At 30.1% G+C, this 144,179-nt stretch overlaps 3 protein-coding genes across 9 annotated transcripts in view; 1 reads left to right on the forward strand and 2 right to left on the reverse strand.

Annotated features, from left to right (window-relative positions):
- Window positions 1-11,442: 11,442 nt before the first annotated feature.
- Alg13 (Alg13 UDP-N-acetylglucosaminyltransferase subunit) lies at window positions 11,443-16,021 on the reverse strand. Its single transcript, XM_075366173.1, has 2 exons — window positions 15,922-16,021; window positions 11,443-11,869 (listed from the first exon to the last, which is right to left on the reverse strand). The coding sequence occupies exons 1-2, from the start codon at window positions 16,006-16,008 to the stop codon at window positions 11,453-11,455; spliced, it is 504 nt and encodes a 167-aa protein (XP_075222288.1). The 5' UTR covers window positions 16,009-16,021; the 3' UTR covers window positions 11,443-11,452.
- On the forward strand, window positions 16,001-98,504 carry LOC142324975 (uncharacterized). 2 transcript variants are annotated; one of them, XM_075366172.1, is made up of 13 exons: window positions 16,020-16,154; window positions 32,427-32,557; window positions 43,077-43,280; window positions 49,957-50,460; window positions 53,322-53,713; window positions 54,941-55,238; window positions 62,939-63,101; window positions 71,897-72,149; window positions 73,669-73,751; window positions 78,269-78,371; window positions 81,106-81,309; window positions 84,021-84,106; window positions 90,027-98,504. In XM_075366172.1, the coding sequence occupies exons 3-13, from the start codon at window positions 43,088-43,090 to the stop codon at window positions 90,160-90,162; spliced, it is 2,415 nt and encodes an 804-aa protein (XP_075222287.1). In that variant the 5' UTR covers window positions 16,020-16,154; window positions 32,427-32,557; window positions 43,077-43,087; the 3' UTR covers window positions 90,163-98,504. The 2 variants fall into 2 exon arrangements, 1 of the variants encoding a protein (XP_075222287.1); XR_012756461.1 differs by lacking the exons at window positions 32,427-32,557; window positions 43,077-43,280; window positions 49,957-50,460; ... (7 more) ...; window positions 84,021-84,106; window positions 90,027-98,504 and adding an exon at window positions 19,996-20,383 and having other exon boundaries at window positions 16,001-16,154.
- A 12,727-nt stretch (window positions 98,505-111,231) lies between these two features.
- Window positions 111,232-144,179, reverse strand: part of LOC142324977 (serine/threonine-protein kinase SIK3-like) — a 312,103-nt gene continuing 279,155 nt past the window's right edge. Inside the window, exons 13-22 of one of the 6 annotated variants that reach the window (XM_075366181.1) lie at window positions 143,358-143,458; window positions 142,692-142,828; window positions 139,599-139,756; window positions 133,323-133,481; window positions 124,542-124,726; window positions 122,907-123,063; window positions 121,450-121,593; window positions 118,585-118,719; window positions 113,786-114,023; window positions 111,232-111,620 (exon numbers count right to left, since the gene is read on the reverse strand). In XM_075366181.1, the coding sequence (XP_075222296.1) occupies window positions 111,617-111,620; window positions 113,786-114,023; window positions 118,585-118,719; window positions 121,450-121,593; window positions 122,907-123,063; window positions 124,542-124,726; window positions 133,323-133,481; window positions 139,599-139,756; window positions 142,692-142,828; window positions 143,358-143,458 (1,418 nt within the window). In that variant the 3' untranslated portion in view covers window positions 111,232-111,616. Of the gene's footprint in view, window positions 111,621-113,684; window positions 114,024-118,584; window positions 118,720-121,449; window positions 121,594-122,906; window positions 123,064-124,541; window positions 124,727-133,322; window positions 133,482-139,598; window positions 139,757-142,691; window positions 142,829-143,357; window positions 143,459-144,179 lie in introns of all 6 variants that reach the window. The other 5 variants (XM_075366176.1, XM_075366175.1, XM_075366177.1 and 2 more) reach the window with 5 other exon arrangements.

The raw sequence follows: 144,179 nt of genomic DNA on the forward strand, positions 1-144,179 counted from the left end.
TTTTTAAGTGTAGTGAAAACTAATCAAGAATATTTTAATTTAATCTAATTTCAAGACATGACAAGAGTTAAATACAAGTTGACTTATCATGTAAGTCAATTATTATAATTTTTTTGACAATATTGTAGTATTTAATCTCATATTTGTATTACTTTCTGACACAATTTCTTGTCTTTTTATTTATTTTACCATATCAGACTATATTGCTACACTGTGTTTCACTCTGGATTTTTCTCTACTGTATTTCCTTACCTTTTTCTTTTAAAATACAATTTTTTTCAGTTTAACTATATCATTTTTCAAATAAAACACTGTTTCATTACTTTTAAATTCAGTGAATTTGTTTATGTATTATTATTATTTGCATATCTATATATATATATATATATAACTAGCTCTACCTGCCACCCTTCGCTGTGGCACATTGTGGTTGCATGGATGAGAAATTTGAAACAAAACAAAGCATACGTTTCATAGAAGTTTAATTTTGCAATACTTGTGAATATACAATATTTTTTGTTTTTCCACTGACTGCATAGATATAAAGCCATCACAATTTAAATCTAAACCACACAATTCTAAAGATTGACGTTGAGCTTTATTGATTGTGATTGCAAATGCCAGTCGAATTGGGAATTGCAATCTTTTAAATTAAAATGGTGTATCAGTCGAGATTATGGGTATTCAAGGAATGAGGACATCTTCACCTTTGAAAGGCCCCGTTAAAATCGTTGCTTCCACTACATTATTCATCAATTTCTTAACTGCAAGTCGCGTGCCGTTGCAGAGTTTTGGCTGATTAATATTCCACAACAGGATAATTGTCATTTTTTGATCGAACCGTTGCTAGAATCAATCTAATGAGGAATGTTTTCCCAGTTCCTCCTGGCGCATCCAAGAAGAAGGTCCCCTCAACTCCGTCATTTATCATTTGCATTATGCAATCATAAATGCCTTTCTGTTCACGCGTTAATTTGGGAATGTTTGATTGGACATATGACTATAATGTTGACTTGAATGTTGTAACTCTGTTCACAGCGTAAATACACATCAAATGAAGCAACCGCAGCTCGGGTGGGTGCTGGTATTCCCAATTGACTAAGAACTGTATTTGCAATAGCTAAGCACTTGTCTTCAATATTTATCAATGCTTCATTGTAAATGCCTTCTGTAAATTCCATCGTCATATTGGTATTTTGTAGGCGTACTCTATGCAAAATATCCTCAGCCATATGCGATCGATATCTTTCCCATAACTCTGTGGGTGGTGAAGGGAAGCAAGCGGTCGGTCAATATAATTGCGAATAATGCGCGAATTTGGTTTGGATGTGCAGTGTTGCACGAGTCATTTATACATATATCCCACTGTTGGTCCTTTTCTAATAAATTCAGAGCTTGGTGAAAGGCGCAGCTCAATCACGACACGATCACACAAAACTACCTCGATTAAAGTGAATATTTAATTCAGATTGTATAATAATCTGAATCAAATGCAAGTGGATACGTTTTTTTTTTTTTGTTAATAAACAATGTAATTGGGACAGGTATTGTTTCACATGTGACTGCGGTTGTCGTTAGCTAGTATGGCGAGTGTTCCCCTCACTTCCGGCAGATGGCGTGGTCACTCGTACACAGCTGACCGTTAAAAAAACTGTTTTCTCGCGGTCGCGGGTATGTGACTGATGCGAAAAATAGATAAAAACCATCTTTGATGCGGGTTATATATCGAGCTAAAATTTGAGCTCAATCGGTGCAGAGCATTTTGAGTTTTTGAAGCGTACACAAACGAACTTAACATTTTTATATATAAAGAAGATTTGTGGGCTGCGAAAAAAACCCCTTAAGTCGTGCGAAAAAACACATTTTAAATGCTTACAAAAGCAGAGTAATGCTTACAAATTACAGAATAATCAAACGGCGTTGATTTCAGAAGTTAATAAACTGCTAACGTAAGTAGAAGTTGTGCTGCTTCAGTGTACAACGTGATTCTCGAGTATGAATCTACTAATGAATTACGGTCTCCAAAGAAAACAAAACCCCGCAGGTCAGTTGAGAAAAAGGTGAGATTTTGATAAAAACGCGATTCGTAAAAAAATTACACAAATTTAAATTATTTAGAAATAGCGGTGTATTATGTCCTTTGGAAGAGAATTCGGTTATTGTCTTCGACAACGCTTCTTATCATTAAACGAAAAGAATTCCAGCCGTGTTATAGAAAAACAATGTTATCAAAATGTGGCTTAGTTCAAAATGAATAATTTTTGAAGAGGTTTAAGTTATGTTCAATCATTGCAAAGGGTTTCGCATATTAAAAGTAATTATAGTCCGTATAAAATTGGTTTGACACACAATGCCATATTGGTAAGTCGTGTTTTTATTCGGCTCCTAACGAATATGTTTGCCGGCCTCCGTGGCGCGAGTGGTAACGTCTCGGACTTTAATCCGGTGGTTACGAGTTGGAATCCCGGTCAGGCATGGCATTTTCATACGCTATAAATCATTCATATCATCATCTGAAGCAATGCATAACGGTGGTTTCGGAGGTTAGAAAAAACGAATACTTAGTTGTGTGGTTTCAGTGTTACTATTTGTGAATTTTGTTCTTTGGTTTTACATAGCAAATGTTTTAGCTGTTAAATATAATTCAAAGAAATTTGGTCGTGTTTGACAGCGGACATCTTGCATTGATCTGATTGGTTTTCCTTTGTTTACATTTCCAAATTAAAAATAGATAGATAGATTTATTAAAAATAGATGAAAACAATCTTTGATGCGGGTTATATATAGTACTAAAATTTGAGCTCCATCGGTGCAGAACATTTTGAGTTTTTGAAGCCGTACACAAACGAATTTAACATTTATATATATATAGATTTAGAAAACTGAAACGCAATAAACCTTTTAAATCTAAAAAAAAATCCACATCAGTCAAATTTTTTATAGCTTATTTCTAATTACACAATATTTTCAAATTGTTATACTTGATTCAAACTATTTTACTGTGATACTGTTTATTACATATGCTATAAAATGACATTTGTTTACTATATTCAAAAATGTACATAAATACAAAACAATTTATGTCAAGTCTGTTTCATGCCTGCTGAGAGTATACAAATTTATGTTATTGTATAACATAAAAAATAATGTTTATTAAATAATTATTTATAAAACTAATGTTTATTAGTTTTATAAATAATTGTTTTTATTTGTTAGGATGCTCTGTATCAGAGGAGGGTTAAAGTGATTGCATTCCAAAATTTACTGTCTTCTGAGCTACTACTATTGACATCAGGAGGTACAACTTCAATCTCAACAATTGAAAAAGGAAATTGGATAGAGAGAAATATAATTCAAAGTGCCAAAGAACTATGAGCTCTAATTGAAGAAAGTAACTATGATATTTATCTCTCATTAGATTAATGGTCAGGAGAATCAGACTTTTTAGAAATTGGTGATGATGATGATGAGGAAGCCGTCGACAACCCACAATAACTTCTTTGAGGTAAAACCACCAGAAGGACAGAAGAGGGTGCCCAAAAGAAATGTAGGTTATGTGCATGTAAAAAGATCTGCAAAGACACGCTGTATCACTGCCCAGTTTGTCCTGGGTTACCAGCCTTGTATCTCAATAAATGTTTTGAAGAACATCCCAAAACTATTCTATAAACATTATACCTGTTTTATACCTTTTTCTTTCTTTTCAAAATGTGACCATAAATTTTTTTTGTATTTACACTTTTTTATAATGTTACTTTTTATATAATATAAGTATGTTATAATGATATATAATGTTTGTAATATATACATATGTAATAATACATATATTATTTTATTTTTTATTATAATATACGAGGGTTATTTTTTTTTTCAAGGTCAGATCGGTCACGATATTAAAACTGCACTGAAAATAAAAAAAAATGTATTTATAACAAGTATTTACATAGTTACGCTATTTCTCTACATAGTATTTCTCCACTCCGATTTAGACATTTGTCGTAACGTGGTACCAACTTTCCAATACCCTCGTCATAGAATGGAGCCGCCTGTGTTTTCAGCCATGTTTCTACGCTGGTCTGCAGGTGAATGTTGTCCTCCTAGCCAGCATTTCATGTGAGCAAAGAGGTGAAAATCGGATGGAGCCAAGTCCGGGCTGTATGGTGGGTGATCAAACACTTCCCAACGAAAACGCTGCAGTGTGTGGCCAAGCATTGTCATTAAGAACGACAATGCCTAATGACAACATTCCTCTCCGTTTATTCTGAATTGTCCTTCGTAGACGTTGAAGAGTCATACAGTATGAGGCTGCAGTGATGGTCGTGCCACGTTCCATGAATTCCACCAAGAGAACTACATTCCGGTCCCAGAACACAGTAGCCATACACTTTCTGTTGGAGAAGGTTCGCTTGAACTTCTTTGGTTTACTGGGAGAATGATGCATCCACTGTTTAGATTGTTCTTTTGTTATTTCAGTTTCGAAATGGACCCTTGTCTCGTCCTCTGTTGACAATTTTGGTCAAAAAATCTTCTCCTTCATTGTAGTAGCGCTGGAGAAACGTTAGGGAGACATCCATTCTCATTGTTTTGTGATGGTTGGACAGCATCTTGGGGACCCATCTCGCACACAGTTTGCGGTACTGAAGAATCTCACTCACAATGGTGTACAGAGTTGACCTTGAAATTTCAGGAAACGAATTAATACAGAAATTGTGAACCGAAGATTTTCTCGAATTGCCTCATCCACTCGTTCGACGAGATCATTGATTGACACTCACTTCCTTCCCTGACCGCCTGCATCATGAACATCTGTACGTCCTGCTTTAAAGTTCCTGCACCATTGTCGCACTTTGCTGTCACTCATTGAAGTTTCACAGTACACATTACTTATTCGTCGATGAATTTCAGCTGCATTACAGCCCTCAGCCTGAAGAAATCGAATTACTGTACGCACTTCACACTTGGCGGGAGATGCTATTGTTGTAGACATGTTTACGTGCTATCTGCGTGTTCAGAACTGAACGAAATGACGCGGCGTGATTGAAGGCCATACTAGAGACGCTGTGCAACACATATGCGCAAAGGTTCATCGGTTTTTTCGCGGGTTTTTATTTTGCGACCGATCGGACCTTGAAAAAAAATAACCCTTGTACATATAAATTTTGTTATTGTTAAACTTTTTTAGTTTAAATATAATGTATATATTTGTGTGTTTTTGTATTATAATTCTAATAAAACTATTTCTGTCATTTACTTTTAAAAAATATTATTATTTACTGTATTTCATAAATAATTAAGTTCATTTATTTAAACATTTTTTCACTCAAAATTTCCAGTTTTTGTTTTTTTATGTTACAAATAGACAAATATGCAGAGTAGAATTTTTTAACAGTATAGCCTAAATATGAGGGCTGCCCAAAAAGTAACTTATGTTTTGAAATAAAAGGGACAATCTTAAACTATTTTTGTACATAGTCGCCATTTAAATTGAGGCACTTATCATAACGATTCACAAACTTTTCAATTCCTTCTCTGTAGAAATCTGCTGCCTTAGATTTTTGGCACCCATCTTACACAAAACTTGTGATAACCAAGCTTCCCTGATACAATTTCATGCAGTAAACTTTCTGAAATTTGGGGTTTATGAACTGAGAGTTCTGTAATCATAATGCGGCGATTTTCATGAATTTTATCAGTTCATCAGTCACAGCTGACCTAGTTCATCAGCTAGGCTGACCACTGCAGCCTCATCTTGAACATTGGTGTGGCCATTTTTAAACTGAATACACCCCTGCCTCACTCCACTTTCACTCATTATTCCATCTCCATTCTATTGAAGCGCACATTTCAATAATTCATAATGAACAAAGTGGAAAAATCACAGTCCATATGCTATGACAGCTTGATGTATACCAAGTGTAGAAATATTTTGACACCAAGGTGGCAGCTTTACACCCACCAATCTCCATGCTAGGCACAAATGTAAGTTACTTTCTAGACCACCCTTGTTTTGATAAAAAAAACTATGTAAATCAAAGTACGTACCAAACTGTTCATTATTAATTATTGCTGACCCTTGATTCAAATACAAACATTATCACATTTATTTACATAGCATATATAATAAAAAAATCTAAAAAGAATCTGTCAAAAACACAAAATGAAATACTTTCAGGCTGATGGCATTTGTATACTGATAACTCTTGGGTGAAATCAATATATAATCTACATTTTTATATAATCAATATAATCTCCAGTTAGATATAACGACATTGAAAAATAGTTTTAAAATTACAGAGAAAAAAAAATTGTTTATTAGCTGTTGTGTTCATGAAACATTGTGAAGAAATGGGTTAACATGGAATACGATAGCTGTTCATCAGTCATCGGCCAATTTATGAATACTAGTGGCTACAGATGACCATTGTAGTCCATTATAATAAAATTAAAAACAACAAAAAGGGTTTTTATTTAAATTTAAGTATCCCGTTATTGAAAAAAAATAGAACAAAAAAATTAGTCAATCAGTAAAATTTTTATTTTTTTGGCAGTGTTGAAAGTGTTAAATGAAATAAAACAAATGTTTACAAGTACAAAAATTGCACATGGAAGTGACATTAAAATATGAATAAGAAAAAAACATGAGATAATAAAATTAATTAAAATAAATCCTAGATTTACTTTTCAATGTTTGTTATTTAAAAATAACTAATTAATCACTAACATTACCTGATAATGATTAGATGCTGTTCTCTGAGCAGAAATATTATTGTTATTAGGGTGATATTCATTACATTAGTTATGTCATACTCCATGACATCTATAATGGTTGTAATACAATACCTTTTTAAAGGAACACTGAACTATTTTTTCATTGATTTTTTTCCATGTGGTAGAGACCCATCCTGCAAATTTTTTAAGATTGTCCTTTTTTAACGTTACTGGATGAAGTTGAGGGCTAATTTTTGGAAAAATAAAACCCAGTCCTTGTACTTTTACTTAAATGGTTTGTCCAATGACATATCCAGATACTGCAATTTACTTGCAAAGTAAACTAAACATTTCTTGTTTTCATCCATTCTAATTACTCGGTTGCTAAATTTACTGCATGAATTAATTTTCTAAATGACTACTGTGACTGAAAATATTTATTTACATTAACACATTCACTGCTAATCGTACATGGTGGCGTTTAAGGGGGGGGGGGAAACTACACCATGCATGCATCAAGGGTAAGACATTTTTTTTTACAGCAATTGGTAAGGGTTTTGTTATTGTGTATTAGCATGGGGAAAGGATTATTCAGTTTGGTTGTGTAGTTCGTTGTTACTTTTTGTTATGTTATACTTGTCTTTGTTCAACATAGATAGATTTATGCAACTTCTTGGAGATTGTTTTAGTAAAAATCAGGTTAGTACAATTTAAAAAAAAATTCTATTCATTATATTTTTATTAATTTATTTTAAAAATGCATAATATTAACTTATTAGTAATAAAAATTTTTTTTTTCTTATTTAAAAATTCTTTAAAAATAAACAAAACTAAAAAATACTTTTTAGTATTAGAATTGTATCATAGAAAAGTATAAAAAAGCCTATTTTACTTATAAAATAACGCAATCGTACTTTTGTTATTTTATGAAATTTGTTTTTGACGTGATTTTTTTTTAGGCCCAATTCATAACTCTCTAACTTTTTATTTTATCTTGTAGAAAACTGTGCAAAGTATATGTCTTCAGTTTTTATTTATGTTTATTTTATTTAAATCTTTCATTTCATATTGAATTATGTGTAATTACATTCTAATTGGTTTAGTTTTTTCTTTACATCCGAGAACTTTTAAAATTAAAAAATTTAATTAAATTGGATTTGATTAAAACATTTACCACGATAATATTAGCATGCTAAATCTTAAATATTAAATGCTTATAATCTTGTAATATCAACATTGCAACTCGTTACTTTAATTTTTTGATTTTTGTTTCAGTATGCAATTGCATCTTCCACTTCTGGAACTAACAGCTTGCGCAAAAAAAAATTAGATAAAATTGAAACTGATGAAGTACTGGTGTGTATATTAGATTAATAACTACTTCTTTTAACTGTACTTTTTACAGCTATTTCTTACTTTAGGTTTTACTACACTATTTCTAACTATTAGGCATTATTTAAATACCTAATGTGTGATCATTTCTTAGAATTAGAGTACTTTAAAGTAATAAAGTTTTTTAAAAATTCTTTTGTAAAGGCTATATTTTTTGAGAACCTGAAAATGACTGTTAGAATATAGTAAATTAATTGATCATTTTTATAATAAAATACAGGCTACTTTTGACAAACTTCATTAGTATAATTTTATTGTCAAGTGTTCTAATTCTCAAGAGCTGTAATCTCTATAATTGTAGTTATGTGTTCTAATAAAAGCTACCTTCTCATAACTAATGGTAGATTTACACGTATCGTAAAAGATCAAAATTAATTATTAATTATCTTCTAATGTTTTTGTAATTTTTAAACCATAAATTTTAAAAATCATTGAATAATATCCAAAAACAAATAAAAAAATATTTGGCAAGAAACAATGTAACAGGTGGGTTGCAACTGTAGTAGTCATTTATATGCCACTTGCTGATGCACATATGGTGTCATCGCATATTTTCAAGGTTATGAAAATTTTAGACTTAAAAAAAACTAGCTGTATATGCTACTGTTATATAGTAATACAATTTATTACGAAAAAAATCAGCACAGCAGGTAAGTAGAAAACAAAATTCAGCATTGAATATGTTACAGTCTGCTATCACATGGGAAAAATATGAACTCAGTCAAAAAGGACATGGAACGCAGAATTAAAAAATTTTCACTATTTTTTTTTTAACACAGCTTGTGTATATTTCTTTTACTTTAAAAGAGAATGGAAATTAATTTGTGTTTACTGATCACATAAAATAGCACATACTAAACTGCATTTGCTGTATTAATTTATTATACAAAGCTATTAATCAGAGTTTAAAAGGGAAAAGTCTCCTATTTCACAGAAACAAATCAATACGTACAATTACAGTCTGCTTTACTAAATAACTGCATTAAATGTAAACATTTTTAAATAAGTGAATAAAATAACTCCTATGGGTTTTCGTAAAATAATTTATATTCGTCCTTTCCTTTTGACAAACCTTAGCGACTTGTCATAAATTACATGTTACTTTATCCATCAGTTCAAATATATGTTCTTTTTTTGTGTTTATAAATGAGATTACTACAGAACAAAATTTTTAAAACAAAAAAATTTAGGATAAAACTTAAAAATATTTAGGGAGAATTTAAGGTTTCAAATGTGTTTGCATTCAATAAATCAACTAGGTATGATTTATATTTTTAAAATATAGCAATAACAAATTTATCAGTGATCAGAACTCTGTTAATGATATTAAACCAAAGTAAACAACTGATGCCAAAACATCTGACATCAGTGAAGCTGTTGCAAGGTGGTACATAAGCAACATGCTTTTTTTTAATTAAGAACTCAATTGCTTTGGTCATTAGCCCAGATGGTAATTTGTAGCGTATGAAAAATGCCTTGACTAACCAGGATCTCCAGTTGAGCAAACATGCTGGTCTCTGATTCATGAAGTAGAGCTGCTACAGAATGTTGTGCTAATTATTTAATTCAAAGATTTTTAATCAACATGATTTAAATTCAGAAATTTTCATGAAGAAGTTAAATATAAATACATATATATATATATATATATATATATATATATATATATATATATATATATATATGAAAAAAATTATAAAATTAACACCATGAAAGTGTAAGTTCAAGAAAACCTAAAAAAAATTACTACTCCACAAACTGGAATTATGACAGATAAGACTGATTTGTTTTGGGAGGCAATGCCAAAAACTCCCCAGGCAAAAATGCACATATTACAGTGCGAAAATCAAAAATCTAAGAGCTATAAAAAATTTCATCGTCTATAAAAAAATGCATGCTTTAATTGAGAATCTTTAGTGAATCGTTTCATACTATGTAATACTAATTTTAGAGAGAAGAAAGTAATGTTAAAGCCTTGCTACTCTTGGATAATGCTCAGTGTATCATCAGAAGATATTTTGAGTAGTAGAAAAATGAAATATATATCTAGATTCAAGTTATAGAGTTGATGAACAGATGTTAATTAATCTGAAAAAAAATTTAAAACTAAAATATGCCTTATTCAACTGGTAACAATTGGGATAAAATTAAAAACAATGACATTTGTTAATGAATGGAAAAATTTGAAATAAAGTGAAGTTGACTAGAAATACTTTAAAAAGTGCAGATCATGAATTTGATAAGATGCACTACTGTAGGCAAGTATTTAACCACTGAAGTGCACGGAAATAATTTTTCTGGTAAATATAAAAGTAATAAAATTATACAATACAAAAAACATTAAATTGCTATAAAATTTAAATATTTATTTATGTTAAATGAAATGAAGCTGTAAATAGTGATAAAACAAACTCAAAAACATTTCATGTTTTTCAATAAAATTAACAATATCAATATATGTTAATTAAATGCAAATTAAACAACTTCATATAAGTAGGTTTTTGTGATTTTTTTACAATAAAAAAGAGAAGAGATACATACAATATTATAAAAATTATGAGATTATTTTGTTTATTCCTTAAAGCTGATGAAATAAAATCTGTTTTATTTTAATATTGTAACAAGTCTTCTGCAAACACATAATATGTAAATCCAAAATATGTTTGAATGGCAGTCAGTCCTTAATGAAGGAACAAAAGAGATTAATTTTTTTAATCATTCTCTCACTTAGAATTCAATACTTCATACTGTGCTGGGTCTGTGTTATTCCAAATTAGTAATGTTGCAGTGTATATTGCACTTGTATATTGTACTTTGAATTTTAAAAAAATTACTTTTATATACATGAAAAATTAATTTTTATGTGTATTAAGTATTTTTATGTGTAAGGAGCTTCTAAACGTTTAACTTGGAAATTTTGAATTTGAAATACTTGATAGTATTTTAACTGTTTCATAGATATGTTGTAATTTTAATTTTAATATTATTGTGAATTAATCTTATATAATCTTATTGTGAATAATCTTATAAAAATCATTTAAATGTTATACAAGAACAATAAAGAACATTATGTTATCAGTAGTATCAAAATTATAAATTAATCTTCCCATATAATTTTGAAGTAGTTAAAAAATTAATCAAACACCAAAGAAACTGGTTAATCTTGATTTCTCCCACTTGATAACTGTATTGTCTGAACATACAGTAAATGTACATTCTTTTTCAGATTGGCTGTCAACAGACATTTTGATTTAGTTTAGTGGCAGAGTTTTAGGGATAAATTAATTGGAAGTATACGACTAGGATTAATAAATAATGGTTGAAGAAAAAACAAAACAGAAATAATGGATTCTTAAAATTCAAAACCCATCATTTTATTAATAAATTTAATATAGTTATAAGTATTTCCAGCAGGAAAAGGTTTCAGTTGTAAATAATTAAAATCTGAATTTAATATTGCAATTATATCAGAGTAATAAGCGACATGGATATAACCTTCATCAAACAATCTATCAGCAAGTTCCAGCTGATGATTATTCATAAGATCTTCATTGATAACAACCAAAAGTTTTTTTCCAGCTTGTAATGATTGTAAACATGTACCAGCACCTGCATGACCAATTATTAAACTGGCATTTAAAATTTCATTTTCAATACTTTCTTTTATACGAAATACTTCGATATTCAAACCATAATCATTTTCAATTTTTGGTGTTTTACCTTGTCCAATTTGAAGTGTTAATTTTTTACAATTCTTCTTTTTCAAAATCTAAAAAATAATATCACAAACATACATTTCAATAAGTTAAATAATGTTTAATATACTCTGAATCACAGATACATATTATTAATTTTAAGATAAAATAAATTTATAAATATTACTTGTATAATAAATCATGCTTGCACAAACATGTAAATATGTGTAAAAACTTTTTTAAAAACATCAAAATATGTATTTTAAAATAATTACTAATTAAAATTAGAAATAAATAAACACACAGCAAATATATTTAATTTTATAGTACAAGTATAAATTATATATATGATATGAACATTTCTTGAAACAAGAAAATTCCAATTTGTTTCTTCTTTTATTAGCATTTTAATACCCCCTCCTCCAACCCCACACTCCAAAACAAATGCTGAAGACATGCAAAATCAACATCCCAAACTGGTGGTCTGCAAACCACAAGTAATGATTTTTTCCATATGCCATACAATAAAGTAAAAAATCCAGGCATCTGAACAAGGCATGAAAGAACATTTCATTTAAAGAATTATCATCAAAGTTTACACTAAAATTAATTAAATTCTACAGATTTGTATTAAAAAATAATTTAAATAATGAAAAAGTAAATAATTTAAATTATTGTGTAATAAAATAAAGGGATTTTTAAAAAGGGGATGATCAGTAGATATAGTGGATACCGAGGAAATAAAATACCAGGGTGGACAAAAACTAACACTGCTGCCTTGTAGTTGGTTCTCCAAAGGCAAAGAAGTTGGTTCTTCACAGGAAGAAGAACCCAACAGAAAATGCCTGGTCCCCTGCGTTGGGGGTTGAGGTGTCGCACTAGCTTTGGACCACTCAAAAGGCTTTATTTATCACTAAAGTCCTAACAGAAAAAAGCCGAAAAGGATTACTTTGAAAAAATATTGGATATGTCAAAGAAAAATGAAATTTGGAACATGAAATACTCAGAGGATTAGAACAAAACAGAGGGAGGTTTTCCAACAATAGGATAAGTTTGGAATTGATATCAATACATTACTTAAGTAAAGAAGAAGGATAAAGGAAACAAACAATGTGGTAATTATTTGATGTTCTGTAGAAGAGTTACTAAGAATCAAGCGGCTAAGGCAGGGGTGGCCATTGTAGTAAGGAAAACTCTTAAAAGATTTATAAAGAATTTGGAAGAGGTAAGTGAAAGGATTTTAAAAATTGAATTTAAGATTTGGGGTCACTCGATAGTGGTGATGCAATCACAGATAGCAATACAAATTTACAGATGATGCAGATAGCAATACAAAGGATGATTTCATAAACAGCTTTGATGATACTCTTACTGGAATAAGCCAGCACAAAAGAGATATTGATTTTTGGGGATTTGAATGTCAAAACAGGATGGAAATTATTGGAAGGTTTGGAGATAAAGTTGTAAATAATAATGGAAGATGTTGATTAATGTGTGCGAGACATTTGGATTGCAGGTAATGAATGGATACTTTCAATGTAAGGAGATACACTTGTACACTTGGATACAGCCTATTTGGAACCTGAATTCAGTCTTATTATTTCATTCAGAGACAAAAATCTCAGTTAAATACTGAAGATATAAGGGTGTTCAGAGGTGCTGAGTGTGGAATGGATCATTTCTTGTTAAGAGCGAAGGTGTGTATACAGTTTAAATGTAGTATTAAAACACAGGAGAAAATGAAATAAGAGACACACAAGGTAATAGCTGGAGCTGTTGAATCAGGAGTTGCGATTGGCAAAAAGATTACTGATCAGAGATGGTCGGAGAGTGAGGAGGAGAATTATAGCCAACTAAAAGGGTGTATTAATGGAGCAGCAAGTGAGGCTTTAGGGGAGATAGAGAACTCAATGAAGTTGCAAGGCTGGTGCAATGAAGGATTGGATGGCTTGATTAAGGAGAATAAGCGAGAGGTGGTTGGCTAGCAAAGATATGGAGGGCAGAAAGTTGTATGCAAGATTAATAGGGAAATAAAGAGGGCAATAGTGAAGATAAAAAGTGATGTGTGGGAAAGTAGATGTGAAAGAATCGAGATATATATATGGGTAGCAGTTGGACTAGGGAGGCATAGAGGTTGTAAAGAGCTTAAGGATAAATGTGTCAATGGTTAAAATGGAGGAATGGGAAAGATATGGATAAATGCTGAAAGAGAACCGTGAGGATTTCCTGGGGATGTAAGGTTGTCTGGTATTGGGGATAGAAGGCAGGAGGTAGTTAATGGACAAAAAGAAGAATTCAACAAAAGAAATTTATAGGGGAATGAGACAGACAGAAAATGGGAAATCACCAGGTTCTGGAAACATTCTAACAGAACTAATTAAGAATAAAATGCAGTGTGTTATTGAAGTATTGCAGAGTATTTTTGATGGATCTCTACTTAGGGGCAAGAAACACCAAAGGAATGGAAACTTGGCATATATTATTTCAGTATATAAGGAGATAGAACAGACTGTAGGACTACAGAGGGATAAGTGTCATGTCATCCATCAGGAGGTTGTATGGATGTATTGTTAAAGTGAAAATAGAGAAAAAGAGATAGTGACTGGAGAGGAGCAGGCTGGTTTTACAGCAGTAAAGTATTATGTGTGGATAATATTTTCATTCTGAAACAACTTTTGAGTAAAACAGTAGTTAGAAATTTGGAGACCCAGATGATTTTCGTAGACCTAGAAAAAGATTACGACAAGGTTATAATAAATTTTTGTAAGTTGTTTAGTAATTGTGGTCTTCATTCGATGTATTTAAAAGCAATTTATGACTTTTGTATGAATCAATAAAGTGTTGTTAAGGTGGTAAAACATCTGTCAAAGTATTTTTAAAGTTAATAAGGGTTTATGTCAAAGTTGCTGCTCTTCTCCCACTCTTTAAGCTTTACTTAGCTAAGGTATTGGAAAAAATGTAGAAATGTAGTAGAGGTGGATGGTGTGCGTATATATATATATATATATATATACATTGTTTGCAGATGATCAGGTAATCGTATAGCTTCAGATCAGTTTGATATTAGATATAAGTTAAGAAAATTGATGGAAACATTTATTATGTGGAGTTTGAAGTTAAATTTTAGTAAGACGAAGTATGTAGTGGCTGGTTCAACAGATGACTATAGATGGGAATATTATCAAGGCACGTGAGGGCTTAAGTACCTTGGCTCTATATCACCACAGGAAGGAAACTGAAAAAAAATATAAATCATTGTATAAAATTCAAAATAAATCACTCCATTCCAATAAAATCTGAACATCAAAATTTTGGCAATCACAATACTTTCCCTTGAGTAAGTACATGGTATATACAAAAAAATTGGTAGATGAAGTTTCATGAAAAACCATCATAACAAAAGAAAATGTTATTTAATTTTCACAAAATTATTTAAAATAACCCACAGCTGTTTCAATACACAGTTCCTTCCTTAGGTAATACAAACACAATACCAATGTATTGTGATTATTTAAATAATATTGTGAAAACATAATTTCTTTTGTATAAATAAACATTTTTTGTTTAATTTCCTGTGTAGGCTGTGCATGTTTTCTTTTTGGCGTATAATACTTTTTATAATAATCAGTCTTATAAAAATTGTTCTATTAAATATAAATACGCAAATCTGTTCGTTAATTTAATAGTGGGCTTGAAACGCCCAAGTGACAAATTTGTTTAAAAAAATGTTAAGCTCTACATTCTATTAGTAAATTTTACAGAAATTTCGACGAAAAATATTTTCAAAAAATATAGTAGTATATGATACTGCTAGCGCAAAATTTGAACAGATCAATAATTATTATAGATGTCAAATAAAATTATGTTCGATAGCATACTGAATAAACTGTAACAATGGGTTCCTGACAAGCGTTTGAAACGTGAGCCACCGGAATAAATCAATTAAACGAAAAATACGCATCAAATTACAAAAATAAATATTTTATTATTTAAATGGCAAAGCATATACAATGGGCTGTGATGTTTCGTTAAGATATTGTAAACACTGTAATGCAATAAACGAATTATGATATTAAGATTAAATTATCTATTTTCAGAAAGTTAAATGTATGAAACCTCCTTTTACCTTTAAAGCTTCCTGACTTGTAATAATATCGATAAGTTTGTCAAATTTTGTAGTACCAACTGTCACGAATACATTACTGAACGCCATTTTCTTACTAGGGCCGCACTGAATTGTGGTAAGCAAAATGGCGTAATGTCTGAGTAAGTGAAAAGGTGTGAAGTGAATTTTATGTGCATTTTTGTGTGTTACGGTTGTCGTCCGTCGAAATCCCGAAAAATTTGACCATCCACAATGTACGTATATTGATATTTTTTATTGTAATTTGTAGCCTGTTGAATTTTGACGGTTATTGTAAAATTTTGTCTTAGCCTATGTTAAGGGTCTTTATTGGGTTTTAAGTCCACTTATGTCATCGGAAATAATTTGCTCTTGACGAGGTCTTTTTGTTCCTATCTTCTAATTGACATTTCATTATTTATTTACGTTTGTTTTCTTCTGTTTTATGGTATTTAGCTGCAGTTTTGTAAACAATTTGTGTAATGACTGATGATAAAATAATTTCCTGTAGGGGTGGGGGGTATAATTCATTTTTCATTAATGGCAACTAGTGAATTAATATTTAACTTGCACTAACGACGTATTTTACATTACCACAGTGACCTCAAACATCTTTTCCAAATGCGTGTTTTGTTGTGTTATCTGTATTATTAGATATCTAGGGAACATATTTTACATCATGTTTTGTAGACAGTTATTTTGTTTACTTTTTATTAATTACTGTTATTAAAAATAAAAAAAATTAATTTAAATTCGAAAATTCCAGTTATCTTTGTTTTGTGTATTTTCATAACAAACTGATGGGTGAAAAATGATTGGTGTTAAAAAAAAAATTGCTGGATTTCCCATTTTATATCTACTGCATTGGGAACTACAAAGGTCAAACATTATCCCCTAGTTAATTATAAATTGTTAATATCCTTTAAGGTGAATTTGTAATATAGTTTTTTCCAAATTTTGTTAAATCCACTTAATTTTCTATTTGATTTCTGTTATATTGTTTAGGTGTTGAGTTCAACGTATACAAAAGTTTGAAAGTGATTTTTTTTTTTTTTAATATGTTTTGATTGTACAGGATATACTTGATAACTAATTATAGCAAAATAAACATGTTTTATTGATAGGACTAATGTAATGACCTTGATGTTTGAATCAGTTTCAGTGTTAATTTGCTGATATACTCATACATATTTATCTGTCATGCATTTTAAATTATTGATCATTGGCTGTTACAGTTTATGTTTTCTTGAATTAAAGGTTAGGAGTGGCTGACTTCCAAATTTTAATACTCTATTAAGATGAAGTGTTACCGCTTCACTTGATTTTATGATTTGCTAAATTTCAATTATTGTGTTCATAATATCTGATTAATAAAAATTTTTGTTTTGTTTGTGCAAAGTAGATTAATATTATGTTATGTTGCTTCCTAAATACATTATATCCTAAATAAGGTATATTCCAAATTTATTAAAATTGCAGGTGAATCCCTAATTGTATTTAATTACACTCATTTTCAAGACGCAATAACTTTAAAATAAATAAATTAATATCTGAGGTAGTTTTTTGTTTACAGTTTGCCACTCTTCATAAAATCAAAATTTAAAGAATTGAAAAATAGTATTTTTTTAGTTTTAGAATGTTTTGCTAATTTTTTTTTTAATTTGAAAAATAAAATAAAATTCAAATATGAGTATTTCTAGAAAAAAAAGTTGTTATAAAAAAATAATCAGTTTACAAGAAATACAATGGTAAGAAAATAGCAATTAAAAAAATGAAACTTGTAAGAAAAATAAGGAACAAGTAACTAGTACAAAGGTACAAAGTAACTAGTATAACAACAATATCTGGAATATTATCTACAATATCTTGAGGTAATTGTATATACCAATGGGTGAAAATAAAGAAGAAATTCAATAAATCTTGATATTTTATTTCAAAAGAGAGAAGAATGCAACTCATGCTGCCAAAAAAAATTGTTATGTTTTTGGATATGATGCAGTAATCAGTACATATGGCACAAAGCTATTCAGGAGTTTTCAATTTGTAAATTTTATGTCAATGGTGCATCTTGCTCTGGTCGGCCAATGACTGAAAAGTTGATGAAGTTGTGGAAAAAGTTAAACAAAACCAGTATATTATTAATCATAAATTCAGTAACAAATTAAACAGTTACCACAAAAATGGTTTAAATTTGAAGAAGGTTGATACAAAAAACTATGTTTTTTGGTGACCACGAATTTAACAGTGAAAAATTTAATAGATTGAAATTCCATTTGTGAATCATTGCTAAAACTGATTTGCAAATTTAACAGCTCATTATGGGTGATGAAAAATGGTTTACATATGACAAAAAACTGATATGAACATCACGTTACTTCCTTGTACTCCTATTAAATTACATATATACAATTTTTTTTAATGAAAAGTGCATAAGATTTTATTTCATTAATAAATTAAATTTTTTATATTTTTTTTTATCGTTATTATTGAATTATTATTTATTGTAACATTTTTTTTACAATCATATTGATATCTAAATTTAAAAAAAAAGGAGTTATGTCGGATGATTTGAATCGATGTGCCTTCCTCTTGTAAGATCCAAATATTTCATTAATTAACATTTTATTTGGCTACAACTCTGGAACCAGTGAACATAATACCACTTATAATATATCATTGAAAAGCTCTCTCTGAGGTCTTATTACTGCAGTTAAGAAAAAGTCCAAAATCAAAATTGTTTGGATCTTGGGGCTTTTGTGAACACTTTTGGTTCAGTTGATTGCAATGAAAAGGAATGTTCACAACTAAATGTTACAACAGGCTTAAATCCAAAATTTCAACATCCTAGGGCTAATCATTTTTGAGTTATGTGAGATACTTATGCATTTACAGATATCACTCTGAATCTTGTCAAAATGGATATTTCTGTTGAAATCTGAAAACCAAAATTTTTCACAATCACAATTGTAATAATGTATAGAAGAGATTGTGGTCAAAGCAAGGTGAAGTTTTGTAATGATGGAAAAGCCTGTAATGACACCAAGGAAAGTGATGCTATGTGTGTGTTGAAATTAGAAAAGTATTGTTGTTCTCTATGTGCTGTTGGTGTGCATTCAAACATCAATTCTTTCCTCTACTTTTAACAACTGAAAATTACACCAAGCAATCAAAGTAAAGAATCAGAATTGATCAGTGGGAAAAATTTTGTCTTCCATCATGGCAATGCCAGACCTATATTGGTGACCTGTTGAAAACTGAAAGAGCTTGGCTGGAAAGTTTTAATGTCTCCACTGTTTAGAGCTCACTTTGCACTCTCAGATTATGATGTGTTTTGGCCTACTCTGTTAACGATTTGAAGTTGACTTCAGAAGAAGCCATGAAAATTACTTACAATAGTTTTTTTAACCAGAAAATAAGCGTTCTACAGTGACAGGATCATGATTTTATCTCGAAAATGGCAATGGGTGGATGATCAAAACAGTACGTATTTGGTTTATTTATTTATTTTTTTTTTTGATATTACCACATAAGCTTGAAGCTTGTTCATGGGATATGGAAATGGAATTTTGTGGTGTAGAAAAATATAATGCCTGACCGGTACCTTCGAATGACTAGCTGAGGCACTACCTCTCTGCCACAGAGAGCGGCATTAAAATATAAAAATCCCCAACCCAATATGTATTTATTAAACAATTATTTAAATTATTCAACAATGTATGTGATTCATAGCTAAGTGGTTTTCCCTATGAAGCTTCCATAGCAAGATTTATATTATTTAACCACCCAGCATTCTTCATAATTCTCACCTAGGTTTCTAGCTTAACATTTTCCCTTCTCTTACTGAACAATAGGCTCTAACAAAGGGATACCTGTATCTCATTGATGAAATAATATATGGTTTTACTTGGAATTTCACATTTTCAAAGAACAATTTTTTTCCCTTCATCCAGTCATTAATAGTTAATGCACCAGTATTTGAATTTTTGCAATATTACACAATAATTCATTATATTTATTCTTCTATTGGCTTCCAGCTTTATTTTGATTGTAATTATGATTTTTCATTTGTGATTACAGTATGCTGAAAGTAGTGAAGACGTAATTCATAAAACTAAAAAGTACTCAAAATTCATTACAAAATGTTTATACCAAACAAATCTTTACCATTCATAAAGTATAGTTTGTTACAAATAGAGATAAATGGTAAAAAATATGTTCAGATTTCTGGTTATTGCTGTGTAATCATATATCAACACAAAGGAAAATGGTTGGTTTGATGACTAATAATCTCTTGCATAACGTGCCTACATCATAAAGAAGTTACTTTCATTTACACAGGACAATGTATTATGCTGTGTATGTTATTAAATAGGATATTTTTAGATGTTATGTAATTGTAAAAATATATGTTATGCAGTTTTTTATTCTTACTAGATCACAAAAAGAAATAAAGTTACAAAAAACATGTGTTCATTATTTTTTCCAATTCATGATATTTCTGGTTGTGAGAGAGTTCCTATATAAGAAGTTCAAATGTGGGAGATTATACTGTTTAAATATAATGCAGTTCAGCCCATTTATTCCATTTTAATGTGTCAATGTTACCATTACTGTTTATTTTTCTTCCTTCACAATAGCCAATGTTATAATGATAAAGTTGTGTTCATTTTAAACCAATCAATTTTGTTAAGTAATTATTAGTTTGTATTTGCTTACTATAACCAACTATGGTACATAATTTTTAATAAAAATATTTTTTTCTTAGCAATTTTAATGTGTTGTTACATTTTTTAGATGCCCTGATGCTCCAGAGAGGGTACTAATTAAATGTAATAGAAATTAAACATTTAAAATACAATATTTAGGGTTGAATTTAATAAACTATGTTACCTCATTTATTTTTAATAATTTATTAATTAATTTTTTGTAAAAGAAGATTGATCTTTTTTTGTAACCCTTAGATAGGAAAAAGTATCTATGTAAGTTAGCAGGCAAATTGTCAGCTATTTAGCCCCACTAAGGAAGCAACTGCCCAACCAAGTTACTAGACAGTTGTAGCATGATTTTGCTGATAGAATCTATACTTTGGAATCACAGTAGTTCTGCTGCCATTAGACAGTGTAGTTGTAGTTAACAAATTAAGATTTTTAACAGTTGATATATATTTAGATGAAGTTAGACTTAAAGGAGCGTTGTTAAGTGTTGTATATGGATATGAAAAATGGATTCTGTATGGATATGAAAAATGGCACTAAAGAAAAGGGAAAAGAAAGATAGGAGGGATTTGAAATGTGGGCATACAAGGGATCTGAAAAGATTAAATGGAGAGACAAATGGAATAATGAAGAAAAGGAACAAATATATAAGCTTTATCAGAATAATTCAAAATAGGAAGGCTGCTGGCACATATCACGAGAGGAAAAGTATTAAAAACAATTTTTAGAGGGATGAGTAGGAGATATAAAAAAAAGAGGCTGAAAATCAATTATATATGAGCTTTAAGGAAATGGGAGCTGTTGGGAACTAAAACGTTTAGCTGGGTACAGAGAAAAATGGTGATGGGAGGTGATCGTGATACAAAGAACTTGCCTCAGGGCAAATTACCATTTGTTAGTGATATTATAATTATTTTTTTATTCCATGAAAAAGATTTCTTAGCCGTTGATAAAGTTTCAAAGAACATTATAGTGAAAGAAATGATATGATTTTCTGACGTCATTGATTATTTTATTTTTATTCATAAAGTGTTATGAATCATACCCTACTGTATTAATTACATCATATTATAAAGTTTATTATAATATAAACAGTTATTATGTTTTATCAGTAATGTTTGTTTAATTCATCAGAATTATTGTTTTTATTGTTACATTATTTATAGATACTTTGTGAGTTCGTTATTTACATAGATAGATAGATAGTTATCGTGAGTGATTTTAATTATCTACATATAAAATTCTGTGTAGGTATTAACACTGAAATCAAAATTACAGGGTTTTTACATGTTGTACTATAGTGGGGAACAACTCGCTTTACATACTACAGGCTTATAAGAAAAGTTTTAGTTAAATTAGATTTCCAAATACTCCTTTAGGCTTCTTCATCTCAGAAAAATCTCATGTTTTAAGATGGTGACCTAATGGTTACAACTTTCTAAGTAAAAACCTTGTATGCTTAGGCTAAAACCCAAACCTTTCAAAGCACAATTTATTTTATTATGTTCTTTTACGATCAGAATGAATGATTTGTTTTCTCAGTTTGGCATGTACATACAAAAATCAGAGGTGTTCAGTTTAGAGGTTTTTCTGCTAATTAATGGTGAAGAGAGAATTAACTGCATTATGATCAGAGTTCTTTTAGAAGTTTTTTATTCTACGAGAAGTTTCATAATTAAAACATTCAAAATGAATCAGAAGCAAGTATAGTTGCTCTCGTGTAGATGTAATTGTAGCATACTGCCATTTGAAATTATGTATTCCAGTAAGTTGGTACATGTAGCGAACATTGACCAGGTTATGCCGCCCCTCACTTTGTGCTTTTAGACAAGTTGTATGATATGGGAAACAGTTGAGATTTTATATGTTAAATATCTTTATAATAAAAAACTAGCTTCCCATTACAATATGTCCAATTAAATAAAACATTCTCTGTAAGTTAGTCGGTCAAGAATAGGAAATGCTGTGGGAATTAAGACCATACACATGAATATCTAAATGATAAGGCATTCTCCAATTAAAATTGTACCTTCTCAAGAAAGTGCTTCTCTAGACTACCCCCATTCTCTTAATTAAAGTTTTCTGCAATAGGATCAGTATTTCAACAGTCTAGCTTTTGAAAGCGATTACTAAGCCATTTTAACAGTACGTTTCTTTAGCTGTAAGTCTTTCTGCCTGGTGCACTTCTACAGACTTAATTATATTTACTTGGTTTGTCTCTTGAAAAAATTTAAGTATCTTTTTGACTCATTTGTACAAACTAAACTATGAACTGGTTCTAAAGAAAAGAAGTTCCTTTTTAATGGTTTTGTGCAAAACTATCTAATGACATTTTCCTATCTTTAATGAATCATTTTCTTACATATTTGAATCTCAGTTAATTTAATTTCCATTTAGCCTTTATTAAATGTTTCTTTAGGGACATTTTGTTCTAAAGTATTCACGTTTTTCATTTGGGTAAATATGGGCTTTCATATTTAATGTGGTGGTTCCAGTATTATTTTTTACAAAAATCCTTTTCTACTTCTCAAGAGAGGTGCTTCTTACCTCTGCAAGAAATATGTATTTACCACTGAAGTTATATGTATGCTTTTGCATGCCGTTTTTATGCTGTGTACAAGGAATTGCAACATGATGGAGTAAAGCCTCAGTTTGTAACATCTAATAGTCAGATATTTATTTCATCATAATTTGTTGTAAGCATTCGGTGGTTTCTTTTGATTTGAAAGGTTAATTGAATTTGCTACATTTAGAAGTTACACAAAAAGACTGTTTAGAAGGCTAATTTTCATAACAGAAGTATATTGCATTAAGTCTATTTCTTTAACACTACATTTTTTATGATATAATTTATTCATTGGTTTATATGTAATTATAAGATTGGTATTACTGTTCTTTTCATACTTGTTCTTGATGAAAGCACAGCTTAGGTTTTTCCAGTGAATTATGTAATTAATTGCTTATGTTTGAATAGAATAGAGGTATTACTCTTGCATATTTATTTACTTTCCATATGTTATCTACTTGAATAATTTTTTGTTGAATATTTGTTAACTTTTACAATTGTTTGTCAGGCTTAATTTATCTAATAATTGTTTTTTATAGTAGTTTGTATACAAACTTTATTTAGTATTTCTTTTATTTATTAAAAGAAAAAATAATATTAAATGAAATCTTTGTAATAATAATTGTAAATTAGGTTAAACTGCACAGTTTTTGGAGAATGTAGTTGTGTGATAATCTTTATGTGGAATCTTGGAATCTTGTTTAGTGGCCAACAAGGTTGTTTCCTTTTAATTGATGTGCAAGGAGGTAGTCATGAAGTTAACATTTCCAATAACAAGGATATGCCCTTAACCTGTATTTTTCTTGAATTGTTAAATAAAATTTACATTGTTTTTCTATTGTTCTATTTTTGTGAAAGTTATTATAAGCCATCAAAACTTTGGTTGAATATTATTTAAAAAATTTTTAAACTTATAATGTTGTACTCTTTTGTATCGTATTTTTCAGATCACCGTCATTTAAATTTTTAATCAATAGTTAAGTAATGGCAGTTTAAAGCAAAATTTAGGGGAAAAAACTTTCTTAATTTTTTTCTGTTAATAACTTCATTCATATTTAACATTAATATGATATAACTTATTTTATCTGTATTATTTTTTATACTGTTAAACCTCAGATTGAATCTTTTAGATCTGACTGAATTAGATTTGAATCCCCCTGTAACAGATGCTCTTTAATTATTGGGGTTCAATTAGTGGCATACCTTATTAATTCCAGTCTGGGCTGGATGTCATCTCTTGAACTTTACAGCCTGTTTGATACAGAATCAACTAAAATATATGATGTATATCACAAATATAATTTATTTAAAATAAGATTTTACCCATTGAAAAATTAGTAGATTGTTTTTGCTGACCTTCTCCACTTCCCCTTGCACTTCATAATATTCCATATATTTTTTTCTAACTGTTTAGGTACCATAACCCATTGGTTACAGTTTACAAAAGGCATTGAACAAACTAGTGCTGCCTTTCTCTAGAATATTGGATCCTATGCCTTGCTTGCTACGGAAAGCAAGTAGTGAAGTTGAATAAAATTGAGGCCTGTATCCACTCCCATAAATGGTACCTTTCACTCTTATTTTTTTACAACAGGAACATATATATAGTGTATATAGTGAACATTATTACTTGCAGAGAAAGCAGCCCATCCCTTTCTATTCAGAAACAGTCCATTATAACATTTTGTAACCCAGTAGGAGAAAATTATATTCTTAGGTATTTTATTTTTATTTAATCCAAGATATTTTTCTTATGTGAGGTCCATTAGCCTAGTTACAGATTCATCATTCTTTGACTAAATTTCACCATTAGGATTGGCATTCAAATTAAGTTAGTTACTATACTTCTTTTCTCTTAATTGTGGATTGTCAACACTGTTGGCTAAAGGTATACTTACAAATGTTCTTGACTGCATATGTTCACTTGGAAGATTTGTGTCACTTAATCACACCATATTATTGACTTTTATTTTTTGTTCTAAACTTACAAACAGATAATTTGTTATACCTATTAGACAGAACAAGCCTTTCAGACATGTTAGGTTGAATGTAAAATAAAAAATTTTTACTTATTAGAGAATAAGAAAAGTAGCTTTATTGGTAGATTGATCGTTCAACGCATTTGGCACAAATTTAATTAGGCTTATAGCCCTTAATGTCCCTTATTTTTCATTCTCCAGTTATGATTGACTTATATTTTACATAATTCCTTGATATATAAATCAATTTCATGAAACAATTATCAATTGATTACTAATATAAAAAGTACTTGGATTTACGTGCATTAATGTGAATATTACATAAAGTTACACATATATGTAAATACATAATGCAATTATAAATTTCTATTACATGAAACTACAAGCATGCAGACTTTTCCATTGGTTAATGTATATACTGTGGAGCATCAGTAATTAGAACCATAAAAGACTCAAATTGTTTATTACTTTCGTAAACATAAAAATTGTGATCTTCTGATTGTCTTAAAATGAATCAAGGTATTTATTTACTATACTTATTTACAAAAATAAATGGAAAGAGATTGTATGTATCCTTTCTTATAGGACATGCACAGATAATCACATTTTAACAAAATTTATAAGGTAGAAGTAGTAATGTATCTTTTGATATAGGACATTCCGATGATCGCATTTGAACCAACATTTTGTAATGTAGAAAAGTAAATGTGATAAGCTCTTTTTTCATTTACTTAATGGGTATTGTGGAAGTTGTAAAAAAATTATTCTTTTGCAGCAGGATGCCACATCTGATATTTAGATGAGGATGAAGTTGTGAAATAGATAAAAGAAACTTGTGATAGCAAAGAACATCAGCAATGTTAAAAGTAGTTAGTTTCAGACCATGTATACTCTGAAGCTTTCATTGTGTTAAGAGACTTGGCTAAATTGACAGAAGTATCACTCTGAATTGTATCTTTATTATTCCATATGCTAAAAACAAAAAACAATATATAAAAATCCCTACAAATCTTGCTGCAGTAAAATGTTAAAAATATTGCAGCAAAAAATAAATGAATTTTAATAATTCTTAATGTATTAATTTTACAGTTGCTTTAATAAAAATAACTTTCTAGCCTTTTTGAAATGTTACATTAGCTTACATTTATACAGCATGAGGTATGTTAAAAAAAAAAAAAATCTTGTGTAATAAAAACCTTATTATTGTATTTTATTTACAATTTAATATAAGCTTGCCTTCTTTAAAGTATCCACCACTGCCGGCAATACACTGCTCCCAGTGTTTCTTCCATTTTTGAAACATTTCCTTTAATGTGATTTTGGGGATGACATGCAATTGTTATATAATAATTTACTCTCTTGTTTGTGATTTGAAAACAACATCCTTTCAAAGTTACCTTCAGTACAGGAAACAAGAAAAAGTGTGCTGGGGCCAAGTCTGGACACTACAGTTGGTGAGGCACAACGATTATCTTGTGTTTTGCCAGATAATTGATAGATAAGAAGTGTTGAGTTAGCTGGTACATTGTCATGGTACAACGTCCAATTCTGGTTTTCGTACAGTCTGTCTCCATCTTTCTTCGTACACTATCCCTCTAATGTTGTAAAAAGTTCCATGTAGAACTACTTTTTTAATGTCAGATCATAGGGAATGAATTCATAATGAACCTATGCCTTTTCAGTCAGAAAAAACCCACCACCATCTTCTACTTTGAATTAGTCCTGCAAACTCTATTTTGGTCTGGGCAGTCCTTTCCCCAGTCATGATGATTGCATCTTGATAATAACATTGTAGCCAATAAACCAAAACTTCATCTCTTTGTTATAATAATGTTTTTCAACAAGTATTCATCAGTATTAGCATGGTCAGAAGGTCTTGATTGATGTTAGCATGAATCTCTTCCTGATTGTTTGTCAACATATGCAGCACAAATTTAGCAAAGATGCAATGTATGTTAATTCTTTCTGTTAAATTTGTGTGATGATTATTACTACTTCCCCAGCAATCTCTTGAACTGTTAGGCTGTAAGCTTCACAATCCATAGCATGAACTGTACCACTGTTATTATGCAAAGCTGTTTATTGACATGGATGGATGTCCAAGTCATAATGGATGGATGGAATCTTCGTTTATGTTCTGCCTCCTTTAAAATGTTTGAATCACTCAGCATTTCATATTTCCTTAGATCTTGCTAAAGAATTTTAAAAGTCTGAAAGTTTAACTAGGTTTGAAGCAAAATTTAACACAAACATGTGTTCTTCAAGAGCTTCACCTTGGTAAAAATATGGCAAGAAAAATTCACATGTTTACTCAAACTATTTTAGCACAAAACTAATAATGGTAGTGTAAATGGCATTGTTTTTAAAAGTTGGCATTTGGTGGGCTACCACAAAATTTCACATATATTTTTTTAACACATCTCATATTTCTAATTTTTATTTTACCAGATATCAAGTTATTGTGAAAAGTTCTATGTTTCATATTATAATAAATAGTATATAAGTACAATGACTGATATAATTGTTGCTTAGAAAAATCCTTAATTCTATTATTCTGATATTTTAAGAGTTGGTACCAAAAAATCTGGACATAGGAAAATTCAAATGTGACGTAAATCACTATTAATTCAAGCTACTGATAATAAATCATTTTCAGATCCCTTTGTTCCCACCTTCAATTCTTCTCTGTTAAATTTATATATTGTCGCCGTATGGCTTCGAGGGCACGTGGCGCCTTATAACCTTATAGTATCCGCGAAAAGGACTGTTGTGGCTGAATGGCTTCGACAGGTCGTGGTAATTTAAAACCTTATAATAGCCCTGAGAAGGACTGTTATAAGGTTGTAACAGCCGAATGACTTTGATGGCATGTTCTAATTTAAAACCTTGTAGTGGCCCTGAAAGGGGCGGTTTTTTGCGTTAGCGCTGAGAATAGCTGTTGGGTCTGGAAGCTGGTCTCCAGGGAAGTCGACTTGGCTGTAGTCGGAAAGTTGCGGCTCGTCCATTGAAATCAAACCGGGCTTCCCCGCAGCGGCAGTTGGGTCCTCAGTACAGCGTGGCAGTGGTGGCCCCCAGACTCCGAAGTGTCGGTCGTTTCAATGGCGCGGCCGAGGTGGTTCTTCCCGAGCGATTCCGCACTGGGCCGGCTCTTGCTGTTGAGTCCCCGGCCTAGGCGATTGAAGCCGGAAGGTAGCGCGGCCGAGGTGGTTCTTCCCGAGCGATTCCGTACTGGGCCGGCTCTTGCTGTTGAGTCCCCGGCCTAGGCGATTGAAGCGGGAAGGTAGCGTCCGCTTCCAGCGGCTCCTTCGGCGGGATGTTGGCATCCCCAGGTTGAGACGGCCAGCGAACGTCTTCCATCTTCTTCTTGGTCTTCTCCAGGTGGTGGTCGACGATGAATTGAAAATTCTCATTGATGTTCTTTTATTGGAGCCTACGAGTGGTGGGGCCGCAGCGCCGCTATGGTGGGAGATCTGCGTGGCGGGAGTGACGCTGTGCAAGCGCGTACGTATACTGTACTCCCGCTGACATCTGAGTTGTTACAGTTGCCATCCGCCGATATTAAGTTAGGCATATATGTGGTAACAGTATACACACACACACATATATATATATGTATATATATATATATATGAACGTTTTTATACTGTATTATATTTTTTATTGTATATTATATTTTATATTCATATATATATAAATGTTTATAATTATGATGCTTATTTAATGATATTCACATCATTAAAATATGCTACATTCACAGAGAAAATGTTTTTTTCCTTTTGGGGTGTACCAGTATATTCCTTGGCCTTTTACAAGGTTCTCTGATGCACAACCCGTGAATAAGTTTTTATCTTTGAATATTATCTGATGGAATATGAAACATTCACTTGATCAGTTTTGTGAAAATTATGGCCTAGGAGATAATGTGTGCAATGGCAGTTTAACACCTTATAATAAAATTTGTTGACATTGTAAACTGACTGCTACAGTCTCTTGGAAAATCTATGTCAGCTTCTCCCATGCCAGTGTTTTAGAGTAACACAATGCTTAAAATGATGATTCTACAAAATCAGTGCTATTTCTAAATTATAAAAGGAGATAAATCTTAGTGGAATAATTATTACAAGTGGTTTCAGTAGTGATTAAAAATATTTGTAGTGTGGTAGATAATGCTTATTCCAGTGATGAAGCATAGTACCATTTAAGAAATCACATTTACGTGCACATAATCAAATTTGGAGCTCTCTATACATCAACATTAATTTTAAGAATAAAAAATTAACCGTCCAGTTGGGATAATTTGTGGATTTTTCATCAACCCTTCACTGGGTAATGAATAGGAGTGTAAATTTGTTTGCTCCATCAGGACCAATATTTCCTTTATATCATGTAATAATTACAATTATAGACTTTTCCTTTACAATTTAATGGTTCTGTCTCATTAAAATATCTTTCAGAACTGCATCTTGAAAAATAAAAAGTTTTTAAGTAGGTCTCTTCTGATCTTGTACACTTATTCTGGTGATGTTTTCATTTTTAGAATATAAGTGCAACTGCATTATTGATTTAATAGTTTTTATTTTAAAATAACAATCAGTAGCCTCCAACTAGTTTTATTTTATCAAATTATAGCTTTTCAATAGAAAATTCTTATTGTCACTTCCATTTATTTGTTGTATCATAGTTTTGATATTGCATTCCATAAATATTTAAGTTACAAAAGCTGGATCGCTACGTGGTACTAACACCACTTTAGTACAGCATTCAAAGAATGAACACCGCATTCATAAAATAATATACTATCATAGATTTCATTACCCAATTGATCATAACTGCTGTCTAAGTACCTTGTGTTCAGCCAGCATTCTTGTGGCTGGTAAGAATTTGAATTCATGACATCCAGTGCATCACCAATCACCTTTACTTTCATTTAGGCTTAATTTGAAGTCACTGATTGGACACCAAGTAGATGGTGTACATGTTTTTCCCGACACAGAGTGCAGATAGTTGTTATCTAAGCAATTGCTTGGTTCTCTGTGGTGTTATGCATGATTAGGAGAGTAATTTAAAAACTAACTTTGAAATTTCCTATTATTTTTGCTGAGTGTTAAGGTTTTTATATTTTGCTTATTATCAAGTTTCACTTCAGAATGTCAATGTGCATGCATGTATGTGCGCGTGTGTGTGTTTGTGTGTGGCAGTTTTTACAGAGATGCTGTATATGTTCATTCAAGGCTAGTTCAATTCAGTACAGATCATATATTTCAGTTTTAGTTGCTAGCATAGTTGTGTATATATATCACCTTAATAATTGCATTTCAATTAGAATGGAATCAATTTACACAAATATTCTTTATTTTGTTGTAAACAATTTAAAATCATTTACAAAAGTTTATTAATGTACTTATATAAAATCTTAACTTCAGCATTTTAATTGTTTAATGATTGTTATAATGAATTTATTGGGTTTTTCAAGGTTATTATCATCTATCATTCATGTCTTTTTATAAAAGTTGTTCAATTATAGTCAAATAAAATAAATAGAAAAATTTTTTTTTGCTTTATTTTTTTAATATATATATATAATTTATCCACCTAAGTACAGATACATTAAATAAGATGATGCTTACCTTTTTTTCATATTTTACAAAAACATTTCAGTTACATTTTTAATTGTGCTCTTAACTATCAACAACTGCTGCAATTGTCAGTAAAAAATTCTGTCTATAAAAGAAACTGAAGAACGCTTGTTTTAGTGTAAAAAAATGTACATATTTAAAAATTTAAATATTTGTTGTTCCATTCCATAATGTTCTGTACAAGGTTGCACTTTTACAGTTCAAAAGCCTTAAATTTTTACAAAAGCAAACATATCTTTCTATTATTTCAAGAAAATATGACACTAGTCTTTAAAAAAAATATTTCTTTTTCTAAGGAATAAGAATGCTGTGGTTTATGTAATAAATATTTAGGCTATAATATTTTTAATTTTAAGAAAACCCCCTGATATTTTTATATGTTAATTGTAATTCTAACAGTGAGAGTTTCTTAAGGAAAAAAATAATTATCTATAAAATGTGTATACCGTTATAACTACTCTCTTAGCACTGATTTTAACAAGCAATAACTCTGTAAATTGAACAATAAATTGTATATTTATTCATTAATTAGAACAGTTTTAAATATAAAAAGAAATAGGGAATTTTGAAGTCGTCAAACACCATCCTTTTCTGATTTTTAATAGTTTTCATGTTTTATAAGTTTTTTTTTTTTTGTAATTACTTATTATGTTTTGTAGTATTTTTACAGTCATACAAAACGTTCTTTATCCTTGGAAAGTTTGTCTTATCCTTGTTTGTCTTCGTTAAAAATTGTATTTGAACTACTGAGCCTAGAAATCTGAAATTTGGCTGCAAAAATTGTTTTGCATATATGTATAATAAAAATACTCATATTTCAAATTTATCTTTAAATATATGTTTGCATGTATTGTAAAATTAAATAAATTAATGTTTTTTATTTATTGAAATACATCTATAATAGTATAAGTGAATTATTGACTTTCTTTTGAATCTATTTTGATATTACATGAACTTTGTAATAAAATAAATATTAAAAAATGCTTGTTATATTGTGGCTTTCTTTAATGTTAATTTCATACTAGCCTTACCTATGAGTCCTACTAGTTTCATAGAAAAGCAAAATTATAGCCGTGATAAATCCATTTATTTCTAATTAGATCTTATGCATGTTGTAGAATTATGTGATCTGTATTGGTATATAGTATTTATTATTATTTGTTACAAATAATAAAGATAATAAATTACTGTGCCATAGAATTATCAACCTTGATTCATCAACTTTAGGTTCGTTTTAATATTTGCATTATCTTAGAGTATGTATTTGTCACTCTGTACTCAATACTCAGATCTTGTCTTTGATATGTATGTACAATTGTAATATGTTAACAGTGTTTTGTTCTTTGTTAGTAAGTTTTTGTTATTACTATATGACCTTGAAATTAAATTTAATGGTTAAAGAATAAGCAAATAAATTTATATGCATAATTTGTTATGTTCTGTTTAAATATGTTTGTAGGTTTATGATACTTATATTTCCTACACAAAGAACTGTTCTTTCTCATTTTTAAGATAAGAAAATTTTATTTTAATATTTTTTGTACATCATAATATTTTGTATATATATATTTAAAGATTTATAATTAAATATTGTTTTTTTTCTTTGTTCCAGATTTTATGGAGGATACAGTTGTGAATTGTACAGCTTTGATTAACAAATACATTTTTCCTCATATGGATATAAAAAAATATTATATTTGAATGCTCCCTGATAATTGAATGTGTTAGCAAAATATCTTGAAGGTAAGACTTATTTTTAATTTTTTTTTAAATTAATGTTGTAGAGTTCAAAACATCTTAAATATGTGTTAAGTTCTTCACGTATTTATTTATTATTATTATTTTTTAAATGCCTTCAAACACTATGATCCCCAGCCATTAAAAAATTGGCTTGCAGTGAACTTTACTCAACACTGTTAACTTCAACGATGTTGTTTAAGAACCAGTTAATTGCATTTGACTGTTTACATTTTAAATGACTTCAGACAGTTTGATTTCCAGCATGCTCCCAGATATTGCAGAACTGTTAGGTCAACCCACCAGGTAGGTCTAGTGGTGAACGCGACTTCCAAATCAGCTGATTTGGAAGTCGAGAGTTCCAGCGTTCAAGTCCTAGTAAAGCCAGTTATTTTTACGCGGACTTATAATACTAGATCGTGGATATCGGTGTTCTTTGGTGGTTGGGTTTCAATTAACCACACATCTCAGAAATGGTCAAACTGAGAATGTACAAAACTACACTTTATTTACACTCATACATATCATCCTCATTCATCCTCTGAAGTATTATCTGAACAGTAGTTACCAGAGGCTAAACAGGAAAAAGAAAAAAAACTGTTAGGTCGTAAGGATGGAGTTACTGTCATACATAAGAGCCAGTTGTCTTGCATTAATTGAGTAGGGGTAACAGTGCTATTATGTCTAATCAGAGTCATAATCTTTTCTGGTCCAATTTCATGTCAGCTACTTATGAGATATTGCTATTAATTTGATTCACATCAGTTTTATTTTTGTCAAATGTAAAGAGTATATATAAAAAAGTCACATAAAACATTAAATACAATGCTTCCATTTCCCTACAAAAAAAAACTTTACTTATAAGCTGAAGTTCCAAAAAATAAATTTCCAACCTCAGTCAACTTTAAAGTAGAAAGACAAGACATGGTTCAAATTGTAAAAAACTGAATGTGCTACTACTTTATATAAAAAATTATGTATATGTAATTATCTTTTAAGAAACAATAGTGCCAAGCATAATTATTTAAAAACGGTTGAGTGCCATTTAATTTTCATGTTCCTAATCACATGATCAGTTTTGGCTGTAAAGCGTGGAACATAAAATAAAATTGTCAAGAATTGAAAATTCTACAATGTCAAATTGAAACATTTTTGATCGAAAGTTTTGTTAAAGAGTAATTTGGAATAAATGAACATGAAAATGTGATTTTTTCAAAGGTGTAATATTTCAAAGTGTGAATTTTTATTGTAAAAAGTTGCTCCAAAAAGCTTTTTGGGAATTTGATCTAGTTTTCAGAAAAAAAATATGGATTACCCAGGATTTTTAGATTTTTAAGTTATTCACAAAAAAAATTTGTAACCGTTAATTTAAAAAAAACCACCCCTATTTTGCACTTGGGACTCTTCAGTTTCCTAAATTAAATGCCAAAACAGTTTCCCAAAGTATCATTGCCTCTTCTAATTAGTTCTTTGTTAAAAGTCTACTTTACTGTACTATAATCAAACTCATTAGAAAACTAAAATTTTGATTTTTAGATGTTACTATTTACTTTTTGATCAACAGTTGCTTTTATTTTTATATATGAGTATATAATGTTTAACAATTGAAATGGTCATCTAATTTTAAATTTAAGTAAACAGTTTTGGAATGCTTTCTTGTTTTCACTAAATAATCAGTGAAAGAAGCTTTGTAAGAAATTCTAATTAATCCATTATCATGATTTTAAAATGTAAACAAACTTGAAATAACTATATTATCATTACAACTTTCATATTAATTCACTAAATTACCATGATTCTAAACTTATAATATTTTTTAGTTTTCAATTTTAAAGATGAGACTAATCAAGATAGATAAACAAGTAAATTTTGAACTTCTATTTGTAGATATCTTCAGTGTTTTAATCATTTTTTATTAACAGTAATCAAATATAATTAATCAGTATGATCTTCATTGTATTTTAATTTTATTCCTACAAATTTGAATTTGTAAAATGTAATAATTACTACAAATTTCAGTATATCAAATTATTAACTGCACTTCACCCCGAAAACTTTCTTATGTTATTTACTTTGTTAGTATTATTATGAGAATTTTTGTTATAATCAGACTTATTTCCAGTGAAATTTTTAAACAGAATCTAATTGTTCCAAAAAAATGCAGGATCATCTAAAATCACCTTGAAATTGTTCTGGTCAGGACTATCAACCTTAGTGAAATATAATTGATCCCAGGTGATCAAAGTACACCAGTAATATTGGCATTGCTTTTCAGTTCAAATTTCAGAGAACCTTTTTTAAACTGGATCCTTAATTCCCTTACTCTTATATAAAATATTAAACTGGAAAAATTGTTTTGTTTTGAAATAAAATGCTGTTTGGTATTGGTGTTTATTGCTAGTTATGTACTAACGTGGTATGTACAAACAGCATGAGTGGCAAATGTGTATTATGCTTGTACATAGCCATCTATTGTTATAGTTATTTGTTCATTGTTGTATTTGTTATTTGCTCATTGTTCCTTAAGCTTACATTCAGAAATGAAAAATGTACAAAGTTGTCAAACTAGCTCAAACCAGACTAAAGACATTAATGAGTGTACCTTCTGGTCTTTAACACCAGAGTTTCGGCGTTAGTTCTTTACTTTCATTTATGTTACCATTAACAAGCCTTCTCCATTCACTGAAAAATATGTTGATATATTCTTTTAAAACATTGAAATATTTTTTAATCTAATCATACATTTTAAAATCTAAACTGTAGTTCTAAAGTAAGGAATTCGTAAAACCTTGATTATTCATAAACACAAAACAGTATTATTTATTAACTTTATTAACACTATGCAATAGAGTAAATGTAATTTCTTATGATAAGGTATGTTATTGACTATGACGAGTCATTTCATTTGCCAAAAGGCCAGGTTGAATAGAAATCAGTTAACAGAAACTCATAGTGGTTATTTTGGTTAGTGACTCATTTTCATACCATCTTTATGTACATTCACTATAGCTGCTTATCACATGGGCGGTTGCCATTGTATAAATTGTACTGTATTTATTTGTTAGATAGTAAATAAGTTTTTTTTTACATGTGTTATTTAAAACCTTGTTATTAATTAATGTAGTAATTCTAGTGCAGCATACATTAAACTAGTACTATAGACTTAAAATATTTGCTTGAAGATTGTAAATTGATATTGTAAAATGTTTTTTATATTATATATTCCTATTGCCTGAAAATTTTTATTAAAAATAAACATTGTGGGAGAAAAGGAGTAAAAATTATAAAACTTTTTGAATTTTGGGGAGGTTTTAAGTATAATTAAAAATTTAAATTAAAAATTATTTATAAAATATTTTTATAAAAATTTAGTTAATGTTTAACTGTTATCAATTTTTTTTTTCGTCTGGACCACTAAGGATCACGTTTGTGTAATAGTTTGAAACTTCATTTTTCCCCCAATATTTTTGCAGTTTTTCACTCTTTTTAGTAAGAATAAAATTGAAATTGTTTTTCTTTCTCTGTCCATTTTTTTCAATATTCCTCTTATTCTTCTCTGGAAACTTAGATTTTTTATTAATTTTCTAAATTGATCTCTATTTAATCAGGTTTCTTTAGAGATTTTTAAAGTTTTAAGATCGTTTTCTAATTCTTTAAACCAGCTAGTTTTAACAGTTTTGCTTTTATAAAAGTTAAATATTTGTTTTGTTAGTCTGTATATTTTCGCTTGTTCTGTATAAACGCCCAAAAAAATGTTATTTTCTTTTCCAGATGGTATCTTTTTTCTGTATTTTTATAAATTTATTTCACTTTTTAGTTTATAAATCTTTCCTGGTAATTGAGTCCGTATATGTTTCTTGAAATGTTTTTTCTATTTTAAAAAGGTCTATCTGAAAAATTTTGCAAACACTCGGATCATATAATGCCTGTGGATGAATAACTGTTTTGTAATGTCAGAGTTTAGCATTATGCAAAAATAATTTTTTATTTTATTAATTTTATGTTAAGTTGAATGCCAACGCCATTTTCTGCATTTGCTCTTTTAGTGTTTCTTTTCTAGAGCGTCTGGCATTATTACTTCTCCAAGGTATATAAAATTTGATACTCTAATTCCTGATTTTTGAAAATTTTTAGCGTTTGTAATTTATTTTTTTATCGTTAAGAACAATTTTGTTTTTTCGAAAGAAATCTGTAAGCCTATTTTATTAGCACATTCATTTAATTTCTGAATTTTAATTCAAGCCTCATCCATGTCTTTTGCAAATATTGTGATATTGTCTGCAAAGGCTTATAAGGTTGTATTTATAATTTTTGTTTTTATATTCCATTTCAACATTTTCTGCAATATGTAGTTTTTCGAGTTCTTTCTTCCATTCTTTAATTACTTTTTCTAGAGTGCTGTTAATAGAGAATCAGAGAAAGTCCATCTCCTTGTCTGATGCCTGTTTTTATTTCAAATGGTTTAAAAAGATTTCCAAGAAATTTAACTTTGGATTTCATATTTGTAAGTGTTTCTTTAATAATGTTAATTGTTTTTGTATTTATTTTAAATTCTAGTATTTTATATAAAGACTCACGATGTATGGAATCATAACCTTTTTGGCTATGATTTCATTTTCCTTTTCTTTTTTTGTGGAGTGGATGTATTAACTCATTTTCCATTCTGTCTGGATTTTCTCTCTTTGCCAGATTTCTTTTGGAATGGTTTCCAATTTGGAGCCTAATTCATGGCTTGCATATTTTAAAGCATTTCTGCTACTATACAATTCTCTCCATAAATTTTGTTATTCTTTGAAGATTTAACGGTCTCTTTAATTTCTTTTTAATGTGAAGGTGCTAATTTTTAGTTTTTTCATTATTTTTAATAAAATTAAAGGTTTCTTTGGGATCCAGGCAATTTAATAATTTTTCGAAATAATCAGCTAATCTTAAATTTTCATTCTTGTTCATTATTAATTCTCCTTCTTCGTTTTTAAAGTTTGTGCAGATTAGGTTAAAAGTGGAAAGTTTAAACTTAAGACTTGGTAAATTCTGTAGTGTCATTTTTAGTAAAATTCTCTTCTATTTCTTGCCATCTTTGTTTTTTAAAATCTGTTTTTGTTTTTCAACAAATTTTAGAGGTTTCCTTTTTAATTTCTATCCAGATTTTAGTGTTTTCCTTTTTAATTTCTATCCAGATTTTAGTGTTTTCTTCTGTTCGGTTGGAATTTTTTCATTTTTCCAAATTTTTTCTCTTGTAACAAGAGCTTCTTTGCAAGTATTATTCCACCAAGCTTGCTTCTTTCTTTTGACTTGGGAAAAGTTTTCTTCTGTAGATTTAATTAATTTACTTTTAATTTCATTCCAACTGTTGTCTTTGATTTTAGAAATTTTGTTTTTAATATTATTGGTTTCTTAATATTTTTAAGTTTTGATAGGAATTTAGTTTAATTTACGACAAATAATGGTCACAATTGAAATCTGATTTTCTAACTTTACATTTAAAATTTATTTTTAAAATCTTCTTTGGAGATTGCAACGTGATCTTAGTTCCTTGTTCTGACTCTTCAAAGTTCTGCATTTTTTTTGGAAGTTTTATTAATTCTGTCAACATTAACTATAATCCAAATCTTTTACAAATTGTGACAAATCTTTGGCGATTTGAATTCGCTTTTTTAGATGTAGAGTACTTCCCTTTTGTTTCTTGGTCTATTTCTTCACTCCCAACTTGTGCATTAAAATCTCCATGCAGAATTTTAATGTGCTTTTAATTTAATTTTTCCATTTCTTTTTCTGAAGTTTTCCAGTATAATTCCACTTTTTCAGGATTAGTAATGTTATCGTTGTTTATAGACGTGTGGCAGTAAATTAAGTCGTAATATTTATTTTTACATTTATTATAAGAATAGAAAGCTCCTATTATTTGAAGAATGGAAATTTATAATGTTATTTTCATACTGTTTATTGACAAACAAAGGTGTTCCAAAGTGTTTAAGATTCTTTGTGCACTTAATCTTTTCCTGCTGGCTTTCCTTTTAGGATTTAAAAATTTTCACTATTAAAGTTATTTCCTTCCTGGATCATGCGAATTTTAATTCTGAATTTATTTAATAATTTTGTTAATTCCATTAGATTACTGGTTTTTAAAACTGAATTTATATTTATTGTTCCTATGATATATTTATTTTTAAATTTTAGTTTCTATTTTAATTCTAAGTTTCCAGAGTCCTTCGATTAGTTAATACCTTTTTTGTATCCAGCCCTGCAGAATCCGAGATGGCCAGTTGCATGTTCTTGTGATCTGGCAGATTAGAACTGCCTGTTGTAGTATTGTTCAAAAAAGAACTTTCCATTTTTATGATGTTTGTTAGCCACACAGAAGTTTAGGCTCCTGGAAAAAGACTCAGTTGCAAGTTGTAGAATGCTGACATTAGCTACACAACCAGTACTTTCAGTTAATGGAGGAATTCTGTTAGTTTGCTCTCTTTGCCTTTTTCTAATACAAAAAAGTATAAAAAGAGCTATCCAGCCAAACTACGTGGAAGGCATGCACCAAATTTGAAACCAGAGTATTAAAGATGCTTGCATTTGGACCTTGCTAGGCCAGTGTTTTAAAAGAAAAAGTAGTTGCATTTCAAAAAAGGTGACAGTATTAAATTGGCCTTTTATCAGTTATTTATGTATTAAATTAATTAAAATTGTTAGAATTTTTATAGGGTCCACATTGGGTGGGAAATAAAGTAAAATTACAACAGTCAGAGCCACATTTAGTAAACTGGTTTCCGTAATGCATCATAATTGCACAGTACAAGTGCAGTTTCACCGCTTGCTGTTTGCATTTATTTTTAATTTTCATATTTGCTCTTGGAAACTAAGTGAAAGTGTAAATAAGAGGTATATTTTTCTTGAACTGATTAACTACTAATATTTTTAAATTATAAATTATTTTTAAATTTGTTTTATATGAGAAGTTGCAAATCCTATGGGAACTTTATATAGGAACAAATTCTTGGTGAGCAGTGCTTTTAATGTTAAAAAAACACAAGCGCATGTTTTGTTACACTTGTGACCTCCTATGGCTTTTTTAGTCTCTGTAAGTGGACACTCTTCTACTGTGATGACTCTTGTTTTGTTTACGGATTTTTGCATTTTAGATTGTAGATGAGTTTGGAAACAGTTACATGTATTTCAGTGATTAGCAAAATTGTTCAAATTACCAAACATCAGTAATTAGAGAAGAATCTAGTAATTATAGTGAAGTGATCAGTCTAGTCCAAATGGTTCCTGTATGATAATAAGTTGATAAGTATTATGTATGACAAGTATTATCAATAAGTGTGTGAGTGTTATGACGAGGCATGTATTTTTTAAGTAAGACCTGTATCAACTTTGTTATCGATTTATGCTTTGGAAAGAGAGTGCTTTAATATCACATTTATTTATATCTGTAATCATTTGTTGGCAACACTAGTCCAGTCATATTCATGGTAATTGCGATGTATAATGCAATTGAAATTAGTGCTTAATTAAATAGATAGTTTTGCAAAGTATGAGGTTCAAGCAGTAATTTGTATCTTAATGTTGGAAGACAGTTCTGTTGGTGAAATCTACAAAGAAATTTGAGATGTTAATGGACCAAATGTTATGTCTGGCTTTAAAGTTTGAAAATGTGTAGTTTGGTCTGAGAAGGCAGGATGAACGTTCATGACATTGAATGTAGCGGTTATTTAACTATGATTACAAACAATTTGTTAAAAAAGTGAGCAAAAACTGACAATTTGTAGTTTCACAATTGTCAAATGAATTTCCAAACATCTTCCTTTCAGCTATGTACAAAATTTTATTAAAAACTGTGATACAGGAAGTGTGCACCAGCAAATACCAAAAATATTGATGATGGAATCGGGGAAAAATGTGTTGCAGTAGCTTAGTCACTTTTACAGTGCTTTAAAATGAAGGGGATAAACTACTTTACAATATTGTAATGGAAATGTGGGTATCCTTCTCACTGATTTTTTGAGGGGAGGGGATAATAAAGGTATATTTCTTATCGAATTCTTTATTCGTGGAATTTATTCGTTAGGTTATCAAAATGTATTGTGGAACTATTAAAAACACTGGATTTGCTATTCAGTATAAAAGGTGTGGAAAGCTAACCAATTAGATCTTGTTTCTACATAATAATGCTTGACTACACACTGCAATAAAAACAGTTCAAAAATTAAAGGGACTTCACTGAAAAATTTTAACATCCATCACATAGTCAAAACCTTGTATCTAGCAATTCTTACCTTTTCTCCATTTAAAACAATGCCTTGTTTGCATTGCAGACTGTGTAGAAGAATAATAGACATATGGTGTATGTTTACTTTAATGCAATAAATAAATGATATATAAATAATAAATTTTTTCTGTATCACTCAATTTTGTTTTTTTATCAAAATGGTCTTTACTTAAGTAAAACATGTCTCTTATGTTAGTTATAGTGTATTAATTTTTTTCGAACATTTCATATTTGAGCAATCAATATATCTTCAATACATTGTGTTTAAGTATCTTTCTTTGAAGTAGTAAAAAAGATAATATGATTAAATATCTTATGTTAATCTCTTTAGTTAAATAATATAACTAAAATCAAGTGATAAATTTAATAGCATTAAAGAAATTAATTATTAACATGTTTGATAAATGTACAAGTACACTAGGATTGTGCATCAACCTGCTGAAAGATTCTGTAATCTCTCCCTTCTTTTAAAAAGTAAATATAGTCTGTATCTCTTAGTCAGTATTATAACTATGATAATACTTATCTCTTGAGAACTTCTTGTATTGTAAAACCTACCTTATAGCCAGAGATAAGTGTAATATATCCATATCCTAATAGTAATATTCCATACATGATTTTGGAAAAACAGGTTTCACCTTTGACTGCACACAAAAGTAACCTCTGATTAAATATTCTTGTAGACATTTTTATGTTGATGTTGCCCACTCATTATGTTGATTAAATAATGATTTTTCATGTATGAGGGTCACTCAAATATAAACCGCAGTTTGTGTAGATAGCTTTATTTATTACATAAATTATAACTAAATTACCTTATTTTTGTAGATAATTTCAATCAGCGGGAATACATTAAAAAAATTGGTGGCTGCCCCATAGCCAATTGAGCGACATAATGCTCAACTGAGGCATTGTCTTCGAATCTTTTCTCTCCTAACGCTTCTTTCAGTAAACCAAATGTGAAAATCACATGGTGACAAGTCTGGACTGTACAATAGGTGTTCAAGAGGTATTCAACATGCGGTGTGCGTTGTCATAGAGAAGGAAGACATTGTGAATCAGTTAATGGCATCGTTTGTTTTGATAAGAAGCCCAGACATCCAATAACTGGCAGTATTATGCCGCACTTATTGTTCTTCATTCATGCAGAAAATCAATTAGCAGCATACCTTAATAGTCCCAAAACACAGTTGCCAGAACTTTTCCAGCCTTGATCAGTGCCCCATCCCCACTATTCCACCACTCCATACTTGTTCTCTTGTTTTCTGGGGTGTAATGGTGGACCCATCTTTTGTTGCAGGTTGCAATATGGTCCAGAATTATCATTCCTTTCTCAAAGAAACTCAGAAGCCATTGACAGATGTCTTTCTGGACATTTGTCAGTGTCTTAGTGAGAAGATGTGGAACCCACTGCACTGACACTGCTATATCCAAGACTGTCTAACAATATTTTACGCACACTCTCAATACTTAGGCCCACCTCTGAGGCAATTTCAGTGATGGTTATGCGGTGATCACCTCCCACAAGGTCACGAACAGCCTGAATGTTTTCATCATTGATGCTGGTCCACAAATGACGTTTGTGAATTTCATTCTCCATTGCCTCAGGCCACTTCAAATTGTTTTGGCCCAATCTAGCCCTTGAGTTTTTGACAGTGCAGCAACTCCAAACTATGTCTGGAGTAGAGTCAAAATTTCAGAGGATTTAAAGTTTGACTTCATTGGCAAGAAATTGGATTATAATTTGTTATGCAACGGATGATGATACCTCCTGCTCTAACATTCTGCTTTTGACATGAGAACATGACCTACGGGTGTGGTTGGTTGGTTGGTTGTCTGTCCCCCTTCACATGCATCCAACTAAGTATCTGCAGCGTCCCATCACATTCATTACACTTCTTCAATCTGTACGCCAAAATTCTAGTTCATATTTGAATGACCCTCATAAAAAATACTTATAATCTTGTATATGTTTATCTGTGTATGTATTTATTAATAATATGCATTAACACACGTTATACATTAATATATAAATATATATATATATATATATATAATTAATACATATATAATAATAATTAATTTATATAATATTCAGTTGACTCCTGAGGAATTACTTTTGACATGAAACTAGCCTGTAAAAAGGATACAGTTAATGTTTTGATTGTAACATAGTTAGTCTATGATAATTTTTGAGAATGTTGCAAAAAAAAACTATTACTTTTTATGTTTAAATTACTTTAATTGTATTTTATTTTTTAGAAACTGGAGCAATGGGGGAACCAGTGAGCGGTGCCACTGCAACTGCTGCCAGTTCTCGGCAGCACCGCCCTTGGGAATCAGCTAAATTTAGTGCTGGGGCTGGAGGTGAAGGTGTTGTTGGCAGTCCAACTTCTCTTGCTGAAATTTTTGATACTGCATTTAGTTCAGAGGTTGATCCTCCGCAAAATGAAGTCTGCAGTCTTGGTAGTTAATATTTTGTTATTTAAAGATAGTTTGATCAGTTAATTAAATAAAACTTTATTGAAATTTTCTTTTACCCAGCAGTTAGTTTGTTGGTGGATTAATTTTGAAAAGAATAGCATTATTAAATTAATCTCTTATCACACAATAAAAAAATCTTTTTTTCTACATTTGTATTCTCCCTTTCTTAAATTCCTTATTAAGAATCACAATTTTTTCCAGCTTTCTTCTACATTTCAAGGTTCATTTTATTGATACATGTAATTCAGAAAAATCTAAATTTGATAATTGTCTCAGCAAATATAAATATTGATTATTATTATATCGGAAGCATTATTTTAAACTAAATCTAATTAAATCAAAAAACTTCATTTAAGGTTCAAATCAAAACAAAATTAAGTTGAAAAAAAAATTACATTAAGGATTAAAATTGTAAGATGAATATGAAAACAAGTATAATTCATACATATATATGTATGTCTGAATTAATGAGATGATTATGAGATAATCATTTATAATAATCATTATGAGATGGATATATATATATATATATATATATATATATATACATCTCAGTTCACAGGCCACTTTAAACAGTAGTGTGCCAAAAATTAGCGATGTCAAGTGTGTCCTTTGTCAACTGCAAGTAGTTTTTTCGGTGTGCATTTGGCTGGACGTAGATGACACTGAAGTAAATGGGCTGTAGTCTGCATATCGTCACAGTCACTTGCAACAGAGTCCATGGTGAAACCCACCTTTGTAAGTTTGTCCTGCATCTTGTGATGCCTGAGTGCAGCATCTTCAGAGATTTTCAAGTTGCCTGGTCCCTTTTGTCCAGGGAGAAGTTCTTCACTGGGTGTTTTCCACCCTTTGGGATGTACACCTTTGCATGCCACAAAGTAAGTCTCGCTTGTTAGAATGTCCCTACAAGTGGTCATAAAGAAGTTGAGATCTTGCTGGTTCATAACCATAAAAAAGATTTGCTTGGGATGTTAAAGCTTTGAACTTCTCCTTATGAGCCGCATCTTTGCGTTGGATATCAGTTGGTGGAATTCCAGACAAACAATAAGATATAGGTTGTAGGCAGCCTTGGATGATGAGACTTCTTTCGTTCAATGCCACATCTACTTTCTTGGTGGGGCAGGATCTGCATCATACTGGACAGGCATACTCTGCTGCTGAGCAGCATAGTGCGAGGGCTACAAATATTGATTGAATGGATTCATTGTAATATTAGTTTTACCCTCATTATCTGTATTATCTATTTTATCCTTCATATTTTATTTCTACATTACTAATTCTTCAGAATTTTTCTCTCAGCTCTATACTATTGATTTTTATCAAGGTGGAAAGTATTTTTCAGTTTCCACTTATTTAAAAAAAATAAATACAGTCAGTCAGACTTTTTAATTCAGGGCTTATAGATGACTACATTTCTTGTTTGTGTAATGAACATGCATATAGCCTGTTAGATCTGTGGATCACCAGGCCAGGATGTGTTTATTATAATCCAACAACAGTTAACATATTCAACTTTTAAGATTTAAAACAGTTAAATGACAAATCTGATTTGATTAGATTTTCTTGTAAGTAAATAACTTCATGATTTAAATTTTACATAATTACCGTATTTATTCGAGTATTTGTGAAAATTTAATATTTTTTGTTCATAAGCATTTGGAAGTCATTGAGAAATGGTCGTCTTTCGTCTTATTGACAAATCATTTTCTGCAAAAAATCATGTTATCCATCCACAGCTTTCTTTAAAATCAACTTTATTAAATGATTTAGCGATTTCACGAGCATATGATTGACACATTTCTGTCGTGACAAGAAAAGGAACCGCATTTTCTTTTTTCCATAACAGTCATACATTTTTTTTTTTATGTCTGTGTATTTTGGTTTTAAGCCACAAAAAGCCCTTTTATTACCAGTGCCTTTCACCAGAAGTTGTTTCTTCTTACACCAGTCTCAAATGCAACTTTCATCTACGTAAAATTTCCAATTTTACGTATCTCCGTCTGATTTCCAATTTTTTAGCCTTCTATAACCTGCAGTTTTTCATTTACTGTAAAAGATTGTAGACGCTGCCCTTTTGTGTACTCATTTTAATGCTGTAATTAAAATAAATCACCGTATTAAACTTTACAAGATAAACTAAACAGATAAAATGCACATAACCGTACACATATACAAACGGTACAATGACTATGATGAATAGACAAGACGACGATTGGTAACTGATACTGTAACTGTAGTGTCATTAGAACCGGATGCAGCCTTTACAGAAAGAATCAGTTTTATAAAAATACTGTAACTTTGTTCCTATCGATATGAACAGGATGTTAATAATTAAGGATGTATTCTGTATAAGCGGCATCTGGTATTGATAAACAAAAGCCTAATTAATGTAACTATATTTATGTGATTGAATTTAGGTACTTCTAAGAAAACATTTACTTAACATAAATTATCCTGGCAAAAGGCTATGTTTCAAGTAAGCCCTGCATCCTTATTTTTTCTCTCCAGTTTCAAGAAAAAAAGTGCGGGGTACTCAAATAAATATGGTAGTTAATCAAATAAAACCATATACATTATATGATTGTTTTTATGAAATAGGATTTTAGGCTATTTTTATATCAATATTTGTAAAATGGAATTTATTGTGCTTTATAGAGTAATTGTGTGATTGTAGAATAATGCTAGAATTTTTCTTTTTTTTATCAATTTTCTCAGAACTAAATTCTGCGAATTTTTTTTAAGTTTTGCTTGCTTATTGGCAACTTAACAAAGTAAATGTAGAGCATATTTTTTTACTCCTAATTTTTTGGATTTTACAACTTGCCCTGAAAGTACTAGAGATATAGTTATGAGGACTGCCTTTTTTCTTCAATTTTTTTAATGTAAGATTACATTTAAAACCATTGCTATTGCTGAACAATTTGTGTCTGTAGAGTGTAGTCATAAAAATTGTATTTTCATATTTATCTTTCTTTAGTTTAACTATTATGAATGAATACATTTACATTAAAAGAAAAAAATGATCACTACTATTGCAGTATTTATGCTATTTAGAAATCCACTTTTAGTAAATTGGAAAAAGAGTTCTATAATTTTGTGTTGTTTTTCTTCTAAAATGTGTCGTGTTTTAACAAATTTTTCCAGTTTAATTAGTTAAAAAAAATTTGTATGTGGGAATGTTTTAATACATTGAGATGATTGTTTTAATACGTTATATTGCTGAATAATTTTACAAGAGGTTGTCTGGAAAGTTAGTTCTGAAGAGTTATTAAAAAAGATCACTAACATACTTGTGTAAATTTGTATTACTCTTTGAATTATAAATCTTACTGTATTTTTCTGTATACTTTCTGCCATTGTTGAGGCACTTATCAGGATACCAGAAATTGTATTCTTTAGTCATAACATATTACCACCTGTGACACAAGCCATGAATTATCAGCTTGTTTGACCTTGTCTTCGTTATGGAACTGTTGGTCAGTAAGGAAGATTTTAAGACACAGGAACATGATGATAGTACTTGTACAAGGTCTGGGCTCTACGGGGGATGATCAAACTGTTTCCAGAGGATCGTGAGAAGACCTTGCATCAACAAAAAAGCCTGGTTAAGCAGGCCATGTCCTGGATCACACAATCCGTTCTTTTTTTGTGTTTTGCAATAAACTTAATATAAAGTTAATGTTAATGTTTAAATTGTATACGTTCACTAGCTGTTCACTAATTGATGTATGGTTAATATCTTACCTGGTTTATTGCGATAGTGAGGAAAAAACTTCAAGAAAGCACCAACTATAACAAACACTTGTTTATTCAACACTTCTACTTTTAATAATACAACTTCCTGCCCAATTTTGCGCAGTTTTATTCTACCGGGTGGGAAGTTTTATACTTTCCCACGGCCACATTTGTAACCGATGACGTATTATTTTTGCAATCTCAGTTATGTTAAATAAAATCTTCCAATCCTTGTATAGAGATTTAATAACAGAATTTGGGAACATTATAATCAAGTTTTGGTTCGAGAAATTATTTTTTATGGTTACATATTAGTTAGCGAACCACAGGACAGCTTTACCGAACTGACGAAGACAGTTACCAAACTGACGATTTTAGGCCATTTCAATAAAAAATAAAAACTACATTTAAGAAATGTTAATTTTTTAACTCATAACCTGCAAACTTAAATCCAGTGTTTTTCAAATATAAAATAAATACAAATTTTCAGTTGAAAAAATTAATTTTATAACCAAAAGACTTATTTTCCCACAATTTGAAAATGACCATTAGAATAATTTAATTTCTCTGATACAATTACGTTTAGAAATCAGCAAGAGATTTCTGGAAAATGCATGGAAATAAGATCATCTCTTCTCTTTAATGTTGTCATCAGTTACATTTGCCAAATCATTGGTAATCAAAGATGGTCACCCAAATCGTTAATCATTATGCAAATTATCTTATTTTTCATTAAACTTTCACACCCATCTCTATACCACGGAATCATTCATTGTATTTTCTCCATTTATGTTGCAAATCTGACAGTGAATTTCATCCGGTTTAATGTTCTTTGCATTCAAGTAATAGATATTAGAAGAAATTTTACACACAGCAGGATGTATCAATCTTCTTAGATTGATATGCCTCCAAAAAAACAACACACTAAGAAGCATATATTTAGTGAGGATGTAATGCTTCATACATACAGTAAGAAGCATTTAGGTTCGACAACTGAATAAGAATGAGGTCAGTTCCTTCTTAATCTATCGGGTGCCTCGGTTACGTAGAATTGTGATTGTAGTTTAGTCTACAATCATGAATATTTAGAAATGGAAATTACTTTCTGGATATACCTCATAATAATGTGTCATTTGTAACTTAGTTAATGTCATCATTTGTTAATTTTGAAATGTACTGGAATGTCTTTTTCTCTATGTTCCATTTCATGATTATTTATAATTTTCATCTAATTTTTATAATTCAAATAGAAAAATTAAAATATTTATTAAAAAGTTTAGCAACAACAGATCATACTAATAGAGATTGTACCAGTAACAATACAAAAACTGAAAAAAGAGATCATTTCACTTCAGTAACAATACGAAAACTGAAAACAGAGATACATAAACTAAATGGCTAGATTATGATTTTATACAAACATAATTTTAATAGGAATAGTACATTATTAAGGTACAGTACAGAAATGTGTTTGTAAAAAGTGGTGTTCAGAATGTTATCAATATGGCAGCAGGGTTTGCCATGACTATTTGGAGTAAATGTATAGGTTGATTGATCTAAGCTGTTAATAACAAAGAATTATTTGTATTACTGCATCTTATATTTCCATTTATGGATAATAAGTTCAGTATTCATTTGACAATTAAATTTCTAAATATTTAACAATTAATCTTGTCTAAAAAAAGATTTATTAATTAGGAATAAGATTCACTAAATATAAGTACATTATTGTCAAATAGTATTGATTTGGTACCCTAGTCAAAGGAGTTTCTGACAACTTCAGTACATAAAAAAATGTATAAAATAGAATTTAGTTCATCAATTAGCTGAGTATTGGCTTTGTATGGTAAAAAAACTATTGACAATTGATAGCGGCATGCTGATGCTAATTAGTAATTATCATGTGCAATGTATACTAGAATATATAAGAAATTAAGTGTTTTCTTGACTACATAGTTCAGAGAAGCAGTGCATTAAGTCTTTTGTACATCAAGTATTTTATGTGAATCATGACTATTATGAAATAGAAAATTATTTTTCTTTATGAGACTGCCTAAATCTTATTTTTTATAAAGTTGGGAAAAAAGTTTATATAAAATACAGTTGGAGTTTATTATTTGTAAATATATATACGTGTAATAATGATTCTTCTCGAAAGTGCATAGATAATATTTAATTTCTTTATTTTATTATAAAAAAAACAAAATTACTGCACTGGTTTGGGAATAAAATGTAAATAAGAATTGTAGTTCTGGGTAGATTAGTATAATCTGTTATAATATCAGTCTGTTCATCAGAATGACTTGCCATTTGTTCCAGATTTCATTTGTTTTAATCCTTACCACTTTTTAATTTGACAGTGTTTTCTTTTTTAAGAGATTTTTTTTAATAAAAAAATTAAAATAAATCATAAATTAGTAGAGGTTTTATGATAAGTCATCTTCAGCAATTATAAACTTGGCTTATTGGAGTATACTTGGTTCCCTAAGAATTTACTCTGTAGTTTTAAGTATTATATTTCTTTTTTTGCTCTGGTCCATTAGATATATTGGTTTTATTACTTTTGTTTCTAATGATTATAAATAAATTATTTACTTGTCATTCTTATGGAAAAAAGAAACGATAATGTTATTTAAAAGTTTTGAACAGTTCTTGTAAGTGAAAACAGTTTACAAACAAAGACAAAAACAATAAAATTTTTATTTTGTTTATAACTAATCTTTTATTCTATAGAAACTAATATTGTATTTCTCAATATCATTTTTAATTTTCAGCTTAACAGTATTGTAATGTTTAGATTTAATTGGTTTATTAAGAAAACCACCCTCACTATTGTGTACTTATAATAAACTCATTCTCTGTAGCACCGTAAAAGATACTTTATAGAATATTTAATATAGTCAAACATGTCGGTTTTGTGTAGTCGGAGAAATGGAGTTGGATCCACTTTTTGCTGAGAGCGATGGAGGAGATGACGTTGACGTCGTAGAACCTCCTCCTGCTCACGGAGGTACATGGAGATATCCTCTTGAGGAACCAGATAGATTTCCTCAACAGTCAGACCATTATACTGGAGGATGGCCACCACCCGGTTTCTTTCATCATCCTCCTAGTTTCTGTACGGTACCTGGTCCTGATCCTTATGATGCAAGACGGAAACGATCTCTTGATCCAGAAGCATGCTTAAGAGTGAAGAAAGGATCGGATCAAAGCAGTGGAGAAGCAGGACCTTCCGGAATGCCACACCCACCAGAAACTCCCAGGCAAGTTGCCGTCATACCACCTACTATACAAGGAGGAAGTGGTACTAGAAGAAAATCTCCACCTCGACCTCGATTACGTCGCCTTTATCAACGTGGTGATCCCCTCCAGTCAGATCTACCTCCTACCTCATCTGCTCTGCCATATCAGAACAATCATAGACCAGGTAAAATCATCATATGTTTATAATGTATTGATTTATTCTAATCAGCTGAAATAATTTAAATTTTACTGCCTTTAAAGCATAATAGTTACTACTATTATGATGTAGTTGTCTGTTATATTAAGCTTTTTCTGTAGATTAACAGAACTCAACATTACTTTACCTCTTACCAGGTAAAATAAAGTGTAAGTGTAATGAGGTGTAAAATAATCATAACATTGAAATGTATGTGTTCTCTGTGATATAATAATATTACAGTAGCTAATAATTTTTTTTATTATTTGTGTAAAATGTACCAGCACTAGCCTATTTTAAATGAGTAAAATCTTTTTCTGTTCCAGTCCACAGGCTTGTGAGAATTTTATCATTTGCTATGTTTTGATAGAGTTTTTTACTTTGAGGACAATGCCCATACATGATATTGGTATGATGTTTAATCCGCTAGACGGCGCCCTATACTATATATGACCATCAGTTAATCACTTTAGATTTGTTCCATCTGTATTCTATAAGGTTGCCATCTATCATTAAAAAGCTTAGTTCATCCTGAAATCCACTGGTATATTGATTTTCAGATTCATTCAGTTTGAAGGATTTTATTGACATTTCTATGCACTGATATTTTTCTTTATGATTTATTGCCACTAACTTTTAGCCGTACTCTTTGTTCAGTCTGTTTATGGTGTGCTTTCACATACTGTTTTAGTATTTACTTTTGCAATATATGTTTCTTGCAATGTACCAGATAATTTTATGGAAGATTCAGAGTCAGAAATTGATTACTTACATACTCGGATGTTATTTATATACTGAAAGAAAATGAATCCAGTGACGATTCTGGTTCTAGTGTATAAATATGTTTCAAAATCTAAAAATGGATGCATTTTTGAAAATATTTTTGTTTACTGTAGTAAGTTTTATAGTATAAAAGGGGCAAATAAGGACAACCTTGACATATAATCCCCCCTGTGACATATAATCCACCATATGCTGTTCACATGACCAACAAAAAAAACTACTTGTTGGAACTAACTAGGTATAATGTAACTAGTTAGCTATCTTGATGCTAATATCAAGTATGTAGATGATGTATATAAGTCATCAGTTTCAGAAAAAAATTTACAAAAAAACGTATTCTTGTCAGTGCAGTCGACTAATGTTGTGAAAAGAACAAATGAAGGTGAATTATAAGGTTGTTGCAGCTACATAACCACATTAATAAAACTTATAAAAATACATCAAAATGAAAATTTTGATGTATTATTTAAAATAAGATTCTAAATAAATTATCTAAGATTAATTTCAATGCAGACCATTGAAATTAAATTTAGATAATTATCAGTTTAAACATTTTCTTACCCTTTTAAAAGTGATTTTTCCGGGTGCCTAATTTTTTTAATATCTTCATTATTAATCACGTTAAACTCAGTGGCAATAATGTGCTAATTACTACCATTCACTGTGTAAAAATGATTATTATACATGGTCACCTGCTGTTTGTTGCGTTATATTCGTGGCAAAATGTTCATGTAGAATATTGCTCAGTTAACGTAGAATAATGCACATTAATACTGTCCTCATATCTTTTTTGTGGTCTTCCTGTCAATTATCACTTCTGAATCTGTCTAATTCTAAATCCAACTTAACGATATATTAGCTTTTGTATGCTTCTCTTTTTCTCTCTTCTCCCATCTCCCCATCTCTCTCAAATTCCTATTTTAATTACTTCCAGAGTTTCATATTACTTATTCTGCCTTCTCTTGTTTTATTTAACTATATTAAATAGAAATTTCATTTCTGTTGGCAAAATTTTTCTGTAATTTTCCATTTTGGTTCTTGTCTGTTGTATACATTTAAAAGGTATGTAAGGTTGGTATAAAGGTATGTAGTACGACTTTTTCGTTAACAGTTTTGCCTCTTTTATGTGCACTTAGTTTGCTACAAAAAATATCTAATGACAAGGCAGAAGTTTAATCCGTTTTGTAGCCTTCAGGTTATATTTTTAATTATTTTTACATTTTTTTCTAACATCTTCCCAGGTTCATGTAATTTTCCATTGTTAATATTATATTCAGTGTAATACTTCTTCCTTCCAGACATCTATACTTTCTGTAATTATCTATTCCATTTCTCTTGTCATTCTTACACCAACTCAGTTTTCTTTCCAAGAATGTTTTAAATATCTTGGTGTTAATTTCTTCATTTATATTTTTATTCAGTTGTCTCCTAATGTTTTTCACTTGTATTTAATAATAGTATTCCTTGTTCAAATCTTTTTTTTGTAATCTCAAACCAATATTATTATATCAGTTGGTACTTCAAAATTTATGAATGTTTATTTCTGAATCCATTATCATTTCTAGTTTTACTCAAATTTTTAAATTATATTCTCTTTTTTCCCTCATATGGTTTTTCAATGTACAGAAATACGGAATCTGTATAATCTTCCCATTTATTTTGAGGATTTAGATAATTGAATAATAAACATAAATTTTGTATACTTTTGTTAGCATGTTTATTTAATGGATTAAATATAAATTACTTGTGATTTTTTGGGCAATATGTAAGGATAGGCCTATTAGTTTTTTCAATTTGTAAAACAACTTGAAATAAGAATCTAGTTGAATTATGTTAATAAATTACTTTTCAATTGCTTATTTTAAACTTTCCCATCCTCATCGATAAAGTAACATGAGGCTGAAAACAGGCATATGGAGTAGTCAGGTTTTTTGTTGTATATTGACTGTTGTAGAACAAAGTACCTCATTTACATTATGTTTATCAGTAGGGTGAATTCATTTGCCTATGTTCTGTGTTATAGTATTAATTTATTAAACCAATATTTTTCTTCTTAAAAACAATAGGAGGGAGCCAGGTTTCAAGAGATGAAGATACTCCTCTAGCACCTGATCTCCAGTTAGATTGGTTATCATCAGATGATGATCATAGTGATGACGATTCTGGTATCGAAGTGCTCAGTGTTCAGTACACAAATAACATTACCAGTGGTTCCAACAGCAACAACAATAATACCAACAGCAGTAATAATAGTAATATCAATAGTAACAGCGTTGGTAGTAATACCAGTGGTGTTAACAGTGGTACCAGTAGTAGCAGTAGTAACAGCATTAATAACATCAGCACTAGCATTAATAATAACAACAATAATGTTTTGAACACCAGTAATGTTTTGAACATCAATAATAATGGAAATGCAATCCACAGTAACAGCAACAACAATAATGCAAACAATACTGTAAGTATTCATGATCTTATGAATTTTATCTTTAGATTATTTTTTTACAATTTTAATAAATCAAAGATCAGTTTTTGATGATGATTATATTTCATGTATTTTATAATAGGAAATCTATTTTTAGATAATAGTTTATATTTTCTTAGAAATTATGTATGAGAAAAATGGGAATAAACAGAACTGCCGTTTAATGATTTACAAAAACAATTTCAGAACTGTGCAACTAAAACTATATTTAATGTTATACATATGGTAATAAGGTTATGTAAATTAATACGGATAGCATTATATAATCATGATAACAATTTACATAACGTAGCGTAAAATGAAACAATATACAAGTATAATTTTGGATCTGTGTTTCTTATTTAATTCAGTATTGTTGTCCTATAGTACATGCTTAAGAAGCCTCACTCAATTAGGAAATCTGAATTTGTTTTAAAGTTGAGTCCACTTACATTTGCAGACATAAATGAAAAACACTCTTGTCAGTTGTAACAGTGATCTTTGTTTATGGCATTATAAACTTTTTCTTGATATTTGTTGTTTCAGATGATTAAAGGTCAGACAGATCTTATTTGATGTTCAGTTGACATTTTACCTACTTTGAAATGAAAATACCCTCATCCCTAATTCGAAATGAAATGCTATTGTGCTTTATTTAAAGCTGCTTCCATACAAATTTGTTGATGGATTAAAAAGGTTTCAACTGCTATATCAGTGTCTAGCAACAGCAACATATTTAGCACATTCTAACCGACATTAAAAACAAATAAATTAGCATGTTGTTTCTTTTAAATTAAACCTAAGGTGATCAAAATTTTAAAGCATTCAGGTTTATTTAATTGAAAAATAATATTTAAAAATTATTGTAATATCAACAAATCATTTTCTACAATATAATTTTCTTGAAGATACATTCTTGGCATTACAGTGTTAAAACATTTCCATAATGTTACAGGAGTTATTTTATAAGAAAACCTTTTTACTCTATATTTGGTAATGTAGAATGTTAACCATTAATTTTGTTAATCTTTAAAACAAAGAATTTCTTCCAAATAAGATTTCTATAATTCTAAGCTTACTATATAATTTGTTTACAAGCTTTAGACATAAATTTATGGAGTTGGTTAACCAGCACAGTGTACATGTCTTTCTTTTTTAAATTTAATTTTTTATTATTATTGTTGTTAGAGTATAATGTTAAGCCATTTTTTATTATTTCAGAGGCCAGTACAAGTAGTTGATTTAACTCAGGAGTCAGATGAGGAGATGCTGTTTGGAGGACGGTATCTAACTCCATCACCACCTCGTCATCACCTTAACCAAAATAATCGTGGTCATCCACCTCCATTAATACGCTTTCGTCTCCCTTCATGTCGTTACCAAGTCCCTACCCACCCACAAGACCCATCTACCACGGTACCTCATCCTGAACCACCGACCTTTACTCCTTGTATACATGCTCCCCCTCCTCCTGCTTGGCTACCTCCACCACCACCTCATTACACATCACCTTCCTTAGGTATGAGTTCTTTGATTTTTTGTTTTTTAAATTGATAGCATTATTGTAGATTTGTTTCTCATTTTTTACCTGCTTTAATTAAACCACTAGCCATTATTAGAAATTACTGTTCAGTTACATAATTATTACAGAACTATATTATTTTTACTTATATGATTTTATATAAATTCAACTGGAATAATGAAATATAATTATTTACCTGCAGAAGGGTTCAACATGTGAAATACATTTTTTGGACGATTGATTTAAGTTTATTTGTATTTTTTTTAGATTTTGTAATAGGATTTTATAATAAAATTAAATTAATTTATCATATTTATTTAACATATATTTTTATTTTTTATTATATTATTTAAGATATTTGATAACAATGAATCAGCTGTTTCTAATTTTATCAGAAATTTTGTTATCTAATATCATAATGATAAATTTTAATTGAATAATTAAATAACGAGAAGAGATTTCGGAAAATGGTTTGCAGTATTGTTTCCAGCATGAAATTGCAATATTACATGATGTGTTATTACCTCTTTCTACAGAAAATATTTATGTGGAATGGTGGTTGGGGTTGGTCATTTTACCCTGATCTGAACACTTATTAATGGTCAATATCTTTTTAGATAGATATCCATGTTTTCATGGATGAAGAAGCTATCGACACAGGATTTTCATTAAAGTTATTTCCATTCAAATCTACATTGAAATCATGTGTAATATGACCATCATGCCATTTAAAAAAATACAGTATTAATTCAATATGGCAGATCCAAGATGACCGACAATAACTTCAAACACAACTCAGAGTAGTTTCTTTTATACAGTAATCGACTACAATTATTCTGGTAGCGAAATCGTACTCAGTTTTCTCTAATTAAGCCATTTCCAGTATTTCCGGACACCTGTATAATGAGCTGTGACAAATTAAATTGATAAATAATATTTATAAATTACACATTACATTTATGTAGTACTTTCTTTCAAGACAGTACCCCTGTATTTAAATAAAGTTAAAATAAAATAAATAAAAATATCCTTTTTTTATTGAGCTATGATTAATTTTAGAATTCTGTATTATTAAAAGAAATACAATATGCTGTTGTCAAATTCTGCTCAGCTAGGTGAATAAAAAATTATTACCCATTGACATACATTTCTTTATTTTAAACTATTGTAATTCATTATTAAAATATTTTTGTGTATTTTCTTTTAACAAAAGTAAACATTCTTTTAAAAAATTATCTTTTTAAATTGGATATCAAAGTAGCATTTATTCGTGCTTTCCTATCATACATCCTAAAGGTAGGATGCTTGTTTCCATTCTCTTCTCTTTCCAGCTAAATGTTTGGGTTCTTGATACAGCCCAATTCCCTTTTAGATTAGCTGTAATTTTTTACTCTTTAAATCAACTTTTCTTGTACCTTTAGTACAGTTTAAATCAACCCTTCGCATACAGTATGCTGTAGGCATTTGACTGAATTATTTTAGATTATTTCAAGTAGGTTTTTTATCATTCACTCTCCTTTTCACTCAGCCTGTCCACTTAATTTTTTTCAATCCTTCTCCATTTCTACATTTAAAATTTATCTAAGTAGCCCTTTTTAAATTTCATAGTAGTTTTATGAACAGTATCAAACATTACATGTTTAAAAATGTTCTCCAAAACCCATTTTTTACTGTAGATTTATTTTATGAAATAAATAAAAAATATTTTATGATATATAGTGTATTCTTTGCTGATTTTAGTCTGATTCTCTTTTCAACTAATTTCATATTACATTGTCATTAATCTATAAATTTTAGTTTCAAAACTAGGCTTCTGTTAAAATGATTTTTTCTTGTATTGTATACATATACGTGGATTAGCCATGTTTGAAGACAGGTGGCGTTGCTGAGGAAAGTTGGCATTACTACAGTATACTAGCATCCATCAAACGATGAATGCCATACAAAATTTCAGACTGATTCATATGTTAGTTTTTATTTGACAGCCATTTATATTAAATGTATTTGGTGTTTTTTGATACAATGGAAAAAATACAATATCTATCCATAATTTGCTTTTTATTTTTTGGTGGAAAAAAGTGCGAAGAAATAAAAGCGAAGTTAGATTCTGTCTATAGGGACTCTTGAGCATCTATGACAACTGTGAGATATTGGTTTAAGAATTTAAATGTGGCCGTACATCTGTATTTGATGAGGAGCGCTCAGGTCGCCCAGCAGACATGGTTACTGAGGAAATTGTTGAAAAGGTCCATGACATGATTCTTGCTGATCGTCGAACAAAAGTGTGAAGTAGCAGAGGCTGTAGGTGTATCGTATGAAATGGTAATAAACATTTTACATGGTAAGTTAAGAATGAGAAAGCGGTCTGTGGGTCCGAAGGGTGCTGCAATTGCTCACTTTGGGCAACAAGCGGATGTGGCTGTCAACTTCAAAGCAGTGTTTGGACCTCTTTAAGTGAAATCCACAGGAGTTTTTACATCCAGTCATCACCGTTGATGAAACCTGGCTCCATTACTATATGCCAGAGACCAAACGACAATCAGGACAATGAGTTTTTCTCGGCAAATCTGCTCCAAAGAAGGCCAAGACAGTTCCTTAGGCTGAATTGCAGTACAAATTGCTGCCGTGTCCAACCATTCTCGCCCAACCTAGCTCCCTGCAACTTCTTTCTGTTCCGCAACATGAAAATGTGACTCTCTGGGGAAAAAATTTGACTCAAATGAATAGGTCTTTGTCCAGACAGAAGCCTATTTTGAAGAGTTTGACAAATCATATTTTTTAGAGGGTTTAAAAAGATAGCAGGGATGTTGGGAAAAGTTTATTCTCCTAAAAGGAGATTTTGTTAAAGAATAAAAAAAAAAATTCTGAAAACTTGCATTTTCATTCTTAACAAGGGTACACATTGATCCACCCTGATATATATATATATATATATATATATATGTATTTTTTTTTTAACGTGCTTTGTTACTAGATTTTATGATACTTTATACAAAGTTTTATTGATTACAAGAACAGTTTTCTGTGAAACTTTCTGTTGGATCTACACATAATGTCTTCAGTAAATACATATACATAGTCTTCAGTAAATACATAATGTCTTTTATTGTACATAGATGCAGTTAAGTGTATTTGAAAATAGAAACATTTTTCTTAAGGGACCATGTATTTCATGATGCAGTAATAGATTAATTTATTACATTTCATTGTGAACTATTTTTGTTAAAAATATTTATTTTATATTTTTTTAAGTACATTCCCTGACAAGTTCTAACAGTAGTGGTAAAATTGACTATTTAACATTTCTACAGTTTTCCCATCTTGAACATTTTTCTGTACACAATTGCTTATAAAGAATACACATTTTCATACCTAAGACCTGTGTTTCAGATTGTAAAATATAATGTAATATGTTGATATACAATTTTATCATAAGTAGTGTCTATGTATCAGATTGGTACACATGATCCTGGAAAATATGAATCTGGTAAACAGTTTTTAAAAGTATTGTTCAAAAATTAACTTACTTACTAAATTTACTTAGGAGGCCTTAATGTTAAAAATCTTAAGAACATCTATATTATCTTGAAAAATATTTGCTACTTGTGGGATAACCAGTTCATGTCAGACTAGGTCAGTAGAACTAATTTAGTGATTCTTGGATGATGATTATTTTTTTTATATATGTTCTGAAAGAAAAAAAAATTGTACAGTTCTACATATTGCTTTTTTTTAATAAAAGAAGCTCTTGATTATAAAAAAAATAGTCTTACTTAGTTCAGAAAAATTCCAAAACAACTGTTTCCTGCTTGTTGCATTTCTTCATTCCTGTTTAAATTCCAGTGGTATCTTGAGAGAGAGAATATTTATGTTTTTGCATTCTGAACAGATACAAGGGTCGTTCAATAATTAAACGGATAAACATTTTTAGTGAAGGAAAGCTTAATGCAGGCAGTTAAAGTTTTTGTAAGTGTTGGCAACCTTTCAAAGACTGTTGTGATCAGATTTTTACTTTTGGAAAGTGTACAACTGTCAGAAATATCCTCTCGGATAAGTAAACCATTTTTCAAACAGTTTTTACAAGTGTGTGGAAAAGTTTAAAAGTGGCCACAAAAGCGCGATCCACTAGCACCGTTCCAGGCATCTGGTAATATTGTCAACCTCGATGTTAAGATTCTCGTATTGATTCACTTATCCAAGAAGACATACAACTTACAAATGAACAAATTGCTGAAAAATGTTGAGTAAGTGTTGACACAACTCATTCCATAATTCAAAACGAACTGAAGTATCGTAAGACTTGTGCAAGATGGGTTCCTAGAGAGCTTACTATTTATCACAAAGCCAAGAGATTTCACATTTAATTGAACTCAAACATCATTTCAATAATGAAGGTAACACATTTTTGGACAGGATCTTAACCTGTGAAGAAACTTGTGTACATTACTTTGAGCTGGAGTCCGTGCGTCAAAGCATGCAGTGGAAACACCCTGAATTGCCTGTTCGTAAAAAATTCAAAACACAATCATTGGCTGGTAAGGTCATGTTAACCAACTTTTGGAGTGTCCATGGTCTAATTTTTTCTGATTATCTGGCGGAGCAGTGCACTATCAACAGCCTGTACTAATCGGCTGTGATTGAGAACAAAGTCAAGCCCGCTTTGAAGAGGAAATGTCCAGGATGGCAGAGGAAAGACGTGCTTTTTCTTCAAGGCAGCGCTCAACCTCGTAGGACACAACTGACACTGAAAACTATTGGCAAAGCGGGTTGGGAGCTCCTACCTCATCCTCAATACAGCTCTGACCTTGCCTCTTTGGATTGTTAAATGTTTGGTCCCATGAAAGAAGCTTTGCGTGGCGTCAAATTCAACGACAGCGAAGAGGTAAAGAAAAAAGTACAAACTGGCTTCAGATCAAAGTAGAATTCTTCACTGAGGGAACAAGAAGACTCATAAAAAGATGGGGCAAGTACAGGGAAGTATGTGGAAAAGAAGACAAAAAAAATTGTTTTTATTTAATAAACCATTTTTGCTGTACAGTTATTTGTTTAATTATTGAATGACCCTCCTAGTTAGTACATTGACTAGAGAAATAGTATTAAAAAAAAACTGATAACACATTTATAGGACTTTTCTGTTACACAGCTAAAACTGTGTTCTGGGAAAGTCCTACAACTGTGGGTTGTTTGTGATGCACAGCTTACACACGCACAACTTAATTTATAATTTTATTTAAATATAATATTTTTTCATTTATTTAATTCAATGATTCTAACTAGCATGTGAGCATACCATATTTAATTTGTGTGGGTGTGGTGGTACTAGCAGCAACACTCAGCACTAACTAAACCAATGTAATTTCACAACTTACATAGAACAAATTCTGTTTGTATGGTCGGCAGACTAGGGTAGTCACAAGGTCTAACGCACTTGGTACCAAGTCAACCGGACAATTTAGTTTGAGAATCAGCCAGGCCGAGTTACTTATTTATACTTTAAATATAATTCACATATTTAATTCTAGTGATCATCTGTGACTTCATAATGTAGCACAACAACATTTTTTGGGATGGGGATGCGATTATGCAAAAACTTTTATTGCAAATATTATTTTTTAATTGTTAACAAATGTGCCTAAGAAAAATATGACCTTAATTAGGTAAAATCTCGAGATACTGAGGATGACCTTGCTCTACCGCCTCACCCCCTTGACTTTTTAATTTGAAAATTTAATGACATCAATGCCTCGTATGTAGAAGTAACCTGACCAAGTTTGGTCAAAATTGGTGGTCCAGTAGTTCAGGAGATATAAGGTGATTTAGAGGCCAACACTGAACAAATGTACATACGAATTATAACATCTGAAAAATTTCCATCCAGTTTTTTGGGTTCCTTAGGTGTCAGAACATGAAAACTGAATATTCCCAAATTAAATCGATTACAATGCTTTCCCTTTTAGAGCTATATCTCTGCTGTAGTGCTATCTAGATGGGAAAGTAAAAATTATGAAAATTTGAGATTCAGAATAGTAAAAAGGTTGAATAAACAAGTGCCATTGATTGATTTCTTAATGATTAAAACCAGTAATTTGCCGGATTGAGTTTTATATCAATCGGAAGTCGATTGATAATAAATTTAATATGTTCAGATTTAACACAACTATTATGTGAAACCAACTTGGCTTTGTGCCTTTGTAGTATGCATATATTTTTCAGATTATACCAGTTGTGTTTGAATGTTCTGTACTTTAAGTACAGCATCCTGTGTTTACTAAAAACTTATTTGGCCTCTGAATTTGCGATGCTAGTATGCCCTCACATCATAATAAAGTTATTGTGATAAGTGATTGTTATGAAAGTCTGTCTTTCCTTAACTGTTAGTTTCAATAAAGATTTTTAGAAATAATTGGCATAAAATTATTGGTTATCTTGATAATTTATAAATATATTTCTTTCACTTGGAGACTTCTTTTTTGGACATAAAACCATTTCAAAATATTAATTGTTTACTTAAACTATTCGGTGCATTCCTAGCAGATATTTAAAATAAGTTTACCAGAATGAATACTCATCTGAAACAGAATACAAACTGGGAAACTAAAGTTACCAATAAAAGCTCTTTGTCCTTGTGGCAAAATCATACTTGCATATGATAAAAAATCATATCATTCTGATGATATATTATCTGGAGTAAAATGAGATTGCAACAAAAATGTTTTTATTAAATAGCACAGAGTAGTGATTGATAAATTATGACTGTTTTGTAGAGATAATTAGAAGGACTTTACATATATAATGAAGAGCTCAATTTTTGAATTATTTTGCTATAATTCTACTATAATAAAATAAGCATTATTTATGTTTGATGTGTAAAGTATTATTATTATTATTATTATGTTTGTAAATGTAAATTACTTTTACAAACATCTATGATTGACATATAAATATATCCACATTGCTTATTATGCAAATTCAAAAATGAAATTCAAGTAAAAAATGTATCTCTTCCTGAGATTTCTGGAAACAAAAAATCTTAAAATTGAAGTAGTTTTAGTAATATATCTTTTGGAAAAGGATGAGTGAAAAAAGTGATAGTTTGGGAGTGTTTTTGAGTTCTTTTTATCAGAAAGTTTTAAATTATTTGGCATAATTTTAATTAAAATTTAAGAGATTTATTGACATATATCTGTATGTAATAAATAAAAATGTTTATAATTATTTTTTTTATATGTAGATTATATTAGATTAATCTGTTTTAAAATTTAATGCGTACACTAACATTATATTGCAAATTATTTTATTTTTATGATAATTTTAAATAATATATATATAATTACATATTAATAAAGATTTATAATAATGTACTGTCAGTTGGTGTGAAGGTTAAATTATTGTTTGCTTTTTTCTTTGTTTTTATGTTGATACTCCTGTGTGTTGGATTAAGTGCCATATGTTTTATAATGATTCATACATTTTCACAGAGTGTAATAGTCATTGTGAAATCAGTTAGCATTGTTTTCTATTATAAGTCAAGACTTCATTTCAGTTATAATTTTACAGTTAGTCAGTTTTTACAATTTAGTTATAATTTTACATCTTGTATTTAGTACACATATTTTACATGTAAATTTCAGTGTTTTGAGCATTTGTAACTACAGTTGAATAAGTATATAATTTGTTTCTTGTTTCTATTATTATAGATAGTGGTACAATGTTTGTACCTCCACCTCCACCGCCTACTCATCCAAGTGCATTCCCAAGTTATTTTCCCTCGCCACCACCTCGTATCTATCCAGTACACCAACGGTTATGGCACTCACAACAACGTACTCAGGAAATGCAACGTAGACATTTACATAATAAGTAAGATTTTTTTTATTTATTACATTTATATCAAAATGTTATAATTATTTATTGCCAAACAATGAACATATTCATGGACAAAACCTTTTTTGGATGCACTTATTAGACTGTAAAAAGTAAGAAGGCTTTTAGGAGAATCTTATATAATAGAGATTTTTCTTAGTTACAGTGATATAAATTTGTTTGGTAAAAGTGAACTGAGTTTCTGCAGGTCATTCAGGGAAGGAAGATGGTGGTACCGGTTGTATTAATTTATGGTACAGGGTGTCCAACTAAAGGTATTCAAAAGTAACAGTTTATATTAAGAGAACCACTTAATTTTATAATTTTCTTAATCAGCTACTCCCCCAAGTTTAATGTAGGTTAGTAAAGTCCAATGTGTGCACCTTTTACCTTTTGTAGCTTGGCAAACATGTAGACAATAATCTAATCCTTGCCAGGTGTTTAGAAGCATTTGCAGCATTATTAGACCAACAGCTTCAACAATTGTTTGTTTTAAATCGACCAAATCTTGAACTACTTTTTTGTACACACATCTTTAATAAATCATCAAGCAAAAACGGCCAAGGAGTAGTAACTGGAGACCTAGGTGGCAATACCGTTGGACCTCCTTATTCAATCCAACATCTTGGGGAAACCCACCGGGTTGGTCTAGTGGTTAACGCGTCTTCCCAAATCAGCTGATCAGGAAGTCGAGAGTTACAGCGTTCAAGTCCTAGTAAAGCCAGTTATTTTTACACGGATTTGAATACTAGATCGTGGATACCGGTGTTCTTTGGTGGGTGGGTTTCAATTAACCACACATCTCAGGAATGGTCGAACTGAGAATGTACAAGACTACACTTCATTTACACTCATACATATCATCCTCATTCATCCTCTGAAGAATTATCTAAACGGTAGTTACCGGAGGCTAAACAGGAAAAAGAAAGAAAGAAACATCTTGGGAAAGTGTTGTTCAAGAACATGGTTAAATTTCAATAAAAGTGTGGTGGAGCATCTTGTTGGAAACTGAAGCCTGCAGGAATCTGAGGAACATCCCAACCCCGTAGGGGGGAGACACCCACCTTGTGACGTTACCGGTTGCCACACCACCTCCTCTGTTCCAAGCCCTAAGGGGCTTTACTGGAGGTCGTCTTTAGACCCTCTAACTGATTACATTTCACAGTCAACAGCCAGGCCTCGGTTGGGATGCCATTGATGTAAATACCTCAGTAAACATTTGTATCAGTAAAATACAAATCAAATTTCCTCTTCATGTAGGCCTCAAATAGACATTTTCACATCCAACCTAAAATAATTACCTCAAACTAACTGACTGAAACCACAGAAGCGCGAACCCCGTGCCTAGTCCAGATTTGACAGCACCGTTTGTGACTGTGAATGCCTCAGAAAACGAGCGAGTTTAAAGTTAAATCAGTGCTACACATACCAATCAAAATTATGTCTTACACAATATAGAGATTCAGACCTACACCCAATTAAGTCGACCAATTTAGGTCACCTAACAAGGGGAATGCAATTTCATTCCGGTCTGTGCAGGAGCTGGGGACAAACGCTGCATCCTCACTGGTCCAATCATGGTGTCTTGCATGGCATTACCAATCATGACCGCCACCAGCGGAGGGAAGCCACAACCCTGGTTGCATGGGTTAACATGCCCCGGTGGGGCACGGCCATCCCCACCAGCAGAAGCCCAAAAGCAAATAAAAAACAATACCTACATAACCGTGGCAGAATGCCAATGCGCCTAACTCTAACCAATCCAATGCCTAAGCCGGAACCCAACCCTCCTGGGATCCTACCATGGTCGAGTACCTCGATTAAACTCCCTCTGCACACCTACACACCACAAGGGTGCGAAGAAAACCAGCCACTGTAGACCACTCCTCACAGATCATCCAGTTAATACGGAGATCCAGAAAGGAATGTATTTTCTTAAGTTCCCTAAGAGTTTGTGAATGTTCGATCTCGTATTGAAGACAGATGTAGAGGACATGGCCACTGTATCATCTGTCCGACAATCCGGGCATTGACTCGAATCCACCTAACAAAACCTAGCTATACTTGTTCGAAAGGCACCATGCCCGGAGAGAAACTGTGTGATATACCAATTGGGGGAGACCCACCCAATAGCACTTAAATCAGACTATAGGAAATATACCATGCGTGTAACGACCTGTGGGGTTTCGTCCCACCTGACCTGCCAAGACGCAAGGCCCTGGTCTTCAATCTCCTGCTTTCGTTCCGACATCAATAGGTAATTTACCTTGGAAATACAGCATTTCTTATGCTCATTAGCCAAGATATTTATTGGTTTGACTCTGGCTATAACCAGACTGCCTCCTGCGAGACTGTTCTATAACCACCTATAACAGCCAGCAAGAGGAGTCACTAGGCCTGCAGCAAAATGTTCGTGCAATAACTAAAAGCCATGCGGTGAGCCCAGACAGGCGCAGCATACAGCGTGATAGCTTCGCTGACACCTTTGTAGAGGATACACATGATACAGTAGTTTAACCCCCAATTGGGATGAATGACTACAGATTCCATAAAAAGCATCAGCAGTCTTTTTTGCTACATACTGTACATGTTCCTTGAACCGAAAATTCTCATCAAGGATAACACCCAGGTATTTTTGAGTCGTAATGTACCGAATGGGAAGACCAGCCATCCGGACTCGGATTTGTCGGGTAGCAACCAATCAGCCCTTAAGCAACATCATTGTGGTTTTATCTGGGCTGAAAATCATCTTATGTTGGAGACTCCACAGTCGGAGTGTCCCACAAGCACGAGCAGCTCGGAACAATAACTCGTTACGCGAATCCGCTTCAGTCAGTAGCAGCGCGTCATCAGCATAAGCGACGACACGACAAACCTGTTACAGTGGCTCCATGAAAAAAAAACAGACTGATGACGCCATTTTTGTGCAGTCTTAACCAGTATTGTGAATCAGTTAGTGTGTCCCTTTCATTTTCAATTACCGAATGGGGTTTTTCAGTACCCCAAATTCGAGAATTGTATGTGTTAATTTTCCCATAATTATGAAAGGTAGCCTCATCAATAAATAACAACTTTTCAAGATAATTAGGATTGTTTTGAACACAGTACTTTACCTCTGCAGCAAATTGATATTGTAAACAGCAATCATTTGATTTAACGGTAGCTTGTAAGCTCGCAAGCGTGCTTATGAACAATGTTAACAGTGAAACAAGGAATTTACTGATGGTAGCTAGTCTACCTAATTGTCTTTCCAGGACTGGCATCCTGTATCACATACATGATCCATAGTTTCATTACTAACTGAAACGTTTGGATGATTAATAGTTTGTGGAACCAAGTTTCCAGTCTTTCTTAAAGTTATATCCAGGGATAGTTTTTATAAACCTTTCCAGATTGTCTACCGTATCCAGTTAGAAAGATTTTTTCTTTTTTTGTCTTCCAGAAAGTTTATGCATGAAATTCTGCCAGTAATTGTAAAAAAAGAAAAAAATATTCGAATAATTGTGAAATAAGATTATAGTATACTATACCTTTAACATTTATCATTAAAAAAAATTACATTTAACCTATTTCATAACAGACTACAAGGATTTTAGTCTGATTTTTAGATTTTTTTTTTCCTCATTAGTTTTTCCTTGCTGATATTCTTTTAATGATATCTGACTGTTTTATTAAAATTTTTTACTCCATTTTTAGAAAATTAAAATATCTTAATTTTTGTATATACTTTTTCTAATTTAATTACCATGATAGTTATTTGTTATTTTTTTTTATTTTGTCTATTGTTTTATATACAGTATTTTTAGTTCAAGTATTTTACTTTAGTTCTGTTGTCTTTAAAACACATTTAGTATGCTGTTAATGTTTTAAAATTACTGTTTTTTTATTCAGAAATAATCTTAAAAATACTAGTAATATTGGAAGTTAACTATATAAATTGTTTTTATTTCATAAGTAGTGTGACAATGCTTAATTATTATACTGGTGCAGCAGAACAGACTAAGCAGTTAGGAGGAGTCAATACTTGGGCGATTGTTAAGGTAGGCAGGTGCATGTGGTTTCCATCTATGACCCAATTTCAGTAGCCAACATGGTTTCGACCAGAACACATTGTGGCTTTGCCATGTATTTTTATTTTGAAAACAACCAATCTGTGATTGTGATGCAAAGAGCTTTTTAGCGATGTTCAACATTGCATGCAACAGTGCCGTTCCTAATCTAAACACAATTTGGTCCTGGGTTTGGCGGTTGAAGGAAACTGGTAGCACTTTAGGAAGAGGTACACATGGCCAACACAGGTCCATCAGAACACCAGAAAATGTGCAGCGATCAAGCAATCGCCAAGACGTTCTGCTTCGAGGCATGCTTTTGCAGGGATGTCAGCCCGCAGTTTAAGTAGGATTCTGCATTCAATTTGAATTTTCAACCCTTCAGATAATGATTTCTCAAGAATTGGGCCCAGCAGACTACAACAACTGCCAAAATCTGTGTTAGTAAATACTGGCATAGATCACCCTCAAGACAGCTTATTTCTGTAGTGATTAGGGATGTTTTTACCTCAGTGGGGCAGTGAATAAGCACAATTTCTGCTAATGGGCTGAAAATATCCCCCAAATTATTCACAAAAGACTGTTACATTCTCCTAAACTAATGGTGTGGAGTGCTACATCACAATTTGGTGTTATAGGCCCGTACTTTGAAGAGGATGGCATGACCATGAATTCCGAACGTTATGTCTCAATACTGTGAAATTTTCTGCAGCCCAGAATGGAAGAGATTGTTGAAGAAGAGGGATTGGTGGTGGACTTGTGGTTCTAACAGGATGGGGCTGTAGCTCACATATCCCGAAATTCACTCAATGTTTTGAGAGAAATTTTTCCCAGCCATCTAGTCTCTCTGAGGGTGATGTGAGGTGGTCTACGCAGTCACCTGATTTGAGCATTTGTGATTTCTTTCTTTAGTGATATCTGAAGGAAAAGGTGTTTAAATGTTGCCCTTACATCATACTCCATAGTATGTGATAATGAACTATACAAAGCTTCAGCAATTGTCTCCAACAGTATGTTCCTGCTTAATAGCTGCCATCTTGAGGACATTATCATTGTTCAAAAGTTAATGATTATTAAATGGTATTTACTGCTAATTTAGAAAATAAAAACATTTTTTCTCAATATACTCCCATTACTTTTTTATAACTCGTCAAACTGCTTAATCGGTTCAGCAAGATGTTAAAAGTGTTGTATTTTATGATTTATGGGCCATTTATCCTGGAAATTTTTATTTAATACTTTCTGGCACTTTAACTTCAAATAATTGAACCCTAAGATTGGAAGTGATTTAATTGTTTTACATTTATCATGTAATTACTGCAGTTAAATATGAATGCAATTTTCTCTTATTTAAATTGATTTTGTATTCTTTCAACAAGGATGGATGGTTAAGTTGCAGTGGTTGATAACATAAGGAGAAATTATGAGTGTATATAAAAGGATGTTAAAATTGTCTAATATTATATTATTATTTTATTTTTTCTTTTGAAATGAAATACATGCTTCATGAAAAAATGTGATTATTTGTGGAATCCTGATCAACATTGATTAATGAATTGGCGTAGTTCAAAATCATTTAAGAAATTTTTCTTAATTTTATAGTATACTAGCTGTAGTCGTGATTTTTATCCATTAGTATATTGTTTAAAGGAAGTGTTTGTGTAATTGGATAGAATAGTCAGATTTCATTAAAAAAAAAAAAAAAAAAAAAAAAAAAAAAAAAAAAAAAAGCGTATAAAGCGTATGTAATGTGATAATTACATATACCTTTGTTATTTCATTTGAACATTCTTGTTTTCTTAAGTTTGCTTTATTGATAATTGTGTGGGTATCAGTTTTCCTTAGATTGGTAGAACATGATATAAACTAAAAAGCATATAACAAATTTCCACCAAATTTATGTGATTGCTTAAAATTATTTTGAAATCTTAGGTGGAAGTTGCAAATTATATAGGCTTTTAATTTTTTCTCTTATAGTATTTTAGACAGAATTTAAATAAGCTAGATAGTGGCAGAAAACTTAAAAGATTATTTTTAACTGTATACAGTTTTTTTTTTTTTTTTAATTTGTTTAAGTATATAGTTATTAGTAGCTTGCTTTACAATTATTAAAAATGCAGATTAAATTTCAGAATGATTTAGAATTCCTGAAGTAACAGAGAATTGGAGGTTCTTCATGAAAAGTAGCATGATTATTCTTGCTTTAAATAAAAAAATTATAAATTTTATTCAGATTAGTATAAAAATATATTTTATTATATAGCTCATATCAGTATAGGATTAATTATAGATATCAAAACAAATTATAAGTTAAAAAAAGTGTTCATATTATTTATTTAATACAACACATAAAATAATTTTAAGATAATTAGTTCCATTAAATATGAAAAACTTGATGTGGACACCACATGACTTCCTTGTACACCTATTAAATTACATATAAACATTTTTTGCAGTACTTCATTTAAACTTATTTCATTTGAAAGTGAGATACGATCCTCCAATTCTTAATAAAATGGACAGTTACACAATTGCTGAAATATTAGTTTTTATTAACATCAAATATTTATTTACACAATTATTATTTCAACAATCTTACACGAATTATTAGGATAGAGTAAAAGTCCCTTTATTACTCGTATTAGTAGATCAGTATTATTCGTATTGTCATGAGTTGCTGATTAACAAAAGTGTTAGATTTCTGGTGTCATATAAACAAAAGTTAATAATAATTAAACTATTCTTATTAACTTAGTGAATTCCTGTTAATTTCGACCTAACAGTGTGTAAAATATTCAGTTTTTATTATTGGAGAAATATATCTCAAAAAACAACAAGAAGAGATGCATATATAGAATAAACAAAATTAAGAGATGATAAATATAAAGAGGAAGAAAATGTTAAAACTAAAGTAAGGATAAAAAGATTAAGAGAAGATGATAAATATAAAGAAGAAGAAAACATTAAGACCAAGAAAAGAATAAAAAGATTAAGAGAGGATCATGAATATAGAGAAAATTTGAAAACTAGAGAATGTGTACACAAATTAAGATTAGAAGAATTATATCAAACCAAAGAGTGATTAAGTGATTGGCAACAAAAAACAAATAAACGAAATGATCAACTCCAACTTAGGGAGATATTGTCCAACAATATCAGAGGAGTAACTAAAACAATGTGATTCCTAAACTGTGCGCCGCAGCCTCTTCACAGGGGTGTCATGAAATATTGTAAAAGCTTCATAATTAATTAAACCAAGACATTTATAATTATTAATTTAATGTTAATAAAGTAAAAAAATTATGAAGAGCACAAGTTTTATTTATTTTTATCTCTTACTTATGAGTAGTCATACTTTTACATAAGGTAGGGTTAAAAAAAAAGAAAAGTTAAAAGAAAATAAAAGGAGATGAAGTCTGATTCGAACCGATGTCCCTTCCCTTTAAGATCAAAATATTTCATTAATTAAAATTTGAATTGTGATTGCAATCAAAAAGGGAGGTGTACAACAGTGCTAAATCCAAGATTTCAACATTTTATGGCTAATCATTTTTGAGTTATGGGAGACATATGCATATACATAAATACATACGTACATAGACGTCATAACGAAACTAGTCAATCTGGATTCAGAGATGGTCAAAATTAATATTTCCGTCAAAATATGAAAACCGAAGTGTATCGTAATCACATTACTTCCTTTACTTCATACAAGGAATTAAAAAAAAGTTAAAAAATAAAGAAAAAAGGATATGAAATCAGAAGAATGAAATTTTTTGTGATCACAATATTTTCTTTATTTGTACAAGGAAGTAAAAATTACTAAAAAATAATTCATAATTCAGAAAAACTTGAAAATTATTTTGAGTCTTATTTATCTACACATTGAATGGGGTGCAGAAAAAGGAAAGTTTTTTGTTCTGTTTTTTATTAGAATTATTTAAAAATTCATCAACTCAAAGTTGTTTCCATAAAAAAAAAATCATAATTATCTTTTATAAATAAATTAGTAAGGAGATTTTCCAAATGGTTCAGCAATTGCTTAAAATTGGCAATGGTAGCATAATTATTTAAAGTAATGTGTTGCGTTGTACAAAAACAGTTACATTAGGAATCTGTTTCATTACTGCTCTCCCAAAAATCACATAAATTGATGGTACATTTTTACTACATGCTGTGAGAAATCTTACGCTTAGAAATTAAAATGAAAAATCCAATGATTGTGAAAAAATTATTCTAGTCATGTTACTATAATGTAATGTGTTAGTATTTCACCAGTAAATTTTGAATGTTAATAATCAGCTGTATTTTGATAGCTGATAGTACACACAATACCAGTCTGTAAATGTTAAATGCATAAGTGTAAAATTGTTTTTCATTTCTGATATTGATTGTTGGACTCTTAATCAAGAAATGTAATATAACTACACCTGCTTGTCATATTCACTGATATTGAACGTACTACTGGAATATCAGTAAATCAATTACTGACTACTGAATGTCCAAACCTCAATATTAAAAAAATACCAATATTATTTGTATACTAGTAATTCCAAATAGTCATAAATTACCAATTCGTTGGTATTTTGGAAATTATTGATTCAAGTTCACTGTGCTAAATAATATTATTGTGAATGTAAAAGGAAACTTTTAACACAAAAAAATCAAATTTGCACAAACACTTAAATTTTTTTTTACATATATATCTATATGAATTTCTTTGTTTATTTATTTTTTGTCTAGTGTAAGGCATCGTGATATATACATGGATTCGCATCACGGTCATAATCATGGGCACCCACATCATGTCGGGGGTGTACATATTGGCCATCCACCACCACATAGTCATGGTCATACTCATGGCCATGGGCATGGTCATGGTCACCCTCATGGCCATGGCCATCCTCAACCACCTTTACCTACACCTCAGCAGCCGACAGTTTACAGCCGACCTGAGGTCCACCCTCCACCTCCTCCATTACACCCACCTGTTATGGTAAGTTTAATAAAAAAAATTTTGTTATTAGTTTTATGATTATTATTTTAATTTAGTGTATCTGTATTTGTATTCACTGCTGAATTTATTTATTGGACACAGTTTCTTCATTTAGATTCCTTATGCAATAAAACATTTTTAATGGAACTAAAGGAAAAATGTGTTAAAAGCAAGGAGGATGCTATAAGAATGAAATGTAATAATCAGGTGTTTCTTGATGGTCTAAGGTTACTTCTAACAATGGTACATTGATATGGATACTCTATTTTAAACCTTCCTCGCCTTCTAGAAAACACAAATTGAAAATAACACGTGTAAGTTGCTAGTAGTCTCCTCCTGGGACTGAAAACATATACCTTGGTCATCCTGATTATTTTTACAATAACATGTTACCCAAATTATTTTACAGGTAACAGGTATTAACATAGTATTCGGGAAAGTTTATGTATGTTCATTAATAGACCTAACATATATACCTAGTAATTTATGTATTGTAATGGAACTAACCATTCACCTGTTACTGTATTATCCTTTTGTTAAAAAAAAAAACAAAAAAAACAGTAGTGATGTTTTTTAATATACAACTCCATTGAACAAAGGTTTTTAAATTTGATGAAAGATTTCTTTAAAGACTTCTCCTCTCCCATTGTTTGGAAAAATCACATTCTTTTCAGAAAATTGTAGAGCATTTTTCTGATGTTATATTACATTCTCTGCATTAATAAGCTGTTGCCAGCATGGATGTGCTTATAAAAATTCTTCACATTTCTGTTGTGGTAGTTATGATAAGGAATGCATTAGGCGGAGTTAGTAGTACACTATTACTACTTTTTATTATTTTAAATTCTGTAAAACAGGAGCAGCAATATGTAAAGAACTATATTAAGTAAAAAGTTTGACTTTACTGTTATTTGAATAAAATTTATAATTAAAATAAAATTTGTCTACTAGAATAATATTTAGTCAAAGAAGTGAGTAAGATACAGTGAGAAACATAATTGTTAGATGGGGAGGAAAGTATTTTATGCTCTGTATGTATGCCATTCATCTTATACATATATTTTGGCATGTTCACAATTACTTTGTATATACCTCATATAAATAGGTTCAACATTGTCTGATAAATCTGTTTCATTACTGCTCTCCCAAAAATAACATAAATTGATGAGAGTTATAGAAATGTCAATTTAAACACCATGCAGATAATTAATATTACCCAGTTCTGGTGTTTAAAAGTTGAGTATCTTTATAAAAGTTAGATGACGAAACAACTGGATTTGAATTGTTTTTTTGTTGTAATCTTCAAGATAGTTTTAAAATTCCTCTGTAAAAGTATGTCTTATACTTTGTCTTTATAATTCATGTAATGAATGTCTTATATGAGTGTATTTTAAACATTTATGTTTCAGAAATAAAGTTATTGATGTTTGAAAATTAAATTTTATGTTCTACTATCCATTGTGTGTGCAGTTATATTTGTTAATAATTGATATTATTTTAATTTTTTGTCTGTATGCAGGTTGCAGCTGCTGAACCAGTTGATTCTATGGTGCCTCCTGCTACAATGCAGACTGAGATTGTTGTCCAGAGTGGAATCCCTGGGTAAACATTTTTTATATTTTTTAATAATTATATGAACGTATTATGATGAAAAATTATAAATCTTTTATTTTAATTAAAAATATTTGATTTGTTAATATTATATTTATAGCTAGAGTATTTTTGCAGGCAATATTAGATTTTAATCAGATGTTCCGTTTTATATATTTTTGTTTTATATTTTGATTAATCTCATCTTTGGAAAAAAGAATTAGTGTTCTGTAAACAATTTTCTGTGATAAAAAGAATCATGTATTTATTTATTTATTCAGTGCTCAATCTATTGATACAATGTCATTAGATAGAAATCTAATGACATTGTACTAGAAAGCTTTCTAGTACAATGTTCCATCAGACATGTTTCTATAATCATTTCTTTACATACTCCTAAATGCCCCCGATTCATAACAGAACCTTCACTTCTATAGATAACACACAGAGAAGATGTGAGAATTTCCATTCAAAAAATATGTTCTGCAAAGCAATCATAACTCGTAATCTTCATGAAGATTGCTACAGATTCTCTTCAAGAGTTGTCAGTAATTATATTGTCACCACCAATTAGAGCTATATACCGTTTACCTTCCATCTCAGTTGTTAGATAATTTAGGAACTATTGTTTAAACCTTCGATCTATAACATTTTTATTGGAATGGGAAGACGAGCATGTTTTAGTCATCATTCAGATTTCTCGCCATGTTTTAGTCATCATTATTTGGATTTATCACCATGTTTTAGTTGTCATTATTCAGGTTTCTTGTTTCACCAATGAGTCATCTTTGTCATTCCTGCAATTCCAGCGTGAGATGGTATCCATTGAAAGATAACTGAAACATTAACTCCACCTAATTTACCAACAAGCTGTCTAATTTCAGATATTCTTGACATTGGGAGACAAAACTAGGAGATCTCTTAGAGGGCAGATTTAGAATCACAAAAAGTACTACTTTCTTGGGAATTTCAGATCTGGCCAACAGATATTTTTAAAGCAATTTATAGTATGGAATCACCATACTTTGAAATTGCCTTTGTACACCAAATTAATCTCTGGGAGAGGGTGTATAAGAGAGAATACATTGTAAAAGGTCTTATATAGAGCATATCTATGCCATTAGTCATCAAAAGGCAATCTAGTTAATTTCTCTTATTCAAGAATCACTAAAATTTATAAACAATAATAATTGCATCCAGGTCTCCATCAAAATGTGGTTGATGTCATCCTACAGAATAAAAACTGAAAAGAGCATCATAGATACCAACTCTTAACACACCCTTCAGCCTCTGTCAAAGAGCCATCTGTATAAATGTGGGACCATTCTGGTTTGGAATAATGATGATCTTTTATAAACTTTTGCACAATGACCTTCAATAGAATTCTGTCAATATCGGATGTCCTTAATGACTCGCCTAAGCCCAGCCTAGTTTCATTGTTGAATGTAAACAATGGGAATTCTGAAAGTTTGAAATTTGATATGCTGCAACGAGGAATAAACTCCTGCCTTATCTCCTTGACCTGCTTGCTTTGTAAAGCTCACTGTGTTTTTAAACAATATTTATTTGGAGCATATTTATGTTGGTAGTTATCAAAAGACAATCTAGTTAATTTCTTGTGTTGAAGAATTGCTAATCATTCTATTTCCTTTGCCAATGGCAGGTTATTTGTAACAGCTTGCAGTGCCAAGATCAATGTTGTTTTCAAAGCCCCAGTAATAAGTTGCATGGCCTGATTCTACACCTGCTCAATCTCAGTCAAGTTTGCCGATGTTAACACTTCATACCCGTACAGCAAGAGAGGTTTAATATAAACTTTGTATGTTAAATTTAACATTGATAAAGAGAATCCCCATTGTTTCCCTGCCAATCTTTTAAGTATATTTAGTCTATTCCTTATTTTCTTAGTCATCTTTTCAATAGATTTCTTCCCGTCATCTTTATATCCAAGAACAGACCAAGGTATTTGGAATCACCATTGTTTGAAATTGCCCTTGTACACCAAATTAATTTGTTGGAGTGTGCATAAGAGAGAAAGAATACATTGTGAAAGGTCTTCTGTGTACTAACAGTCATGCCATTCTCATAGGGCCAGTTTGCTATAAAGCGGTAAGGGCTGTATTCGTTTTGGTAGATAGTTTATGTATTTTGCTTTTTGGTAATGAAACCCACATAACAAGGTTGTCTGCTTAAAGTGTTTTCCTGATCCTCTTATTTTTTGTAGAGCAGTTGGCAAGTCTTTCATCATGATATTGAACATGGCCAGGCTCAGTACAGCTTTCTAAGAAACATCAACATTGTGATTCCTAAAACTTGATAATTTACCATTGACCCTTGTAGTACAGAACCATTGGTTGATGAACAAGTAACGCCATCTTAACATATTCTCCCTAATTTTACAGTTGTTCACCTTTTTGTATATCTTCATTCTCCAGATATTCATATGCATTTTTGAAATCACAAAAATCACCGGAGTTGTTCAGATTTATTGAGAGAGTCCTTCATTTCCTGAAAATGACAACAAAAGTTGATGCTTGGTCATGTATATTTCCTGAAGCTTGCCTGCTCCTGAAAATAATATTCCTGCTTTCCAGGAAATAGATGAGCCAAGCATTTACCATTGTCTCCATAGCTTTAGCCAAAATGCTGGTCAGAAAAATTGGATAGAAGCTGGAGAGAGAAGCTGGATAGATTTTTAGGTTTCAGATTTTGTACAGTTATTACCTTCCTCCAGGATGTTGGGACTTCTGATTTCCATATTTGATCAAATAGTGAAGGCAGTATCTGCAATTCAACCAGCCTAAGGTTTTTCAGGAATTTTACTATTATCATATTGCAACCAGACGCCTTTATGTTCTTCAGGGAGCTAATGGCCCTTTCAACCTATTCCACAATAAACTCATCATTGAAGATGTACTGACATTTGCCATTCCAAGCTTCTAATATTTGTTGCTTTATATATTTTTCCTGTGCCTTAAGTTCTTTTGGCAGCTGTGTGTGCTTCGTAAAGTATTTCTTTAAAGCGTTTTTGAAAGTTCTGTCTTCTCAAGGATCTTCCAGTCTCTAATGGCTGCTTACATGATTCTCCACTGCCATTCAAGGAAGATATAAATTTGGAAACTTTGCTGGACTTGTCCTTATAGTTTAGAGTAACCAGGAACTTGGAAAACGGGTATCCATTTTCGACCTTATCATCTCCTGTCTCATTACTGCTACCGCACGCCTCCACTCAACCACATCCTGCACCAATTTGGTTCTCTCCATCTTCTTCCTGGCTTCTTTTCTTTCATTCTTGAGTCTTGACAAAGATTCTGTCCAGGAAGGACTTGTAATTGTAGATCTTACCCTTGGGTACATGCTGTGCAGCCACTTTCAGTTTTAGGCAACGTAGTTTTTGGGCATTGTTATGAGCGGATATTACAATAAAGTCAAAGTTATTATTAAAGTAGGCTAGCTTTTCTTCCAGATTTGTCTGATAAATTTTTTCCAGTATGCTTTTTTGAAATTCTAGCTTTCCTTAGCTTCTCTGAGAGGTCCTGTTGCCTTCCTCCCATCAAGTTGTACTCATGTAACTGTCATGCAATGACTGCAACCCGCTCCGCCAGTGATTTTTCTTTCTGCTTTGCAAAAAATCAGTAGAAACCAAAGTTAAATCTGAATTTGTTGTTGATCCATTGCAGTGCGGGTTTGTATGTGTATCAGTGGCGTTATACAGCCATACGCAGTTGGTTGAAATAAAGTTTTCAATTCCTTTTCCAGCATCGTTAGAGTTTTGGTATCCAATGCTGGGATAATGTGCATTGAGTTCACCTACAATTAAAGTTTTATTATCTACATTTATAAAATTGATATTCGGCACATTGTTTGGTGGATTGTACAATCCATAAATTTGAAAAGCTGTTTCTTTACCCACAAATCCAATTTAATCATTTCAAAAAGATTTATTAATCTTTTTGAAAGATCATACTTTGAATAATCTTAAACTCATTCATCAGTCCTCTTCATACACCAACTAGCCGGCAACCTGTAAAGATTTTGGATGATGGTATTTTTGATAGCTACTGAAGATAAAATATTTTAATGTGTCATCTGTATTGTTAGCTTCAGGATTATAAATACAGAAATGTCTTTCTCCTATAATGTTTTGTGCAATACTGTCTATTTAAAGCAAAACGTTCTACTTATGTTCCACTGTAATATCTTAAACATATTAAATCCTATGCTATACGATCTTAATGTAGCTTTCTCCCAGAAAACTGAATAGGGGACTGCTTTATGTTCAGATTGATTACCATCAAGATCTGCCATAATAAGCTAACTGTGTAAGCTATTTAGCATTAACCATGGTGCACCATTAGGAGGTGGCTTACACTACACCCCTAAAAATAATAATGCTCAAAAGAAAAATTATTAGATTCTTGTTTACAGTTGCCTGCAGATGTTAATTCAGAAAGTATTAACATAGGATTAGATCTGTATAATTTTTTTAATTGTCTATTAAAAAAGATTTGTTTATTTAATTTTTTTAGGGATAGTACTCACCAACATGTTCACCACTACGTACACCATTATCATCAACCTGGTCATCGTATGCATCACCTTCATATCAGTATAGGTCCTTCGGTTGTTAGTGTAAGTATATTATAGATGTTATTTAAAATGTATATAATATATACTATTTAAAATGTATATAATGCATATTTATTATTAAGAATAAACTAAATATGATATATGCACAAGGATAATCTAGAAAGTAAAGAAAGTTTGATTATAAGAAATTTACAACAGGTAGGCTAATAATTAAAAATGTTTTTCTGTATTTTAAAAACTCTTTTCTTCTACTTAGTTTAGACCTCGTTTAAATTTAAGTGATTATACCTTGTCTCTAGTCTTTCTTTTCTGTCATTATACAAATCCACCTCTGGTTAATCATCCACTCAGTGACAAGTTTTAGGTAGATTTCATAAGAAAGCTACCTACTGTTATGGGTACCATCATTCGACTTCTGAAAAATGTTGCCATATCTTTGTATTTCACATCTCCCAGACCCCAAAACTACCGTCACAGCTCAAAAGTTTATATATACATTTATATATATATATTTCATTTTCTTGTGGACACGATAACTGCCGTAATTTTGCGCCAGTCACTTTCAAATTGTTCCTAAAAAATAACTCGTCCTAAATCTTGGTCAAGTTTATTAACCATTGGGGGTCTTTTTCGAAAAAACAAATAATCACTATAACTTTCTTATTAAGTAAAATATTGAATTCATTTGAAGTTCCTACTATTCTTTGGGTAACAGCCTAAAACTTATCTAAGTAAATTTTTTTTATATCAGCAACCATTGGCCCAAGAGGACAAAAAAATGGGATTTCAAAGACAAAAAAGAATTATACCTCCCTTAATGGGCACAGTATTGAATCGGTTTGAAGTGGTTGTTAGTCCTCTAAACATTATCTAAAACTTTTGTCTGAAACAATTTTTGATAAGACTAACCCTTTCGGCAAGGGATGACCAAAATCTTGCTGGAATTGTAAGAAGATGCGGGCTTGTTGTATGCTAAACATGTGAAACTTTTTTCACATGCAACCATTGTTGTATTGAGTAAATTTGAAGTTTTTCTTAACTTTAAAAATCTTTTTTATCCCCTACTTAGCACCACTGAAATCTACCTCCGCCTTCTGGCGTGCTGAAAGGGATTGGTTTTTTACCTTGCTATCTCTTCCTAAATGACCACTACAAAAAAATTCTTCATTTGCTGAAATAAGTGGAAATCACTGGGGGCCAGACAACAGCTAATATAATATGGTGGGTACATATTTCAGTAAGCTCAGTCAAAGTTTTGAAGTAGCATTCAAGATGTCGCATCCAACTGCAAATGAGGGTTAACTGTGAAGGGAAACATTGCTGTGTGGCAACCTTGCTTGTTTTCCTTTATGGAGTGGGTATTTCAGTACTTCCATTATGAAGTATTTTTCAGTAAGCTGTGAATTTTTTTTATAAATTACTAGTGATGTTCACTGGTATATCACCAGTAATCATGTAATGAAAATCATTATCCTCTGTTTTACATTGATCAAAAAATAACTTAGGTGATTTCCATTTAGTCTGACTTATCTTGCTTGATACAACAGTCTAACCCATTTGGCAAACATTTTTTTCTTACACAAGACATTCATAAACAATTCTGTATTGGAGAGATCTTGAGTATGTCATCATCCATCAACAGTGATTGTCTAATCTTATGAATTTCATTGTCAAATTTTTGCTCAGTTCGCTTAGTTCTTCAGTCACAAGCGAGTGTGGTATAGATTCATTTATTCATTTTGATCAAATATGATGTTCACTATTGACTCACGTTTGACTTATTCATACCTCACCACCATACTTCAGTGCTTTCTGCTGAATACAAATTGTTTTGTCTTTAAAACTAAAAAAACACTTCAAATGAAGATGAATTTCATATTCAGCAGCATTTTCTGTCCTTTTCACTCATGTTTAAATTCCTTAGGAAAACTATGATAACAAATTTACAGACACAAAACCTGGCTAATAACAAGCTAGCTTAATAGAAAACTGACTGACTGCATCGTTAAAGAACAACACTTTATTTTGGGATGCCCCTGGTGATCTTTTTATTTATGTTATTTAGAAACTTGTTTTCTCACCATAGTGTCCCCATCTGTCTTGAAATCTTTTTACCATAAAATTTTTTTTGAAATTTGTAAGTTATTTTTAATGATAATCTAAAACATTTATTGGGTTTAAATTATAATTTTAAAATTTTACCTATTTAGGTCATTTTAGAACTATCACAAAATGTTTATCTTAAAGTAAAAAGAAAAATTAAATCACTTATTTAAAGAAACTGTTTTATATTTTTATAAATAGTTGAAATTTAAATCTGAAATCCCAAATTCACATCATTTGAATTTCATGTTAAGAAAGTAAACTGTATCCTAGGTATGAAATTAATTGAATGCCTGATATTTTTATTACTTTTCCTTCATTTTTAAAGTGGCTGCTGTTATTTTCACTGCAGAAAAAAATTTCAGTAGTATTCCAGTAAAACTGCTTCCTGTAATATTTAAATTTTTTAATCTGTAGCGACTAATTTATTTAAACATGGGTTCATCCATTGGGATTTTGTCCTTTCTAGACATTACTTGCTGAAGCATTCCAGGTTTTATAGAAGCATTATTTTAGAGATTTAATTTATCAATTAATCTTATGGTCTCCGTTTTTTATGAACATCAACAATTTATGAGCTTCATATAATTTTGAATATATATTGTTTATTTATTTATTTAAAAAATTGTTGTATGATATCTGTGTATTAATGTTTATTTTAATTTTTTTTCAGGGTAGTACAAGACCACAAGAATTAGTGTTCCCTCCTGTACTGCCTACAGATTTAATGCCACTACCATTCCTAACAGCTAGACATACAGCGTATCGTCTTGAAGATTATATGCGTGTTGTTGAGCAAAGGAGATTAGCATGTATTAACAGAGGTGCTAGCCAAGATACAATAGAACGGTTCACATTCCCACACAAATATAAACGGGTATGTATAATATATATAATAAAAATTATATTAAATTACTTTAAAAATTATAGTCTTACAATGTTTAAGAAAAAAAATTTTCTTATATTATTTTTTCATTGTGTCTATTAAATGTAAATGTTTATTGTGTCTAGTTTTTATGTGTAATTGATGCTCGTTTTGAATCATAATGGAAGTTAAAAGTGATTGGGAGTGATGTAAGCTGCATCTGCTCCGTGGCTTTAGCTTTTGACATGAGTTCACTCTGCTTGTCTCACTCCTTGGTTATTGGTAGACTTTAGTTAAGGAAATAATTTTAACATTTTATTCCTCAGATGGACATTAAATCCACATACTTAACTTCCAAGTTACATCTACAGACTCAAGAATTCATGTGAATTTATCATGCCTTGTTAAAAAAAAATTCATAATTTTTCTTGTGCTTTTCATCATCTCCATTTTCATCTCTACACTGTTTATGGATTGGCTATGCAAATGGATCAAAAACTTTTTTTTTTTAATTGTCATAACATAATGTGTAATTTTTCATCAATTATAACTAAAAAAAAATGTATTTCACTTAATCCTCTTATCTTACAACCAAGTAACTTGTGTTTTGGCAGTTAATTTGAATTTCTTATAACCAGAAAATTGTGGCTTATACAATGAAGTTTGTCTTCCCTCTACAAACAATACAAAATTTGAACGTGGATTGTACAGTTGGTTTTAAACCCTTAAATTTTATGCATATCTTCAAGATTGTTTATTTTGCTTAATTCAGTATTTGGATTTTTTTTATAAAAGTTAAGTCAGCAATCCTATTACATACATATCTGTAAGATGTAGATTATATAGTTTGCAGAATTCTGTATTCTGTTTATTTTTTTATTTTTTGTAAATAAATTGCTATGGAGTATAATTTTTTTAATATTTATAGTTCCAGATTACTATTTTCATTTGCAATCATTTTTATGAGAGGCGACCAAATTGTAATGTACACTGCTAAATAACAGGACAAAAAAGTTACAGGTGCTGCCATCATCTTCTAGCTTCAAGCTTCATTCTTGTATGATTAACATTCCAAAACTCGTTGAACCACACTCATTTTCTGTCACTTGCCATTGTTATGGAATCAAGTTCCCTTGCTATTTCAATGTGTTTAAAACTACGTTCAGTGATTTAATTTTTAACAGCAAAAAAAGTAAACAAGTTACATTCATCTTTGCCAAAAAGAAGTTTATGGTGACTGTTGATCGAAGTACTGTAGGCAGCTAGGTTATAAAATTTGTGTATCAGAAGCTAGTAAAATGAATGTCTAGAATTAACCTCGCTGTAATCAACCAATTTCTGTGACTGATGAGAAGCACCAAAAGGAAGTAGAAGAATTGATTCAAAATTATCATTAAAACACCTTAGAAGATATCTTGTTGTGTTTGACAATCCATGGAGCCAATAATTCTACAACATGATAACACTTCGGCAGCACACATTGTGTTTAATCACCAAAGATCCTTATGAAGTTAAAATTTGAAATTATTTCATATCCTCCATAGTTACCAGATTTGATAACCCTGTGATATTTTCACTTCTTTCCACTATTAAAAAAGGATATTAAAAGTATTATATGGAGGGATATTATAAGTATTAAAAAGGATTATATGTGAAAAAATGTTCATTATTTTATATACTTAAACTCAATTAAATAAACCACCTAGTACAGATTATTGAGATAATACTTGGCTTAATTTTTCATGAAAGTACTCCTGCAGGATCCCTACAAGCATGATTGAAATAATTCTGTTATTGCATAATAAAAATACTAAAGTAATGAAAATTGTATAATTATTTACACGAGTGCTGCTATCTGTTGTATTTTTTATTTCTGTTGCCAGAGACTGTCATAAAAATTGCAACAAATAGTTGCACTGGTGCAAATTAATACACAATTTTTATTATTTTAAATATTTTTATGCAATAACAAAATTATTTCAATCATGACAGGATGTGAGATCCCACAAAAATACTTTCATGAAGTACTTCATTTACTTTCATACGTATCATCCTCTGAAGTAAAATACCTTGGTGGTTCCAGAAGCTAAACAGAAAAAGAGAAAGAGAGTAAAGTTTTATATGTAATATTATTACGTTATTTATATATTATATATTTGTTGAGTTTTTTTTTAAGTTGTATTGAAATTTACTTCGATTCTATTAAAGATTTGTGAAAGAAACCCAATGTAAAGTAATAGAAACCTAAATACATATCACCCTCTATCTGGGACAATCAGACAAACAGTCCCAAGCTGCTAAAAAGAAATTTAAATAATCAAATGGAAAGTATGAAATTAAGTGGTTTATGGTAGAATATTATATATATAAATAAAAAACAAGTTTAGCAGGACAATTGTTGAACATGCTGGCTGTTCAATTTGGTTGTCAAAAACATAGAGAATAATAACTATAAAAAATTACAAATACAAAATGACTGAAATAGTAATTGAAAATTTAGGATGTAGGAGGTATAGTCTGAGATCGGATTGTTAAAGGATCAGAAAGAAGTGCATTAAACCAATTGAATGAATGATGACAGATGAAAGTGTAATTTACCTATATTTTTCAGTAACACATTTTGTGGCTGAAAGTCTCCAAAATGTTTTGTGTATTATTTATATGTTGTGTTCTATTTAAAGTTGAGCTATTTTTTATCAGAATGATTTATATTTTTATTTTAGGTAAAGAGAGCTACTGATGAGTTAGAAGACACTACAGAAAAGTGTACCATATGTTTATCTGAATTTGAAGACTCTGAAGATGTCAGGTGTGTAATATCACTCAGTTTATTTCTGTGTTATGTAAAAATGGTTAATATATATATATATATATATATATATATATATATATATATATATATATATATATATATATATAAGTGAATTCAAAACTAGTAGGTTTTTAACTCTAATTAGTAGAAAGCAAAGCATAAATGAATGAAATATAAGTAAGATTATATGGTAAACCTGATTTACTAGATTTGGAATAGGCTGTGTATATAAATGAAATGACCATAGTCACTAAAAATACTTATGGCAGAGATTTAATATTGAGTATATAGGTAAATTCTTTTAAAAGAATTATAATTAAATAACATCTATTGTGGCCAAATTCATCATCATCAAACAATTTACTAACACGTCTTTATTAAAGAGAGGTTAAATTAGTAGTTTTTTATATTAAAAATTATAGTTTACCATTATTTATAAATTTAAATCTTCAATATTAAAATTATATTTCAAATTCAGGATACCATTTTTTATATTTCTTTATGTAGACACTGGATGTGTAACTAAAAATATAATTAGATAAAAAATTGAGAAACTGAACTGTTTAATAATAAGTATGATCGGTTAGATCCTACCCTGGGAGATAAACCTATAGTTTATGTCAGTGTATTTATAAACTTAATTACACATTTTTCTTTTACCTTAATTGAAGTATTTTTCATAATTTTACACCCTAATGTAGATGGCACAACTCAACTTTTTTGCCACTACTGCAATAATAATTTTATTTACATATATAATAACAACAGCCAGACTTCCAACAACAGTTACTGAAGGATTTTAATGAATTTTCTAGCATATGAAAAATGCCCTGCTATTAAGGATTCTAGCAATCAGGACTTGTCTTGATCATTCCACTGAAGAAATCACAATAATTATAATAACAGTAATTCCTTATAATCTGATGGTTACATAATACCTAGAATATCTTGGGAATAGAATTTCAATATTAAGGTTGTGAACCAAGATAAAAATTTGAACAGACAAGTAATATTAATAAACCAGTTCCTGTATCTCATCAGAGATGAACAACAATAGCTGTAGTTTTAGTCTGTACTGTTAAAATGTATTATAGTATTATTAAAATTAGTGTGATATTGATGGCATAATGAAAAAGTAAAAGTTTATCATGCGATTCAGTGTACATATTACATATGTACGTGTTACATATTTTAAAACCTGTTTTAACAAAGTTATTTATTATCAAATTGTCAGTTCTAGTCTAATTTTTAATAATACAACATTGGTTTTATGCTCAATGCCACTTAGATTTGTTAAAAGGGATCTTTATTGAATTTTTTCAACCACTTTTAGTTTTGCAATTAATTATACTTATCTCATTTTTCTGTGTCAATTCGTATAGTGCTCTCCAAGCTTTAGAGGATTTGTATTTCAGACATCCTGTTGTACCGAAATACATAATACAATTGCTGAATTAAATTGTCACAACACACAGGTGAATTCCTGCTGCTGGATTCCTAACCATGCAGAAATCCTTTGTAATGTATGTGCAGATTCCGCTGCTAACGATATATATAGCTAACTTTTTTTTTACCACTTGAATTACAATTACCGATTTTTATTAATTCCATTAAACATACACTTCGAAGAAGGTAGCAACGTGACTGGACCAATACAGTGGATAAACTCTGACACATCAAAGGTACAGTGTTACCTTGAGATTCTTCATACAGAAAGATTCATTGAAAGGAAGTTGTCGTCCTGTGCCATTTGCGATTAGGACAAACCGGAGCTACTCATGGATACCTGATGTCAGCGGACAGTGCACCACTGTGCATCCATTGCGACTGCTGTTTCTGTGCATCACATCCTTGTGGATTGCATATGTTATGAGGCCTTACGTTGCAAATTTAAATTGCTGAGAGACATATGGTGCATCTTAGGAAATGACAGGAATGCACTAGACCGGATATTGTTATTTCTAAAAAGAATTAGAATACTTAATAAGATTTAACCCGTCATAAATTTTGATATTATTTTGTTATTCACGGTACATATATTCTAACTGTTGCATTTCTTTACTAGTTCAGTTTTATTCCTATTATTATCTTGGTTTTCATCATTGTTTAACCTTATTTTATTATCCTAGAAAGAGCCTCTTGTTATTATTTTGACCTGGGCAATGATAATGCAAAAGCAATATTCACAAAAAAAAATTCCTGGTCATGTTCAATGGCCCATCTACGAGAACTGATCATAATTGAAAACAAACGTAATAGATTAAACTTTTTGTATATTTATAGGATATATCTGATATTGATAATTGAAATAAATAACAAATTCATAAATATCCCTAGTGTTCATTTCTTGTTAAACCATCGGGTGTACAAAAGAAAAGAATATCAGTGTTTTAATTTGTTATTATATGCCTTGGATGAGGTTACAGTGTTGATTTAAGCCTAGTATCAGAGAGATAAAAAAGACAGTTTTAGTTGTGGATGTGACTGTAGATTGATTCCGTATTATTCCACTTCACAGTTCCACTAGCAAAGATTGCGACTTCTGAACAGGACGTCATCTGTGGTAGCAGATTCAATTTGAATCTGTAGTTACAGTTCAACTTGTGTTCCGTAGAAAGTTTATTTGTGATCCTCCAAGTGACAATAACATTTGTTGATGGCATAATCAGTTTGAAACGATCAGATGTCTGTGTAGAGGGAAGAGAACGGAACAACTGAGGATTGTGAGAGAATGTTAAACATTTCAGGAAATCTTTTTTGGGTAGTCTTAAAAAAAATCTGTTAGGAAAACCAGCCATGAACTAGCAATGCCAGTGATTACTATATTTAAGGAAACACATATGTGTTTACAGAAACACATACCGTTTACAGCGGTTACAAGGCTTTAAAAGACTAATGACTACATATAAGTGTATCAGAAAATCTCCATGAACTCCTCCTCTTACTGTGCAAAAGGAACTTCCCAAAATTAAATGTTTTCTGTGCAATATCCTGATGGCAAGTTTACAAGCCGCTATTTATTGAAGCAAGCATAACTGAAGTTTCTTATTTAGATATGCTGTGTACATGGTTCTTTCCTCTACTGCAAGATGGACAGAGAATTTTATTTGGCAAGATGGTGTGCCTCCTTACTGGCAGAATTCTATACAGGATTGGTTGAATGATGTTTTTCTCTGACTACTGGATCAGTTGGCATGGTCCAAATGATAACTTGTTTGCGGTGGCCTCCAAGGTCATGTTATCTGAACCCATCCCATGTGATTTTTTCCTTTGGGGTTTTTTATAAAGGATCTTGTGTATGCACCTCCACTTTGGCAAGATTGTGTGCCTCCATACTGGCAGAATTCTATACAGGATTGGTTGAATGATGTGTTTCTCTGACTACTGGATCAGTTGGCATGGTCCAAATGATAACTTGTTTGCGGTGGCCTCCAAGGTCATGTTATCTGAACCCATGTGATTTTTTCCTTTGGGGTTTTATAAAGGATCTTGTGTATGCACCTCCGCTACTTGCTCATCTACCCAGTTCGGAGCACAGTAGCAGTTTCATTAGCCTAGTTCGAGGCCTAGCAACTGTAGCTTCCATTACTTACTCCAAACATGCTAGTTCAAGTATAAAACAAACTCCCCTGTTAGTCATATGTATGCTGCATGATGAAAGGTGCTCACTTTGAATGCTTGAAGAGAAAAACTGTAAGAGTTACTCTCTCTTTCATTTTATTTTTGATTCATTACTGTAAGGTAAAGTTAAGAGATGTTAGAGAATTGTAAAACTTTGAAACTCCTATTATATTAATATATGTTATATACACATTATATATATATATATATATGTATGTATATTTTTATACAACTTGTATTATTATATCTAGATGTAGTACGGTTAAGTTTCCTTGATTTTGTCATGTAGGCCCTTTTGTCCTTGGATAGGAACTGTTTTAGTTAGATCATTTACTTCAGTTATTTATAATTAGCTTTGTAGAAAATCAATCAGTTTAATGTAAAATAGTTATATTTTTAATGTAATTTTAACATTCCGAACTGAGAGCTGTAATTAAAAAAATTGATTAAAGAGGGCAATTAAAGATTTAACATAGATGATTGAAATTGCTGAAACCATAACTTATTCATTACCAGTTCATCATTTTTGACTGGCATCATAAATCATTCACTGAACAGCTTTGATACTGATATCAATCTTTAAAATTAAAGACATAATTTTAAAGATTGACAAGAATTTTAAAGACATGCAGAGAAAAATGTGGCCGTTATTAAAACATTTCATGGACATTACTATTACTCAACCGTCACCTTGTTGCTGTTTGTAGAGGTTATCTGCTGTTCAGCCAGTGGACAACAAAACACTCATAAGAAAACATTTATCACAGTAATAGAGAGTTAAAGAAAGAGCTGCTATACAAACATGTCAAGGTGTTATGTTCGAGGTTTGTTCAGAAAATAACCGAACTTAATCTTTATTATTAATTTTACAGATTATTGGTTCTTGTTCCCTTCAAAGTACTCTCCTCTCCTATTCACATACTTTTCCCAGTGGTGCTTCCATTTCGCGAAGCAGTGTTTCTTGGACAGCTTCATTTGAAATGGCCTTTAAGGTCCACGACAAGTTTGTTTCAATGCCATCTATAGTATGAAAATGATGACCTTTCATCACTGATTTTAATTTTGGAAATAAGAAAAAATTACAAGGAGCCAGGTCTGGTGAGTAGGAAGGCTGAGGGAGGAGGACAGTCATCTGTTTTTTGGCACAAAACTGACAAATTGACAACACTGAATGTACAGGTGCATTGTCTTGGTGAAGGAACTGTGAATTGTTTCGCCACAATTCTAGTCTCTTTTTGTGGATTTTTTCACATAACTGTTGTAAGATGCCCCTTGATAGTATGCACAATTCAGTGTTTCACTTTGAGGCAAGAATTCAAAATGCACAATTCCATTAAAATCAAAAAAATAAAGAGCATCATTTTGACAATGGATCAAGACTTTTGTGAGGCATGGAGATCCTTTGCCAATCCATTGTGATGATTAAACATTTGTCTTGATGTTGTAGCCAGAAATGCAGCTTTCATCTCCCATTATGATGCTTGAATGTTTCATCATCTTCAACTTGTTCAAGAAGTTGTCGACAAACAACCATTTGATGTTCTTTCTGCTGTTTGTTCATCAAACAAGGAACAGACTTGCTGCAACTCGATGTGTGTTCAGTTTTTCAATTAAAATGTCATGGCATGATCCAGTTGAGATGCTAACTTCTGCAAGTTCTCCAACAGTCAGTCGGTGATTTGCATCCACCAGATCGTTGATTTTCTGAACACGGGTGCCTTCAGTTGAAGTCAAAGGTCTTCCTGGTTGAGGGTCATCTTCAATTGATTGACGACTGCTTTTAAATTGTGAAAACCTCTTGTAACATTGTGTATGACCCAAAGCATCATCTTAATAAGCTTGTTTTAAAAGTCTAAACGTTTCTGTGATTTTCCCCAGTTTCACGCAAAATTTTATGTTGTGTCTTTGCTCCTGAAAATCGCACAATACAAAAATTGCTACTAAGACCTAAACACGTTGCACTCAAATAACAATAACAGAAAACTAAACAAGATATCAACAATCCAAGAGCATTTTGTTATGTGGAACACAATGCTGCCAACCACGCATTACTATATATCTTTGTTGGCGCGTAATTAAAAATGTTAGGTTATTTTCTGAACCTCGTAGATGTTATGAATAATAAAAGTAAATCATTGCTCACTACTAATCAGGAAAACAAACATTTTTTGTTATATTTTGATTTTTTCTTATTTATAATCTAATATCTTTTCTTACACATTTCTTTGTTTCATATTTAATATACATATATATATATATATATATATAGATACATATTGTTCTGTATATGTTTCAGACGTTTACCATGTATGCATCTTTTCCACGTAGAGTGTGTCGATCAGTGGTTATCATCAAATAAACGGTGCCCTATTTGTCGTGTTGACATAGAGACAAATTTGAACAAAGATGTAAATCCTTTGACGCCCACTTGACCCTACGATAAACTTTTGTCTTCCCCCAGATAAGTCTCAATAATATTTCATTCATATGTTTCTCTCATACATTAAAGATTATGAAATGAAATAAAATAAATAAAAACAATGAACTAAATAATTTGCAATTTATTATAATTTTATTTGTAATTATTTCTTGCATTTTGTATATGTATAAATATTTGAATTCAATATTTATTACTTTTAATGAAGTTCTTATTAATAATACAGTTCATTACAATACAATACCACTTGGTGATATAGCAGAAAATATGATTAAAAAATAAAGTGAACTAAACTACATTTAAAGCAATATTCTTATATGTCTGTTCTGTAGTGAGGAGTGTGTTATAATGTATTATGCGTGTAGCGTTAAATTAACCTTTTTTTATATAAATGTTATTTACAATTAATATTCAGGTCGATAATATTTTTTAACAATTTTTGTTGTACATTAAAAAAAATAATATTTGTGGGGGAAAAGTATTAATTTGAATCAAGACTTTTAGTGATTATTATAATTTAAGCCAGTTTTATATCTTTATTAATATTATTATTACTATTACTTTTATTACATATTATAGTTATTATTATTATTATTATTATTATTATAAAAATCTAAAACACAAAATTTAAATTATGCCTTAGAATGTGTATCTGTAATTTTTTGTCATCAGTAATGCTAATATTATTATAATTAATGTAGTTTGAAGATCAGAAGAAATTATATTTATTATGTATGTACAATACGTGTGATGTATATGTCATATACAGAGACTTAAGAGTTTACATTTGTAATCTGTATAGGAATTTTTATATCGGTTGCACATTGCTCCGGTCAGTTTTCTACCCTATTCAAATTACAGAACTTAGTATATAGATTTATTTGTGATATGTACAGAGTTATTGTTAATTTCATCTTTCAGAAATTCTATTTAAAGTCAGTGTTCAAGTCTGTTATTCAGATTACTTGATTTATTTGAAAAAAGGTACTTATTCATCTTTATGCGCCCTCCTGAATCTTTACTTAAAAATAATTAAACGGTTTACACCTACTTATATTTCATAGTATTAAGTGAACCTCACTATTTTGTTTATAATTAATTGTAAAACCTTACATTTTAATTTGATGCACACCGTTTCCATAAACCTAGTTCTGTGTCAAAATGGTCATCGTTAAGTTTTCTACCTTTTTAAACTTGTAGATATCAATGAATTTTATGTTAATTCATTTTTAAAAGTAATTAGTACTATCATGTAGCCGTACAGTTTCTAAGGCAAACATTCAAGTTGACATCGTACAGACATACATTCACCATTGAGAGCCTTATAATATTTTTATGTTACATTACATAATATAAATATGATTAATCATATGAGTAAATAAAAAACAGCCTAAATATTTCATTCAAATACTTTTGACTCCTATTAGCATGTATTAAGGATAATGTAATAAGGTTAAAATTAATGGAGGTAGTTTGTGATCTCTATACCAACATTTTTTCCATCTACACAATTGTATTATTATTGCAAAATTATAACTGAGATGATTGCTATTACATTATTATGTTTACGCATGGCAATGGTTTTTTAATATATTTACAAAAATGAAGTACAGACAAAAGCCAGTACTGCTTGGAAAAGATAAAGTTTCATACTCTGTTTTCATACACACACACACACACACACACACACACACACACACACACACACGCGCGCGCGCGCGCACGCACGCACGCACGCACATACACACACACACACACATACATACATACATACATACATACATACATACATACATACATACATACATACATACATACATACATAAAAATGAAACTGCATTCATTCAGTTAATCATTAATATTACTCATTGTAAAAGTAATATATTTTCATAGAACTAAATGTGTATGTAAATTTCATCTGTTTAGAATCTCATACTCATCCTTTCTTCATCTAAATACATTTAACTAAATTATATTTGTAGATGAGATTTCAGTAATAAGTGTACAAATTTTAAAAGTGGAACAAAGTTATTCAAAGTAAGTTTAATATTACTCTATATGTTCCCTTTAGTTTGAAAATTCTTAAATATCATATTTTCTGTTTTTTCCGAAATAGTTATTTGAATTTATTCAGTTTGGATAACACTTTCCATATATGTATGTTTTTAATTATCTAGGTTCTTACATTTTTTTGTTGAATAGCTCTAGCGTAGCAGTTATCATATATTCTAGAATTACAGTAATAAGGTTCAATATTTATTAATAATTTTTTTTTTTTAGAATAATTGAATAAGGTGCAAGTTTACTTAACTAATCAGTGAAATACAAATACAGTTCTCAATTTGTATTTGAGAACTTTAATGTCTGTTATGTAAAAAGGCTTTTGAACATATATGCTTCATGTTATTACAATGTAATCCTTAGGGAAAAAAATACTTAGATAAGTAAAATAAAAAATATCTTAGGCTTTATTGAGAGTTAAAAAATTTGAAAAATCAATCACTTTTTCTTATGATATGATCGAACAAAAATTTTGTAAAAAAACTCTAGTGTATGTATAAAATTCATTCAACTTGAGAATTTAACAAAAGCTTATTTATTTAAAACTTCAAGTATTTTAATGCTGATGTCAGCAGAATCAGTTACCAAATTTCATGTTAATTGCAATTACTCTTACTTTACCTAAGTTACTATTTCCTGTTATAAATTAGGGGTTAATAGAGATTTTCTCTATGTAACTTAAAAAAATCCCCCTTAAGCAAGGCTCCCATGTTTAATATTTTAATTTATTATTGTTAGTTGACTAAAGTTTATTTCTTGAATTATCTGTTTCCTTTCAGGCCACTGTGAGCCATTGTTAAAGGGATTGCATCAGAGTTTTTTTTTTATTCCAATTTTTAATTGTTATATGTTTAATTTTTTTTCTTATCACTGAAATTTTTGGTGGTCAGTGTAAGTAACTTTTTATGTTGGAAACTGTGGGCTACGTGGTTTCAAAGATCTACCTTTCAGAAAAGTGATTTCAAAAGGTATTTTACCTTTCTAAAAATCAAATAAATACTTCATTTCTTTATAAATAGTATTAATGTCCAAATAATTTTAGTGGAACATATTACAAACAAATAAATTTAGAAAAGAACTAGCATTATAACAAGCCTCTATTAAATTTTATAATGAATTTGCACTATGAGATACATGATTTTAATTAAGACAAATATCTTATTATGCATAGTATAGAAATATCTGGCATGAAAGTTAGAATTGCTTCTACAAACCTATATTTTTATTATCCTACCTTCATAACTTTTCTTTATGTAATGAAATCCAGCAATTTTTTTTTATATTCTTTTCTTAATTTTATTACTAGTATTAATCTTTTTACAGTTCTCCAAAGATTCAAATTATCTACGTATTAATCACATTTCCATGTTTTTTTTTAAATTGCCTCTAAAATGTGCTTCTAGCATATTCATATGCTAGTTAAATTCATATTACTATAATGAAGTTTCATGATAAAATTCAAGTTTAAAATTTCTTTATTAATAGGTCTTAAAATTTATTTTTCATTAAATCGCGTCTATTAACTATTTATAAAAAAACCTTGTGAAAACTATACCTGATTTACTGTACAACTGTTTTGACACAATAAATATGAAAGACAATTTATATAATTTGTTTTTATTATAATGTGTCTTTTTTTCTTATTATAGACAGTGAATTATAATATAAAAATTAGTGCAAAACGTAAAATGCAATATAATACTCTGCTTCCAATATGAACGATAGAGAATCAGAAGTTTATATCATGCAAGATGATCTAATTGCAGTTGTGTAAAAACTTAATATAAAAATGTTCAGCTTGGTGCAGAGATACTATTTTGCATTATAAATATTAAAAATTGTTTATATCAAATCCAATAACCTAGTCTCTGTACACTGAGCAAAAATCTATGCAAACCCCAAGTTTTATAATTTTCTGTTTGCTTTTTAACAAGTTTTTTTTTAAACATAAGTTCAATAATAAATTCATCTCACATAATTTCTTCAAAGAATATTAAAATACATTATTTAATTAATAATATGATATTTTTTTATGAATAATTAGGTCATTATTGTAATCATTGAAATATAGATGTGGTGAATTGTGGGTGCTGTTTATTCTTTCTCTTTCTGATTTGCAAATTTTATACTACTGAATTTATCTTATCTATTTTCAGGAGTTTATAAGCATTTTTTTTTTTTTTCATTTTAAAGGATCATTTTAATTTGTTACTATTGTTATTGAGTGTTTGTTATTTATTTTTTTAATCCATTTTTCATCATTTTGTAAAAGTGAGAAAATTTTATTTGTTATATATCCATATGTAATATTGTATTTATGGTAAAAGGTGAAATATTAACAATAAAAAAAGTAAATAAAATGATTTAAAAATACATTTCTTTGTTATTAACATTTTGAATGTTGCCATTTTATATTTACAGCTTCACTTTTATGCAATAATTTTTTTCTGTTTTATGGATTATATAAAATTGTATTTACATTTATTATTATTAAATATTTCATAATAAATTTGACTTTATTATTATGATATATGAAACGTAAATTGGCACTCCATTTATAAAGGCCTTATTGTTGTTATTATTTGTTCTTCATTATTAACTGATAATTTTGCTTATGGTGTTTTTTAGTATAAATTTTAGAAATTAGTAATTGCATTTAAATGGAAATTTAATAAATATGTATATTTTATTTGTGTGTGTGAGTGTGTTTAGGTGTGGCTAAATAAATCTTTTGGACCATATTAAAATTAGATAATATAGATAAATAAGTAAAGGTGCTACAGAAACAGTTATACTTACAGTTTGTTATTTGTGCTATGTTTGTGTGATGCTGATCGGTCCATTGTTACACATGAAGTATTGCTGCTTTCAAACATGATGAAGCATTAATTCTTTGAATCTTGTTAATTTTTACACCTAACTAAAAAATCACCTAAGAACTCCTTTGTATATACAGTTAGTTTAATTTTTTATGTATAAAATTAAATATAGATTAGGTTTAATTAATTATATTAAAAATTCTTCAGAATTTGATGGCAAGATTAGGCAAATAACTATAGAAGGGTTGTTTGAAAAATTAAAATTTTGTGTTACTTTGATGTATAACAGTAAAGTATAATTTGGTACATAACATGGTTTGCTTAACCAACTATTATAGCATAGTGCTATAATAACATGCACACATAGAACTATAACATACACAGAATTACAATAACATAGTGTTAATTACCCAAAAAAATATTTAAATTGTTGATATCAAATGAAAGTACATTTTAACTGATAAATCTGTTCGAAACAATGACATTTTTTTGTTAGTCGATATTGTTTTTTTTTTGTTTGTTCCATGTTGTTATTTTCAACATATTGTTTTGTGCTTATCAGAATCTACAGTTACATATTTTATGAATGCCCTTTTCTCTTGTAATTATTTAATGATTAATTATATTTTCTAAATACCTTTTTCTTCTTTTTTGTGGAATGGTCACTAGAAACCACATAATTTATTATATGGTTTCTTGTCACCTTTATTTTGTATACTGACCTGTTTTGCTTATTATCTAAAAATTGTAATTTCATCTTTTTAAATGTATGAAGATTTATTGAAAGACATATTTTTACATAGCATCAAATATTTTCCAGCAACACTCAGTATATGTGCTCTACATAATGGTTAGTTTGTTTTAAATCTTCTTAATGTGAAAACTTTTAAAAATTCTGTAAAACTGTTAAAATCTAAACTAGTTTTATTAATAGAATATCAGTTTCATGGAACATTAATTTTTTCTACATGGTCAAACCCCTTCAACAAGTCATGCATAGCAATATTTTCAGTAATGTTTCATCTACACAACTCGCAGATATACATTGTTATTTTGTTTGCTTATTGTGTGAAGGATGAGATTATATGTAATAATAGCTGAATTTATAAAAAAAAAAAGAAAATAACTGAAAAACTTTGACTCATAATGCAAAATAAAAAATGTCATAAGTTTTCTGATGCATAATTTGCTTACTTCCTTGTACAATGCATTAACACTGTTATTCAGCAAATATTTACTTTTTAACTAAATGAAGCAATGATTTTGGGAAGAGACCCTGAACAGGAAGAGATATTTGAAGTTATTGGGACCTTGAATGGAGCAAGACAATGGCTGACAATTCCTATGGTACCTCTGAGGAATAAACAGTAAAGATTAATAAAGAAGAGAAAGATGTGATATCCTACTTCATAAGGATGTAATTTTCTTAGGGTAATGTAGTTTTGCGTAACTAGAAAACATTAATTTAACCAATCTATTTCATACTACTATATATTCTATTAAACATTAAGTGTTGATCATTTATAAAATCAGATTAGTTGTGATATTCAAACTATAAAATTATTGAATTTTGAGTTTTTCATGTTGATTTTAATTTTTAAAGTTGCACATACACTACGATCTGAGGATCACAGAGTTACACAGCAGGGAAGCCTTCCTGTTTTGATTTTGGCCTAATTTTTTCTGAGTATTCCAGATTTACTTATAAGCTTTTGAACTGCTAGAAATGAACTATTATATAAGGTTTTTTTTAAATATTTTTGTTGTTGGTATGTGAATTATCAACAACCTCTCCGGTAACTCAAAAAATTGCACATTTTGTTTTAAACAAGAAAGTTTAATGCATGTAATTAAAAAGTACAGAAAGTAAAGAAAGAATGGACTGTATCACGTACATACTAACACAATAAGAAGAAAAGACATGCACGGCTAGTCATCCTTACCACTGCCACTCCAGCAACGTGCTGCCTTCATATTGGTAGAGGGGGGACCAGATAAGACAACAATTTTTAAAAAAATTTTAAAAATTAGAAGATCAATTGGAACGGTTTGTCATGTATGACAATTGCAAAGAAGGGGTATACCCTAAGGTATTAAAATTAAATGTAAATTTATATTTTATTTATATAGATCATCAGAAAATTCTTTAAAAAAATAAGATAATAATCATAACTCGCAACCTTTTCCTATATGAGCAAAAATCTTTTAAGTTTTCTTCTGTAGACCATGTGTAGCATTGTCGTCCTAATACTGCACCACAAAAACATGGTATCACAGGAAATCATCATCGATTACTTCTGCTGTACCTATATTTATTTTCTTTTTATTGTTACTAATTTTAATTAATGTTAATTTAAATTAATTAGAAACAATAAATAAAGTGATATATTTTATTTATAAACAAAAAGTACCTTATCTTTTATTTTGTTAAAAAATCTTAAATAAAAATGTAGTTGTTGCACACTCGATCAGGTTAAATTGACATCAATATAAATAATGATAGGTTTATATTAGTGTTAGTGCATCAATACGTACGTACGCATTATTATATAATATAGTACTATAATTACAAAGGTTACTGAACTGTTTGTTACTATATATACGTATATAAAAAAAATAAAAATATGTTCGTTTTGTCCTACTAGTGTATAAGAATATATTTCAAAACTGTGATTGTAAATATTTATATATATATATATATTATATATATATATATATAATTATATTTATATAAAATTTGTTTATTTTTAATTATTTTTCCGCCTTAATATTTCTGGATTGTAATTGATTGTAACTGTATATTCCTTGTACATTTAATTTTTTAATTCAAGGGGATGCTGTAAGATTTGTTTAACATAACAATAAATGAAAATGATAGAGTATGAATCTAATTACATTTTCCTAATTTTTTTTATCAATTCTTTTGAAAAATTATAATTATATGAAGTTATCTTAAAAGTTTTATTAATTTTATGTTACTTTAATTAATGCTTTAGTAATAAATATCTACTGTCATATCTGTATTGTGATTAAAAAAGTTTTGTTTTTAATATTTTATTACGGCTGAATAATAATTGTGGTATTTTAAAAATTAAATTATGCTCAAAATTTTATTAATTGCACAGCTATGTTTAAATGTTTGTTTTTTTAATTTCATTTTTAAAAAATAAATTTACTTTGTAAGCATTATGTTTGTTGCGAGATAAATAATAAGCTGTGCTGTTTCTCTGCTTTGATAATAATTGCAATTAATAATTATATATTTTGTTTTTAAAATAATAAAATATATGTTATTAGATTTCTAGGAGCTATGATGAGTCTTAGAATTGTTCTTTTGACTGATTATTTTGTTTATTTTATTATTTTTTTTTTTAATTGAATGTATTGTCATTTTCTGTCAATTGACAGGAATAAAGAAAAAAGTTCAAAAAAATATATAAATGGTTTTAATACAAAAAGTTTATTCAAGTATATCTTTTACTATCCTGAATTTTTTTATTTTATCTTTCCTTATTGCCAAAATTGTAGTATAAAGTTAAGTGAATTATTGATGAAATATTTCCTTAAAACTTTTAGTCCCGGTAACCACAGAGGTAAACTGTATCAATGCCCAGCCATTGAAAATGCAGTTTGTAACTATTTTCATTAATACAAAGTAGTGGTGGAATAAACTATTCTTTTTCAGGAATTGATTCTTTCAATTCGATTCTCACAAAGGATCGTAAAAAAGAATCGTTCGTTCGATTCATTGATTTTTTCCTTACCACAGCTAGCAGTACTGTAACCTCTAATGCGCATGCTCTCTTTCTCTTCTTTAGCCAAGTTTAGAGTGGTTCATCTCTTCATACTCCTGTTTGACTCAACTGATGCATACCTACTAAATATCTTTGATTCTTCTTTTGCAACCCTTATTTGACTCCTTACGTAAACATCTGATTCTTTTTTGGTTCAGTATGATGTTTAGTAAACTTAGAAGCCTATCACTTCTAATGTGCATGCTCTCTTTCTCTTCTTCACCCATATTTAGTGGTTCATCTCTCTTCATACTCCTATTCTTTTTCGGTTGATTACGAGTTTTAGTAAACTTTAGTAGCCCATCACATCTAATACGCATGCTCTATTCCCTTCATCTAACCAACAATTCTCCTTATTTCATCTCTTATTTGATTCCTTAACGAAAATAAGCTTATATCAATAAACCTAATCGCTAAACAGAGAAGGGTAAATTTAAACTACTAAGCACACATTCTATATGACATCATTATTCTTTTAATTTCATTTGGGCGGGAAGCTATGTTGCACAATATTAATTAATTACTGTCGTTCTTTTAGCGCATGCTGTCATGTTCAAGATATATTTTACAATTATTCTTAGTAGACGGTCTTAGTCTTAGTCTTTTATCCAAAAGACGACAGTCAATTCTGTTTTCATGTTGCATAATCTTAGAGTCCAAATTTATTTAGGATATTTCTTAGGGTCTAAATCGAATCGTAATTGAGAAAGATTTGGTTTCCTGTTGTCTACCCAATTCATTGTTAAGAATTGGTTTCTCCTGCAAACCGATTCTTGATTAGTATAGATAGACATTTTCTATCTATACAAAAAATACTGTACTTTATGTACAGTAAAACCTTTTTATTAATGTAAAACCAATGTCTGAAGCTATCTATTGTCCAACTTTTAATTGGCATTTTCACAGGCCTAATAAAGATATATATGTCAAATATAATATTTTCAAAATGACAATTGATTTATCTGAAAATATTGGAGAAAAGAGAGCTCGTGAAATCAGCAGAGATTTGAATCTTCTGCAAATATTGGCAATATTTGCTTGGCAAATATTGGATCAGGGAATTGAAGTGTCTAAATCAGTCCCAAATTTATAAGCCTTTACATTTGATTTGCAGAAAGCATTACCATTTCCCATGCTTCACCTCAAGAAATAGGCTCCTGCATCGTTAAACGTTGACAACAAAGAGCCTCCAACAGAAAAGTTGTCATATTTAGTAATTGTTGTGGAGGTCAAAATCGAAACATTAAGATGGCGCTAACTTGCATGCGTTATGTGCAACAAGAGAACAACAATGTTAAGATACTTCACCATCTGAACCATAAACACAAGATACCACCAACACAATCAAGTAACACAACGATTGTGTTACTTGCCTAACACAATCGTTAGGCAAGTAAGTGCCCATTCTTACTTGCCTAACGATTGTGATTTTGGTAGAGTTGAGCAGTTTTGTACAGGAAACATTGTGTACATTCCTAATGACTGGTATTCAGTTATTGCTCAGTCAGAGTGAAAGAAACCATTCATGTAGAAATGTCATGACTGAGGAAGACTTCTTTTCTGTTAAGTTATGTAAAAAATGACCTATTTAAAAAATTTAAATAAATCAAAAAAGTTTTTAAAAAAATCGATATTTTAAAAATTTGATCTGCTTCCTCACCCCTAATATTGTCTCAAAATAAAATATTTCTCTTTTTGTTTGGTCGCTTGCACTACTACAATTTGTAGGAAAATATTTTTAAAAAATTGAGTTTTAAATATTCAACAAATAAAACGATAGCTTTTTAGATTTTTGGGAAGGGGAATTTTGGGACAAATTTTGAACTGTTCTCAGTTAAAATAAAACAGTTCTGAATATACAGAGTGTCCCATATAAAACGCAACCCAACCTTATATTGGTAGGTATTGAAATAATAAAAAGGCATGTGTAAATGTAAATGTAATTTTTATTATTACCATCCATTACCTTACATTTAGAATAAATGTTGGAAGTGGCCGCCATCTTCTTGAATACAAGCTTCAATTCTTTTTACAGCGTTTCTTGCAACTTTTTTCAAAGTTTGTGGCTGGATATTTAATACAGCTTGTTCAATATTGGCGTTCAAGTGTTCATGGTTTGTTGCTGTAGGCTTTTTCTTTGAGGTAACCCCATAGAAACAAATCTAGAGATCTTGGTGGCCACAAGCCTCGACCGATTACACGATTACCAAAGAATTCCTCAACGAAATCAGAAGTTGAACCTGCGTAGTGCGATGTTGCACCGTCATGTTGTAGCCAGCAGTGTCTATCTTCCTTTTCCAAGAGTGCAATGAACCGAAATAAATCTGTATTCAACACTGACGCAGATGTTTTGTGTTCCTTGTTATTAACAGAACCGGTCTCTCTAAATTTTGCAACTAACCTTAATACTGATGTTTTGTTAGGAGCTGGTTTATCTGGGTACTTATGGCGAAACAAATCTTGCACTGCAACCACTGATTTCGTACTGAAGTACGACTCAATAATGAAAACACGTTCATCTAGCGAAAACACCATCTTGTCTTTAGCAAAACACTGAACGTTATGATTTCATTGTTGTTACTATCGGTAGAGTTCTACTGCGATGTTCAGATGTTGGACGAGTACATTTCAGTAACGAGTAGGGGAGTAAGCTTGACTTTTGAAATTTCATGGATGAGTGATTGCGTTTTATATGGGACACTGTAGTAGTGTTCACTAGTAATAAATGTTTTACATGGATATTGGTTTTTTTTTTGTTTTCCAGTCTAGATAGCGCTATAGCAAAGCTGAAGCTTTAGAAGGGAAAGTATTGAAACGGTCCAATTTGGGCATTTGCGATTTTTACCAGATCTTGAAGTTTTGATAAATTTTTTAACAATTTTTAACAATAAAAATTTTTTTTAACACACATTTTTTAACAATAAAAAAATAACGATATTTGTAAAAAACTTTTTCAAAATCGCCCCCAACCCCAAAAAAATGCTGTTTAGTCGTCTGCTATGTTGTGATATTTCAGGAAAGTGGTAGAATTAAATAAATGAATAATATTTAAAGTGTAAAAAAAGGTTGTTTAATCGTTTAAATTTTTGTTACCTTTCAAAATAAAAGGTAATTTAATAAAAATGTACATAGACCTATATATACAGAATAATAATAATAATAACAATTATCTTAAATATTACAACTCCTTTGTTATATTTACTTTTCTTGTGCAATATATATGTATATAAGAATTTATGTAAGAAATTTATTAAACATGAATTGTTTAGTTTGTTACAATTTTCATGCTATATCTTAGGACTTAGTGGGCGAATTTCGAGTGTATTACAGGCAATAAACACACACACACACACACATACAAACATTGGCCTAAACAAATACTAATCTCATGAGGATCGATCTGAATCGCACGGGGGATGTACTAAGGTTCCCCAGTAAATTTCTTCCAGTTTATCCCGATCGCTAAGGACTATATGAAGCTTGGTGTTGTCTTGAAGAAGAATTATATCTCTGATCGATCGGCTGACAGCACCTTTTGTTTCGTTTGGTAGTTGTCACTTTGTTCAAGAGTACCGTTACTTTCAACTATATGCACCGTTAAAAGCGCAATGGTTGCGGAAAAATTGACGAGCAATATATTTTTCTGGTTCAAAAAGACGGTCATGAGGACCTTTTTAGTTAACGAACGTGTTTCTGCCTTTACATGCCAAGGTTCTCCACTCCTACGAAACTATATGAGCCGATTTCAACTGGAATGTAATAAAGGACCCATATCTCATCATGTAAAATTTTGAAACCCACTTCTCACAGAATTTGCGGAATTCTAGGTGCTTTGTGATAATGGAATAGGCACTTCCATAAGGATACCTGTTTCAGAAGCAGTTTCATCAATCTTAAGATCCCGATCAATTTCATTAAAGTCATGGATCGAACGACATTGTGATCCATTCATTACCCTTGCCCTTGAACGCCTGTTGTAACCCATTTTCTATAGCTTCTTGCCCTTTAAATTTGCTGGCTCAGTTGTAGATTTGGGTATATGACGTCATATCCCAAAATTTCCAACCAGTTAGTCAAAATTCAGTGGTTGTACATCCTCATTCCTGAGATAATTCTCTATAATATTTGCTCTGATATGACCCTACTGACCAGTAAGACGGCAGCCAAAGCTGCTGGAGTGTTTATCCCGTTTTTACACATCCCTACGCGTTACCCCCCTCATTTTCATATACGAACCATGGATACAAAAGTTCGATTTACGAGTATTTTGACTAACTCCCGTAAATATTGTTGAAAATGATTTTTGCTTATTTATACCAAAGCCTTGAGCAATAATAATACATGCATAGGTATCCTTTATAATAGTTCTTAAGGTATTCAGGTGCGTCAAATTTGTCAGTTCTGTAATTTAAAAAAAAAATCCTAGTATGGTAGTTATTTTTAGTGTTCAGAACGAAAATACGAGCTTGGCTCTGAGGCAGGCGCTAGTGATACACATTATACTACTCTTTTTGTATCATGTACGCCTACATCAACCGCGTATTTTTCATGAATAATTAATTTTAGTAATAAAAAAAATTAAACAAATGAAGATAATTTTTTTGTTCAGCTTTTTATATTGTATCTACAGAATAAGAAATTTTATCTCAAGTTTACTATAGATTTATTTACTTTATGTATATATTTTTACTTTAATTAATAGTAATCAAAAGCATTTATTTTAAAAGTTATCGTTATAAATACAATTAATATATTAGTGCAATTTTATTATTTATTTAAATATTTTTTGTGTTTAATGGTTTTTATTTCTTGAAACAGAACAAATTAGTATTATTGTGAGGGATACGTCCACTCATTCCTGCTAATACACACTTGGTATCTAATTCATTTGACAGGCAAGCCCCTACTGTGTGTTCCTACTTGTGTGTTATTGTATTTTACTATGCAAGTGTAAGTTTTGTACGATACTCGCCCGTCTCGCGATTCTATATCAGTGTATATGGGATTTACCTACAACAGAAAGGTGAGTTAACACAAGCCTTATTGGCCCTTGGCAAAAACTTATTTAAAGAAAATATAAAATGAAAATGAAAAATCCCTACTTGTCTTCACAAACCTAATTTGTTTCTGTTATGTTTCTGGCATAATAGCAGGATCGGAGTGGAGGTACCCTCTGTAAAATCAACTTAAAATTCATTCCAAAGACAAAAGCAGTTATATGTGTAGCATCTGTAACTCCTATTAGAGAAATGAGAATTTATTAACATCGTTTCTGTAGCAACAAAATGAATCTATTTTTATTTGATTTCTTTATTATTGAGGAATTTTTTATTTATTTTATTTAGATGAGTTATACAAGAATTTTAATTTAGTAATTAAACAGTCCGAAATCAGTAATTAAATCTGTATTAACATATTACGATTTTTTAAGTTTTATATATTTAAATAAAAATAAACAACCGTTATATAGATCAATTTTAGAAGAGATGGCTTCCATGGGTATCTGCGTACGTTTGTAATTGCCTACACCCCTTGCGTATGCAGTCACTAACACGCACTCATGCACATGCTGTATGTAGCACCGTTATACGCAGTAGTTCAATTCTTTCATAAATTATCGTGAATAAATGAATATAGTTATTCATACAGTTAATATAGTTATAGTATGTTACTAAGGCACATACTAAATAGGTACTCTTTCTTACGTTTTGTAATTCTTATGAATTTTTTTCTGATTTAAACACTAAAGTATATTCCACAAGATATAAATACTAAAAATTTAAAAGCGCGACTGCCGGAAATAACATCGCTCATAGACATTGTTCTTTTTTTGGTTTGGTTCCATCGTGATTTTGTCTTTTACTAGCATACCCCGTTTGAATTTTGAAAATCTGAGATTGGGTTACGAAGATATAACAATATTTCTGAATAACCATGACCTGTACGATCGAGATTGTACTTGATGAATGCAAAATCTAGTCTTCTATCTACTATCATATACCCCGTTTGAATTTTTAAAACCGGACGATTATTTGCAGAAATATTATAAGTGCACCCTATTGCATCTCCCAAAAACAGCACCCCAGGGACAATCCATTTGTTACCAGTTGATGGTGATGGATTGATCCTAGATCCCTCGCACGAGGTGCTCGCATCACTCACAGTCCCCCATTTGATTTCAGAAAAATTAATACGTTTCTGTTATGAAATATTATTCAGGTGTTACATAATAACCTCATTACATTATTACTCCAGGGAGTAAAATTTTATAACTGAATAGAATACAAATATAAATTATATTTACAAATAAAATGTAATACAGGGATATAAAAAAGATTCCCATTCAAAAATTATAAAAAAACAATTGACAGCGTTAACTCGTATAAAATTTTATTATTGAAGTGTTTTAAACAAGCTCTACAAGTAATATTAATTAAGAGCAAGTAGCGTTATAAAATAACAATGCTAGGTAAAGAAAAAAACACTTATATAGATTACAAAAAAATGCAATTAAAATTATTATATTCAATGTAGAGTACAGTTCTATTCAAATAGATAACAAATTCATTACTTCAGAAGCAATCCGTTTAATGCTTCTAAAAAATGCTATAAATGAAGACGCTAAGAGAAAAAGACCAGTAATTTAAAAATATATAAAAAAAATAATATAACAAGCTACATAACGTAACATAGTGATATAAAATGTACTTTTGCCTAGACTTGAAAGTCAGAATGAAATTAGACCTCATAATCTTAGATACATTTCTAGATAATTAAAGAAGATAATTAATAGAAAGTATTAAACTCTATAACAGATCAGATCAATAAGTTAAAATGTACAATGATAAACACACTCATATCATCTACTGTCAAAAATATCTAGACAAGATTCTCATTATTTACCATCCTTGTTCTTAATGCATAGAAATCAAACGACAAAACCGAAAATTTCAAAATAAAGAGAGCATGAACTATTTATTTCTTCTTTCCCTCCTCCCAAATCAGTTATTTCAGAGGTAAAGGTATTTCCAACATTATCTATATTTCTTTATTATAACATTATCAATAGATCTTTTCAGCATTGAAAAGATCTATTTATTTCGAGTTCACGAAAAACACGTATGGAATTTAATTTTTTATGGTGAATTCTTCTATATATTCAAGATTCGTCTAAATCCTTTGGGGATTGAAAAAATAAATTTAGTACATACAGAATTAGGCGAGTATAATTTCACAAAATTTACAGAAATCCACGATAACTGAGGTGAAACAAGTTAAATTAAAAATCTAAAAAGTAAAAAAAAAAAACTGCTGCTATATAGCAATGAAACATAAAACGTTCATGAAATATTTATTTAAATTAAGCATATATATATATATGTCTAATTAAGGTTATATTTTAATTGGACATACATTTTTAATAAAGTTGAATAATCTTTGATCTTTATAATGAAATGAAAATTCCGTTGATCATTACCGAAGATAGATTTATTTAAATTTTTTTTCCATTATAGATGGAGAGCACTATAGTATATTCAACAGATAATTTAAAATTATAAGACGCTTTGAAAGAGTAAAGAAAGAAAAGGGATGTTAATAAAACAAAACAAAACTAATGAGTACTGTAGAGAATAAGTCGATGATGCCCTACAAAAAAGAAGGAAGAACTGAACAAATAAAACAGTACGGGTACTTAACTTAAGTATGATGATAACGGATTACAAAATTAGAATTGAAATAACAATGACTAAGTAATTGTTAAATACGAAGAAATAGTTACTATTACAAGGAGTAGTTAATTATAAGGCTAAATAAGAATTTAGACAGTATCTTTTGATAGATGTGAAACAGTAAAAAAAAAAGAGTACGGTAAGAAACGGAAGAGTATGTTACAGACAGTAAGAAAAAGAATAAAGCCATATGAAATGAAAACATAAAGGAAAAATTGAAGAAATTAAACGACCAAACAGAATGAAAAACTAAGTAAGAAGAAAAGTTAAAAAAAAAATGGTTAAAAAGATTGATCAGAACAATTCAAAATAAGTGAGATTGAGTGGGAAGTATCATAAGAGGAGAAACAATGATTAACACAGTCCTACAAGGATCAATACAAGATGAAAAAATAAGAGGCCGGAGAAAATAAAAAATTATAGACATTTTAAACGGAAACGGATACTATCAAGACCGGAATTATTCTTACCGTTCAATTAAAGTTACCACCGAAATCGAACACAAGTATATTTTCTCTCGACAAACCATAGCGAAGAAAATTTCTATATTTGTTCATTAAACAATGCAGGAATAAAGTATGCTTGTAACAGAAAAGGTGCTGTAAAGTTAACTATAATACTATAAACCGTATAACAAATTAAATATGACATGAACAAATTTTTATTATTCAGTTTTTCATACTTTTATTTAATAAATAAAGAACGAACAAATTTTCAGATACACGAGTTAATCAGTATAAAATATAACATTTACATTACTTCTCAAACGAATTTGTCGGCTAAATTAAGTATTAAAAAGAAAATAAAAATTGTAACTTTTATTAATTTAATATGCTGTATTTTGTTAGGTGATAAAATAATATGATTAAATAAACTTGAAAGTTTCGTATAAATATACGATCCGGTCGTTTTTTTTCTTTTCTTTATTGGAGTTGTATAGGTTTGACAGCCATATGACTTCTGCTACATCCCTTGAGACCTATACCGGACAAGATTCTAACACCCATACGCAGCATTTTCCCCTCTTCGCTCCTAATCCGTTGGTTCTGTTACTTGTACATCCAATCATTCATTTTATACAATTTCACACTCTCAATTTTAGTGATTCTAGTCTTTCTTAGAATTTTTTATATGCTAGTGTTTTTTTAATATCATTTATATATAGTGAATAAATACACAGGTTATTATGGAATAATAAACAAATTTTTTTTAGGATTATCATGTTAAAATTCAGCAAAGAATATTTAAAAATTGAAAATGATTTTTTATTATTGAATTACAGTTATTTATATTTATTTACTTTGTGTTGGATATTATCTTCGATCCTGAGTCACGTTTTTGTATAAATGTGTACTGTGTCTATTTTATGATTAACATATATTATACTCAGAATGTCAATAAATTGTAAAATTTGTTTGTATGTATGCCCGTCCATTTATACATTATAGGTATATATACTCAATATATTTTTTAATAAAGATACTAGCTGCAGGGTGTGCCTATGCAGCTCCAGGCGGGCGGCATCTCGGAATGGACACCTAATAAGGTGTCCAAAATTAATTTTGCTTCGGCAGGAAACCCCACATATCCAGCAGTACAGGCTGCTCTGCGTCTGGTTGCAGATTTTCCCTCCTCCAACACAAAACAAAAAATTTTGCCTTTTGGGATATTTCTTTGGCTATTTTACTTTTTAATGGTTTAGTGTATGCAAATGTAAAAGTAATAATAATCGTCATTAATATTTATAACCTTAGAGTGCAGTAAAATCTCTACCAAATCGACCTGATACAAATCACCAACACCTTTGTGCTCTAGATTTCGAGTTGGGCAGTTCAGCTTAGCTTGCTTGTGAAGCTCATGGACAATATCTTCACTAACAATAATCATGTTCATTAAAAAATTAAATGAATAATAAACTAATTTTAATGGGCTTATATAATGAGATAAAAAAAAAAAATATATATATATATATATATATATATAAATGTTTTTATTTTTACCTAAAACTTTACACAAATATCACAATACATATTGACAATCATGTGAATAACATTTTTTATCTGATTGTGGTAGCTTTCTCAGTTAATGCTACAGTCAATGCTGTTCATTATTCAAGATCAAATATTAAATATTTACTGTACTTACGCAGTGAATCTTGCAAAAAAAAAACTGAATATAATTTTCTTAAGATGTAACCTGAATGTCTTAAGACAATCAGGTAATGTTAATGATTAACACCTGGTACACCTGTCTGTCTGTACCAGTAATTAACGTAAGTTAGTAATTAACACCTGAACATTTTGATACACATCTGAAATTGCCTGCCCCAAACTCTTTCTTTTCTTTTGTTTAGCTTCTGGAACCGTCGAAGGTATTACTTCAGAGGATGAATGAGGATTATTTGAATGAGTGTAGTCTTGTACAGTCTCAGGTCGACCATTTCTGAGATGTGTGGTTAATTAAAAAACCCAATCACCAAAGAACTCCAGTATCCACGATCTAGTATTGAAATCTGTGTAAACTAGTGTTTGAACCTTATAACTCTTAACTTCAAAATCAGCTGATTTCCAAATATAAGTTAACCTACCGACCTACAGTTTCTAAAAATCTTCGATGCTCTACTGATATCAACCAACTCCACATCATGCACCTGCGCTATAGTCATTACATGATACAATACCCAGAAAATAAATCAGAATTAGAAAAATTTGTTGAGTCTGTTTTGACAAAAAGAATAGTAAATAAACACTACTTATGTTGCAAAGGTGTCCGGAGAAACTGTTACTTTGTTGAATACCACAATAAACAACACTACCAAAATAGAATTATGGTTTTACATAAATTATAAATTTTGAATGATATTATTTATTAATTTTTAAAATTTTTTAAGTTTATTTTTTTAAACATAAAAAAAAGCATTTAAAAATATTATGCAACACCATTTGCCCCTCAAAGAAGTATAATAATCAGATTTAACATGATAAAATCTAACTGGGGGATTCTCAGGCTTAATAAATAACTGCACTGTATATTTATTACTAAACCTCCTATCAAGATAAGTTCTTGTTGCTGGCTCTGTTGCTCTGGCAGAAACTATAACTCATTTTTCTGCTCAAATTGGCCTTTCTGATTTGGTTGAGTTTTTTTCATCACTGAATTTGTTATAACTTTTTATTTTTTTATTAAATATTTTTTTTTTTTTTAATTAAGAACTGTGGAAAAAATTCTTATTTTCTCTTAGTATTGTACTATCTTTTCCAGTTGAATAAGATTTATAAATTTTTTTAATTACATATTTTACTTAGGCTATTTTGAGGATTTAATTTTAACTAGGTTAAAACCATAAAAAAAATTGTTTTCAAAAATTATGTTAAATGAATTTACAACTTAGGTGATTTAAATGGCACATAAAAACTAAAAGAAATAAGGTGCGGTAGTCAAGCAGCTGCCAAATTTTTCTCTATTTTCAGCTAAACTTTTAATATCTTGATAACTACCATTTCCTTCTAGAACTGTTTCACATCAAGTTTTAAAATGTCTTTAACTGTTATTTTCACTTTTTTATGTTTAGATCAATGCAGAAGTGAATTCCAAACATAATAGTTTAGAAGATGATACTCTCTCAAGTCTAATTCCATCTTTTTATATAATATCTGCTACCTATATCATTCTCACTTTTTCAGTTTTCTATTAACTGTACACCTGTAAAATTTTACTTGTTCAATTTTTCCTCAGATTTAGAACTTCACAAAACTATGATAAAGATGAACAATTTTGCAACAACACATTTTTTAATTTGATATTTCATACGTTTATTTTTATATTTGAAGAGTGAGCAAAATGAAAGCAACAGCTTCAGTATGTTTTTCTTTTTATCACAAATTTTCACTAATTCACCATATGAAGTAATATTAGAACTCGAACATAAAATCAATTCAAAAGTTTAAAAATATTTTTTTTAAAATTATTTTAGGTACTAGTATCTATTTTTTAGCAATTATAATTATAGTTCCAATGGAAGGGTGAAAATAATACTACAATTAAAAACAACATATTGTAATAATGATAATAACATTTTATATTTAATATTTTATAATATGTTTTTAAACTTTTGATTGTTTAACAATTTAAAAAGAAATCTACTAAAAATAAAACAAAATAATAATAATAATAGTAATAATAATAATAATAATAATGCTTAACTATATTTATAATTGAATAGTAATAACAATATAATAATAAAAAGAAAACTAGAATAACGAAAATTTTAGATATATATTTTTTTTAACTGATTATAGTAATATACATTATGTTACAAGAAGATAATAACATTTGTGCATTAATTTTATTTGCATAGCTCTAGAATTGATAACAGTAAAGAATAATAACAATAGTACAAAGTATGTAATATTATTTTAAACTACCATCATCACAACAGTAATGATAAAATAATGCATTTTTTGTACAAATCAGTTTTTAAAAAACAGTAATAATAATAAAATAAAACATTTTAAAAATAACAATAATAATAATAACAAATTTCATAATAATTTTTTATTAATTATTATTTAAAGATAATACGTCTGCAATAATATACTGCAAAACAAAATATATACATATATATATATATATATTCTTTTTATAAATATATATATGTATTTAATCAATCATTATTAAATATAAGAGGAATGCATGAAATAATAATATTATTAACCAGTCATTCTATCAATCAAGAGTGCCCTGTGAAAAATACAAAACGATGTTTAATATTAAAACATTTACTCAGTCAAGTTCATCTAATAATAACAATATTATTAAAATTAAATTAATAATAATTAATAAAATTTAATAATTTTTTTATGGCATAGAGGACAATTGTAGTACTTTATTTTAGTTCTTGTTGGTTTTTTAATTAATTTATTTAAACACATGATGTTAGCTCGACATACAGGCCACTAATTGATGGCACAAATCACTATATTGACTTTGGTCACCGGATATCCTCCTCATTTTCAGTTGTGTGTTGTGTGATAACACTTGAAGTTCTACCTGCAACAAATTATGTATGATAACACATTGTTAATAAACTGGTTACATTAAATTAGGATGTATTGGCTAAATAGATCTTACTATTTGAGTAACATGATTACACCTCAGAAGATTAAACAATTTTCTGAATATTAGATCAATAAAAATTTTACAACAAATATATCTAATACATTAAAGAAAAAAGATGCAAAGAAATGAAATCTTTGTTTTATTACAGGAACCTTTTTTCTCCATATGTTAATTTAAAAATAATAAGAAATAATAATAAGAATAATATGAATAATAATAAGAATAATATGAATTATTCAAATAATAAGTGACGTAGGGACAAAAGATAAACTTCATAACTAATTTCAAACAAGTTTATTTTAAGAGAAATTAAGGAGGCTTTTTTAGTGCTGTAAATCCAACTAATTAATTAATTGGATCTTGAAATTTTTAACAATATTAATTGAATGAATGGGTTTAATTAATTATTAAATGCATTTATTACATTAAAATTGGAGAAATTTATATTACATTTGAGAAATTGGAAGAGTACTTTGAAAAATGGTTTGTCTTTTAATATATAGTTTATTGAAAAGAATGGAAAATTGCATCACTTCAAAATTGTTTAAAAAAGTAATAATGAATGAGTCATATAAATTTAATTCATAAAGTTCATAAAAATTCTTTTATTTTTTATATTAACATACCATAAACTAAAAAGATGAGAATAATTATACCAACAACATACATAATCCTGATGAGTATAAAATAACAAGAAAAACACTTATGCTACAGAATTTAGTAATGCATTATTTTGTAATTTAAAATAATAAGTGTTTTTTTAAATTCTAATTTTAATTTTCCATCCTACGGCATAAGGAAAACCCACTAGCAAGAATTTTTAGAACACTTAACACACTATTATACCAAAACAGAAGACACTAATTCTTGGATAAAATTATTTAACATTTAAGATACGTTTAAATAATAATATAAAAACACACAAGGATATATGATAAAAAGACAAATATAATTCTTGCTGCAGAGGGTATAGAATATACCCTCGCATAGAACAAAAATGAAAAAGGAATTTCAATAACAAAGGATCTCTGCAGCAGGTAGACTTTTTTAAAATAACAAAAAGTATTACTTATATACCCTTAAATCTCAACCTCAGTTTACTCCTAAAATACACCAGGTTCTAGCCAAAAAGGTAGAATTTTTTCCTCTGCTGCAAGATTACTGGCTATATGATGTACAGTATCTTTAATATTAAAGAATTGGTACAAACAAATCACCTTTAAAAAAGTTCAGCAAAATGAAAATTGGTTGCTAAATTGACAATGTATATGCTGAAAATGGAATGGGAAGTAGATCATACTATTCAAGGATTTGGACAAAGGGAAAATAGAAAAGATTATTAGATTGTTAGGAAAATACTAGGACAAAAACGGAAATTGCAAAAAGTGTTAAAAACTTTAGGATAGAAGAGTCATAGCAAGTTTTTTATAAAATGAGCACAAAAGTATATGAACGTTGACGAAAGGTAAGTTTTCCTAGAAGCAATTGGTTGCTGACTATCATTGTAATCTGTTTTTAAAACGGGGCCATTCTCCTATGAGTAATTGTCATCTAATTAAGTGCCAATCACTAGTCAGAAAATAGTTACATTTAACATGTACTGAAATAGCTCTGCAGCAAAACCTGCTAAGAGAACATAACTATCAGAGGTGTGTAAATATTCTAATAAGAAAAAATAATAAGGGGAAAAAGGACTTACTTCTACCGTATATCAACAAAATCAATTTTTAAATTAGGGCCAATAAACATCTTTATACAATTAAATGAAGGCAAAAACTGATTACAGACTATTAACAGGATATTTAACTAATCGAAATATATAGTATCATAAGAATTATGGCACTCAAAGAGTTGTTGGTTTTTCTTTTTTATTAAAAATTAATGAAAGAAAATTATGTTTATCAGACAAGTATAAGTACAAATCTTTTAAAATTACTCCAGCAAATATTTGGTGGTAATTTCAATTGTTTTAAGAATAGGGTAAGGAGGGCAAACCTACCTGGAGACCACAAGGATATTCAAGAGCTAGTGTGTTCTCTTTGCTGTAGGAGTGGAGTGTAGGGGGAATGGAAGAAGTGACTGCCTTCTCAACCAACCCGAGTATCTCTGGAGTCGCTAATCTCGAACAGAACTCAGACAGAGCTACTTCAAAAGAGCCGCTGACAGTCTTTTGTAAATGGTCAGAATTGAGCAATGCAGGGATATCATCCAATGAGTCCGATCGTGATATGGGTGGGTGGTCATCACAAGTATCTGCAAGCATTCGTTGGTCCCCTAACTCATCCGTTACTGAGATCACAGGTGTACCTCCTTGTTTAACTCTTTGTGTTTCACCTGTAAAAATAAAATAATATCAATTCATTTAAAGTAATATAAAAATTTACTTGTCTGATTTCTAAATTATATAATAAATTTCTACATGAAGAGTAGACTTTTTAAAGTCCTATTTATGTCTAGGAATGATTAGGGACAAGCTAATTACACCTAACAAGATTAAACAGAAAAAGATGAATGACCTACAGACATCATTTCCACAGTCTGACTAATTGGAGAAAATTTTGTTTATTTCATTTGTTTATAAACAATGAAATAACAACAGGTTATAATTTTATAAAGATATTTATAAAATTAAATAAGCTTTAATCTGCTTTTTTTTGTTTGGTTTTTCCTGGGTGAAAAACGTTCAATGTTATCATTGCCTGAACACAAATGTATCCATTTAAAAAAAAAAAACTAAATGTAAAAAATTCATTAAAAACAATTAAAATACATCTTAAAAATGAAAAAACCTGTAGCATATGCCAAGATTAAAATAAAAACACAAAGATATATCATGCAATACATCTCATTAAGATAATAAAATTACCATCTGCTTTACAGCAAATGGCGTAAATAGCTGAAACACAGTAATCCAAATATTGGAATATAAATGGATGGCCCTAAGGAATCGTAAAACATAAGATAACTCAGTTTCAATATATCCTAGAAAAGTTTGTATGTTAGCCCCCAGTTTAAATTTGTGATGCAATGCCACATAACAGATGCAATCCACAAGGACGTGGTGTACTGTTAACTGGCAGTCACAGAAAGCACAAATTGGTGCATCTGTTTGAGTCATTAGATATCCATGAATGAGCCTAGTGTGTCCCATTGACAAATGGCAGATAATAACCTCCTGATGGTTATTTCTACATGAGGAGCTCCACGACGAAGTTTATTGTTCATGGTGTTCTCCCGTAATCTTTGCCACTCTTGAACTACCCTCTTCAGGAAATAGACAAAATAATTAGAAGCAACATGATTGGTAAAAGTAGGCTGAAAACAAGCCTCTTTCACTGCACTATCTGTGTGCTCGTTCCTGAAATTCCTACATGGCTGGGGAAACAGCAAAGCTCACCACTGTATTACATCTAGTCATTTGCGAAATGACACACTGAATCTCACAAACAACTGGAGTATACAACACTAATTGCCTGCCTGTAAGGCACTCATAGAATCTGAGCAAACAAGAACTTGTCGAAATCAGGATTCATACTATTTATAATACCATAAAATTCGTTTGGCAAGATAACCTAATTTTTATTATATTTTTTATACTACTTTTTATTTCTAGTGTTTTTTTTAATGTACTGACGTAGATCAAAACAGTAATTAACAAGAGAAGGCTGCCAAGGAGGGTAATAACATGGAGCAACTGTTAAGGACTGGAGGTAAATTGTGTATTTAGGGCTGAGAGAAGGCATTGAGCTCTGATACCTAGCAGAGCAGTAGATCACGGCTGTTCCTGGTATCAATTAGCATGCTGGTTCGAGAATATCACATCAATCATGAGTTGGTTGCGGGTTTAATGCGAGCCATGTAGGAGCATATCATTTGCTTCTGTCTATTATAAAGAGATGGTTCACCACTGTCCACCAGACTTACCACAGGGCTGTAATGAAAAGCACCTGTGGAAAGATGGATGAATGAATGATGGACTGCATTCGAGCACTTTTAGTGTGCTGGCTTGTGCCGACAAATAAGCCATGCAGCCATTATCTACAACTGTAAGTATTATCTACAACCACAACTGTAAGTGGGCTAATGTTTTTTGAAGCAGCCTTTCACCAGTAGCTAACGTTTTACATGCTACATTAATAGAAAAATAATCTACAAATAAAGAACACAAAACTGATTTTCGTATGTAGTTTGTTATATTATTTATGGCTATGACATAAATAATAAGTATCACTAAATATCACTTAGGACACTTCTCTGAAGTATTCTGTTTTCCAATGTGAAACTCTCAGATACCATCGTTTCAATTCAAACTTGGAAGGACCAACTATAGAGGAAGTCCCTGATAAATGCGAGGAGATTATCTTACACACCCTATTCATGAAGCATGTTTAGGATTCCTCTCCTCCATACCATGTCATATGCTTTTTGTAAATAAAAAAATACAGCAACCAGACATTGGCGACATAAAAATGCTTATTGAATAGCATCATCAAGGGTAACTACATGATTAGACAATCTACCCTGGCAGAAACCACACTGTTCTGAGGCAATTCAGGTGTTTCTCTCAAGGTACCACACTGGACGACAGTTTACCATTCGTTCTATCATCTTGCAAAGAGTACTGGTCAAGGAGATAAGGTAATAACTTGTGGGGCATGATTTATTTTTACCAGGTTTTAGTTTGGTGATAAGCAGTGCCTCTAACCAAGAATTTGGAAACACCTGTCAGAAAAAATTTTATTATAGATACACAAAAGATGTCATAGTATTTATCTGGGAGATGTGATAACATATGAGCCTGATATTATCATTTACAAGGGAAGTATCATGAAAAGTATTCAGAGCATACCTTATTTCATAATAAGAAAAGGGTATAATTAATTCATTTTGCGAGTCTCCAATCACCGACAGGATATTTTCTACCTGCAACTTATATCTCACAAGCTCAAGGCAGTATGATGATGTAAGCGAAACCGCCCTAAATGAACTTCCAAATGTAGGTTGCTATATCAACTGGTGTGGTAACAAGGTTTTCGCCACTTTGCAGTCCAATCGGTTGTGGTCACATGGTTCAAACCTTTCACCGCACAACAGATTGTTCAAGAAATGGATTCGACATAATTCAGCCATGATTTACATTTAGCACACCAAAACACTCAACAGTCCTTGCATTGCAGAAGGCATAGAAGCAATTCAGTTGCCAGTCTTCGATTGAAATTATGTAGAGCTCTATGATGATCTCTTAGTGCACGCCTACAGTCATCATCCCACCAAGAAATTGCAGGCCACCTGGTTTTCACAGTGTCAAAGGGATGAATTCATTCACTCTATTGAGAAACTGGTGTGAAAACTTGGGAAATTGGTGGAACATGCTACTGCTCTTGTCATACTGGCCAAAGGAATGAATACTTGTACCCAATCCAATCCTCCTCATGGTTGACTCTGAGTCAGATAACAATTACCGACTGACATTACAACCAGTCTAAGATCGCTTCCAAAGAAGTTTTTGGAAATGCATCAGATAAGCCATGGAAGTAAATTTGCTGATCACAACAGATTGATGCACAAAGATTTAACTGATGAAGATGACATAAATATGCACGATCCATCATTCAATAAGCAGAGATCTAAGTCCTGCCTCAGTCACTCAACTATATTGCCTCGAGGAGAGCATGTTGATGAGCCCCAAGAATGGTGATGGGCATTAAAACTGTTAGTTACTAGGCAGGGTGTAGGAATTTGGGAAAGCAGACTGGATAAATAATTCTCATTGATATCACAATTTAGATGAAGATATAAATTGCAGATATTCAATTTAAATGGTGCCAATATTTGCACTGAGACTACAAGGATGTTTGTGGGACACAGATAACTATAACGATTTCTCCCAGGATAACAGCCATACCTTCTTGTCCTCTACTCTCAGTTTGATAGTCATATCTTTTGCAGCCATATCTGCAAAAGGACATATCACGTCCTTGGGATGGAGGTGAGTCTCCTGCAGACACAGTACTAAAGGATTTTCTTCCTTTATTAGGATTCCTCACGGTGAGAACAGAGACTGCAAACATTTCACTGAATAATATTTGTAGCCATAGAAAAAACTGTTATATAAACAACGTGTGGATTACTTATCAAAAACAATCCAGTTTTTCTTCTTAGTGCCTTAGACTTTCAGGAAGTGCTTAGCTTCTTCTGGCACTTCATCTCCCTCCATATCCTCAAAGAGACCTCAAGATGGTGATGGGGAATTGGATGCCTGGGAGACCGGAGATACTGTACCAGGCTTTTTTGTAATTTCTAGATCCCTTCAATGGGATTTTAGTAGTTTGCTGCATTGTTGCTACAGCGGGAGTTTTATTTGGTGGTGTTCTAACTGTGTTGATTTTTGGTACACCTAAAGCAGCATCTTGGGTTAGGAATGTATGGTGCAAACAGATGGGGAGGTAGCCAATTCTATTTTCTCAGGAACAATTGGTACAGAAAAAGTATACTAAGTTATCCATCAAGGACATTTTCTAGAAAAATACTCTCTTAACTTTTTAACAAGCTACCATTTTAAGAAATCAAGAATAAACATAATATTGGACAATGAAAAAGAAAGGGAAAATGTACACAAATATATAATGAAATTTATAATTATTTATAAAGAAAATCTTAAAATACTGTAATATAATGAAAATTTCATTATAATATTTCAGTAATGTAATAAACATGACACCACATATACGGTTTATTTTAGTATTTTTAATATGCAATTTAATTAAATATTTCAGTCATGACTAAGAATGCAGGATCCTTAGGAAGTGGTTTATATTAACCTAATTTAACAGTACAGAGAAATAATATGTAAAATGTATATATTTTTTTATACTAAGTGGATGGTAAAAATTACCTGGCCAAACTTCTTCCTGAATGCGGGTTAAAGGTGGGGATGGACTGGAATGATGTAATGGTTGTTGTAACCTCAAATCTAGTGGCATATTGCTACCATTGCTACCACTGTATGCAGTGCCCTGAATTATTGAACCTATAAATAAAACCAAACAAAAAGTAACAAAATGAAAACATATCAGATTTTGTACACAGCTGCTATATAATTACAAGACAGTTTTGAAATACTTCCTGGATAAATCCCTTTAAAGTATTATCATGATAAGGAAAGAATTGTTTCACAGAATATTTATGTTGCTTTCAATGAAGCAATGCCTATATATCTGAGTAACATATGGTGATGTAGTCATATTTTAGATCACTAACTAGCACAAGGATGTCAAATGTTACCTTTCATTTCAAAAATCACAATGAGCAATTGCCAAGTGATATTGAAGATACATTATATTCAGCAAAACAATGCTTGAAAATGGTAACAGCAATAATAAAAACTGTTTATGAAGGGATAAATGTTTCTGTTGAGGGTTGTGTTAGTGTTAAGATTATTTTCATAGTGTCTGCTGTAACAAATAACAAAAGAACAGAGCATGTTTAAGAGTCAGAAGGGCATCTGCTAATGAAATAGTGCCAGAAGTTGGAATATCAGTGGAAAATTGACAATATTTATTTCCCCTCCATACTAATGATTTTTTAACATGGATACTGATGTAACAAAGCACTAAGTAAATTTTGAACGATGGGTTCTAGAAATGTTCTCAAAAAATTAATGAACATTGCTAAAAGAATGAAGCTGTCAAAGGAAACTATCCTTATTTCTACTAAAGAAAAAATAATGTACACAATATTTTTCTTAAGTAAATGTATTCTGGCAACGTTTTTAAGGTAACACACATATATACTGAATATATACCATTTATATACATTCAAGAGGATCTATAGTTCAACAAAATTACACTTGGAGAAAAAAAATTGTTACCTGGACTTTTATGAGTGGAAATGGTAAAGAAGGGAAATAAAGCTAAGTGGAGGGGTAATTTGGGGGGTTGAAAAAAGATTTTCCAAAACAAAAGTTGTAGATCATGCAAAAATCTACAAATTTTATAGAGATCACTATTTAACATAGCCTCAAAATTTCTGAGAAAAATGCGAAAAATCTTCTTTTTTAATTTCCACAAAAATAATTTAATTTTGACGTAACTTGGTAAATATACCTTTCTGTGTCTTAAATAACCACAAATTTTTTTGACATCAACTTTTACCGGAAATTAGAATACCATTTTTCACTCCTTTTCAACCATCCCTCTCTATTACCCCCACTCAACACGCATTTATTTTTTTTTAAGTTTATTATAAGTCCCTTTACCATTTCAACTTATAAAAGTCCAGATAACAATTTTTTTTCTGTAAATGAGTTATTTCAATCGGTCTACTAAAGATAATTTTCTTATTAATTATTCTCTTGAAATATTTGTTTAAAAAATTAAATAGATTAAAATATATAATAAAAAATGGTAAAAAACTATGTCAAGTGGGTTACAATTTTTTTTTCCTATAAAAATGAAGAATAACTTATTTTGTTTTGCACAAACTGACTTAAAACTATGGATAAAGTATTTACTAAACTGTTAAGGTTGATGCCATTTTGACCCTTAAAACTCTGAAAAGGAAATTTTGAAGAATTTGTATTCTGGTGGGTTATGAGAGTCACAAAATACCTTCAAGTTTTGTTTAGGTTAGGTTAGTTTGGACAAGTTCAGAAGTTAAAAGATACTGATAACACAATTTTGGATTTGTAACATATTTAATAGCAAGCAGTACACTGAAGAAAATAATGAACATTTTAAGACATTTATACATATGTTAAATAGTTAAAAATACTATTTTAAAAGTGGAAAAAAATTATAACATAAATTACTATTGCACTATATTTATAATAACATAAATCTAACATTACACTGAAAATATTTCATGAGTAAAAACTGGCTAACATACAAAAACGAAAATTGATTAAATACATGATTCAGACTTTACTGTCTACTTCCACAGATTTTTTTAGTTTAACCACTTACACTACGCTTTATCATGAAACATTTCAAACTGATACACATGCCTTACTTCTGACAGGAAGAATAGATTTTTGGAGTTGGTTTCTGAGCCACTTGTTGGCCACCTTCATTTGCATATCTTTGAAAACATAACTGACATCTTCGTCGCTGTTTATTTTTTACGACATGATGTATCAGACATTCAGCAAATTATTCAGATTCATCAGGCTGGATATTAAACAATGATTCTATTAATTCCTCTCAGAATTCTGTAATTTTAATTTTTCTGTGGGTTATATCTTTAAACAATGAGTATGCATTTACAACACATGTTCCAATTATAACAAAGGCTACCTTTTTGTACCATTTAACTGAGCAGCACAGTAAATGAGAATATGCTGCCATTTTATCTGCCTTGTCTATAAATTTATTTATAGCCCGATCTTTATAATTTATTTAAAACAACAAAACATTTATTTTTACAATAATACTTATTCAACAACATTGTTATAAAAACTGCATCACACTTTTATTTAACTAAATATTTTCATTACTTTTAATTTTAAAATTTAATAATTATTACATTTATTTATTTTTTATTTATTAGATATTTATATAATTTTTTTTTTTTTTTACTTTTCAGTGCATTTTTATATTTGTTAATATATTATATTTTTTTTGTTGGAGTTGTATAGGTTTGACAGCCTAACCTATTTTTTTTTTTTTTTTTTTTTTTTATATATATATATATATATATATGCATAATAGTACGAGTTTAATTATAAGCTTGAAAAATTAATTAAAAAAGAAAAATTATTTACCCTGGACACCTGTGGAACTAGGAGGGTAAAATTCAGTTTGATGCAACTGTAATCGCTGCAAGTGTTGTGATAACGTTGCACTGCCCGAACTATTATCAACAAATCTATTTGGACTCCCTCCAAGTGGATAATGTATAGGTGATCCTAAAAACAGAACAAACATTGTTTTTTAATAACATTCTTGATTCATTGACTAGCATTTCTGCTAGAACAGAAAACATCATAGTATATATGATATTTTTCAACACAGCAATAAGAATACAATTTTTAAATTTTAAACTCATACATGACAGTAGCAATATATATTTATTAGTTAAAAAAAATAAAACATAAAACAGATGAACTAAATCATAACAGATCAGGTTCAGTAACAGGTGGCAAAAGTATAAAATACGCTTTAAAGATCATAAAGGAATTTATTAGCAAAATAATTAGCCAGTATATTTAAAAAGTACAGAATGGTTTCTTCCATTCATTATGAGAATCAATTCATACATGATAGAATTTTCAATTACATTCCTGTCGATTTTCAAATAATTTAGCATCTGAATAGCTGATCTTGAGTGATGACATATGATTAGCATAATCATATCATATGGTGACAGTTGTCTTAAGACTACATCAAAGGTGAATAAAACGTGAATTTTCTAAAATGTTTTCAGACTGTCGCTTAAGCTTAATACAGCAGCTTTTACAAGTTTGTTTTCAACGAAATAATATGACAAGGTCGGTCACATTTTTACTACAAAAAAGTGACAACATGGAATGAACAATATTTTTGTCTGAATATTGGCTGAAAAGTATTTTTTAAAATTTAATATTGACTATGTTGTTAGTAATAAATTAATTATACATGGTGATTCTAAAGTATGTGGCAATCTCTTGGGAGCTGATTCTATAGCTAAAAATAGGAAAAAATTCACATAAACGTAGGCCCAAAAAAGCTTTGTTATCAAGTTATGGCTAGTTTAAGATTTCACCTGGCTTTCAGTTTCCCTGGGGAAATTAAGACTGACTGAAATTCTGGGAAGGTAAATTAAGAGGCAAATTTACTTGTTTCTTATGGTTTTTGACCTGAAAATATTTAAAAAATGGGTCCCAGAACTACTCCATTAGTTTTAAAGTTATGTGATGTAAAACACAAAAATTGGGGATAAAAAATAGTATTTCTTTTTGGGTTTAACATAAGAAAACTATGTTAAATGGTTAATTAAGTTGTATTTTTTTTTTAATTTAACTCATATAATAAAAGGATGACTATTTTTATTTTAGGTAAAATTTATGGATGACAATATTTTTAGGAACTGTAATATACCAGAATCATCAGCCTACCTTCAGTGTAAAGGATCCAGATGCCTATGAAGGTGTACTGATTGGATTAAATTATAAAAGATACTCTAATACTACATTCACATTTAACAATATAGAAGTAGTAAAAATTAAATGAATTAACATACCCGCTGGCGTTAAAGGTGAAACAGCACCGCTGATAGGCTGATGCGGAGGAGAAGGTGAAGGGCTGCCAAGAGGTGTACCTCTCATTTGTTGCATGTCTAAGCAATGCCTTAACTGCAATTCTGCAAGACACTGACCATCTGCTGAACTGCTGTTTTTCTATTAAAAAAATAAATAAATAAAATAATGTTAAATATTTCAAAATGGTAAACTTTTTTAAGTTCAACAACCAAATATAACAAAATTCAGTAAAAAATGAAATTTAGAATAATTAACAAAAAGAAATCAGATAATTCACTAAAATAAAACAGATACTCATTTACTGATTAACAGCAAATACAAGACGTAAATAAAATTTAAGCTTGATAAATTAAGTAACCGAGGTTGCTCAAGGGAGATGCTCCACGAGTAAAATAAAAATGTTTATAAATTTTACATGCATCTAAGCATTTCTTTTCAATAGATAGAAAACATCTAATTATATCTAAGGCACCCACAGAAATACTTCTATGAATCTAGTTCAAGATTTTCATTAAAAAAAAAAAAAAAAAAAAAAAAAAATCAAAATTTTAATAGTGCACCAATGTTATCAATACTTACTGTTCTCTAATGGCACTACATAACAGGAAATAATGTGCAGAACGAAAATAATTTTTTGTTATTTTAAAACAAACATTTCAGATTTATAATATTTTTTTGGTAAAAAAAACCACTACCATCAATTTGTCCCATTAATTTCAACATAGATTCATTCTACATTTGGAACAGAAACCAGAATGGAATTTTTTGCTAGCTGCTAAACATTTTCAGACCTAAATCTGCATAAATGTTTTTTTTTATTTTCTACAAAAACTAAAATTATTCCCTTCTTCTTGAGATACTATGTGTAGTACATTCCTTTTTTTAACTGACCAAAAGAAAAAAAATTAAAAGTAGAATCTTTTGAATGTAATCGTAATACTTTTTTTGCATTTCCTCACAATCAAGCCAACTACATGGTTCATTCTATTTTTTACAGTATAAAGGCTGAAAAGCCAGTCATCAATCAAAAGGCAAGCATGACAATTCAAATGCTACATCAGTTTTTTTAAAAAGCCTAGACATCTTTAAAAGACAAAGACCAAGACTTACGGCCAAATCCTTCCTTTTCATAATCACTAACTAAAATTGGTGCATTTTGCAACAAAAGAATGTATTTTACAGAATTAATACGTCTCCAGCATGTCATGATTATGAAGCGTAAGATAGGAATGTTCATGGCTAGAGAGTTACAATAAATTTCTTTACAGTTAAATGTCATCATCTTTATTTAGCTGGTTCTTACTGTAACAGTCTGCTATGTTTAGTTCTGGTTCTTTATTACATAATTCCTGTCTGTTACCTAAGGCACACATGAATATACATCTATGAATATCACATGAAATTTGTACAAAAAAAACAACTTTTTAATAGACCCAATGTTATCAACAATTGTTCTCTAATGGTATTACACAATATACATCATGATGAAACTCTACAATACTAATTTATATTTTTACTATATATTTGAAATGCTTTAGAACCACTCAGATATTCAAGACTAATGGGGCTCCAAACATTTGGTTAACTAAATGGAGAAAAATGGGGGGAAAATATACCTGCAACTGCTGATGCTCCAATTGCAATGCCCTTAACGAAGTTTCTGTTGCAGTACCACAGTGTGTTGAACCTTCTGAAGCTCTTCGAACAGGACTAAACCTTTCACCAGGTAAATGTAATGTTGGGCCTTCTTTTAATGTTTCTCTAGCTCCTTCTCGTGCACCAGTTCCACTAACACATTTACCTATCAAATAACACAGATTAATAAATTATAAAATAAAATCATTTAAAATTTATTTTGAAAAGATAAAAATATGTTAGGATGACAGATTAATGTTTTAAATATGATTTAAACTATTTGGAACTTTATCTTTACTTATTATGTAGGTGAAATAAGAAAAAGTACATGTCTTTTTATGAAATAAGAAAAAATATGTCTTTAAACTATAATTTCATTCTGAATTTAGCAATATACAACTAGGTATAAATGTTAAAAATTGCACAGCTCTTTTTAATTAATGTCTATTTTAAAGAAATATATTTTAATATATTTAAATATATTAAGAAATATATTTAAATTTTCTTCCTGTATGACAAGAATTGGATTATTGTTTAGAGTAAATATATGGCAAAAAAGGAAGCAATATCAAATTAACCTTTAAACATGTTTAAAAAAAATTTGATGAGCTATTCTTTTATTTAGCGTACATTTAAAAAAATCAGTATGATCAGTTACGAAAATAAATAGTTCTGAAACTAAAACCCCACTATGATTTTATAGGGACAGTGATGTACAACTACACTGCAATTGGCCATCGTTGGAGATATTTTTCAATTTAACACAGGTGTACCTTCCATCAAAGACCTTAACCATAAGAGATATTTGTTTATTAAGCTCTTTTTAAAACCACATACATCAAAGTCAGGATAAATATGAAGGGTTTATGACTATTTGGTGGTGAAATGCAATGTCATTTTAGTCCTACGCTTTGTGTTAACAACTGAGAATAATCAGTAACATACAAATAAGTGTATATTAATAATGATTTTTCAATTCAATACAGATTTTTGATTATGTTTTTCTATGAAAAAAATCAAAATGTTGTCTTTTCTAATATGAACAAGATTTAGATGTAACATGAACCAGCATAGTAGCATAACAACTTCTCTCATAATGAAAATAAAATCAAAGAAATATTTTTTAACTACAATTTTACAAACAACATAATTTGTTAAATAAATAAATATGAACAACATGATCATTACCTCCTCATGTTTAAGTATTAGAAAGTAATCTAACAATAATTTTTTTAGAAAGATTACTACTACTACTACTACTACTACTACTACTACTACTACTAGTACTATTACAATTACATTTCTCAAAAATATTCTTTTACCAATAAGATACATACCATAACTGATTCAAAATGAAATCAAAATACAACTATTTAAAAAAATTGGGAAATGAATTGCCATTTTCAATTAATGGATCAATGAAGAAACAAATACTAAGGTTAATACTATATTTAAATTAAAAAAAGTGCAGAAGGAAAAGGTATTTTGCAATCAGTACCACCTGAAGTCATAGTCATAACTTCTATCTTAAGAAACACCTAGTACCTCCACCCATGCACCATTTTCTCAAATTTGCAAGAAATTCTTTATTTTTCTCAAATATGCGAGAAATTGTATAATTTTTCTCAAATTTACGAGAAATTCTTTACGTTTTATCAAATTTATGATAAATTACATTTTTCAAATGTATGAGAAATTCTTTGGTTTTTCTCAAACTGCGATAAATGATATTTTTCTTAAATCTGCAATAAATTATTTAATTTTTCTCAAATTTGTGATAAATTCTTTTCCTTTTCTCAGATTTGTGATAAATTCTTTTCCTTTTTCTCAAAATTGCGAGAAATTCTTTCATCCTTCTCAATTTTGCGCAATTTTTCTGAAAAATATGTGAAATTCATTATTTTTTCTTAAATTTACAAGAAATTCTTTACTTTTCTCAGATTTGCAAGAAATTCTTTACCTTTTCCTTAAATTTATGATAAATTCTTCAGTTTTCTCAAATTTGTGAGAAATTCTTTGGTTTTTCTCAAATTTGCAAGAAATCCTATAATTTTTCTCAAATTGTGTGAAATTCTATGATGTTTCTCAAATTGGCGGGAAGTTTTTTAACATTTTTCAAATTGAAGCAAATTTTTCTCAAATTTGCAAAAGATTTTATAATTTTTCTCAAATTTGCGACAAGTTTATTAATTTTTCTCAAATATGCGAGAAGTTTGCTTCTTTACAAAATCAGCAATATTCATACGAGAATAGACTTATTACAAAGGAATTAAATTTTACAGTTTATAACAGTGACTCGTACTGTAGAAACATGTTCGTCACACTAATATAAGGAAAAGATTTATATAAACATAGATCTTGGAAATGTTTAGTTTTAAGGTAAACACTTCGTTATATATACACTTATAATTACACCAAGATTATCTAATAAACAGATAATTAATAATTCAAAATTACCAGCCACATTAATATTGGTAACTGTTGATTTAGTAAAATTGTTAGATAAATCATAGTTAAAATAGATTATGGTAGAAAATAATTCAGTTCGAATAAAAAAATTTTCAAACATTTTGTTCTCTCGCTTATTCTTGTTTAATATCTGTTTCAGCTTATTACAAAGGTCATACATAAAGTACAAAGGCTGTTTTTTTTTTCAACCTCCGATCGTGCATCTAAGTAAACAAGAGATAAGCAGGAGCCAGGTCTGCACGTCGTGCAATTGTGCCACCCCTCCACCACAACCTCTATCATTGTCGCCACCAGTGCATCAGTCTGAGCCGATCTACAAACAATTGAACATGGTCGCTACGATCGATGCTCCCACCAAGTGTGAGTTGCGAAGTGTGATACATTTTCTGCAAGCAGAAGGATGTAGCGCTGCTGAATTCCATTGCAGAATGAACCTAGTGTATGGTGAAAACTTTATGAGTGACGGTAGTGTACGGGAATGATGTAGGAAATTTAAATTAGGCTGAACAAACGTCCATGACGAAGGTGGGCAAGAATGCAAGTCTTTCACTACAGAACGCCTGGTTGAGCATGTTGATGATTTTTCCCAAACGGAGGTTTACAGTAAGTGAACTTTCTGCAGAAATCTCAGAAATTTCAAGGTCTTCTCTGTACACAATTATGACTAAAAAACTTGGATACCGGAAACTGTGCATGTTGGGTCCCAAAAATGTTGAGTGATGATCACAAAATGCAGTGAATGGTGTCAACCTTAATGTTTCTCACGCGTTACGATTATGAGGGGGAAGAGGTTTTAAAGTCTATTATTACTGGCAATGAGACTTGGATCCAGTTTGACAATTCAGAAACCACAGAACAGTCTCAGCAGAGGATGGACACTTCTTATTCAAACAAACAAAAAAGTTCAAACAGACACTGAGCAACAGGAAAACAATGGCTAGAGTTTTTTGGGACCATAAAGGTGTCTTGTTGGTGGACTTTATGGAGCAGAGAGGATGACAACAACAACAAAGGAAGTTTATTGTGAATCTTTATGTCGTCTCCAAGAGCGATCCAGAACAAAGAAGAGGCATGCTCTCACCCAGTGTGGTTCTGATCCACGACTTCTCAAATGACCTTCTCAAACCAATTCAAGTGGGAAGTTTTCAACCATCTACTATACAGTCCAGACCTAGCACCTAGCGATTTTTTTACAAAGAACTCCAGCAGGCTGTCAAGACTCCTTACTTCACTGGTGCCAAACTTCTTTGAGGAGGGCATCGGAAATCTGGTGTCACAGTACAGAAATACCTCAGTCATTTGGGCAATTACGTAGAAAAATAAGTTAAATACTGCTAAACTTTTAGTAATAAAATCATTTTGTTATGTCGATGTGTCTTTTTTTATAGTCCATCAGAGGTTGAAAAAAAACAGTCCTTGTAGTACCGGTTTTATAATAAGAATGCAACAGATTACAATTTCTTAAAAATTTTTACCTCTTTTTTGTATAAATTCACTTTTAGTTGCACTGAAAATTAGGTTTTTTTTAATTTACGATGCATAACAATTTATTGGATACCCTAATCACATTCATCTGTTACTAGTCCATATAGAAACAAAATGACTGCTTTTTTCACCTCTTCATTACTCAATTATGAGTAGAATCCTAGAAAGGTCTTCAGTTATGTGAAAAGCTAGAAAGGTAGAAAACTAGGCAAGTCGTGACAATGTGGCTGTCCAGGGTATGGTCATTTCCCATTTGAAACATTCAAGGAATTGTTTTATTTTGCCAGTATTGTAGAAAAAGTAACAAAAGATGAAAACCACTTGCCTCTCAAAACAATGGGCACTTGCCTCTTTTTATGATTCTGATTGCTTGCCACAATTGCTGTATTGTTAATACATGTCAGCATCTATTGTATCTTTTTGCCAAAAACTGAGCAAGAAGTGGACCATTTTGATTCCAGAAGCTCAACTAACTTTCTGACATGGAAACAAATTATCAGATATTTTGATGAATCTATAAGAAACAGTGATGAAACATACTGAAACATGTTATAAGAAAAAAGGGAGAATTTCATGGATTATATTAAGAAATGTTTTTTCATGGATACACCGGGTGTGTAAATATGAAACCAGAATTTGCTCATAGATGACCCTAGCTGTCAATATAGTTACCGCCAAACTGCATCATTGGCGCCATTTTCTTTTTTTGACAGCTGACAAAGATTTTCAGCTTACAACAATACAAGTTTCATACAACAGCATAGTTTTAATTAGTGTTGAACATATCAAGTTTTGTACCTACAAACTATGATTTGCTGACAGCATTGATTTTCTGTTACCATTTAAAGAAAACGGCTGCAGAATCACATTGAATGCTTGTTGAAGCTTACAGTGAGCATGCTCTTGTTAAATCACAGTGCTTTGAGTAGTTTAAAAAAAAAATTCAAAAGTGGCAATTTTGACATGAGAAACAAACAACGTGGAAGAGCACCTAAAAAGTTTGAAGTCACAAATTGCACGCATTTTTGGATGAGGATAATGCTGAAATGCAACAACAACTCACAGATCAATTAAATGTAACATGAAAAGCCATCTCCATACATTTGAAAGCCAAGGGAAAGATCCAGAAGATGGGAAAATGGGTTCCACATGAATTGAATGAAAGACAGCAAGAAAACCGAAAAACCATTTGTGAAATGCTGCTCGCCACGTACAAAAAAAAGTAATTTCTCCATCGAATTGTGACAGGTGTTGAAAATTGGATATATTTTGAGAATCCTTAGCATAAAAGATCATGGGTAACTCCTGGCAAACTATCGACATAGATTTCAAGGCCAAATCGCTATGGAAAGAAGACAATGCTCTGTGTTTGGTGGGATCAGAAGGGTGTGATCTACTATGAGCTGCTAAGACCTGGTGACACCATTAATAATGAACGCTACTGACAACAAATAATACATTTGAATCAAGTATTGCGTGAAAAATGAGCACAATATCAAAAAAGGCAACACAAAGTGATTTTGCTTCATGATAATGCACCATCACATACAGCAAAACCAGTCAAGGAAATGATTGAAGCGTTCAATTGGGAAATACTTTCGCAAGCAGCTTACTCACCAGACTTGGCTCTATGACTACCATTTATTTGCATCAATGGGACACACACTTGCTGAGCAGTGCTTCACTTCTCATGAAAATGTATGAAAATGGCTCGATGGCTGGTTTGTCTCAAAAGAGCAACAGTTTTTTTGGCATAGCACTCATAAATTGCCAGAAAGATGGGAAAATGTAAAGCTACCGATGGACAATATTTGTAATAAAATATTTTTTATCATTTTCATAGAATAAACGTGTATTTTCTATATAAAAATTCCGGTTTCATATTTACACACCTGGTAATCAACTGTACACAGCTTCTGTCTGATGAATTCATAATGACCCAATAAATCATCCATTGTAACAGCCAAACTCCCAGTTCATTCAATGTCATGGATGTTTCAATCATCTACCATCACTAAACCTATGATTACCATCATTTTTCTGTTGATTCATCCATAACTTCATTAATCTGTTGATGAATCACATTTCACATTAAGAAATCAAATAACTGATCTCACTTTACATACTTCAGGATTTTCATGTTCACTTAAAAAAAACACAGAAACAACGCAAAAGTTTTGAGAGTAATTAAACTCATACTTGTATAACAAACAAGTTACTGAAAATTAGGTAAACTGAATTGATCATTAGTCCTGCACATTGGTCAGGTATTATTTTGTCGGGTATGACACTCATAGTAGCTAATACTCTAAAAATTTCATACATGCACAGCAAATCTTAAATCTTTATATACTATTAGCGTTTGAATAAGAAAATAAACGATTTTCCAGCTAAATGTGGTAATTGTAAAACAGACACTAAAAGACTACATATAATAATATATAAAAAAAAGTATGGTTGTAATAAAAACTTTTAAAAATTTGGTTTACTTACCTATTTACAAAATAACACTTTTTTGTGATCTATAAATTTTTATTTTTTTACTTTATTTTTGTCCATAATGGTCAGTGATGATATTTATTTAAAGATGTTAACTTTTACAATGACAAACCGAAACAATTTAGTAATAAATATATGCTTTTTTAAAAATGTGCTTCAAAATGTTCTCAGTTGTTTTTGTGACTATTCTCAGTGAATAATGCTGTACTTAGGAAAATTTCTAGCGCTAAGCATTTAAAAATTTTTTTATTTAGTTAAACAAAAATATACCATGTCTGCAAAGATGACTGACCAAAATGTTTTGAAAAATTTTTTATTACAAAATAAGGTTCAGCTTGTTATTGCAAAAGATTATATTTTAAAATTAATACATATTTTTATTAAAAAAGTACTTCTAATTCATGCATACACAGAAAGCTATGATTTAAAACATTTAGACAATCATCACTTGTAAAATATTACACTATTTTAGGTGGTAATATTCATTAACTAATATAAATTTCCAGATATCATGCAGTAATACTTGTATGTATAAGCAAATAAAAGAATTAGAATAAGCTAAAGATATATTAAAACAAAATAATATAATAAATTATAAACACTCTGACTAACCTGTACCAAAAGATATGTTAATGTTAGTGAAATAAATAAATAATATAATTAACATGTAAACAGCTGCAATGAAAATAAATTAAAAAGTAAAATCATTTTGCACATTAAAAGTAAACAAATCGATGGCACATATCCATAAATCTAGATTAGAAAATTTACATCATCAAAAGTTGTAAATTATTGAATAACAAATAACAAAAAACGGGCAACCATAAATGGGAATTAGCCTGTTGTACATATGAATAGATTAGTAACAAAAAATTTTATGATAAAACTTAATTCATAAGAATCTGTTTAGATTCAATAACAATGAAAACAATTACAGAAGTTTATAATTATAATCACTCGTTTAAGTTACATGAAATGCGTTCGTAAATTCATATTAGGGCATCAAATTAAAATCAAAACAGTTTTTATCAAGAGAAATTATTAACTTTTTAAAGTACTCATATAATAAAAAAATTAAGTACCATTTTCAGAAAATATGGTGGAAATGTTTACTTTGCTCAAAACAAAACTTTTATTTTTGAGTTACAAAGTCAATATAGTAATGAGAAAGCACTACTTAACTCTGCTAAAAAGAAATCTCTTATAGCTCAGGTGCTTTACATCTTTCACAGCATAAGAAAAACTGAGCAAATAATGCAATAGTGCAAATCATACCCCTTCTGGTAACAAAAATGAATTTTATTCACTTTTGCTGCTTGACAACGGATACCATGCTTCTGATTCTCGATTAATATAATTAGATTAATCACAATCTGAATGACATGATTACCTATATTGATTTTTTTATTTATAAGATTATCAGATAGTTATTTATGTAATCTTTGTCTTTTCTGATAATTAGCCATTAGTAAATTACAACCGACTGATTGAATTACATATTTAAGCAGAGATAGAAAAATATTATTCCAATCCTCATATGACCTAATGAAAAATTTCCTTATATGACTTCATAAAACTTAATAAAAGAAAATATAATACAGAAAGACCATCACCGATGCAAAAAAATAAAATGACTAAAACATCATGACTTCCATATGCAGGAAAATTATAAGCTTGTGCCAAAAAATGTATTACTTTTACACACTAATTTTAAATTTTACTTTTTAAACTATCATCATAATTGTACAAATACTAATTCTATTAGGTAATTCAAACGATAAGAAAAAAAAAAGGTAGAAATATTAAATTGTACAATCAAAAATTGTTTATGACTAATTCACCATATAAGCTTTGAAGCTTATGCATGGGAATATGAAATGGAAATTTGTAGCATATGAAAAATGCCATGTCTGACTGGGATTGAACCTGGGATCTCTGGATTAAAGGCAGAGACAATATCACTCTGCCATGGATATTAGCCACAGAGATCAATTAATTATATTAATATTATCAAAATACAAGTAATAAATAAAATTACTGTAAAAATTTATATAAAAATGACTTTTTTTTAAGTTAATGAGTAGAACTAACAGTTTTTAAGCATGCAATCATCAATCTTATAAAAAGAGAAGAGATTCAAATCAATTCACATAAAATTTATCTGCCCGACATATTAATGAAAACAAATCCAACAGAGAACAAATAAACTTTTATTCTATTTGAATTACCTATTAATAAAAGATTACATAGCCGAGTCAGTTAAGTGCCAAAAATAAATTACCAACAATATAAGTGCATTTTAACAATACCTAGACATCTGTGAGCCTCTTGTACAGTGGGTAAGGGCGATGCGAGTTGCTTGCGAAGGCGGGGTCGGGTTGTGGGGGCAGGGACAGCAGGCAGCAGCGGGGGCTTGTACTGTCGATTCATCCTATTCTCAACTTCCAGAACCAGCTCAGGGCTAATTACTACCGTGCGACACATATCACATACATACACCAATACAACTCAACACCAAATACAACTTATAATAAACAACAACAATAATAAAATAATGATAAAATAACAACATAAAATAAAGTAAATATAACTAAATAAAATATAAAATTAAAAAATTAAAAAAACAAATAAAAATACACCGATACCATTTTACTCTAAATAAATAAATAGAGAATATAATTATCGATTTTCTTCTAAGTAAAACAAAATAAACACTTTCATTAATTAATTAAAAAGGAAAACTAATAATCATTACAAGAACTGAAAATTAAAAGCAACCACGGCAAAGGTTAACTCAACTATCTTGAGTTTGAATAATGCTGTTACTTGTGATTTAAGTGAAACAGAGAATATTATGTATCCAACAATTAAACTTTCACATAGATTCTATTTTCCATGGAATATCATGTTATTCTAAACAGTAATGAAATTTTATTAAAATGAGTTTATTTAAATAAGTTATTACTAACTTAATTTTTATTTTCACTAGTCACTCTGATGAATATTTTTTATTTTTTGAAGCACTTTTACTTGTGCCTCCAATATTTTATATCAGAACTGATACAAAGCAAACAGCTCTGAATAAGAAGAGCCCTACATATCAAATTTAATCCCAGAAACTTAAAAGAAGGAAGAAATGAGTTTTTCTACATTAAAAAAAATAAATAAATAGAATATTCTACAACTAGTTAAAGAAACGACAAAAATGACACCAAACTTATTTAAGCGTGGGTTTATGTCCATTCAAAATGAATAATAATTACTGAAACTGTAGACTAATAAAAAAATGACATAATAGATAAACATTCAACAAAATTGAAGGTATGATTAGATTAAGATACTTTTTTTTACAACCACAATACGTGTTTTAATAAATAAAAATATAATTCAATTAAATTTTTTTTTTTTAAATAAAAAATTAATGAAACTTAAAAAAATCCTTCACCATACATGCACCGAAGAAAAAAGTTGTTTAAAAAAATTCAAAATGCATGTCACCCTTTTGCATGTACAATGTAAAAGATAAGACTAAAAAAATTATCAAGCATAAGCCAGGTAAGATAGTGAACACTGGAAAAATAAATAAAGCACAATAAATGGAATAACCTAACCTAACTTAAGTAGAGAAATGGTGAATAAAATTATAAAAGAATTTAACTACATAAAATTAAAGGGAGAAAGACAGACAAAATCCTTAATTCATCCTAAAAATTATAAACATGAACAATCATGTCAACTTGCAATTTATAAAAATAATTACTTAGAATTTAATTAGTTTTTAATCATGTATTTTATTCGAGTAAAAAATTTATAAACCAATAAATCTGGTTTCCAAAATACAGATTTTATTATTTAAAAGTAAACTATCTTTTATATTGTTGCTGCTGAACTGGTACATCCTTCTCAAATGGCAATGCCTTAATGTCAATACTGCACACCACAGTGACATGGATGTTTAGTGCTTGCCTTTCTAGCAGAAGGTAGAAAGTTTAATTCAAAAGATAATTTTTTAGCAGCTAATTACAATAGCAGTTGATGCTACTTAAATTACAAAAGAAAAAAACATCCTGGCTGTTACCAATTAAAATAACATATTAACATATTTTGGCCTAAAAAAATCTCAGTTGTATTTTTTCACTAAAAAAACAAAAGCTATATAACACGGCATATAGTGAGATATATAGGTTATATATACAAAAGTTGTTACCACGTTCAAGATGCTGCAATTTCTTTTGGTTCAGTGTCCATCCCAAAAAGTTTTAAAATCATGTCTGTTCTAAATTCACATTTTATTACAACTCCACAGTTTCAATTATATGGGATCAATCGTATTCAAAGTGATAGGCATTAAGTCAAAGGTTTAGGAATAAACTGGTTAAGGTGATATGTAAAATATTTTTATAACACAGTCTACGCAGAAAGACATTGAAGGTAGTCAAGAAACAAGAAATGTTACTAAAACTGCTATTTAAAATATAAAAAGCAGCATAAATTTACAAATAATTTGCCAAATCTAACAACTTGTTCAAACAATACCCTCATCAATTTCATTATAACCAGTTAAAAGAGAGTTCACAATATTAAATTAAATACTTCGATGATTAATAAATACATTAGTGTTACTGACAGAAATTTGATTCTGAAATACATCTCTAGAATATAAAAACAAAGCAACAAATAATTAATAATAGATCTAAAACAAATGAATAAACCAAAATATAACATAAAAAAAACACACTAAAAACTGTGTATGTATATATAACAGTGCAGCTTTGCATGCATTATGAGCTACTGTGATGAACAAATAAACATATAGGCTACTAATTAAATGCAATAACATTTAAACCTACCTTTAAGAAGCCTACATGAGTCATGTACCTATTCAATACTATTGTTAAATTTACTGTACACTACATCTCAAGTTTATAATGAAATTTATATAAAATAGTTGATACTATTTTATATCTAACTAGTTTAAATGACTGTGAATACTTTAAAACAGTATGAAATTAACGAATCTAAGATCTTCAACATATAAAGTAAATATAATTTAGCTAATTATAATAATATAATATTATCTTTTTTTTTAGGATTTCATTTTTTTATCAATTTTTAAGCCAAAGATATCAAAATCTTTGACTGTCAAAGAAGTTACCATTCAACAAATTTTAAGTGTAGGTGGGGGCAAGGGTGATTAAAAAGTTTAAGAAAAGAATTGGAAAGAAAAAACAATGAATCAGGAAGTTATAAAAATATACTTATAATTCATCCTATATAACATCTAATACAGTGTAATAAATACTACAAAACAGCTTTAACAAGAGGAGTTTAGTAACAATAAACTGATAACAGTAAGGGATTGAATTAACAAATCTGAATTAGGAATAGCTAAAATGAGCTGTAATCAATGGTGGGCATAAACTTTTAGTTATAATTTTACAATCATTAACAAACATGTCATAATGTATCTATTAAAATTAATACATTACATTACCTATGTAACCGTAACTGTTATTGTTTCGGTAAACTCCTGGACTGAACCATAAAATATAGGATCTATGTTGCATTTTACGAGAGGCAGCTGAAATGTAATGCACACTGGAACAAAATATCACCCAAGTGATAGATGTTACTATCTTGTGGTTTTGTAGCCCTACTTTCAAGTTATAATTCTAAATGTGAACTACGCCCTCTCATTTTCTGTCAGTCACCATTTTAATGGAGTCAAAGATGTCTGCCATGTCAATACATTTAACAACATGCAGTGATTGAATTTATAATAGTAGAAACTCATTGCTAGTTTCATCACTGTTTAAAAGCCATTTATGGTGATGAAACTGTTGATCAAAGTACTGTAAATAAGTAGGGAATAAAATTTTGTGCATTCAGAAAGTGGTAAAGTAAATATTGAGGATGAACCCTGCAGCAATAAACAAGTTTCTGCAACTGAGGAAAACAACCAAAACGAAGTGGAAACACCTTTTAGTGCTTCTAAAACACATGCTAAAACATATTAGGAGATGTGTAGGTCATGCTCGACAATCCACAAAGCTAATAATACCGCAACATTATAACGTTCATCCACAAAATCATGTGCAACCGCCGATGTGAAGTTGAAATTTTAACCTATTCCATACACTCCATACTCATTAGATTTAGCGTCCTGAAATTTTCACTTCTTTCAACAGTATTAAGGGTATTCATTTCACCACAGATGAAACATCCTTTTTACTAAAGGATCCAACTGGTTGGTGGATCGAGGAAAGATCTTCAGAATTCTCAATTTACGGAATGAGAATACTGGTTCACAGTTTGTAAAAATATGTACCTTCAAATGGTGAATACTTGGAAATACAAATGTAAGTTCCAGTAGTAAATAAAATTTACTTTCGTACTGTATTTCTTTCATTTGACTTTGTATTTGTTTTCATTGTCGAATTACGCGCAACTATACATTACATTTCAGCCGCTACTTAAACACATAATAGTAAATTTCTCAGAAATTGAAACCTTTTGAATTTTTAAAGAAAAAATTTTGATAATTTACAATAGTTTTTTTATAATTATGCAGCATATGAGAGTGGGGTGAAAAGTTCCTGGGGTGAATTAGGGTGTTTTTTGGAAAATGGAAAACTATGTAGCGATTAAATACTTTTTTCTGAAAGACCTAAATGCAAAGGAAATTAAAAAGATACAACATTGGGAGACTCTCCTCCATCAAACACAACAGTTAAACGCTGCGTCACAGAGTTTAAAATGGGTCAAACACACACTAGCAATGAACAATGCAGAGGATGCCCTTCTAAAGTGACTATGCCAAAAATGATAGAAAAAGTACATAAAATCGTTTTGGCATATCTACGAGTGACAGTGAACAACTTAGCAGGGTCTGTAGGCATGTCAACTAAACACATGTGGAATATTTTGCATGAATATTTGGGCTTGAACAAGCTATGCACTAGATGGGTGCCATCTTTGCCTAAGCCTGACAAAAAACAGTGCTAAAAAATCATTTCAAGAGATTGCCTCAAGCTCTTTCAGTGCAATTCTGAGGAATTATTACATCGATTTGTGACAGTTGATGAGATTTGGGTTCATCACTACCCTCCCAAGACAAAATAATGGGTTGAAAAAGGTCAACCTGCTCCAAAAACAATGAAAACGATTTTATTCTTTAACAAATTTATGGCAACTATTTTTTGGGATGCATGTAGAATAATTTTCATTGATTTTCTTAAAAAGGGTGAAACAATAAATGGCAAATATAACGCAGCATCTCAGTGATGAAATTAAGGAAAAATGACTGCATTTGGCAAAAAAAGTGCTTTTTCTTGAAGACAATGCTGCAGCTCAGAATTCGATCATTGCAACTGGCAAAAATCAATGAATTATAGTTTAAATTGCTCATTACTCTTCATATTTACCTGATCTGGCTCCCAATGACTGTCACTGGTTTCGTAATTAAAAAATGGCTTCGAGGAAAAAGATTTTCAATCAATAAGTAATTTCCGCTACACATGGTTATTTTAAGGAGTTGGATAAACAACATACTAAAATGGCATAAGTGCTCTTGTGGAATGCGGGCTAAGTGTAATAGACCTTAATGGTGACTATGTTGAAAAATTAATCATTATGTACCCAGAAAAATGTTTTCTGACCGTGCCTAGAACTTTTCACTCTATGCTCATATTAGATAAAGTAAAATCACATATTTCTGTTTGTAACACATGGAACTGAACCACTGCAGGGTGATCGATAACCAAATTATATTTAGACCTAATTGCATATTCATTTCTTAAATAACATGATGAGTTATAGCCAAAATCAAAAATTATTCATATTAATTAAAAGTAATGTAAATTATTAATAAAATAAAGGATTTTTTAGTTAATTGCTACTATAACCAAGGAATCAGGAAAACTTACTATGTAACTCTAATCAGGAACAGAGCTAATGCAGTGAAGACTTAAATATACCTTTAATCAGTATAATTTAAACCTCTTAAAGAATCTCATCAAGCAATAGGTAGTACTAGCAAAAAATGCAGATGTAATGGAATATATTGAAAAATGGTGTGCAAAAAAATCTTATATTGAAAAAGTTTTGAAAAGATAAGTAGTAGTGTATTTTACACACTTTTTGGCAAGGATTTTTTTTAATGAGAGAAAGAAAAGGATATTGAAGTTTTTATTTTTTAATTATAAAGAATGAAACAACAGCTCATTGGAAAGTTGAAGAATGATTTCATACAAGGACTTAGAAAAAACTTGCAAAAGAAAGTGAGAAAACAAATCTATTAACTGGAAATTAGTTTTTAATTTTCAATTTGTAGAAATTAATTAATTAATTATTTTACTTTGTGAAAATCAAAAAAAAAAAATGTTACTATCAATCAATCAATCCTAACCAAAAAATGGTAATAACTGGAAGTAATAACCTCATTTACAAAATTATTCATCTACGTAAATTATTCAATTAAGATTTTAGGCAATGAAACTAATTTCTTTTTTCATTTATTCATTATTTTTATACTACCATATCTGAAACAGTAAAAAATTATAATAAAAAAATGATGACATATTTACCTGGTGGCCTTTCCATAACAGTTAGTAGACCACTACGTCGTGTTCGTTGTTGTGAATTTGTTTGCTGGGCAGGCTGTTGAGAAGCTATTCTTTGTGTTTCTTCAGAACTTCCTAATGCTAATGTGTGACGCTTATTACTTCCTCTACCTTGCATATACCTACCAAAAAGTTAATGATAAAATTAATCATCATCGTTAATAAACTATAAAAATTTCTAAAAAAAAAAAAAAATAATAATGGAACCATTTCTTACAATTAGATGTAATTTTACTACAATTTGAAAAATAATACTTAAATTCAAGTAATCAGAATCGGTTCAGTCTATATGACATTTTAGATCAACTAGAGTTAAACCTGGATTACTGGGATCTCAAGGTACCTATAATTTTTTTTCTCACTTAAAGAAGTTTTCTATTTACCCAGTTTTCCAAATAGCCAGTTTTAAAATAACAGTTGTCCTATTTACAGAGGCCTCCACTAAATGAGGTCGAAATGAAACTTTTTTCATTTACAGAAGTAAAAATGTTCAATAAAAAATTCATATTTTATGTATGTAATGCAAATGTAGTACTTTTAATCTTTTTATGAATTTTAAAAATACAAAACTTACGGTTTGAAAAAATCAGTTAATTTGGTTTATATTTTGGTGCTACTTACTGTAAGATGTTTTTTAATATTATAAATCTAATCAAATATGCCTGGATTACCAATATTTGACATTTCAAAATATTTATGTAAAGTCTCTAATGCTTTTTCTGTGTCATGCTTTAACACTCTTTCTGAACACTCCTCCGGACTCTTCTTTTTTCTTCTATTTCCAAAGAGGAGGAAGAGCATACAGAAACAATGTCATCTTTAGTTAGCTCCTCCAAAACTAATAATTTGTCATCAATATGCATAAAATCCTCAAAAGTTAGTGGCTGGTAATTTTTGTTGTTACTAATAACCTGGTCCCATTCTTCAAGTGTCATTCCACAGTTTTCTTCCTCCTCTTGTAAGCCTTCATGTTCAAAAATTTCTTTTCTTTGAATCCTGATTTTTTTAAGCAATTTGCAATGGTGGATTTGCTCACAGAAAACCAAGCTTTTCTCACAGATCTCATGCCTGGAGGATATTGATTTCAGAGCTATTATTCTCTTCTAGAGATTTTAGAACGAACTGTACGACTTTTTTTATATAGTAAACTTTGAAGTTATTGATAATACCTTGCTCCATTGGCTGCAATTTACTTGTTTTATTAGCAGGTAAATACAATAGTTTAATGTGGTCTAAATCAGGCATATTATTGTAGGCAGTGCAATTATCGACAAATAAAAACAGTTTTTCATTTCTGCACCTTTATTTCAGTATTCACTCTTTTTAACCAATCTGCAAAGACGTCATCCAGGTCTTTTTGTTATTTTGATAATTAACACATAAAGTTCTGATACCTTTGAAGCATCCTGGATTTTTAGATTTCCCACTTAAAAGAAGCGGCAGCTTTTCAGTTCCTGACATATTGGCACACAATAGTACGGTGATCTGATCTTTGCTAAGTTTCCCACCATGACAAGGCTGAAATTTATATGTAAAAGTTCTATCAGGAAGACACTTGAAGAATAAACTCGCTTCATTGACACTGAAGACATTATCAGGGGAATAATCATGCAACAGAGCTGGAAGGTGTTCAACCCACTGATTACACATGCTGCTGTCTATGGCATTGCTTTCTCCACAAATATTTTTGAAACTATATTGTTTCTTCTCTTAAAACACTCCAACCAGCCGTTACTACCACAAAAATTATCAATATGGTCTACCAGCAGATTCTTGAGCCTTCTCTTTAATCATCGGACCGCTTATTGGAATGTTTTTATTATGTATCTGCTTCATCCATTCTGTCAGACATTTTTCAAGTTGAGGATACTCTGCTGATTGTGTTCATTTTAGTTTTCCTTTCCCTTCAGCAAAGTGAGAACAAATTTTCTTCTTGTTTTGAATTAATCTGTAGAGGGTAAACTTCAGTACATTAAACTCCATACACAGTTTGTCACACAACTTTCCACTATAATAAACAGACAACAGCTTTAGTTTATCAGCAGCTGTCAATGAATTACACTTTTGTTTCAACATTTTGAGCACTTTTATTCATATGTTTATCATACAAAACCTTAGAGCAATGTTCAACTAAATGCATTCAGAAGAAATATAAATAAGTCTGTAAACAAACCTGTTCAGACTAATATTCAAAATGATAAAATTATCAACAATTGTCTTACTTATACAGGCTGTTAAGCTAAACGTTTCCAGTTATAAAGTCTAAAAAAAATTAAAAACGAAATCTCAGATAAAGGGGTTTAATTATTCACAGTAATAGAGGTACTTCGATGCAAAAGTGTTGGGAACTCATTGTGAATCTCGGCAGTAGTACAGGTTTCTTATTTAACCAGGGCCCACTTAACCAGTTTCACTGTAATAATAAACAAATGTAGCTGAATACTGCTGAAGCTCAACAAGGATAAAGAATTGTACTTCCCTTTTGCAACTGACATAAACTATAAAAAACATATCTAAAAATACACACATACTCTCTCTCTTCCCTTAATTACCTCTTACATCAGTGCGCAAGTAGGTAAAAATATAAAACTGTTTAAATTTCTTTACTTTGCATCTGTAATCTCTTAATGATTTTCTATTTTTTAGGAAAATTGCATCTAATCATTTTTTTAAATTAACAAAAAATGCAATAGTTTATGAAAAAAATCTGTCAAAATTATAGTAAAAATTTTCCAAGGACTGTAGTGAAAAGACAGCACACACCATGTAAATGAATGATACCACACCGGTATAAATGAACTATAGCAAACACAGAAAGCATAACTACAACCTGATGGGCAAACAGCCATTAAATGAACACAGGCCTCTGTTAAAAATCATGTGCTTATTACATTGTTAGTTTTCCCTGCTGCATACGCAAGGGTTACATCTGTAGTATGTAGTTCTTTGAAAATGTTACAATAAACCACGGAAAGATCATAACAAAGTTTAAAATAATTTAAAAGATATCAATCAATAACTAACTTTATGTTATTTAATTAATGAAATTAATTATACCTCGCAACTGCATATACATCAGGCGATGTTTCATCCATATTACTACCAGACTGATCCAAAGTTGGAGAGGTAGAATCAGGGTTGGCACCGCTGATTGGTTGAGAACGTTGAGCTAATGCAGGGCTACCAGGCTGTAACTGAGATGAAATATAAGTATTACTTAAAGTAATATAAAAAAAAATTAATACATGAATTACCATAAAATAGAATTTAGTAATTTTTTCAAAAAAAAAAAAAACAGAAATCTCATAAAATCACAAAAAATCAAATTTAACAGCACAGGTTCTATTTCTCAGAAATAAAAATAATACTAAACCTGCATAAGAATAAGAGTAAATTAACATAAGAGCTTTCGCTGAAAAGTACAAGTAGTTAATAACTTAGAATAAAAATAAAAAAATCACAATTTCATAAAATCCTTAAAAAAATATCCAAAAATACAATAAGAAAAAAGAATAACTTTTAAGATACTACATTAACTGTAATAATGTATTAAAAAAGTAATTAAAAACAAAGAATTGATCTTTACTTTTAAAAACACACTGTAAAAACTTCTATATGACATATTATAAATCTAACTTACAGAGGTAATCACAAAAATAGTAATAATAAACCCATTGATGAGAAAAGGTTTAAGAATAGACATAAATTATTTTAAAATTTTACCAATTGTAATTCTTCTTGACTGCCAGGTTGACTAACAGCTCTTTGACAGTAACTTTGAAGGTTTGCTCCACCATCAGATGCTCTTCGTCCAAAACCACCAACTGTACGTAATAAACAAATAATATAATTAATAAAAATAACCTGCAAATAAAATACATTATAATTAACTGTGTCAATTGTTCTGTGTGTTTTGTGTTTGTTCAAAACATATTCTTTCCGATTCAAAAGATCATCTTTAGACAGGATCATTTGCGTTTCATTGAACACCATGAGCAAAATGTATTGTAAATTCCATCATTTCAGATGTGTTAAAGTACAGGCATATGTAGATACAAGATTATATGGATGTCAATGTACCATAATATGAATGTAGAACTGCCTCTAAAAACTTTGCATTCAAATGATTGCTTTCCAGATTCCAAACTGTTAATTTGTTTTGCTATGTATAAATATATACAAGGAAAACTCAAAACTACTTTTATTAACATTTTTAAGGTATCTAAAATTTGCAAACATAATTTCTAAAACATAAGTGGATAAGTAAAAATTTATTTTGAAGAGAACTTTGGAAGATTAAAGAAAGAAAGAAATTCTTTGTCAGATAATTATGAAAACTATATTGATACATATACAAGAGGTTTGCCCAATAAGAAATTAAACATTGCCAAAATAATTTTACTTACTCATTACTCACTTAAATTTATAACCTTTAAAGTAGTATACTTCTTTCTTAATACACCACTCCCAGAATTTTTTCCATAGTTGAAAGGATTCTAGTGCACATATAGTGGAATAGCCTACAGATCCCAAAACATATTTTCT

Source organism: Lycorma delicatula, chromosome 5, assembly GCF_047948215.1.
Source record: "Lycorma delicatula isolate Av1 chromosome 5, ASM4794821v1, whole genome shotgun sequence".
NCBI lineage: Eukaryota > Metazoa > Arthropoda > Insecta > Hemiptera > Fulgoridae > Lycorma > Lycorma delicatula.

Bases quoted from the DNA above. Each gene is read 5' to 3' on its own strand.
- Alg13 (XM_075366173.1), bottom strand. From the start codon at position 16,008: ATGGCGTTCAGTAATGTATTCGTGACAGTTGGTACTACAAAATTTGAC. The intron at 11,870-15,921 runs GTAAAAGGAGGT...ATTATTTTTTAG, and splicing joins CAAGTCAGGAAGCTTTAAAG to ATTTTGAAAAAGAAGAATTG.
- LOC142324975 (XM_075366172.1), top strand. From the start codon at position 43,088: ATGGGGGAACCAGTGAGCGGTGCCACTGCAACTGCTGCCAGTTCTCGG. The intron at 50,461-53,321 runs GTAAAATCATCA...TAAAAACAATAG, and splicing joins TCAGAACAATCATAGACCAG to GAGGGAGCCAGGTTTCAAGA. The intron at 73,752-78,268 runs GTAAACATTTTT...TAATTTTTTTAG, and splicing joins GTCCAGAGTGGAATCCCTGG to GGATAGTACTCACCAACATG.